General features: G+C 42.3%; 5 protein-coding genes across 18 annotated transcripts; 2 read left to right on the top strand and 3 right to left on the bottom strand.

Moving 5' to 3' along the window:
- Positions 1-35,552: 35,552 nt before the first annotated feature.
- On the top strand, positions 35,553-74,476 carry lrfn1 (leucine rich repeat and fibronectin type III domain containing 1). 2 transcript variants are annotated; one of them, XM_061681693.1, is made up of 3 exons: positions 35,553-35,599; positions 64,908-66,303; positions 72,971-74,476. In XM_061681693.1, exons 2-3 carry the CDS (start codon positions 64,928-64,930, stop codon positions 73,851-73,853), a joined length of 2,259 nt encoding a protein of 752 aa, XP_061537677.1. In that variant the 5' UTR covers positions 35,553-35,599; positions 64,908-64,927; the 3' UTR covers positions 73,854-74,476. The 2 variants fall into 2 exon arrangements, with proteins under 2 accessions (XP_061537677.1, XP_061537678.1); XM_061681694.1 differs by lacking the exon at positions 35,553-35,599 and adding an exon at positions 62,186-62,196 and having other exon boundaries at positions 64,927-66,303.
- A 5,052-nt stretch (positions 74,477-79,528) lies between these two features.
- nkapd1 (NKAP domain containing 1) lies at positions 79,529-93,047 on the bottom strand. Of its 3 annotated transcripts, none has more exons than XM_061681421.1 (6): positions 92,854-93,047; positions 92,668-92,745; positions 86,587-86,675; positions 86,377-86,496; positions 84,357-84,410; positions 79,529-82,653 (listed from the first exon to the last, which is right to left on the bottom strand). In XM_061681421.1, exons 2-6 carry the CDS (start codon positions 92,734-92,736, stop codon positions 82,326-82,328), a joined length of 660 nt encoding a protein of 219 aa, XP_061537405.1. In that variant the 5' UTR covers positions 92,737-92,745; positions 92,854-93,047; the 3' UTR covers positions 79,529-82,325. The 3 variants fall into 3 exon arrangements, with proteins under 3 accessions (XP_061537405.1, XP_061537406.1, XP_061537408.1); XM_061681422.1 differs by having other exon boundaries at positions 92,908-93,047; XM_061681424.1 differs by lacking the exon at positions 84,357-84,410.
- A 4,883-nt stretch (positions 93,048-97,930) lies between these two features.
- Positions 97,931-118,177, top strand: dixdc1a (DIX domain containing 1a). Of its 10 annotated transcripts, XM_061681409.1 has the most exons (18): positions 97,931-98,443; positions 102,649-102,812; positions 102,881-103,067; positions 107,760-107,917; positions 108,228-108,373; positions 110,579-110,668; positions 110,912-110,965; positions 111,043-111,093; positions 112,429-112,533; positions 112,621-112,674; positions 112,767-112,853; positions 113,442-113,501; positions 113,580-113,741; positions 113,807-113,873; positions 113,997-114,105; positions 115,113-115,221; positions 116,041-116,120; positions 116,475-118,176. In XM_061681409.1, the coding sequence occupies exons 3-18, from the start codon at positions 102,949-102,951 to the stop codon at positions 116,575-116,577; spliced, it is 1,554 nt and encodes a 517-aa protein (XP_061537393.1). In that variant the 5' UTR covers positions 97,931-98,443; positions 102,649-102,812; positions 102,881-102,948; the 3' UTR covers positions 116,578-118,176. The 10 variants fall into 10 exon arrangements, with proteins under 10 accessions (XP_061537393.1, XP_061537395.1, XP_061537392.1 ...); XM_061681411.1 differs by having other exon boundaries at positions 102,649-103,067; positions 112,770-112,853; positions 116,475-118,177; XM_061681408.1 differs by having other exon boundaries at positions 102,649-103,067.
- Positions 117,155-125,299, bottom strand: pih1d2 (PIH1 domain containing 2). 2 transcript variants are annotated; one of them, XM_061681420.1, is made up of 6 exons: positions 125,093-125,299; positions 124,772-124,995; positions 121,601-121,721; positions 120,083-120,328; positions 119,697-119,971; positions 117,155-119,594 (listed from the first exon to the last, which is right to left on the bottom strand). In XM_061681420.1, exons 2-6 carry the CDS (start codon positions 124,952-124,954, stop codon positions 119,460-119,462), a joined length of 960 nt encoding a protein of 319 aa, XP_061537404.1. In that variant the 5' UTR covers positions 124,955-124,995; positions 125,093-125,299; the 3' UTR covers positions 117,155-119,459. The 2 variants fall into 2 exon arrangements, with proteins under 2 accessions (XP_061537404.1, XP_061537403.1); XM_061681419.1 differs by having other exon boundaries at positions 124,772-125,299.
- Positions 125,300-126,018: 719 nt separating this feature from the next.
- tmprss5 (transmembrane serine protease 5) lies at positions 126,019-134,618 on the bottom strand. The gene is made up of 13 exons (XM_061682189.1): positions 134,610-134,618; positions 133,782-133,920; positions 133,062-133,142; positions 132,171-132,284; positions 131,623-131,758; positions 130,338-130,451; positions 130,220-130,263; positions 129,968-130,130; positions 129,665-129,849; positions 127,925-128,023; positions 127,695-127,837; positions 127,433-127,585; positions 126,019-126,605 (listed from the first exon to the last, which is right to left on the bottom strand). The coding sequence occupies exons 1-13, from the start codon at positions 134,616-134,618 to the stop codon at positions 126,597-126,599; spliced, it is 1,389 nt and encodes a 462-aa protein (XP_061538173.1). The 3' UTR covers positions 126,019-126,596.
- Positions 134,619-144,179: the final 9,561 nt, after the last annotated feature.

Genomic DNA, 144,179 nt, shown 5'->3' with positions numbered 1-144,179 from the left:
CTTAGCTAACCTTTTTCCTTGTATGATTTCCTGTACTGTGAGGTTCCACCACCAAGTCTCCTTCTCTCCTTTCCTGCCAGAAGATACACCAAGTACTCTCCTGCCTGCCTCTCTGATCACCTTGGCTGCAGCAGTCCAGTCTTCTGGAAGCTCCTCCCGTCCACCGAGAGCCTGTCTCACCTCTTCCCGAAAAGCTGCACAGCACTCGTCCTGTCTCAGCTTCCACCACATGGTTCTCTTCTCTGCCTTTCTCTTCCTAACCTTCCTCCCCACCACCAGAGTCATCTTACACACCACCATCCTATGCTGTCTAGCCACACTCTTTCCATCTACCTACCACTACCTTACAGTTGGTAACCTCCTTCAGATTACATCGTCTGCACAAAATGTAATCCACCTGCGTGCTTCTACCACCGCTCTTGTAGGTCACCCTATGTTCGTGCCTCTTCTGGAAAAAAGTGTTCACTACAGCCATTTGCTTCCTTGTTGCAAAGTCTACCACCATCTGTCCTTTCAAGTTCCTTTCCTGGATGCCGTACTTACCCATCACTTCTTCATCACCCCTACACCAACATGTCCATTACAATCTGCACCAATTACGACTCTCTCTCTCTGTCTGGGATGCTCAGAACTACTTCGTCTAGCTCCTTCCAGAATTTCTCTTTCACCTCTAGGTCACATCCTACCTGTGGGGCATAGCCACTAATCACATTAGAGATAACACCCTCAATTTCAAGTTTCAGCCTCATCACTCAATCTGATACTCTTTTCACCTCCAACACATTCTTAGCCAACTCTTCTTTTAAAATAACCCCGACTCCATTTCTCTTCCAATCTACACCATGGTAAAATAATTTAAACCCTGCCCCTAAACTTCTAGCCTTACTGCCTTTCCACCTGGTCTCCTGGAGACACAATATAGCAACCTTTCTCCTAATCATCATGTAAACCAACTCCCAAGATTTTCCTGTCATAGTCCCAACATTCAACGTCCCCACATTCAGTTCTAGGCTCTGTGCTTTCCTCTTCTCTTTCTGCCGAAGAACCCGCTTTCCACCTCTTCTTCTTCTTTGACTTCGACCCACAGTAGCTGAATTTCCACCGGCGCCCTGCAGGTTGACGGCGGCGGTGGTGGAAGTTGTTAACCCGGGCCACGACCGATCCGATTCTTTGGATGAACGCTCATATTTGTTTGGCAAAGTTTTAAGACGGATGCGCTTCCTGACGCAACCCTCTGCATTTATCCGGGCTTGGGACCGGCCTACAGTTTGCACTGACTTGTGCCCCCCATAGGGCTGCATTAAGCAACAGCATTAACGAGCTGCTGAAATTCTGCCACTTCCATCTGCTAATTTTATTGTGTGAAGTAATCCAATGTACAGAGGGTGTGGTTACACCAGCCCAAAGAAGCCTTTTTTTGGGGTGGTGGGGGGGATGTTAATTACACTTGTTTTGTTATCGGTTCAAAGTTGTGATTGAATTATTTCACACAACAGATTTGACGTGCAACAGACATTTCATCAGAAGTTGGCATCTATAACTCTCAAAAGATTGTGAGCGCAGCAGTTCATCCGTCAATAAATATTTGATGCTCTATTTCATTTATTCACTTACTAGGTGCCAACCCCCACCTTTGAACCCGCAGCAAATCCCAGCACGATTTGACAACATCCTCAGGATAACTCTCACGTCATCATTAAAGAGTAGATACTCTTGTCAGAGTTTGCAGTCCAGCAGGGGGTAGGAGAAGGGAGGAAGGGGTGTGGGGCAGAAAATAGACATCTTTGATTATGATGAAGAGGTGCGCAAACATCTCTGTCGCAGGAAGACTTAGCACCTCGCACAGCGACACAATTGCTAACTAATGCCTGAAAAAAAGCTTCAAATGGGTCGTAATGCGCTCTGATCTTTATTAGACTGCTGTGAAGTGTGGTACATGTTTTCAAAATGACATTATAAAGGTAGATTACACTAATATGCAAATGTATCTATAGATTATACAGAATGTGCATATTATTTTTATGTTACAATGCAAAGTATTCATTGCCTTTACATCAGCACACAATAATTTTAAATTATATGTTATTCAGATGATAAATGTCAAGCGAGCCAGGCGGAAGTCATTGATTGACAAGTTAGTTTTTAATAATTGTGCTTTTAGGACAGAAATATTCAGTAAAAAAAAAAAACTGCCAGCTGAACTGGTCAGTTAAGGTCAGAGTGAGCATAATCATTGTTCGACGGAGCAAAATGGATGTGTTTATCTGGTGATTCCAACACAATAGGTATTCATACTTGCGCCACAAATTAAGCAGTGTGAACTAAATTATGATAAATTATGATTTATTTACAGAGCCCTTTCGGGCTCTGATTTACATGCAAAAAAAAAACAAGAAGCGGTTTCAAACTGACAAATAGTATGTAGCCCATTTTGTAATAGAATGCAGCATGTGGTTCATTGCCCAAGGTTATTCTTGTAAACTCGGTTCCAAGTTGTTTGTGGTCGCGAGGCAACTCAATGTTTAGTACAAGAATGAGAGCAGTGTCAGCTATGTTTCATCAGAAGACCCTGTATAGCCTACTGCATTCTATGCATCTGCTCAGTACAATCGCTCCTTCTTCTTGCAAGAAATAAACTAGTCAGACATCGTTTGGTGTTTTCCAGTTTTGTTTTTTGTTTTTTGTTTTTTTACAGTAATATAAAAATATTAGCCATTGTAAGTGAAATATTTTGACAACTTTTGAGCTATTATTTTTCACAAAGGGAATGTGTAAGAGTTTTCGAGCTACAATGTAAATATTTGTTTAGATTATGTATATTTAGTTTTTTTTTTTGGCAAAAATATCCATTTGCCTCTTTTGAAGCTTCATGACGCGCTCTGTTTACACTCACAACATGGCAGCTAACAGAAGCTAGCTTACGAAAGAGGCAGTGTTTTATCAGTTATTTGGAATTGTTTCGGGTTTGCAGCATCAGACAATGAGCAACAAACAGTCTGCTCCAAATTATTTTTCAAGACTGTTGAAACCAAAGTGTGCCGAATTATTTCCTGTTGTTTCAAGTATGACAAGAAAGGAGCCTGGCAAAAGGCAATCACGGAGTTGATTGCGCTGAACATTGTCAAAGACGGATAAATGGGAGCACATTGCAAAAGCCAGTCATTTAGCCACACACATATCGACTTAAATGGTGGTAGCAGCTGTTCTAATGAACTACGTACAATCTGTTCTATATCTTATCTACATGCATTACACACTTCAATGGGGTTTATTCCCATCAAGTCACAGTCTATTGCTTTTTGTCCAACTACTTCCGGTGTCGTGACTTGTGATGCAATAAGAGCATGGGGAATTTCACCAAATATAACAGAAACATGAAATAAACTTCCCAGGGCTGAATAATATAGGCTAGAAATACCCCTCTGTCCTTAGGTTTTCTGTACCGCTCATCCTCACTAGGGTCACGGGCCTGCTGGAGCCTATACGAGCTATCTTCGGCCAAGAGGCGGGGTACACCCTGAACTGGTCGCCAGCCAATCGTAGGACACATATAAACAAACAACCATTCACACTCACATTCACACCTACGGGCAATTTAGAGTCTTCAATTAACCTGCCATGCATGTTTTTGGGATGTGGGAGGAAATCGGAGTAACTGGAGAAAACCCACGCAGGCACGGGGAGAACATGCAAACTCTACACAGGCAGGGCCGAATTTGAACCCGGGTCCGCAGAACTGTGAGACAGATGTGCTAACCAGTCGCCCACCGTGCCGCCACAAATATAAATATCAAACCAATATAACCCAAGTGAAGTTAAAATGCTGATTTTAAATGTTTTCATTTATCACGGGAAAAAAAAAACTCTTCAGTTACATGGCCCTGTGTGAAAAAGTAATGGCCCCCTAAACCTAATAACTGGTTTGGCCTTCCTCAGCAGCAACAACTGAAATCAAGCATCAACTGGTAATGAGTCTTTCAAATCTCTGTGGAGATATGTTGGCCCACTCTTCCGTGCAGAATTGTTTGGATTCGGCAAAAATAGAGGGTTTTCGAGCATGAACAGCCTTTTGAAGGTCATGCCACTGCTTTTCAATCAAATTAAAGTCTGGACTTTGACCAGGCCACTCCAAAACCTTATTATTATTATTTTTTTAAGCCATTCAGCAGTTGACTTGCTGGTGTGTTTTGTATCATTATTCTGCTATAGAACCCAAGTGCGCTTCAGCTTGTGGTCACAAACTCATGGCTGAACATTCTCCTTCAAGATTTTCTGTTAAAGAGCAGAATTCATGATTCCATCAATCACAGCAAGTTGTCCAGGTCCTGAAAGACCAAAGCAACCCATGACTATAAAACTACCACCACCATGTTTGACTATGGTTATGATGTTCTTTTTCTGAAATGCTGGGCTACAATTACGCCAGATGTTACGACACACACCTTCCAAAAAGCTCAAAAGTTCTTGGCAGTCCATATAATATTCTAATATCTAATCTAAGGCCTGCAGTTCTTTAGAGGGTGTCCTGAGTTCGTTGGATGAGTCATTGCTATTCTCATGGCTATTGTCTAGGCACATCCATCCATTTTCTGAGCCGCTTCTCCTCACTAGGGTCGCGGGCGTGCTGGAGCCTATCCCAGCTGTCATCGGGCAGGAGGCGGGGTACACCCTGAACTGGTTGCCAGCCAATCGCAGGGCACATAGGAACATTCGCACTGACAGTCATGCCTACGGGCAATTTAGAGTCTCCAATTCATGCATGTTTTTGGGATGTGGGAGGAAACCGGAGTGCCCGGAGAAAACCCATGCAGGCACGGGGAGAACATGCAAACTCCACAAAGGCGGGGCCGGGGAGTGAACCCGGTTGCTCAGAACTGTGAGGCTGATGCTCTAACCAGTCGCTCTAGGCACAATTAATTCATTTTTTTAACAAGGTGGATAATTACTTTTTCACAGATGGCCAGGTAACCTTGAATATATATATTTGTTTCCTTAATAAATGAAATCACCATTTAAAACAGCATTTTAAGTTCACTTCAGTTATATTTGTCTGATATTTACATTTATTTGATGATCTTAAACATTCAAGTGGGGAAAGTATGTAAAAATATAAGAATTTGAAACGGGGGCCAATACTTTTTCACGGCGCTGAAATATACCGTCCTGTACGTTTAGGGCATTAACTATACTGTACCTCTATTGCAAATGAGACTGACAATTTTTTTGTAAAAATAATGTAAAATAGCAATTTATTGTGTATCAATTTTTTTTAAAATATTGCATTAATGTATCACTTTGGGTAATTTCCAGCTAAGAGTTCCCATTACAGAATAAAAATGTAGTTAACTAACAAATTGGCCAGTGTTTTAAGAAATTTGGACTTAACTCTTAGTATCACACTGCCACACCAAACCTAATTAGTCATCATTTGGCAAAGTATCAAATATGAGTATAAAATGCATATGTAACCCTGACATAATGAACCTTCAAGAGGTCCTTTAAATACCCTGCAATTGGCTGGTGGCCTCCAGGTCACCTATGACCCTCAAGAGGAGAAGTGGTAAAGAAAATTGATGGATTGTCATTTAGATATCCACCCTCAACCTTTTATGTTAAGATTTGAATGTTGACTATCCATCTGTCCATTTTCTATTGTGCTTGTCCTCATTTGGGTTGCAGGTGAGCTGAGAGCTATCCCAGCTGACTTCGAGTTAGAGGCATTCGCCTGCCCATAACAGAGCACATATAGAAAAACAAATACTCACATTCACATTAACACCTATGGTCAATTCAGTCTACAAGTAACCTATGCATGTTTTTTGAATGTGGGAGGAAGCCTGAGTATCTGTAGAAAAGCCACGCAATTTGGACCACTCGCTTTCAAATTGTTACTTTACATTTGTCCACCGCTATCTTTTCCTATTTAAAGAAGGCAGCAAAATTTCACACCTTCAACTCTTTTCTGCAAGGGTGCCTTGCGATAAGTGTGTCAATTGATGTTGACGTATATGTGCAAAGAAAGTGTGTCTTTCATGCCCAATTTCACAAGACTTTTCTCTGAGAAGCCCTCTCACTGTGTTATAAACTACACTTGTAATTCAGTAATAAACACTATACTTATTTACATTTGTTTTTGTCGTTTGGAACAAATGTGCCATTAGCTTTCTGGCCAATTTAAGGAACAGAGATGATAATTCTAAAATCCATCCACCCATCCATTCTTTATACTGCTTGTCCGATTTTGGTCGCAGATGAACTGGAGCTGATCTCAGACAAACAACCATTGACACTCAGATTCATACCTGTGCCCAGTTTAGAGTCTTCAATTAACCTAACACGCATGTTGTTTAGAATGTAGGAGAAAACTGGAGTACCTGGAGAAAAGCCACGTGAGCACTGGGAGAACATGCAAACTCCACGCAGGAAGGGTGGAGCTAAGATTCGATCGGCAAACCTAAAGACCGAGAAGCAGACAATTTTTAAAAAATGAATATCCTCTGGCAAATTCAACCCCTATTCATTCCACACACCCAAAATGGCTTTAAAAAAGTAACAAAACTGATCGCACAAAATGTTCTGAGGATGTCAAATGTAGATGACAAATAAAGCTGTTGAAGACAACATGGGGTCAATTAATGCACAGATGAGAAATATGGGACATAGGCCTATAGAGGGTTACTGTGGCAACCAGAGCCTCCAACGTCTCCAAGCAACCCAAACTCAGCAGCAGGCAATGTGTGTGAGCTGTTATACGTGCGCTAACGTGCCTGCTCATCATCATAGCGTTAGCACGCTGACGTTACCATTTCTAGCATGCTGGTTTGGAGCGTCTCGATTGATCACTGAGCGTTTTTTGGGGTTTTTTTCAGCTTGTTAGGTGTTGCTCTGCTAACAAGCTTTTTTAACATGCTCAGCATTACAGTATTCACACTTGTCTGTAGGCGTTCTTTAATTGAATACAGATGCAAACGGTGCATCATTGAATCAGTGAGAGCTATTGACAATGTTCCTCTCTGTACAATAGAGAATGCATAATTAATGGTTAGTACGTTTGCCTGATAGTTCGAATGTTTAGGGTTCGAATCCTGGGTCGGCCTACCTGTGAGGCGTTTGCATGTTGTCCCCCGTGCACCCCCTAAAAACTTGTGACACCCCCCCCCACAAAAATAATTAGTTGTATGTGTTTATGGCTAGGTGACCAACTGGTTAGCACATCCGGCTCACAGTTCTGAGGACCCAGGTTCAAATCCGGCCGCCCCATGTGGCGTTTGCATGTTCCAGCATACCCGTGACCCGAGTCAGAATAAGGGGTTGTCGTGACTCTGACCCGGTTCAACAATAAACAATTGATCTGCCAATACTAAAGTTTAAACTATCATTCTATGTGCTTGATCTATGAGTAAGTACAAAGTTGGGAGTATTTTATATTAAGATATGATTTCTACACCATTTTTATGGCTTAACTGTAGACTAAAATTCAAGTGGATGGGCGTGGTCTTCTCCAGTCTTCTCCGGTTCCCACTTAGACACACCCCCTGGGTATTTAACCTTTGGCTACCGCCTCTTCTCTCTCGCTTATGTCTTGCTCTCTTGTATCCTGCTTCTCTGCTGTTCCTGCTAGGTAATCTCTCCAACTACTGGGAGGGGGGGGCTTCGGCCAACCCCCTTCCCCTTTATTTTCCTTTGTCCTCCGGTGCCACCAGGTGCCAGCACGTGCACGTACACCTGCCTCAACCAAGCCGGCGGTGCTTTCAATCGAGGAAGCCGCCCATGTGGCTTCGATCGCTTCTCCTAGCCGCGATCTGTTGGCGGAGCCTCAGTAAGCAACTACCGGCATTCTGTACCGGTCACGCACGCAGTTGAGAGCAAGAACGGGCCCGCCAGAAGTTCAATTGGCAGGAAAGTTACGAGCGCAACCCCCTGGGGACAACAATTTTCCTTTCCCCCCCTGTTTTTGTTTTATTTTTGTGCATCTTCTTCAACCAAACCTGCTTCGTTTTCCTCCTGAGATGACAGACCACCCCAAAGACCCACGGATCTACGGTCGTGAGTAGGACAGAACAATCTGCCAGTATGTACAAAATTATAAAATTGTTACCCTTAGTGTTATTTTCTTTCTGTAGTTAGACCCCTCTGTGTGTTTCCCGATAGATCCCTTGTGAATTTCATTAAATATTCTATAAAATTCCACTCTTTGTTGTGTTTTGTGTGTGTTTTGAGTTTAATAATGAAACCTGTGTCATCTAGGACTTTCCTTCAGATTATGAGACTGATAAGAGGTTATTTGTCACTTTTTCCTAAATTTTACACCTATAAAAAGAGACGTGGTGCCCTTTTGAGACAAAATTAGTTTGATTCTAATGTTAAACGTCTCTCGGACTACACCAGAAGTGAACGCAGGCGTTCACCTTCGACGAAGCGTTCACCTTTTATCGAAACGCCAATATATGCAACACGGTGTAGAAAATGGATGGATGTTTTTGGCCAATGTTTATTGTCCTAGCCTTGCTAAAACCGATCTCCAGCCCCCTTAAACAATTATTGTTCTCCACCAAATAACCCCCGCCCACATAGTCCACACCCCACCCCCCGCCGATTACGCTTTGAGGTAAAATATTTTTTCCCTCCCATTTTTGATATTTTTTTGGGGGGCTAAGCCATCCCAAACATCAAAACCTATTGATGCCCCTGGTGTACGCTGCCTCTCACCCAATGGCAGCTGGGATAGGTTCCAGCTCACCTGCAACCCGAATGAGGACAAGCTCTTTAGAGAATGGAGGGTTGGCTGTTTTGTCGCTATTATAATTTTAGCTAGAAAAATCTAACTGCTTCTGACTGAGCCATTTTCTAACACTTCCTGCTGTTTTGGAAAATTGCCAAGCGAGACTTTGCATCTTCAACAACACGCGTGGTTTATTCAGTGGACCTTCAGCAACGTGTGTCAACATTTTGATAGATGAGCCGGAAATTTAATTTAGGAAATTGGAGCCGAGCGGCAACGAGCACAGATGTGTGACAGACATCATGTTCCCTTTTGTTTGATATAAGCCTCCCCCCATTCACTATGCAGCACAACACAAGATGCTATCAATTATTCAGATGCTCCCCAATGGTCGCACATTTAAAGGTGCTTACTTGCGTCTGAGTCGGCCGTATTCTTCCCCTGATCGGATGTGCTTCCCTTTTAAAATGGCAGCAGAATGCATGTGACCTCTGAGTAGCATTCCCGCTACTAATGCTTAATTTATTCTTCTCGCTGTGAAGCGCCAGCCAAACCCCTAATCGTAAATATGTAGGATATCAAAATAAGTGTGAAGGGGGAGGGTGTGCAGAGGATTAGTGTATATGTAAATAACAAGGTGAAGCGTGGTTCTTTTTGAGGTGAGGGAGGGATGAAAGAATGCAGCAGTCATAGATGATAACAGCATTTGCTGTATTTCCATCCATCCATTTTCTGAGCCGCTTCTCCTCACGAGGGTCACGGGCGTGCTGTAGTCTATCCCAGCTGTCATCGGGCAGGAAGCGGGGTACACCCTGAACTGGTGGCCAGCCAATCGCAGGGCACATAGGAACAAACAACCATTCGTGCTCACAGTCATGCCTACGGGCAATTTAGAGTCTCCAATTCATGCATGTTTTGGGGATGTGGGAGGAAACCGGAGTGCCCGGAGAAAACCCACGCAGGCACGGGGAGAACATGCAAACTCCACACAGGCGGGGCCGGGGATTGAACCCGGGTCCTCAGAACTGTGAGGCTGACGCTCTAACCAGTCGTCCACCGTGCCGCCCATTTGCTGTATTTAAAAAAATTAAAAGCAATAGTTTAAAATTTAACTGAAATTTATAAGTAACCAGTAAAAGTACTTGTAAAGTAAATGCTATTGTATACACATGTGATAATAATAATAATCCATTAGTAATTAAAACAGTCATGAAATTCATTAATTCAACCTGAAATAAAATATTTTTAAATGGGTTCAATAAAATAGTATATTTCAAAGTTAAATTAATTATAGGATTAATTTAATTCAGTCATTCATATTTTAACTATTTATTTAATGGTCTTTATATTTTTAAAATGTTTGTACAAACAACCTTTTCTCATTTCCAGCCAGAAGATCATCACTTTTTCTTTTTTTTTTCTTGCCAGGATTTAAGAATAATGTTGGATCTTAACTGTAACTAACCAACACTGAATACACTATGAACCGATGTAGCACATAGTGCAAACAAACAGCCAAGACATGTAGGAAATATGAAATTAATTGGATTAAGTACTAAAGGTATGTCTTGGAAAGAAGTATGGCACAAACTAATGTATTTGTTGCAAAATATGGTGTGTGTGTTTTTTTTTTCGTCCCATAAATCCTTTATTTGTATTTTGGATGCAACATCATTAGTATTACACCAGTGCAGAAATTGTTTTGTGAGTAATAAAACAAAAAGTAAGCAGACATAAATGTAATGTATAACTAATTTATCCATGTGTATAGTCTATAACCTTGACATTGGTAGCATTTAAGCCCTTTGCTGACAGACCTCACCATGGGGCTTTTGTTTTTTTAAACGTTAGTTTAATTCCCGTCGGAGTGCCATCAGTGGAGATAAAGTGAGGTGAAGTCCACTCCCTTTTAAAAAAGACAATGGCTAAATAAATAGATCAATGAGGCCCCTAATGAAATTCTCACTTTGATAGCAGCCTCGATGCTTTCCCCTGAATCCAAATCGAGGACTTTTGCGCGTGTCTGTGTGTGTGTGTCTGTGAGTGTGTGTATCTATTCAACGATGTTTTATTAATGGTAATGTGTCTGTGAGGATTTTCAGTCGTGTTATATCCATAAAGGTTAAGTCAAGAATAACCTCACGTATGGTGTGCTCTCTAAAAGGCTTCCGAGTGACGCGGGCCACACCCTCGCGCTCATCTTTTAGGTCACGTGTTGTTATGCCAGCTTGTCATGTGACATTTTCCTTTTTTAAGAGTCACTCGCATCCAGTGGAGAGACTACAGGATGTAGTCCATGAGCCCTCTTGAGTGACGGCTATTCCTCTTTGACATACAGGAGATGACCCATTTCATTTGATTTCCTCGGTCCAGCAAGTGTTCATTTGTACGTTGACGAACTTGCACAAGAGAATCCACCCAAATGAGCACTAATTGGGAGCAGGTATGCTCAACAATTTGGCAAAGCTAAATTGTGATGTTTTCATGCCATTGTATGAAGTAAGAGTTTGATATTCAGTTGGAGGAGTCGCCATTGAAACGTTAATTACCGCTATTGCTTATTACTATGACAAAACTTGCTGGGGATATTAAAGTTCAGTCTTAATCAAGTGGTGAATATATTCTCTATGCCATTGTTTTGTAGCAGGGATGGACATTTGACTACATTTCCTTGCTCGATTAACTGTCAAATGTTATGATTTATTCATTGTTTTATTAAGTTTATATTTGCCAAGAGGAGTTCTGACATAATTTTAAGCAATCAATCAATAATTCTGCAGTGATATGGGAGGGATAATGTGGTCCTAAAATATAGCTGGGTTGATGAATCTAAAAAAGTACAAGGAACAGCTTTTAATGATGCATACAAAAACCTCACTAACAACTAAAACTGCAAGAAGTAATGAAAAGGCCCTCGTGAATCTTTTCATGCCGATACCATGAAATGACAACTGATCATTGATGCAATGCTCTGCCCAAATTAGATAGAGCGGACAAAAAAAGCTTCACAATTTAGCATTTCCCATTTGTGTAGGCTAGCTGTCTCCGATTGCGGCTTATTCCCAGCTCGGAGTTTGTCAAAATATGAGCCCTGGAATTTACCCAAAATGGCTGCTTCATCATAGGGTTCTTCTAGCCGTGCTTTGTCTGGTCCCTCACCTAGGACCTGTTTGCCATGGGTGACCCTACCAGGGGCGTGAAGCCCCAGACAACATAGTTCCTAGAGTCATTGGGACAACACAAACCTCTCCACCACGATAAGGTGACGGCTTCCAGGAGAACCCCTAAAAGACCCCTATGATGAAAAATATTAATGGATTGAGGTTTTCCTTGCCTGAACGCGGGTCACCGGGGCCCCCCTCTGGAGCCAGGCCTGGAGGTGGGGCTCAAAGGCGACCGCCTGGTAGCCGGGGCTGCACCCATATTCCCGACCAGGCACAGCCTGAAAGGGTAATGTGGGTCCCCCTTCCCATGGGCTCACTACCTGTAGGAGGGGCCATAGGGGTCGGGTGCAGTGTGAGCTGGACAGTGGCCAAAGGCAGGGACCTTGGCGATCCGATCCCCGGCCACAGAAGCTGGCTCTAGGGACGTGGAATGTCACCTCTCTGGCAGGGAAGGAGCCCGAGCTGGTGTGCGAGGTCGAGAAGTTCGGACTAGATATAGTCGGGCTCGCCTCCACACACGGCTTGGGCTCTGGTACCAGTCCTCTTGAGACAGGCTCGGCGCCTGTACGTTGGGGTTCACCCCAGTGGACGAGAGGGTAGCCTCCCTCTGCGTTCGGGTGGGGGGACGGGTCCTGACTGTTGTTTGTGCCTATGCACCAAACATCAGTTCAGAGTACCCACCCTTTTTGGAGTCCTTAGAGGGGTTGCTGGAGAGCGATGCTGCTGGGGACTCCATCGTTTTGCTGGGGGACTTCAATGCTCACATGGGCAATGACAGTGAGACCTGGAAGGGCGTGATTGAGAGGAACGCGAAACTTTGTGTGTCTATTCAGGGGTGCTGGAGAGGAGGGACGGTCGGGAAGTCAAATCTCAGATTCAGGAGGAGCAGTATGGTTTACGTCCTGGCCGTGGAACAGCTCAACACCCTTGGCAGGGTCCTCGAGGGTGCATGGGAGTTCACCCAACCAGTCTACATGTGTTTGGAGAAGGCGTTCAACCGTGTCCCTAGGGGAGTCCTTTGGGGGGTGCTTCGGGAGTACGGGGTACCGAACCCCCTGATACGGGCTATTCGGTCCATGTACAACCGGTGTCAGAGTTTGGTCTGCATTGCCGGCAGTAAGTCGGACTCCTTTCCGGTGAGGGTTGGACTCCACGAAGGCTGCCCTTTGTCACCGATTCTGTTCATAACTTTTATGGACAGAATTTCTCGGCACAGCCGAGGCGTAGAGGGGGTCCGGTTTGCTGGCTTTAGTATTGTATCTCTGCGTTTTGCATATGATGTGTTCTGTTGTGATCTCCAACTCTCACTGGAGCGGTTCGCAGCCGGGTGTGAAGCGGCAGGGAAGAAAATCAGCACCTCCAAATCTGAGACCATGGTCCTCAGTCAGAAAAGGTGGCCTGCCCTCTCCAGGTCGGGGATGAGATCCTGCCCCAAGTGGAGGAGTTCAAGTATCTTTGGGTCTTGTTCACGAGAAAGGGAAGAATGGAACGGGAGATCGACAGGCGGATCGGTACAGCGTCTGCAATGATGCGGACTTTGTATCTGTCCGTTGTGGTAAAGAAGGAGCTAAGGAGCAATTTACCGGTCGATCTACGTTCCTACCCTCACCTGTGGTCACGAGCTGTGGGTCATGACCGAAAGAACGAGATCCCGGATACAAGCGGCAGAAATGAGTTTCCTCCGCAGCGTGTCTGGACTCTCCCTTAGAGATAGGGTGAGAAGCTCGGTCATCCGGGTGGAGCTCAGAGTAGAGCCGCTGCTACTCCACATTGCGAGGAGCCAGATGAGGTGGACGGGGCATCTGATTAGGATGCCTCCTGATCCTCCTAATGCCTCTCCGGTGAGGTGTTCCGGGCACGTCCCACCGGGAGGAGACCCCGGGGATGACCCAGGACACGCTGGAGAGACTACGTCTCTCGGCTGGCCTGGGAACGCCTCGGGATCCCTCCGGGAGAGCTGGATGAAGTGGCTGGGGAGAGGGAAGTCTGGGCGTCCCTGCTGAAGCTACTGCCCCCGCGACCCGACCTCTGATAAGCAGTAGAAAATCGATGGATGGATAGATGGATGGCTGCTTCAAACCAAAGTGTCTGAATTCCTGTTCAATTTTGGCCATGAGTTCCTGGGACTTTTTCGTTTGTCTTGCTATGAGAGACATGTCTACAGAAATTTGTGTCCATTTGTGAAAGTAGTTGGGGGCTTCCAACTTTCCAATATTTGTAGGGGCAGATTTTTAGGCTCCAGATCATGTCGTTAATCTCATTAGATTGTGCTGTGTTGTCATCTAATAATAACTGTGGTTGTGTGAGACATTTCTCCTCTTACTTACATTGTCATTAAAATTTTACACAACCTTACCCAATTTCAATCTTGCATTCACTCACAAATTTACCTTTGAATTTGATGGCACTGTCCATAGATGAATTAAACGATTGAGTCTATAGAACGGGCTTATCCTTGTCTTCCACACGTGTAATAGTGTGATCATAGTTGCCTTGTGGTGGTTTGGCTTATTAGTTATGCAGCGTTGTTTACATATATTCAGAAGTGAGACAGAGCTACTTACCAAGTGGAACCTGAGCTTCACACACTTCACTCTGATTAAGCTGTGTGCTTTATTCCTGCCGTTCTTCTCTTTCCTTCTGGCAAGTCAATTGGAGCGAGCTGACCTTTCATCAGCTACAAATAGCAAACTGGAGTGTTTAAGCCTCAAGTGGTGCACCCGTTAACTTCAATTAATGAGGTGAGCAGCGTTACTGGCGGGTGATACGGTCGTCGTACACGCTGACATGTTTTCTTTATCTCGCTGACGTCTGTTGATGACATTAAATATTCTGTGAGGGGACTGGACGATTTGAGTGTTGGGGGTGAGTTTGGTCATCTGCACAGTAGCCTATTTGTCAGCACGCCTGCCTCACAGATCTGAGGTTCGGGTTCGAATCCCAGCTTCGGCCTTCCTGTGTCGCATTTGGGTGTTCTCTCTGTGCTTGGGTAGGGTTTCTTTGCGTACTTCAGCTTCCTACCACGTTCTGAAAGCATGCACATTAGGTTCATTGAAGACTAAATTGCCCATTGATTTTAATGTGAGTGTGAATGGAGGTTGTCAATGTGTGTCCTGCAATTGGGTGGGGACCAGTCCAGGGTGTTCTCTGCCATTGGTCCAAAGTCAGCTGGGATGGACTCCAGCGCGATAGATGAATGTGTGGACTTTCATTATACAAGTACTGGTACTGCAATGAGTGTCAATGCTAGCTGTAACAGGGGCACCACAGTAAATTGGCATTAAAGTGAGGGGCTACTTAACAACCCGCAAATTCAGTTCAGTATTTTAAAGGAGACATTTTATTACAAATCCATCACTTTTGAGCCAGAGTCTGGCATTGTGCGATATTTCTGCTGCATACGCCATATACAGTATAGTTGCACCGATCATTTTTTGACAAGTGTAATTTGAAAACCTGTGGATGAAGCGTTGACTTCATGGAAAAAACGCCATTAGATCTGTCCTGTCTTGGCAAGGTGAAATAGATGCATAAACCACCTTTTTTTTTTGGGGGGGGGGGGGCTGTAGACTGTTGGAAAAATATGTTTATCTTCACAAGTCTAGTGTGTGACAAATAAATAGGAGGCAAGGACTTGACTTTCATTTGTTGTAGCTTAAAATTATGTGATGCTATTTTTTTATTGAACATTTGGTGTGGCCCTTCACTCTGTATCAATAGAACCATTCTGCTAGGAAAAAATGAAATTGCTGTCATAACCTTATTGCAGAATTTCTTGCTATCGATTGAAAGACATTTATGAGCAGACAAAGCCGAAAGAGGAGGGATGGAGCTGATGCGCAGCCTCCAGCAGCCTCCTTTTTTTCACCAGTTAAATGCTTTGAAGGCCAGTAGCTGTGACATGCACCGTGTTTTAAGGGCTTCCAAGCATGATGACCCAGTCATCGTGGTCTGCATGGTGTCAAGTGTGCTCACTGAGAGCAACGCGAATTCAGACAGAACAAACACGCACACAAACAGTAAGAGCAAAACAAACAAAAACTACTCAAGCAAACCATGCCGCGGAATAGGCCTGTACTTTTATGGCCAAAATAATAATCACAATTATTTAGATCAATATTGTAATCACGATTATTCCTCGTTAGGGAAAAGTGTTGTTATTGCACTATTTTTCAACAAAAAATAAGTTACAGTTTTCAGTGCAAAATGAATTTATAAATAAGAATGAATGATAGATATTAATAAAATATAAATGCACCCAAACATTTCTACTTTAGCAAGGGCTAACTAAATAAATACGCTATTACAGGCTGCAAGCACTGACTTTTCATTTGAAAATCCTCATCTATTTAGTGAATTGTCAAGGACGCGTACGTCTCCATTGTTCTGCTTGACCGTTGGTCAGTCGTGCACGGTCACAACCTGCAAAGAACTCTACAGTTGTGATTTCCCTCTCTATTTACTCCCAGCATTCTTTCATTGTGTTCAGGCCAGCCGAAAAGTTGAAGTCAAGGCAGCCGCTACAACGATTGTTAATAGTGTCTTACCGTGATACGCCACCTCTACGCTAACGTGCTGAGAGATCCAACTACAAAGTAAAAGCCTCAGAAATTACTACATTGGACATCAATGCCATTTTAGGCTTTTGTTTTGACTTTGGCCCTGCAGTGTTTTGCCGGCGCTCAACGAAGCTTTAAAAGTGATCGCCCCCTGGTGGCTGGCTGACTAGGTTGCGGGCACTGCTGCATATGAAACAGTTTTCATATACAGCAGTGGCTGCATTAAACAGAACAGAATGCTGACGATCAGGCTCATTTAATCGTGTCAGCCAAAATCCCAATCACGATTAAAATTCAATCAATTCTGCAGCACTACCGCAGAACATTTAAATCATGCGTTAAACATTTTGGAAATGCGACTACTGCTGTCAGGTGCATCTCTAAACCTTTTTTTCTTTTTTTTTTTTGAAACTGTAATTTCATGACTTGGCTGCTCGACTGGGCAAAGATCCGCCATTTTTCTGTAGTCATGTGCTGGCCGATAGGTCCGCTGCATGTCATTCCTGGCAAAAGCGTCTTAGATTTGTGTAAGCCAGCGAATGTTAACATTTCCAAGAGTCCCAGCATCCCACAAGAGGCAACTTGTTCCACTCCACACAACTCCATAGCCATTATAGATGGCAAGTGCAGTCGTGCCAGCAGTGTGCGTATGTTTACAGCTGTCAAATGCACCAGGAGGAGTCACTGAGAACCCCAGCAAAATAATACACCACTCCTTTTTTTAGCTGTGCTGTGACCGTATGTATTATTGATTCAGTCAATCAATAATACATGAGGTGATAAATGCACTCGTGTTCATGGAAATATTTTGTGAATATGAGATATGCAGGGTGTTGCTGGAAAAAATCCGTTAATGCATATTTATTGCGAAATGTGCTCATGATACATTAATGTGCATAGTAAATTGTCAGCTTTGTTCAGGAAAGGTGTATGTATGAGTATACCATTAATTTTTATGAGAATTTTTTTTTAAATGTATGAATGATTACTGGAAAATGTGGCTTATTGAGTACACTGGTATATTAGCTGCAACCACTAAACATCCATCCATCCATCCATTTTCTGAGCCGCTTCTCCTCACTCGGGTCGCGGGCGTGCTGGAGCCTATCCCAGCTATCATCGGGCAGGAGGCGGGGTACACCCTGAACTGGTTGCCAGCCAATTGCAGGGCACATACAAACAAACAACCATTTGCACTCACATTCACACCTACGGGCAATTTAGTCTCCAATTCATGCATGTTTTGGGGATGTGGGAAGAAACCGGAGTGCCCGCAGAAAACCCACGCAGGCACGGGCAGAACATGCAAACTCCACACAGGCAGGGCCGGCGATTGAACCCGGGTCCTCAGAACTGTGAGGCTGATGCTCTAACCAGTCATCCACCGTACCGCCAACCACTAAACAGTATTACATATATATTAACATCTACATATATATACATACATATACATACATATTAACTGTGCTTCCCTGGGAAAATGTATAGGGGGATGCCTGTTTAGGGCCCAAAAACTCAGTTTGGATTTGTGTGTGTGTGTGTGTGTGTGTATGTTTGTGTGTGTGTGTGTGCGTGTATGTGTGTGCGTGTGTGTGTGTGTGTGCGTGCGCGCGCGTGCATGTGTGCGTGTGCGTGTGCGCATGTGCGCGTTCACATGCGCCCAACGGGTGGCACTATGGACGACTGGTTAGCACATCTGCCTCACAGTTCTGAGGACCCGGGTTCAAATCCAGCCTCGCCTGTGTGGAGTCTGCTTGTTCTTCCCGTGCCTGTGTGGGTTTTCACCCACATCCCCAAAAGATGCAGGGTAGGTTCATTGAAGACTTTGAAAATTGCCCGTAGGTGAGAATGTGAGGGCGAGTAGTTGTTTTTTTATATGTGCCCTGCGATTGGCTGGCGACCAGTTCATTGGTGTACCCCGCCTCTCAACTGAAGTTAGCTGGGATAGGCTCTCGCACACCCACGACCCTAGTGAGAATAAGCGGTACGAAAAATGAATGAATGAATATCGTCAATGTATGCTGATTTGATATTAAAACATGAAGAGGTAACATTTCAACTTGAACCTCAATGAAAAATTCATGAACTGTAAACTGAATTTTGGTGAGTTCAAGAGAAGAAGAAGAATGGGTGAGAATATGATGGGGTCCTGGAAAATCCGCAAATAAGCAGCATTTTATTTTAAGCCACAGGAGTGAAAGCTGGGCGAAAAAGGCACAGCATATAGTGTGAACTTTCCAGCAATACACTTTGGTCCTGAATGAAAAATGTAATAAAAAAATGTGCCTGTCATAACATGTTTTTTCGCATTCAAGAATTAATACAATTACAGTAATAACAATATTTGCCATTAAATCATATTTAGAGAGCCATGAAAGTATTTTGGCACTCAAATTAAGTTCACGGCTAAGAAATCTGTACGGGTTACTCTTTAACCTGCGTTTTCTTTTTTGTGGTGGTGGTTGTTGCACCAGAATCTGCCTTAGTCTGTCATCCCAACAGCGCTGTCGCTGCACCAGCACCAGGATGGCATTGTTTGCAGACTGCAAATAAAGAAAAATGGCTAACTGGCTTCTGTGATTCATCGTTGGTCCCCAGCTCTTGTTTACACAAAACTTGTCACATTCATTTAGCAAATCAGTGTGCTCGGGGCTGCCTCAAATACTTTTTTTGTTTGTGTTTTTCTCTCTTTATTGGGGTAGAGGGGGTAGTAAAAATGATAAAAGCTGCACGTTTACAAAATGTGTTGACGCAGTGTCTCTCACAGTCATTGATAAGTGCCACTGGCTTGTGCTGCCCCTTTTATTGCCTTTTTTTTAATCCAAGGTTGTCTGCACTTGATTTATTGAAGCAAAACCACTGTGATTGGCTTTCCTTTTCAGCATTGCGTCTTTGTCCATACGCATTGGTGGTTATGTAAGACATCAAAAGGACATTTTGTGTCATTCTTTTTCAAGCCATTTTGGCTGAGTTTGATGAATATAGGTTGATGTTGCATTTAAAAAAAAAAAAAAGATTTTGAATTGCCATCTGTTCCTAAAATCAGCCAAACCTACTTAAAATCTACTAATTAAACAAATTAAAATGCATTTTTTTTCTATCTTAACATAAACTAAAGCCGACCATTATGTTGGGATTTTGTTTTTTTTAATTTCTCCTCTTGCCCATTTAAAGCATGCAGCAAAATCAGGTGCCTTGTCACTAATATGATCATATCTGTGCAAATGATGAAAAATCCCCCAAATCAAATTAATATTTGAAGTGTATATTTCAGGGTGAAGTAGTTCTTCATAAATATCGAATTGTATTTTTATAACAGTTTGAGAGAAAGTTTTCACATTCATTTAGAAAATTATGCTTGTGCTCCATGCGCACTAAAATATTTTTGGGGAAGGATTTAGGGTAGTAAATGATAAAAACCTGTCTTGCTTCCTCCCAAAATGTGTCGCCGCAGTGTCTCATAGTCATTGATATCTACCAGGGGCTTATGGAACACAAGTACACTTTTTTGGTTCTGCCTGCTCAACTTATTGTGCAAATTTCCAACCTTCCGTAATCCTCTTTAATGGCTTATGTACAGCAAAATATGCTAATACAAGTGGTAATGTTTTTCCACATTCTCTGCGAACATTGTTGACATCATGTTGCCACGAGGAACCTGAATTTTCTGTTTTTGTCGAAAAGATCCCGCTGCGTGTAATGCTGCAATAGTGGCGCCATGAAGTCAGGATAATGCAAGTGAGCTAACTTGGAACAAAAATGAACAGTAATGTTCCAAGGTAATCATGTTCCTTCTTCGATGATGCAGACCGTGCTTACCCGCAGGCTGCAGAATTTACACTTAATCCGGCAGCCGGTGAGATGTGAGATAATTTGGTTTTCACGATGCTCATTTGCAATCTTAGGTTAAAGTTCAGTGGGCTGCCAGATAAACACTGCCTTTATTGAGAGCAGCAGCCATACCTTTTTCTATTGTGAGTGAATATCACCTACTGTATAGGGGGGAACATTTTGAAACAGCAAAGTTTATGACAGGGGATATCCTTATATTTTCCAAAAATCACGTATCTCCAGTTTTGAATGATTTTACATTTCTTACAAAATGTTGGGGATATTTGGCTTTCAGGTGAAATTTCAGTGTGTATCAAAAATGCACTGTAAAGCTTTATAGGTGAACTTAGTTTGACCTCTAAACTTTGAATGCACATGTCCAATTGTTCAATATTTCAATACTTTTGTACAACTGGCTGTTCTCTAAGGGGGAGCTCAATGTCAAAATTCACAACAGATGCTTGAGCCAGAATATTCCAGACAACCTCCACTTCTATGCCTGTCTGTGACTCTTCCAGTCGCCCTGTATCTGTTTTGTAACTTTCTGATGACACTGACACTCTAAGCTCAGTGGCCACTTTCCTCTGACAACATCCTGTCGGAAGCCTCACAATGGCGAGTTGCTGCTGAACAATTTTTATTTGTTGTCTTTGTCCCATGATGTCAAAATGTGGACAGACCACACACCACAGGAAATGTATCGGTCAATTCATGGATCATACGCCTGTTGTGAATGTTGCGTTCATCTCCTTGTTAGAGAAACGCAAGTTGTGAAAAAAGTACTGAAACTTTGAACAGTTGGAGATCAGCAAATGTTTAGAGATGGTTAAATCAATTTCCCCTGTGAAGGTTTAGTGCATTTTAGGTTCATTCTGAAATTCCACACAAAAGCTCCAAATCTGTAACTTTTCTGTGAATAGTATCATATTTAGGTAGTTTAAAACCAAATAAAAATGACTATTATGGAGAAATTACATACTGTAAATACCCAACATTGCGCAGTGACCACCTGTCAGCGTCTACTGGGATGCTAACCGTTGTTAAAGATGCCGTCTCCATGTAATGTAAAAAGCAACTTTGAATATGGCGCAGGGACCCCTTACAACATGTGGTAACACTCCGCAAAAGAGATGTTTACATGATTTGACTGTTTTGGTTAGCTACAGAGTTCAAATGGCGTTTTTGTCTTGATGGAAAAATTTGCATGAGCATTTGGGCACATGCACCCAGCAAATAATTGAGGCATGGTATCTATTCGCGGCCACTGTTTAAGGAAATACCATACAGACATACAAATGTGGAACAATAGTGCCTATGACACTGAGGTGAGTTATTACTGCAGGCAAGTAGTAAGTAACTGAGTAACTACTTGTTTTTGGGTTTTTTTTTTATTTGTGTTAGTTGCTTATTTGTCTCAAGTGAATGACGCACTCAGCCAGTAACTGAGGTGCAGCATTCTCGGCTACTATTAAATTGAGATAATAGCAGCTATAACCTGTATTCATTTATTTATTGATTTATTAAGACAAATTGGGGCAAAGTATTACATTTCCCTAATAATTCATATCTCAATGCCGAAGTTAGCCACCCGATTTGGACCTGCATGCATCAATGAGACTGTAAAAATTAACAGTTACTGATGATCATATGTCAAAAAATTGTGCTTATAACCCAAGGTTGTCGACACTTTGTTCATTCATACAAAGTGACAGGAGTTGTCTTTCATTTTTAGTGCATTGAGCGTCGTTGTTGACCTCCAATGCAAAGTCAATGGATGAGGTGTGGTTTAGAGCACGTGTTTTATCGGAAGTTTTCTGGTGATACTCGTTCTCTACATAACGCTATAAAACAAGTTTACATTGGTTGTGTGGCTACAACAGCATTCATATAAACAGTACAGGGGGTCCTCAGCATACGACATAGTTCAATTCCTACGTAACTACGTCGTAGTATAAAAAAAAAATCAGTGCCGCGGTAACTGAGTGTGCCATCTGAGAACTTCTTTTCTTACTACGTGCTACAAACTAATTCCTTGCGTGCTGTTCATCTTTAACCGAGGCCCCTTTCTACATGCAGGACAACGCAGAGAGTCTCATTAGGTTGGCAATATGGGTTATATTTCTATGGGGACAATATGGATAATCAAGACTCTGTAGCAAAATGACAGTATAGACTCATTTAGATTGACACTTTTTGGTCCTCTCTTTTTTTTTTGTTTTGTTCAAAACTAATTGGCCAAAATTACTGTGATCTGTTGCCCTTTATGGTCTGTCCTCCTGTTTCATTAAAGTACAATAAAAGCCTTGGCCCGCTCAAATTTTAAATTAAAAGACATTTATGTTAGGTGATCACTCCCACCAGTTTCAAAATGGCTTTAAAGAATGATTTATGGGATGGTTAGACAGTCTTTTGTCCCCTCATTGTGTACTGTACACAGCTCGTCATTATGCTTTTCTGCCTGATAACTGCATTGATGCAGCGTCAACTTGTCATTTGGTATTTCAATGAATTGCACCATGCAGCCTGGTTACGCTGCCAAATCCTGTGCACAATGTTTTCATAAGAACCATAGATCCACCTGTGGAAGGATTACATAAGTAATTAGAAAAGCTACATTGAAAATCTACTCCTCAGGAATTAGGTGAATGTAGTCTAATGCTCCTGTGTGATTCATTCATTTCCCTGTAACGAAATGAGACAGTGTTTCATCAGTCTGAAAGTCATCAATCTTGTGCCAATTTGCCAAGTTAAAACCATCCCACTCATTTTTGTTTCTTTTTTTTTTCTCTGCGCTTTCAACCATTTCACACGGTTCCCATCACCAGATGGAGTTTGCTTAGTCGCCATGGAGATGGATGGTTCTGTCTGTATTTCTAAGATAGTGTATAACTTTAAGCCAACAAGGAAAGAGAAGTCTGATTAGTGTTGTGGATGTAGTTGGAGCTCTCACTGAGCTCGCATGTTCACGAGTCATTTTTTTCCGTGAGAACTCCGCTAATGAGGACTGTTTGGAAACACTAGTAAGAGGAGGTGTGCATGGAAGGCCAAAAACGAATATACAAGATAACAATTAACCTACATGAAAGCCATAAACTGGGGTGGTGGGGGGAATGGCTTTTATTTTGTTGTCGTAAATGCAAGTTGGGTTATTATTTATATTTGCTTGCTTCAATTTTATATTTAATGAGTTATCTCTTGCCAGTTGCTTTGGATTAAAACCATATGAGGATGTTTGATGTTTACAGAGCTTTGACCTACTCTGATTTTGACAAGACTTTGGCAGTTGGTACAATCAGTCCTTTAGGATTAACACCCGGAATGGTATTCCACACAGCTCTGCATTGGAGGTCTAGAAAATGGTTAGATGGGTTTGCAATTTTTAAACTGTAATGTATCATTATTTTATACCGGTGCCTTCAAAGAATAAAAAACTCATATGCAACTCTGGGCCCTCTGGAAACAGCTGAAAATTATTTTAACCAACATTTTATGTCTAGTAGTCCACTTCTGTCTGAAAAGTATGTCAATATGAACATGTCAATGTCAACACACCTTTACCCTCAGTTTTAGCAGCAATGTTGAGCTGACACTGTGGTTTAATAGCTAATTACACTTTACAACTGTACTCCCCTGGATCTATAAACAATAAAACAGTTATTCTTTGCAATTACTAGCGTAAAAGCGTCTGCGCAACATCCTTGTCTATATAATAAAACAACTAAACTTGAAGGTGGTGAGTTCGATCCCCAGCCAACCCACAACCTGATCAAAGAATCCTTGAGCAAAATACTGAAGCCGCATGTAGACCCGATTTGTAATCCGCAAAAGTTGAATTGAGGCAGCTGAACCTTTTTAACAACCAAGAAGAGTCCAGTCGCCTCAATTCAACTTTTGCAGTCTATTATGACCTGAATGACTCAGAATACAGAACAGAAATCCGATTCATACATTACCTTGCAGAACACTGCAATATCTTCATGACCAATAGATGATAGTTTCCTTCACTTAGCTAACAGTGTTCACAGATCTGATGGCAAAATGGTTTATTACACTTGCAAGATTACTTATGGTGAAAAGATTGAATGAAATACCATTGAAAGTGTACAGATAAAAAATCTCAGAAGAGCCCAAACACACCTTAAATGTCCTATACTACCTGGCTCACCTGCTAGTGACCTGCTTTTTGAGTTCCAGACCAGCCCCTGATGACCTTACCCTTCAGCCATACAGGATTCATGAATATGTATCAGCCCTGGACACACATACAAATCATTAATCTTTTCTATACCTCCAATGCCAAAGGTCATGAAACAGAAAAAAGGTAATCGTTCAATCAGAGTGATTTCTCTGAAATCATTTAGTCTCATTTAAGGTAAAGAGCTTAGTGCTGGCAGGGATGCTATGAACGGTCATTTGAGTTTGATGCTCTTTTAGATAAGCTTTATCCAAAACTCTATCGAGAGCCTCTCTAACCATATAGGCTTACTTTGAGTGACATCTTCAATCGTGGGTACAGTCAATCGTGGGCCCTGAAAGATGTAGAGTAGAACCTTGATTTAACGGACTAATTACAAGAGAGGTTGTCCGTGAAAGCCGTTTCTATGGTAATTTGAAGCACTTTTTCTCGTGGCCAAAAATAAAAAAATTTAAGTAAATATAAAAATGTTTGAAAAGTTCCTTTTAAGTATTGGTGTGATGGTCTAATTATTGCCATGAAGGTGTTGGGATCGCTGGCGCTTGGGAGGGGTGATAATGGCATGCTGATGGAAGAAAGTTGTGCCACGGGAGCGAGTCGGTGTCGCTTTCATGAGCTGTGAGGTTAGCGTGCTTTTGTTTCCTCTTCCGTTATGATTGGATACAATAGAAAAAGACTTGACAAAAAACAACTGTATACTGTACCACAATCAGTATAGAATGTTCGAGAGACGAGCCACAACAAGTAAACACGAGTAAACAACAGCTATAGATATGAATAGGTGGATACGATTTGCCCCTTTTGAGCTGCCCGCCTACGGCAATGCTAAGCTAGTGTCTATGCATTGCTTTTGATGGGAACGTTGCCCCTGCCAACATGGCCGCCACATAGGCACGTCGCCGAGCCGGATCTAGTTTTCAGATATGTGACAACAGCGACACAACCTGGAAATACGGGTAACAGTCGCTGTCTGGTGATTGAGCCAGTAAAGAACAGTGGCCAATTCTAGAACTAACGATTCTGAGTTCCAACCGGACACAATTTTCTGTCCATTAAATCCAAAGTCTGTTGTTTTCTGGTCCGTTAAATCGAGGTTCCACTGAACTGCAATTAGGCTTTGACAGTTTCGACAGACCTGAAAATCCATGGATATCTCATCATGTATTGTTGCATACAACCGAGCATGCAAATCAAGTCATTTATGAAAAGCCTGACAAGGAGTGCAAATTACAGCACGAATGAGGACTGGCCGGATGCTTTTTAATTTCGTGGAAACTGCTCAGTTGGAGTCTGACCTTACTGTAGACACTGCTATCTGCAGCCTCGGACCGCTCTGCTGTTTCCTGAGCAAGCAGTTCTGTTTGTCCACTGCAGATGAAAAAGTCACGTCATGGTGACTTTGAGAATGACCTTTAGTGAGCATGTTACAACCTTACTACTCGTATCTGACTGTATCACGATCGAGCAAGTGAAAGGAGAAGGTGCTTGCTGGAGAGTAAGATCCAAAGTTAAACCATCCATTCTGCAACTTTGCAAATTAAAGCCTGTTAGAGATAAAAGGAAACCGAATAATGTTAGTAGGATGGATTTACCTGCCCCTAGTCCACTGTGGCCTAACATTTTCTTAGTCTATTCGACGGTAAGCTCAAAGAATGCTGTTACAAGTGTCAATATCTGGGAAATGAAGCGCAAAGAAAGGTGACTTCTTCCAATATGCATGCTTTCAGTCAAATCTATAATTGATTGACTCTCCAAGGTTTGTTTTGGTCCCTCGGGGTTTGAAGGACGTCTGACTTGCCTTTTGGAGTCTGCTTCAGTCATAGCCTAGTTTTAGGTAAGGGGTGAAAAAGCATGGATTCATGGATGAAATGACTGATAAAGGGGTGAATGGGCAGCTGGATGAACAGACAGATAGCTTTGAAATTACTTTGCAAGCTAGGAGTCATTTCAAAAATGTATGGCACCACTTATGCGCCAACATTCACTTACTAGTAGTGTTTCCAAACCTTTATTGAGCCAAGGCACCCATTTTACATCCGAAATATCTCACAGCACACCACCAAACAAAAATGTCACAAAAAATATAAATACAGAAATAATGATGATCATGTCTCATTTTACTCACAATTGGATTTACAATGTGAAATCTGGCCTGTTTGATTGAACAAAAAGCGGATATACTCGCAGGAAGCCATGACATTCTGTTGCATGAATGGCGACAGCTTGATACACGGGTTTATTGTAAAGTCTGCCATCTAACGGAGGAGCATTTTATTGTATTGCCTGTCAAAATATGTCACTGGCATAGACAGATAAAGTTATATTTGTAATTAATAATAATAAATTTTGGGGACAGATTACGTGCAAGTGGATCATTTTACCGCTCACCCCTGACTGCGCCACTGCACCCTGGTTGGAAATCACTGCACTAGTACTTTATGTTTAAGAACTACAATCTCCAAGTACAAGACCAGAAAGTAGATAACTATCACATTGGCTCATCTGCCACCTTTGTATGAATCCTTCCAGGGTTATGTCAGAGGTCCAATACGAATGTCATTAGCACCCATCTGCTCATCAAGTCTAAGCAGGGATGCCCAGACTTCGCTATCTGTAGTTCCACAGGTGGGAGATCGAGGCGTTCCCATGCCTGCTGTGTGGCTTGCCCTGAGGCTTCCTCCTGGCTGAACATGCCTGGAACACCTCACCAGAGAGCCGTCTGGGAAGCATCCAAAACAGACAGCATGGCACAACTGGCTCGTCTTGATGTGGCGGACTCTTTGCCGGCTGACCGAGCTTCTCACCCTATCCCTTAAGGGTGGAAACAGGCACCCTGTAGAAGATACTCATTTTACATGCTCCATCTTGTCCTTACAGTCACTATCCACAGCCTGTGACTGTGTGATTGTACTGTAGACCAACAAGTAAATTTCTTCACCACAGCAGGTAGGTATATAGACTGCACTGATCCACTAGATCATACTACTCCTGATGCAGGTCTTCAAACCGCTGCCACTACCACCGCCACACTCCACAAAGATTTTCCAACTGAGAACCACTAGCCTCGGATTTAGAGTAGGCTTTACACGATCAGGATTTTTGGGGCCGATCAGCGAGTTTAAAAAAAAATGATAACCGATCACCGATCCGATCACAAGATGGAACAATGTGTCTATTTAAATGACTTGTTCATTTACTGTATATACTTGTGTACTGTATGTATACTGAGTATCTTCAGAAATATTCTCTAGTCAGGTGATGTATTCTAATAAATCAGGTCAAACCAACATTACAACATGACAGAAAAAATGGGTGCTAACTTAGTGTAGTTAAATTACTTTATTGTAATTAAATTACTTCACACACACCGAAACTTTAGAGCATGATTCAACAGAATGCCGGGATGTTTACGTACAACCGTTAGTGTTAACATTAGCTTGCTAGGCTACATAACGTTTTGTGAGCCGTATCATATTAAAAGTATGTAAACATACCTCAAGCAATCCTTGAATGAACCACCACCACCCGTTTTTCCCCATTTTATTATTTTTTGGCGGCACGGTGGCCGACTGGTTAGAGCGTTAGCCTCACAGTTCTGAGGACCCGGGTTCAATCCCTGGCCCCGCCTGTGTGGAGTTTGCATGTTCTCCCCGTGCCTGCGTGGGTTTTCTCCGGGCACTCCGGTTTCCTCCCACATCCCAAAAACATGCATTGATTGGGGACTCTAAATTGCCCATAGGTGTGAATGTGAGTGCGAATGGTTGTTTGTTTCTATGTGCCCTGCGATTGGCTGGCAACCAGTTCAGAGTGTACCCTGCCTCCTGCCCGATGACAGCTGGGATAGGCTCCAGCATGCCCGCGACCCTAGTGAGGAGAAGCGGCTCAGAAAATGGATGGATGTTATTTTTGGGCCAACACAATACACACAGCGCGATCCATTGTTTTTATCGTGGCCGTGGTAACGAGTGTATCCGTTCGTGTTTTATTTGACAAAGCCCCGTGATTGTAAATGAAGTCAAAAGACACGCGACAAGGCTAAAAATAAACTAGCTTTTGGAGTCAAATATACTGTATACGACAGCGACGCGAAGTAAATGTCTTCTGCGGAGCCAATCAATGACGTAATTGAAAGGATCGGCGAATTATGACATTAAAGCCGATCAACATAAAATGCTAATTATCGGCCAATACCAATCAAGCCAATCAGATCGGTGTAAAGTCTAATTTAGAGACGCCTGTTCTCAGTTTTCATAACCTTGGATTTGTTCTAGTTGAAATGTTAGCAGTGAACCAATACCATGCTCAAATAGTCAAGCTCCAATGGTGGTCAGGCTTTGAAAAGAGTTGATAGTTACAGTCAAACAAAACATTTCAAGATAAGGATGAATTGAACGTAGAACAAACAGTGAGATACGACGACTAGAGAGTATATAGGTTGAATTCAGTGCTTGATACCATTGGCTCGTACGTTCTGTTCCACCTGTGCATCCCTGTGCAGTTTGGCGGTAAGACAAATCAAACCAATGTTCCCACTCAAACAATTCTGTAAAATGCCCTTATAAAAAAAAAAAAAAAAAAGAAATCAATCTAATTGTGTATCTGGAGAGCTGTGACACCCTTAATGTTCAAGTGCCTCAACACATTGAGTTTCTGCCACATGACTAATTGGCTAATTAGGCATTTGCTTTACTGAGTAGTTCAAACAGGTGCTACCGTATGGTGAGCAGCTAATTAGGAAACTGTGTTCTTTCTCATCAAAAATAACCGCAACGTATTTTCTTTCAAGTGAGCGTACATCATACAGAATTAACACTGCTCCCATAGGGAGACACTGCTAGACAGTGTCTCATCCTTTTGTCCAAAGTTGTGTGGCGTGGAGTCTTTTCGTGTCACATCTTGGCCTGTAGGAAAAATAAGAGCAGGTGAAGGAGTGAGTAAGAGGAGCAAAAATTGAGAAAGGAGGTATCATGTTTGATACGTGTTGGAGATTATGTAACCAGTTTTTTTCTGAGCCGACGGTGGACTTATCAAACTTGGCCAGACAATTTCATTATTGGAAATGGAAATTGGAAGAAATCATTTGTTTGTCCATTATGGATTAGTGAAGGACTTCTTGTATTTAACAAAAAGAATGTGCAAGCTCTTTGCGGCTTTCTGTGGCTACTCTGTTGCCCCGGTGGCTTTGGGAGGAGTCTGCAGCACCACACAAAAACATACTGTATAGAGGGAGAGGCACCATGTCAGACTGTGAAACGAGTGTGACATTTATGGTGCCTACACTCTTAGTTCCTCTCTCCCTTCATTTCTTGACATGCTAGCACCGACTCAGGCCGGATAGCAATGACTGAATGTATTTGCATGAAGGCTCTGTGTGAGGCATATCTCTCTTGCATTGTGTGCAGAGGTGTGACATAGCGTTGAGTGAGAAAGTGTAGGTTGGTGACCTTGGCAGATAACTCCTTATCCCGGTTTCCAGCAGGGAATAAGTGAATTACAGACCACACGCTCCTCCATCTTCATCTGGCCTTTTGTAACAGAGTCCTTCTTTTGTTTTACTGGCATCCTTTCCAAAGATGTGTCAAAATACGATGCATTTTTCATCAAGTCTTGTCTTACCCACCCTTTTTTTTTCCACTTTGTTCTCCTTCAGTTACGATGATGAAGTGAAATATTAATGACAGCACATAAGCTTTTTTTTTCTGTTGTGTCTCCCGCTGCTTTCGCTTCCTTCCCGTTGTTTTGTAATCAGATCAACATTCATATCACTGCCAAAGCTCCCAAGTGGAAGAGGGAACAAGCTCAGTCAATGAGATTATGACTGCTTCCCTTGTGCCTTGAGGAATGTTGCCCGCTTCGCCCAGAAATACTGCGTAGGACTAGATCATGAATGCGAAAGCGATCCCACTTGGGGAGGGCTTTTTTCGTCAAACGATCTTGTCAAGTCAAGTTTATTTACAAGCGCAACAGCTGTTGAAACCAAGTACTGTTAAGATTGAAATAAAATATAATACTACTGTGAATGTAATTTAACATTATCCATCCGTCCAATATATCCTGTCTGTCTACAGAAGAGATCTAATATTTCCCCTTTCGGAAAACGTCAAACATTTGTCATTGTTGGCCATTTCTTGTCACCACTACGTGATGCAGTGACAACCACTGAAATATGTATCAGGATACACATGCTAGCAAAATTTAGTGACTTTCTGAGTGTGCCAAAAGGCAATTTATTTGCAGAAGTAATGTTTCCATTGATGGTAGAACAGTGGATTAATACTTAGCACATGTGCCTCACAGTTCTGGGGTTCCTGGTTTGAATCTGGGCTCTGGCTTTCCTGTGTGGGGTTTGAATGTTTCACCGTGCTCATGTGGGTTTACTCTGGGTACGCCGGCTTCCTCATACATTCCAAAAGCATGGTCCTCTGGTTAATTTAAGACTCTAAATTGTCCGTAGGTGTGAATGGTTGTTTTTCTCTATGTCTCTTGTGATTGGCTGACGACAAGTCCAAAGTGTACCCTGCCTCTCCTTAAACGTAAATCCCCCAGCTCACTCACAACCCTTGTGAGGATAAGCGGTTTAGAAAATAGATGGTTGGTTTTCCATGGTGAGTCATCCAACTTGATAACCAAACTCCATCCACACACTGTGATGAAAACTCTGTCTCCTATATGCGGTTGCAATTTGGTAGTGATCGTGTGAATTTCCGAGGAAGGGTTTGTTCATGTAGCACCCTTGAAAATGGCCAAAAATCCCTGAGAAACGGCACATTCAAACCAAAATGGCCAACAACCTGTAAATTTCACAGAACAGGTTCTTGATTGATTTGAGTGTGTTTTATCATGAATAACTGAATTTTGTGCTCTCAATCATGGCGGTGTGTGCTAAACATGGAACATGGGTGCTACTGATTTGATTTGGATTTGACCCCTAAATGACATAGGCTGTGTTTAACATCAATCCCTATCCACTATTTAGTGCACTATATAGTGAGTTTGCCATTTTGAAGTGCTGTTCAAATGTGTAGTGAGCATATGTTATCGCCTATTGTATGTAGTGTCACCTGTGTATCCCACAATGGAGTTTGCCAAGTAGGAAGCAACAATGCTCACTATCCATCCATCCATTTTCTGAGCCGCTTCTCCTCACTAGGGTCGCGGGCGTGCTGGAGCCTATCCCAGCTATCTTCGGGCAGGAGGCGGGGTACACCCTGAACTGGTTGCCAGCCAATCGCAGGGCACATATAAACAAACAACCATTCACACTCACATTCACACCAATGGGCAATTTAGAGTTGGAAAATCTAAATTATCCCATGGTGCATTGCGCTGATACAGAAAAAAACAATTTCCGTTTCGGTTCTGGAGTATTGTTTGATTGTTGGAGTTGTGGTGCAAAAAGTTCTTACGTAGTTCTTACGTAGAGCTAATCTTTGCAACACGATTGGACATACTAACATTGTGATTTTTTGGTGGGGGTTCAATATTTACTACAAAAGGTGAACCTTCTGATGATGGTTGTAATTATGTGACAGCAGTGACATAATTAACGACGCGTCCGTAAACTTTTTCAAGTCACTGATTAGTGCACTCTCTCGTCCACTATATAAACATCCCAACATTGCAATTGGGAGTAGGAAATGCATGAACAATTTGGAACACAGATGTAAATCTTCACCAGGATTCATGTGCTTGTAACATTTGATGAGCTTTTGAGTATTTTAGCCCTCCAAAAGGGGATTTAGTTGTCAGAATAAGAATTGAAGCCCAAATAAGCCTGAATTTAAACAAAAATAAAATAAAAAATAGATGCGATGTGCTAACGACCAACAACAGTGGAGGAACATGAGGGACTTTTCATACATTATCTCAACTGTGTGTTTGACACGTAGACTTGCAATTTAAAAGTAGAAGGCACATGCCATTACTGCGGTGTTGTAATAAATTACACTCACTCCAGACAACACCACTTATTACCTTAAACAAAATTAAAATGCAACTCATTCTTGTAGCATCCAGTAACTACAAGTGTTAATGTGATTCCATTTGCGAGGGCCTGTTAAAAGTCGTATGGCGACATTTTGGACCAGCTGCAGACCAGAGAGGAGAGAGCAGATACTGTATGTGAATAAAGACAACTCACACAATAGTCTTACTGAGGCGAAGGCATGAATCATTCTTTTGAAGCTAGCGATTGACCTTTCGAAGGATTTGAAAGACCACAGCTCTGACAGCTGTGTTGACTTGTTTGGCAAATGGAAAGTCAAAAATCAGCCCGAGGATCAACATCAACATACTGGGACTGGGACCCTTACTGTTCTTTTTATTTATTTATTTAATGTTTGTAATTGACTGGGTTTGTTTTTTTTGTTTTTCTATGCACTGCAGTAATAAACATACACACAGGAGATACAGTGTCATTTTTGCCTCGATTATATTTAGTTTTGTTTCATGTTTTGTCTTGTTTTCATGTATCCCATGTTCATGTCTTGCCTTGCTTGTTAGGTCCCTGGTTCCACCCGGTCTCGTTAGCCCCGTTCTTTGTGTCTGCCAAACACTTCCCTCCAGTCACTTGTGTATTGTCCAAGTGTGTCTCATTGTCTCGTCAGTTACCTTGTATTTAGTTCTCTGGTTTCTTTCAGTGTGTTCATTGGTGTTGTTAATGTTGCTGTCAACTGTGTTATTTTAGTCATGTTTTTGTTTTGTCTTTGTTGCTTTGATTCTTGAATTTGTGGGACTTTGTTAATTTAGTATTTGGATTTTCCATGACCCTTGTTTGCTTTTTTGTTTTTGTAAATAAATACTTTTTGTGACTCCTGCATTCTCACTTTTCCTCCCTGCTTCCCTGCATTTGGGTCCTCCACCCTTTTGCCAAATCCACCACGTAAACCAGTGCCTGTGGCATACAGAGTGTCATCGATGCTACCAACATATGTTTCAAGTTTATGTTGAACTAGTTGGCCCAGCAGTGTAATTTTTTTTAATTGTCTTTATTATACTAAAGGTGTTTTCCCTACAAATATTTACTGTAATTATGACTTTACTGCTATGTTAGTGTCCGTTAGGGGTAACCTACAATGTGTTTTGACTATATATATCTATATATATATAGATATATATAGATATATATCTATATATACACATCTATATATATATATATATATATATATATATAGATATATACATATATATATATATAGCTATCTATATCTATATATATGGTCAAAACACACTGTATATATACAGTGGGTGCGGAAAGTATTCAGACCCCCTTAAACCTTTCACTCTTTTTTATAATGCAGCCATTTGCTAAAATAATTTAAGTATTTCTTTTCCATATTAATGTACACACAGCACCCCATATTGACAGAAAAAAAAACGGAATTGTTGAATTTTTTTTAGATTTTTAAAAAAAGAAAAACTGAAATATCACACAGCCAAAAGTATTCAGGCCCTCTGCTCAGTATTTAGTAGAAGCATCCTTTTGAGCTAATACAGCCATGAGTCTTATTGGAAATGATGCAATAAGTTTTTCACACCTGGATTTGGGGATCATCTGCCATTCCTCCTTGCAGATCCTCTCCAGTTCTGTCAGGTTGGATGGTGAACGTTGGTGGGCAGCCATTTTCAGGTCTTTCCAGAGATGCTCAGTTTCAGTCAGGGCTCTGGCTGGGCCATTCAAGAACAGTCACGGAGTTGTTCTGAACCCACTACTTCGGTATTTTAGCTGTGTGCTTAGGGTCATTGTCTTTTTTGAAGGTGTACCTTGGGCCCAGTCTGAGGTTCTGAGCACTCTGGAGAAGGTTTTCGTCCATGATATCCCTGTACTTGGCCGCATTCATCTTTTCTTTGATTGCAACCAGTCTCCCTGTCCCTGCAGCTGACGAATACACCCACAGCATGATGCTGCCACCACCATGCGTCAGTGTTGGGACTGTATTGGACAGCTGATGAGCAGTGCCTGGTTTTCCCCACACATGCCACTTAGAATTAAGGCCAACAATTTCTATCTTGGTCTCATCAGACCAGAGAATCATATAACCATCTTGGTATCAAATCCATGCGGGCTTTCATGTGTCTTGCACTGAGGAGAGGCTTCTGTCGGGCCACTGCCATAAAGCCCCGACTGGTGGAGGGCTGCAGTGATGGTTGACTTTCTAGAACTTTCTCCCATCTCCCAACTGCATCTCTGGAGCTCAGCCACAGTGATCTTTGGGTTCTTCTATACCTCTCTCACAAATGCTCTTCTCCCCCAATTGCTCAGCTCTAGGAAGGTTTCTGATCGTCCCAAACGTCTTCCATTTAAGGACTATGGAGGCCACTGTGCTCTTAGGACCCTTAAGTGCAGCAGAATTTTTTTTTTAACCTTGGCCAGATCTGTGCCTTGCCACATTCTGTCTCTGAGCTCTTCAGGCAGTTCCTTTGACCTCATGAATCTCATTTGCTCAGACATGCACTGTAAGATGTAAGGTCTTATATAGACAGGTGTGTGGCTTTCCTAATCAAGTCCAATCAGTATAATCAAACACAGCTGGACTCCAATGAAGGTGTAGAACCATCTCAAGGATGATCCGAAGAAATGGACAGCACCCGAGTTAAATATATGAGTGTCACAGCAAAGGGTCTGAATACTTATGCCTGTGTGATATTTCAGTTTTTCTTTTTTAATAAATCAGCAAAAGTTTCAACAATTACGTTTTTTCTGTCAATATGGGGTGCTGTGTGTACATTAATGAGGAAAAAAATAACTTCAATGATTTTAACAAATGGCTGCAATATAACAAAGAGGGAACAATTTAAGGGGGTCTGAAAACTTTCTGTACCCACTGTATATATATATATCCATCTTCTGAAGCACTTATCGTCCCTAGGGCCGTGGGCTCAGGATATCCTCCTGTCATCTGACAATCGGGCATTTGATCGGAATGGGGGGGAAAATGCTCAAACTCAACCCGTTTATTGGTATGTGTGGATCCTACTTAAAGCTAAGCATTTCTCCTGTCCTCTAGGTGGTGTTTTCCTGTTAAACCCAGCTATCCACCACTACCAGTGCCCCCTAGTGGGGAGTGGGCATCCAGCTGATTGGGATACTGATGTGATACCTGCAATGGAAACCGGCGCTTGACTTGTGGTGAGTTCATTGTGGCGACTCACAGCATCTGCCTCCTTGAACCTTTAGCGGAAAGTGTTGCGTTAGCAGTGGCGCATCAGCACATTCTAGCTGCAGCATATGCACATCAGAGATGGCAATTTATTACAGGGAAGACTGTGAAAGTGCAGGTGCAGAGCAGAATTAGGTCAGAATTAATTTTTTGTTTTTACCCTGCTTTGTCATCCATACTGGCGTAGTGGTCTTTTTCATCCAACGTATTTAGATATAGTTAAAACTAGAAGCCAGAACAACTAACTTCCACTCTTCTGGGAATTTTTCTATAAGATGATGGTGTGTTTCTGTGATTTTTTTTTTTTTTAATCCAAATCGCTTAAAGTTGGAAGTTTAGGATTGTTCAAAATGTCATAGTAAGAAACACGCAATACACAAGACCCACAAATAAAGAACAATATGCAAGATTGGAACAAGTGCAAGAATATTAAGTTCAACATTTGTGTTAAAAAAAAATCCTTTCGAAAATAAGGTTTGTTTTTAAGGCAGCTCAGTGGTCCATAGTCGTTAGCACTTAGTGATGGTGTGAAAAGTTTTTCTGTTTTCACTACATTTGGCCTGCAATTGACTTCCGGCCAGTCCAGGGTGTACGCCGCTTCTCTTGCCAAAAGCCAGCTGGGATAGGCCGCAGTTTCCCGCGACTGTCAGGTTCAAACAACCTAGTACATTTAATAAACAATAAACGAGGAAGGAAGACAAGAGATGGTTTATATACTCGTGAGGAGAACGATTAGAGTTGTTCGCGGTTTACAAACTCCTACCGCTCTGAACACACTCTGTCGATCCCTCTCTTTTTATTTTCTTAGGGCGGTTCCTAGTTACACAGTTGATGCTGCTATAAAGTTGGGGGAGCACATAGCAGCAACATGTAAACAGACTCACAGACAACTTCAATTTACATGATACAATCAACATTATACTCAATCAACATTATACTGCTAAATGCATGCTTTGAAATAGGATTAGAGTAAACATGAGATAATTTATATACTTATATTCTGACAGCAACCCTGAACAAGATAAGTAGGATAGAAAATGAATGGATGAGTGAAACCATTGGGATATTTCTCATGAAAGCTAGCTTCCCCCAAGTCTGGGGTAATAGTGAGTCATTCCAACATGAGAGCGCAAAGGCCTAATCTATAGAGTAAATTAACTTTGACTGCAGTTACAGAGGAATAGAGACTTTGAGCCTTACCTTATCCAGCAGTAAGGTCAGGGTTGGATGTTACATTTCTGGAGCACAATTAGCTCTTGGTTGTACCTGTGTTCAGGTGGACATGGTTATAGATCAGGGGGTTTCACACCTGTGATTATGATAAAATAATAAATCTTATGCACCACTGATTAGAAATCTGTAATCTCAATGGATAAATGAATACCATCCATCCATTTTCTGAGCCGCTTATCCTCACTAGGGTCGCGGGCGTGCTGGAGCCTATCCCAGCTGTCATCGGGCAGGAGGCGGGGTACACCCTGAACTGGTTGCCAGCCAATCATAAATGAATACTATACCCCTTATTGCAACTCAGTACTCAAGGGTGGCTGATTTTCAAAGTGAAAGCCTTAATTATTCATTCATTCATTTTCTGTATCCTCAATAAGACCGCAGGCGTGCTGGAGCCTATCCCAGCTATGTTCGGGCGAGAGGCAGGGTACAACCTGAACTGGTCGCCAGCCAATCGCAGGGCACATATAAACAAACAACCATTCACACTCACACCTGCGGGTGATTAAGAGTCTTCAATCAACCTACCACGCATGTTTTTGGGATGTGGGAGGACACCAGAGTACCCGGAGAAACCAACGCAGGCACAGGGAGAACATGCAAACTCCACATAGGTGAGGCTGGATTTGAACCCAGGTCCTCAAAACTGTGAGGCAGATGTGCAAACCAGTCGCTCACCGTGCCGCCAGGCCCGAATTATCCTTTAAAAACTTCATTCAGCCGTTCATAGTTCTTAAAAATTCCACAGATGCAATTGACAGCATTTCTATACTTGCTTTGAAATTAGACTGCACTCGCAATGAAATTGTACTTTCATGAGGGGTAAAGAAGGAGGCATCTATTTGTTGTTAGCATTTATTTTTTTTAAGTGGACAACACAACCAGCCCTATTTGGGCACAATATATGTCATGATAAAGTAACAGTTGTTTGGATTTAAAGATTTATAATTACCATAACATCAATGCTATTTCCTATTAGTCCATCTATGGTTTTTCACATTATGTATTATCATTAAGCTAGATTGCGTTCATTATCATAGGGCTGAATATTTTGGTGTTTTAATACAGAATGTTTAATTCTCTTTTGTGTCAATTTTACAGTAAACTTTAACTGGGAGTGACAAATAAGCAACTTGAAGAAGGCAGTTCACTGTATTTGAAACTGAAAAAAAATTCAATCAAATTACCAAGATCTAGGAATTGTTTTCACTCTAATTTCTACAGGTGCATAATAATTCTGAAAAGCTAAATTGACTCACGAACTTTACAAAAGTGAAAACTATTTGAAATGTATTTTTTTTTAAAAGACAAAATGAGAGACGTTACATCTTATTGAAGTGGCCAAGTCATAAATCGGACTACTTTAAACCTGCAAATAAATGTGAAATATGTGATCCAAGCGGGTTAAGGAAGGTTGCTGGTGGAGTCTCTAAAGTTGAAATGGGCCATAAAGTGCAGCCCTACCTAATGCTTGGGCCTTACATCATATATTTTAGCATGCGGGTGTTCATTAAACACTGGTGCATGAGAGGATGGAGTTAATGATCTGTACTGTGTCTTCAGAGAGCAGTCAGTCATGAATAATTGTGCTTGTGTTTTTGTTTTTTAAACTGTGAATGTCACACAACTTTAATGCATCTATTACTGTTTTCATCGAGGGGATTGCTTTTTGAGTGTAAAAATAGAAATACCCCTGTGGGAGATGGCTGTTCGACCTACCTCTGACCCGCTGTGGTCGTAACCTCCGTGCTCCAAAAGGAAATTGCTCAGTGATAGGAACAAAGTACTTGGATGGCTCCCGCTTGCACTGCGCTGGTTCAAAGGGAATGGCCGGACCCGCCTAATTAGCCTGCTAGTGTTGCTGAGTTGGACGTAATGGCTGTTCCCCTCAGTGTTTTTCCAACAAGTAGCCTCGCTCATCTTGCATAATCAAAAAGAAAAGGAGTCATTTTTTTCCCAATTTTTGCCAACAGATAAGTTGGGGCTATCTGCATTGTGTTCAATTAAACAGGTCCACATTTCACACCGAGTAAGTGGATTTGTGAGTAAATTGTGACTAGATCACCAATATTTCAGTATTTTTCAGTAGGATTGTTACATGTTCTGTAGTGTGAAGTATGATTGCTGTACTCTAAAATGGGTGCCTCGCCTCCGAAAAGGTTGGATAACACTGATGTACGTCATCATCATCATCATCAGTTCTGAGTCAATATTTACAATATTTAGGACAAAGACATAACTCAATGAAAAATGCATCATACACACCAGGGATGCTTATTATTACATCTATTAATGTGTGCAGATTGCTAAAGATATGTTTTGCTGTTAAAGTTGGCTGTAACCAATCAGAAAATCAATAACCTTTGGAGGACAAATTCAAACTCTGATTGGTCCAATAGCTAATGTAGTTTACGTTGTATGGAGCAGCACTGCTGATTCTGAAAGCCATGGGCAGATTAACTTGATATGGCAACACAGAAGCAGCAATGCGAACGGATAAAAAAAAAAAAAAAAAAAAGTAACACACGTACTGTAAGCAGTGCAGCCACCCATAGTTTAAAGTAATATGTAGAAATTGTTGGTTTGTCGATAATACATTGGCTTGGAATAAAGAGATTTGCCTCTTTATCATTGCCATAGTGATACTGGATCACCTGGTTTAGTTGCTGGACCAACCAGGACACCTAGCATCAGTGTTGTTCAGACTTGTGTAGTGCTTGCGCAATTTTTTCAGAATAGTAAAAAAAAAATGGTATTCTTTGTTCATTTTAAGACATGATGTTATAACATTGATAAGACAGCTAACAGAATAGCCTGATTTTCCTTATAAAACATTTTAGATAGATTTGCTGAAGGACCTGGATAAAAATGCAGAGACGTTATTTTCAGTTTTAGTCACTATGGCATGAGTTGAATTGTCCACACGGCCGTCAATCCATTTTTTATATCACTTATCCTAATTAGAGTCGCAGGTGAGCTATCCGACTTGGGGCAAGAGGCGGGGTACATCCAGTGAGCTCAACTCAACTCACTTGACAATAACCAGCACTTTGGCGAATAGTGAAGAATTGTTGAAGAACAAAAAAAAGGCCTCAAGTAGTTTAATGCCACTCCCAGTTGAAGTTTATTGTCAAACTAAACTTGAAACGAGGAGAAGTACACATTGTGTATTTAAACCAAATACATAGCTTATCCTAGCTATTTTAATGCTTATCCAAACATCTGATTAGAAAAACATATATAACCCTTTAAGCAACTGGTATTTGAACACAAACGGTGCGACAACACATTTAAACATTCAGTATAACAATACTCAGTCATATATTCTGTATCCTCTGTGAGGAGCTGAGACGAGCGGAGAGGATCTACGATGTCGATACGTCACAGACATCCATGTACAGAATATCCGTCTTACATTGCCCCCAGGTGGCCAAGGTGGTCAGTATCACAATGGCCATTCAACTCTTTTTAATTAAGTCATTACTGTCTTTTTATAAAGTAAAATATTGTACTTTATTTTATACACACATATATGTGTATGTATGTATGTATGTATATATATATATATATATATATATATATATATATATATATATATATATATATATATATATATATGGGCAGCTTGGATTCAGTTCCCACTGAGTGACGGTGTGAATGTGAGTGCGAATGGTCGTCCATGTCTGTATGTGCCCTGCTACTGACTGGCGACCAGTTCAGGGTGTAGTCTGCCTTTCGCTTGAAGTCAGCTGGGATAGGCTCCAGTGCGCCGCGATCCTGAACAGGATAAGCGGTATTGAGAATGGATGAATTCCTTCATGTTGCTTGAACTATTTCTGAGAGCACAATTATCGTTTAATAGCAATTTGTGTTGTAGTAGCAGTTCCAGGCCCTTTTTTTTAAAAAACATTTTTAGATTCTTTGGGCATTTTTGGCCTTCAGCTCTTTGAAGTGTAATTTAATCCAGGTTGTCAAGTCTGAGTGGTCATGAGGCGCAACAACACAACTCCCTCCTCTAGTTCATGGCTGCGTGCACAACATGATGGCAGCCCGCAACCGAGAAAAAGTGTTAAGTAGATAGTGAAGCCAAGTTTCCGGGACAGATCGAGGGAGAGAAAGGGGTCAAGTTATTAGCTTTCCGCATTCAACATTCTGGCAGGCAGCGCCACTGTTCCTATGAGCCTGCCTTCTTCCCCTTTTGTGTTCTGTGGTCCGCCTCTCTTGTCAAAGTAATCATGCAGCCGGTGTGTCCTGGAATCTCAAGTGTCGAAGGCGAGTGACTGTTCTTTAGGTTAACAGCATTCGTCGCCACGTTAAGACGCCATAGCATCTCTGGAGCCGCATGAGAAATGAACTTTGCCATTCACTTCTTATATTGTCATATTACATTTCATATACTGTATCCATTTGAAATGGCTAAATACACTAGAACCCCTGAAAGTGAATGCCTCAAGTCTGGGGTTAGGGTTTCAAATATAGGTTTCAAGCCAGTGTTAGGGCTTTAAAGTAGGGTTTCAAGCAATAGTTCGATTTTGAAGTTAGAGTTTCAGACTACAATTAGGGTTTCAAGGCATGGTTAGAGTTTCAAATTGGGGTTTCCTATTCTTCCAGTTTCAGAATAGGTTTTCATAGTATGGTTAGTAGCCAACATTGTGGTTTTAAATTTAGGGTCTACAGAGCTGTCAAATGTTAGTGAACGTCCGTATTTTGTTATGGAAGTCACTGAACACTGACTCGTTATGGCCGTACCCCTGATTGTTCTGGATATTAAAAAAACAAAATCCAGCGTCCGACATTATAAGACAGAAAGGAGGAACTATATCCCTTTTATGCCGGAACAGTTTTACTGTGCCAAAGTGGTTCTTTGCATTCTGATGGATTTTTATTGAAAATTGAAAAAAAACAAAGGGGAGAGACAGTTCAAAGATAATGAAATAATATAGGAAGAGAAGACAACAAAAGACAGGACATTAGCTGCAATAAAGATGAGGAAAGTAAATCATTTATGTCGAGTACATTCATGCTATGATTTTTTTTTAAACATAAGTTAATCACCAGTCACTCTTTACTTGATAGTTTTTTTACACTGAGTACTCATATTATTCTAAAATAACAGTACTCTTACTTGAGTACAATATTTGGCAACTCTACCCACCTCTGGTCGTAACTTGCTCATTTCTCAACTGATTTTCAGGAGGGTTACTGTTTTGTCAACGCCAACGCATATGGTATCAATACGCAACATCTGATGAAAAGCAAAAAATCAATAAAATTAAATTATATGTGAAAATCCCTGTCCCCTAATTATACGGCGTTCAACCGTATGCAGCACAATGTGCCGGCATCCTTGGTCTTTTGGTTTTCTCGCCGTCCACATATATGTGGAATGCGCTGACGACTTTGACCTACCTAGTTTAGCGTCACCATCGGTATGGATCTCAAGATGGGCGTGTCGTATCTACCTACTGTGTACATACCTGTGGTGCCTCTGGTCTCACAGGGCTGGTCCGTCACGGAGGCCGCGCCCCCTAGTGGCCTGGCAGACTTGTGTTGTGTGGCGTGAACTTTCAGCATTTCTCCCGCAGTTGTTTTGGAATTTGGTTATGTTTTGTTGCGTTTGCATTATTTTTCTTTTGCAGTTGTTTTCTGTGATTGCAGCATTTTGTTCTTTCTGCATTTTTCTTTATTTTTTGCTTTCTGTGATTGCAGAATTTTGTTCTTGCAGCATTTGTCTTTTGCTATTGTCTGACAGAGTCACTTTAACACATTCATCTTGACACAGGCCAGCTCACACGCTATTGATTCTTTCATACATTATACTCTTTTTTGTGAGTCGGGGGGATTAAGCATGTATAGAGTGAGGCATTGTTACAACTCCCCAGGGCCAATATGTTTATCTTGCAACATCAAACGGTTCCAGCAATGTAGACACAAACACGTGCGAGTTAACTTCGTGCGTGGCCCACGCTTGTTAGTTATCGCTGACTTTAAGAACCCATTTACATTAATATCCAAAAATAGCATAATCAAGGCTTTTTTTTCTTGCCTGTGTATAAACAAGCCTCCCTCCCCCCCAGAGCAGGAAAAAAAAACAGACAGAGCCTCTCGTGTGGGTGTCAAGCCTGGAGTTTAGGCAATCAGTACAGGTGCATTTACTTACTTGATTTTGACTGCAGTGCTTCTCATGAAAACAATATGAGCTTCCGCGAAGACTACAAAATTCTGGATTCTGTCTGTGGTCTGAATGTTTGTCTATTCATCCCGATGCTGTGCGATGGTGTTCTTCCACACCAAAATCAACCGAACATGCTTTTTGCAGACCTTGCTTTGTGCACTGGAATGAAAAATTGGGTTTCCCAAAGTTTGGAAGCAAAGTTTGATCCATCCATTCGGGTTTTAGGGCTAGGGTTTCCATTTAGAATTTTAAGGAAGGGTCAGGGTGTCAAGGAAGGGTTCTGAACCAGGTTTAGGGTTTCCAATCGGGGTTTCAAGCCTGGGTTAGCTTTTCAAATTAGAGTTTCATGCCTCGACTAGTGTTTCAAACATCGGTTAGGGTTTCAAACAAGGGCCAAATAAGATTTAAAAATAGAGTTGGAAACCTGGGTTAGGGTTTAAGCCCAGGTTATAGTTTCAAATGAAAGTTTCAAGCCTCGATTAGGGTATCCAATAAGGTTTAGTCTCTCAAAATAGAGTTTGATGCCTGGATTAGAGTTTCAAACAAGGGACAGTGTTTCAAAATAGATTTTCAATCCTTGGTTATGGTTTCAACATCGGCTTTCAAGCATAGGTTAGATTGAATATTAGGGTTTCAGTTTTGGGTCAGGGTTTCAAATTAAGTTCTCAAGTCTGTTTTATAATCTGAATGATTGAGAACTCCAGTTTTTCTGTAGATGCAGATCTTGCTAATTACCATGAATTGTTGTCTCGGAACCCAAATGGTTTGCCTGATATGCTGAATTCAGATATGATTGCAGATGGAGTACAGTGAGTATTTAAAAGGCTAAATTTAAATTAAATTAAACAAAATTAAATTTATGAATATGTCCTCCAGGGAATAAGATTCTCCGACCTGCACTGAGGAAGCCCTTCGCATGTCTTTCACCACCAATTGCCAGTGTCTTTTAGCTGGTTGTACTGGAGCTGGTCCCGGGCCACCGCTGCTCCATTGTGTAGCTAGAAGAGACCTGGCAGGGTCGGCGCTCCCGTCTGCCCGGGCCCCCTTTTTCTAACCTGAGATGGCACCGGCGACCAATCTGTGACTGTAATTTGCTTTGGCTCGCTGGGGCGCCGAGGAGGAGGCGTGAGGCAGGGTATGCAGTAAAGCACCCCCGGCAGCGCATTGAGCTGCCTCGGATGAAGCATTAACGGACAGAGCCGCTCTTAAAGTGGCGTAATGGCGCCGAGCGGAGCACACGGGCCAGCCGTGGCGGAGTGTTTTAGCGGATGGCGGAAAATAGAAAAATATCTCACCCCCTCCCCTCCTCATCTCAGTCACTATTGATGTTTTATGGCTGTATTTGATCAGCAGGAATACCTGAAATAATCAAGCTTATCTATTATTCATCAAACCTGGTTATGGTGTCCACCAATTGGCCGGTAAGGCATTCATTACCCCGTTTGTAATGAACGGACAGATCGCACACCTGGTGCATCCCGAAATATATAAATAAAATAAAATACAATTGCCGCGCTGCCTTCTCAATTTAGAATTCATCACTTAAAAAGTGAGGCTTTATTTCAATCCAATGGTGGTTAAATTGGTTATTTTACTGCGACAATTTGTGAGGAGGACGTGTGCAGATTGGCCGCTAATTGAAAAGCCATTTGAACGAATAGGATATCAATTGGGGTAGCGCATTGATGAAGTGGTTTACACGGCTGCCTTGCACTTCTGGGGTTTTGGATTTGAATCTCAGCTCAAGCGCTCCTGTGTGGCGTTTGCGTGTTCTCCCCATGCTTGTGTGGGTTTTGTCCAGGTACTCCAAAAACATGCATGTTAGGTTCATTGAAGACCCAGAGAAAACCCACACACCTTTCGAACCCCGAACCCTAGAGTGTGAGGCAGGCATGCTAACCACTTCGACTCCGTGCTGCCTATTGTACCTTCTACCATCTAGTGGAAAATCATTTGATTGCTTTGCCTGTCACTATACATTGCTGACAAAGTTGAACAAAAATATTATTTTTATTGAACAAACATATTATTATTTGTAGTAAATCATTTTCAGACCAATTATGTGAAATGGGATCATTTCCCATAGCACACCTGATGATCTCTCACGGCACACTGGTTGGGAATCACTGTATTAGAGCTTCATAGCCTAAATTCATAGCGGCTACACAGCTAAGGCAGTAAAACAGGCCAAGTTTAGCTGCATATGAGTTTAAAAGCCTGGTAGTAGTGTATAGCGTATTAATATAGTATACCTAATCATCAGGGTGAGCATGGTAACAAGCACGTAGGAAACTGCTGATGTCGCTAAATTGTCGATTGAATTTTTTAAATTAATTTTCAAAAAAACAGAGCCAGCAGAAGGTCTCATTTTTTAAATGAGCAACAAAATGGCAAAATTGTGTGAAACATGCCAATGTTTCGGGACGAATTTGTTCTGTGTAGATGTTTGGACTGCATTTTGGATTTAGTGGCCAATTCATCAAAAGTGCTAATTAACTAGCAACAGACATTGAAAGGAAGTGTCTGATAATGTCGTTTCTGAATGGCTTGTGATCTAATTATTTTGTAGGCCTGCCGGAAGCACAATGATAACGTCATAATGAACTCACTCTGCTTCATACCCAACTGAATGAATTGGCTGTTGTATGTTAAAGAAACAATATGTGAAGATTGGGCCTCAGAACAAATCATGTGGAACAAGCAAATTAGCATTTCTGTCATTAGCATGGTGACATTTGATCACCTACTCTAGTGATCTGTTATAATCCAGTGGACCATCCAGGACACCTCATGTTGTATTAGCCTCTGTGCTAATGCTGTGGGATGAGATTGTTGTCACATACAGTAGATCCTTTTACACTATGTGAGTCCCTGGATGCAGATGTCATGGAAACAATGAGTCCCAGCCCTGGAACAATGAGTCCCTGTAACTTATCATCACGGATACAGAAACAGTAATCCTCCGCTACATCGCAGTTCTTGCTTCATTGTCCCGCTACATTGCAGATTTTTATTACAGTTGTTACTCTTTAATCTGTAATCTACTGTTTGTACCATATTTTTGTGTTATCCATTGCTCTTGCTCTCTCTCAATATATGTGTTTAGGGCTGCCACGTTAGAAAATTTCTTAGAACAATATAATTTCCCAAACACTTTCAAGATAAACAATAGTATTGTTTGTTTTTTATGCTACTGATTTAATGATATTAGAATAATAAAGAATATATGATAAAGGATTGTACACATCTTACAGATTCAGCCCTGGTAATCACAGATGAGCACAAATGTGTAATGTTCTCTCATTTACGAAATAAAAGTAGGGCTGCATTTCACAATAGGAGCAAGTAAATAAAAAGAGAAAGTTATATGTATTCTAATAAAGTGCTGAATTTAAGAAAAACAAGGTTTGAGTTTCCCCTTTTGTGTTTGGCATCTTGACACAAGAGTGACGTCTCAAACAATTTTACAGATTTTAATGAACAAATCTTAAGTGGACCATTTTAGAGAGTTCAAAACCTTTGTTTTCGTTCATAATGGTGTTTCACATATTATATGCACTTTTAATAAGAGCTCCCAGTGGGAACTTCCCACTGAGAAGTAGAAACAAAAATGACTCTGCCTGTTCCGTTTTCAGCGCCATTTGTTCCAAATTTTCACTTCCTTTGTCGGCCATTTTCTGATCTTTCTCCATCGTTAACTCAACTTACACGTGCTCTCTCTCCTTGTCTCTGTCTGGTCTGTGCGCAGTCAGTGATTTCAGTAATCACCGCTCGCGATGGACATTTGATTGGCTGAAAGGATGGCAGGACACACATGTGATTGGTCGGTAGTGTTCATCACTACTGTAAAGCCTAAAATATGTTGCGCTGATTAAAATAGAAGCAACCTGTAGGTCTTGAATCATAACCTCTTTTTTTTTGGGCAATGGTGTGGGTCCGTTTGGGACTGCTTCTGGGTCCGGACGCGGACCACGGGTTAGTGACCTCTGTTTTAAACGATGTTGCAACAATCGAGCGAGCCAGAGTGAGCTGTTTAGCTCCGTAGCACACTAGCTAGTTAGCCCGCAGGCTAGCGAACGTAATAAATAGGTACGTTTCCTAAAATGTCCCAGTTGTTTGCATCTACGGAGCCAAAGTCGTTCCGCCAGCGGCTCGCTGCGTCGTTACCACAACGATGAAAATTTCTCGAGTCCGTAAAAAAAGTCTCACGTCCATTGTATTTATGAAACGATAACCTGCCCTACTGTTCTTCTGATTGGTAAGACAGGGCTCGTACTTTTAGTAGATAATTATTTGCTGAAGCACCTCAGCAACACACACACATAAACGAGGCTCAAAATATTTGTATTTCTCTTTCAGGAGCAGTTTTACTAATCATTTCTTCATTTGAGGACCAACTTTTGCTTTTGGGGATCAATTTGTTGCAGCTTAATCGCACAGGGACCCGAAGCAAGGATTTTATGAAACAATCAAAATATGACAAAATGATGGGGGAGTTGAATGTAGGGCTGCAGCTAACAAATATTTTAGTCCTCGAGTATCCGACTGAAAATTCTATAAAACAATTGTTTATGTGGATGAACTATATTTTTGCTTGGTGAAAGAATAATTTTGAATACAAAAGAGAAAATAAGACCTTTCACTTAACAACGTACGAAGAATTGGTTTCATTTCTTGAATTTACATTGTGCATAAAAGATAAGGTATGATTTATTTTTTTTAAGCATTAACAGCATCTTCTCTTAAACAGCTAGCATTTTAGCATTTTATGACATATTAATACATTACGTTCACGGCTTTGCATTTATGAGCTTCGACCAGCTGACTAGGAATAAGACAAATATTCTTTTGAACAGTTTTGGAAGTTTTCAGTTTGTTTAAACTAAAATCAAGAAACCTCCAGAGAGAAAAATATTTCCTTCATCTTCCTTCACCAAAACCCTCCTCTGTTTGGGTACATGATGATGATCCATTTTACTCGTACAAAAGATACAAAAAAATATATATACAATTTAATTTAAAAAGATACAAAATCGATCCCAATAAATTCAAGAACAGTCAAGAAAGAAGGTAATTGACAACTATTTGTCTGGAAAGGGTTACAAAGCCATTAATAAGCTTTCAGATTCCAGCGAACCATAGGGAGAGACATTATCATTACATTGAGAAAACACGGAAGTGGTGAACCTTCCCATCTGCGGTCCATAATATCATCAAAAGGTTCAGAGAGGCGGCACGGTCGACGACTGGTTAGAGCGTCTGCCACACAGTTCTGAGGACTGGGGTTCAATCCCCGTCCCTGCCTGTGTGGAGTTTGCATGTTCTCCCCGTGCCTGCGTGGGTTTTCTCCGGGCACTCCGGTTTCCTCCCACATCCCAAAAACATGCATTAATTGGAGACTCTAAATTGCCCGTAGGTGTGAATGTGAGTGCGAATGGTTGTTTGTTTGTATGTGCCCTGCGATTGGCTGGCAACCAGTTCAGGGTGTACCCCGCCTCCTGCCCGATGACAGCTGGGATGGGCTCCAGCGCGCCCGCGACCCTAGTGAGGAGAAGCGGCTCAGAAAATGGATGGATGGATGGATTTAATATTGAGTTTCATGCAGGTGTAAAATAAGTGAACCTCAGTTTAAAACATGAACGCAATAAAATACATTTTAAACATCTTATTTTTTTAACGTTCTTCACTCTCACAAACTGTAGAAGTAAGAAAACATTTTCTCAATTTATTTTCATTTATTTTTAACTTACAGTGGTTCAGTCAAGAATGTAGAGCCAATCAACACCTTGAAGGAGTGTACCGCTGGCGCCCTTGTACTGCAGTGTGAAGATATAATGGCAATGCAAGAAACGACACCCTGCACTGAGCGCAGAAAATAAAGAAAATAATATAGAAGGGTGTCAGATGATCATATTCTGCACACAGCCCTATCTGTATCAATTAAGAGGTTCTTTATTGTAAAAATAGATTTATGCTATGTGCATTCCCACTGGCCGTGGATCTCGAGTGTTTAGAGGATAAGGGAGGTTTTACAAAAAAAGAGAACATTGGATATTTGCTTTATGTTTGACACGGGAAATAAAATGATACCCGATTTGAACAGTGTGGTCCCTAATGGGAAAACATCGTGTTTCCAGCGTGGAGTTAATTTGATTCCTGTTTTGCAGCATAATACAAACCTGTGTGTGTGTGTGTGTGTGTGTGTGTGTGTGTGTGTGTGTGTGTGTGTGTGTGTGCGTGTGTCTGCGTGCGTGTATGCTTGTGCTTGTATGTGTGTCTCTAGAGTTGCAATGAATCGGCAAATATAAGTATTAAAGTGACAATATGTAATGGTAGAATTTAAAAACAACAAAATCAAAATCATGTGACATAAGGATGTGATCATTTCTTTCATTACCATGATGATAGCGTTGTCTTGTATCAGAAGGTAATGATTGCACCTTACGACAACAGATTCAAATCATATTGATTCATCAATATGATTTGATCATGATTCATCATGATTATGATTTTCAATGATGACATCTGATCACCTAGTCTACTGTTCTGGCAGACCAGCCAGGACCGCTTTGTGTCGTGTTAGCATTGATGTTGATGTTGTGACGTACCAAAATGATATATTTCAAGATGTAATGTACAACAAACAAGTTTTGTTATCATTTAGCATGTCTTTAGCATGTTGTTGTTTTTTCCACTCATCAAATGCATGTTTACGTCTTATACCATATTAGATAGTAGTTTCATGCTGTGACTGTAGAGGGAGCCCTGTTGCACAACCCCCAAAAAAAAAAACTAATCATTTTTACCTCTTAATTTGTGAAACGTCAATTACATGTGGGGGAGCCCTAGATAAAAATTAAAAATGTCCAATTATGCTTTACTCCTACATTATGGTAATCACATAAAGTTAAGGCCTTATGTATGATTAAAATGAGCAATTATTCCTAACCTTAACGCCAATAAAAGTAAATTGCACATCAGACGCAAGGGCGGAAAACAATTATTGCTTACTGCTACTTTAGTACCTGTCAGCTGTGTTGCATGTTTATGGTGTCACAGTGAAACACTTAACAGGCATGCATCCATCCATCCATTTTCTGAGCCACTTATCCACACAAGGGTCGCGAGAGTGCTGGAGCCTGTCCCAGCTATCTTCGGGCAGGAGGCGGTGGAAACCCTGAACTGGTTGCCAGCCAATCGCAGGGCACACATAATCAAACAACCATTTGCATTCACATTCACACCTACGGGCAATTTAGAGTCTTCAATCAACCTATCATGCATGTTTTTGGGATGTGGGAGGAAACCGGAGTGCCCGGAGAAAACCCACGCAGGCACGGGGAGAACATGCAAACTCCACACAGGCGGGGGCGGGGATGGAACCCCGGTCCTCAGAACTGTGAGGCAGATGCTCTAACCAGTCTGCCGCCACAGGCATGCATATTAATTTCAATAAATAAATTAATTGTCAATAGTACTTGACCATCGCAAGACATTTTGGACAATTGCATGTTTGTGTGTGTGGGACCAGTTTGGGAAAGGCATTTTTCTTTTTTTTTTTTTCAGTGTGTACAAACAACAGACAGATTACATGTAATGGCTACACATCTATATACTTTTGTCCACCTTTTGTTGCCATAATAAGGAGGATCAATGCAGAATATTATTTATTTTATTTTTTTAAGTGAATGCAGATTTCGCTGCATGGCAGTTTCCCTAATGTCCACCATAATTTGCCTCTTGAGGCGGTTCCACAGCCAAAATTAAGTGTTTAGGAAAGTAAGCAGTGACAAAACACACAGACATGACAAACACGTTGGATCACTGTTTGAAAAATCACCTTTCCTTTTGCTGCTTTTGAGAATAACTCAGTCCAGAAATAGAGATGAGAACTGTGCTAAGCCACGTGTCATTCAGCATCCCTCTGTGTCCTTGTTAGCAGCTCCAGGTGTTCTTTCTTTCTTTCGTTTTAACGCTGCCCCCTTTATAGAAGTATGCAATTCTTCAGCAATTTCTCTGAAGCTGTGAGTGAGACTCAGCTGCAATGTACACGTTGCAAGAATGGAATGTCAGGATATGATGGTGTCTATGTAAAGGACACTGCATTAGAATTCCGCGCATACACAGTGGAAGCTCGAGGTCATCCGATTTTGGGGTGATCAAAAACAAATATCTGGGGAAATATGCTTCTTCAATTGCACAAAAAAACAACTCTTACAACCATGTTGTCTATGTACGCTACTGTACATTACGCCTATGTTAACTATATTAAAGTAATCTGTGTGCCTTAACGCTCATGTTTCTTTAATCAAAACAGTCCCTCTCAACGCTAACTGTTGGCATAACAATGAGACACCTGGGCATGTAGCCTTGTGGATCTTAATTCTAATGTCAAAACATCACAAAAGGCAAAAAGAGTGTAATTAATATAGCAATGTAGTCAATACTACAATTCCCATTACATCCTGTACTTTTAATCAAGGTTTTACAATGGCAACAGTTTGACCCTGGAACTAGCTGTTTTCCTATGGGGAAATTGTATTGAAACCAGAACATGGCTATTGCTCCACATTCAAGGTTCCTCTTTATATTTAGTATTTATAGGCACACATGTTTCGATTATGTCAAGTCAGTTTGCATTAGCTAACCTTTGACAATATACAGTACAACGATCTCTTTGTTAATGCTAATTGCACAACCTTGCCCAAAAACAATGCTCTCGAATGGTAAACAAGTCCATGGTACGTGACAGGGCGACGTATCTATGCATGGGATAACCTGCTATTTCATGATATTATAATTTGGCTCGGCCATGAAGGCAATTTGCGTGCAAAGGTGCCCCGGCCCGGCTGGAGCAACACCATGTCTAATCATCTATTTCGCTTTGTACCGTCCTCACGACTCACGGGGGCAAGTGTGAGGAGAAGCGGTATCTGCGCCTTTTGCTATGAGACTCCTTTATATCGGCTTCACATGTCAGAGCAAGCTAATTAGTATGCAAATCAACATTATTTAAGATTGATTACGTAGGAACACTACGCAGAGAAAGATATTCTGAATGACTGAGGAGACAGGTGACTTTCTCGAATCATTTGACTGCGGAAAATGAGATGAGATCATTCTAATTCATTTACTTCACCATTAGCATATTTAAAACTATGGTAGCTCCTTGATTTCTTTTGGGACTATTGCTCTTGTACGCTTGTGGAATATCCATCCATCCATTTTCCAGAGTGTTTGTTCTCCTTGGGTCGTGGGTGAGCTCGAGCCTATCCCAGCTGACTTTGGGTGAGAGGCGGGGTACGCCTTGCACCTGTCGGCAGTCAATCACAGGGCACATATAGACAAACAACCATTTACAACTAACATTAATTCAGCATTTATTTCAAACATGAGATATACAAACAAAAACATAATGGACACTGCGACTGGCTGGCGACCGGTTCAGGGAGTACCCCGCCTCCCGCCCGAAGATAGCTGGGATAGGCTCCAGCAGCCCGCGACCCTAGTGAGGATAAGCGGTAAGGACAATGGCTGGATTGAACATAATGGACAATATGAATTGGGGACTACAGATGAAAACTAGCCTTCTGGCTAATTCTGGCTTTTTTAACCACGTGTACGTCATGTGTTTTATGAAATTGCATTGTCCCCTTTCAAATATACTGATTAATAATAATAATAATTGTATCGTGTATCGAAACCGCTTCTACTTCGAGTCTGAAGAGGAGTAGGAAGAATTCAACCTTTTTTAAATCTGACCCTTATACCTAAGAATAGTAATCCATCCTGAAGTCCATTCCAAAATACTGTACCCACTTAAATGTAACTACATATTTACACACATACAGTAACTCTACATACATACACGTTACAAAAATATGTATGACAAGTTAAAACACAAACATGTAAACAAAAAACACTAGTTGTCTAACACTTGCATCAAGTGTGGGTCACTTGGTCATGCCTGCACCCCACTCTACACTAGGGCTGCACTATACTGGGAAAAACATTTTTAAACGTGGGATATATATTGCAATGTGAAATAATACAGGATCAAGTTAATTTTTTACGTTCAGTTTATCGTTCCAAAAATGAGTTAGTTCAGTTCATAGTTCATCATTCAAAAATGTTAACTAGGTTCGTGGTCCAAAAATGAATTAGTTCAAATATTATTTTTTTCCAATATGTTGCTTATGGGCTATTACGCTCAAAATACTGCCATTTCATTTCCCCATTGTTGCGACCCATTCAGTCCACACGAGAAGCCAGCTGCAGCTTTCACCCTACAATCTCAAAAACATGACGAAAAACCGGTTGCTTGAATGGTGTTCTTTAAAATGAGAAATTAAAACAAAAACAGGACTATTGTCCTTAATGTGCAAACAAAAACATGCAACGTAGTATGACAGGAACGATGGTGAAAGAACATTGATAACTTTGCATTCCTTGCAGCTTTGGCTGACTATATTGACAACATAGTTTATCTACTCTTATATTACAAAACAAAATTAATTCCATATTAAGACAGTGTGATCATAGTTTTAACAAAAGCATTCTGATACAAGCAATAATTTTCCTAGTAATCAATTTTTCCAGAACATGCAAACTTGGCACAGGCAGGGCCGGGATTTGAACCCCGGTCCTCAGAACTGGGAGGCAGACGCTCTAACCAGTCGTTCACCATGCCACCTGGCAGGGATCAATTTTTACAATTGTGTACTGTATTACAAAAGAACACATCACTCATTTACGCAGTGTCCCTGAACGCACCTCACACACTCACGCAGCTGCCGCGTGCCTGCCTAATTTCATTCCGAAGAGCGAAATAGGAAATGTAGCACTCGTACATTCCTTCAATGAGCATGTCTAAATAGGTCCCTCTGCTGGTCACCTTTAATATTACAGTTGATTCACTGTATAGTCCTGAACACCAACATCGCAGCAAACCCTGCGATGTGACTATTGTGCACACGTACATCGCGATGACGATGCGCAAACAAAATATCGTGCATTTGTACTCTACAGTCATGACCAACCAACCCATGCTTAATCCTACTACTACACTTGTATAGGTTGGGAATTCAAATGTCGCTGACGGGTTGAGCATTTTCATTAAGTGATCAAAGGACACATCTTCAACCACAGAAAAGGGCTCCAATTTTTTTGCAATAAATATTCTCACTGCATGTGTTATAATATATGTTTGTGTTTATCTTATTTTAGGCGTGTTTCAAAGCATTCTCAATCGACAGTTGTTGTTTGGCTTTTCGAGCCGCTCAGTTGTCGTGGGTCCAGCATGTGTTATGTCGGCATACGAACACAGGAGAAGCTTGTTCATATTGCTTGGGTTTCCTTCAAAATATGGAACATGTTTCAAGCAACGCTTGCAGATAGAAAAATGTCTGTCAATGGTGAAACCGAAATTAATCCACACCGGAGATTTGGATGAAGCCGGTATGTCTTCAGATTTCTGTATCTTTCTGTATGTACTCCTCCACTCGCGCTAGATCATGCTCGACTCAGTGCAAAGTGAAATGCAAAACGGGAAAACTGCGGTCCATATTGGCATGTTGTCCAGTGCAGAGTGTACCGAACACATCCTTAATACATACATACAATGCATACATACAAATAATATACAGGTATGCACAATATCCACATACTGTATATACCGTACATACCAATTCACACCTATGGAGGAAGCCGGAGTACCGAGCAGCCTGAGTACTATTTTGTCGGTAAACTTTTTAGCGTGTCACTGTTTTCCACTTTCTTGCATTGGAGTAATTAATAATGTCAATTATGGGTTCCTTAATTGTGAGAGTAGGGTATTTAAATGAAAAACAACAGGCTGGCAATTAATTAGGCGCATGTTTATTCAATAACTTCCCTACCTTGTGTCGGGAAGATGACACATTTACCAAAGTACCCAAGGTGTAAGTGGCTCATTGATAGATTTCAATGCAAATGCGGGGCGCATCTTTTTCATATTACCGTAATTAGAATATGCAAATACAGGGGCCTGTTTACGTTATCCTGCCTTTCCTCCTCCCCCGTTTAACGAGACACGGTCATAAATGATTGGGGCTTGCAGAGTTCCCGTGCTTGGGGTTCGCTGGGGAGGACGGAGCGGAGCTGTCAATAATTAGGCCTCCATCCTGACAGGGGGTCACACCAGGTCGGAGCGCAGTTCACCGTCCCCGCCATTTAATTGCTGTTTATGCTGACAATGTCATGTCCCAGCGAGGATCCATAGCAGGATGTTTTTCTGTAGGAAGCTATATTATTTGTCTCTAAATTTCTCAATGTCACATTCACAAGTGTGGCTGATCCTAAACTTGAATGACATTCTGCAATATTGAAACTTTTTCTGATGCACATGACCGGAAAAGTCACTGGTAGTACATCTGGTGGGACATCTGCCTGATTCCGGTGCAGGCAGCCTGGGTTCATTTTCCATTCAGTGACAGTGTGAATGTTTGTTTGTCGCTATATGTGGTCCCTGTGACTGACTGGTGACCACTTCAGGGTATAGGCTTGTCTTTCACCCTAAATCAGCTGGTATGGCCTTCAGCTCCTAGTTCATCATAATGGGAATATGTTCAGTCCTCCCTTTTGGGTGTTTTTTTGAAGCAGCACTACTCCCACTACTAGGCCATTTGAACGGGACTGCATTGTATTACTGCATCTTTCTTGATTTTGTGGATTATTTGTAGTTGTTGTGTTTATTTCCATTGTGCAACATCTAGTGTGTGGCACGGTGGGTGACTGGTTAGCACATCTGCCCCACAGTTCTGAGGACCGGGGTTCAATCCCCAGCCCCGCCTGTGTGGAGTTTGCATGTTCTCCCCGTCCGTTCCTGCGTGGGTTTCCTCCTACATCCCAAAAACATGCATGGTAGGTTAATTGAAGACTCTAAATTGCCCGTGAGTGTGAATGGTTGTTTGTTTATATGTGCCATGCGATTGGCTGGCAACCAGTTCAGGGTGTACCCCGCCTCCTGCCCGATGACAGCTGAGATAGGCTCCAGCACACCCGCGACCCTAGTGAGGAGCAGTTAGTTCTTTCAACTAAATTCTTACAAAAAATAAATTCTTGTTTGGATTTAAAAAGGAAGAGCTTAAGTTGCATTTCAGAAACATAAGAGACTGCACTAAAAATCCAGAGTCCAACCAGTCCAAGACATAGACAAGCCCAAGACCTTCCAAATGCGGTCCTCGAGTGTAACAACACTAACATTGTCCATTATATGATGCTTCATTGGAACCTCTAAAAAACTGACTAATAGGGACAGGGGGGTCGTCCGATATAGCCGCTTGTCCGCTACATTGAAGCAGTTTTTTTTTTTTTGAGGCCATAGGCACCCTTATTACTGTACAGCACAAAATTAATGTTTTGTACTTTTTTCTTAGCCTAAAACACCCAGTGCAGTGTATAAAAAAGCTTGAAAATCTTTGAAAAGTTTCAAAATGTATCCAAACTTACCGCTGATGTGCTTTATGTAGACATTGTTGACGTACTCGTCATAGGCGAGTCACTTCATGAGTCCGGAAATATAAGTGCTTCCTAGTTCTAACTCTGTTGCCATAGATAAACAGCTTGAAAAAAAAGAAAAAAAAACTTACTGTTATACTATTATTATACTGTATGTACTGGAGTAGTCATGTGTATTTTTATTGTCCCATGTGGTGGTTATCATGAATATCTGGCCTGAAGAGCCATCCCATTAATAACATGACACGTACACAAAGACAATACATATAGTCATTGTGCAGGATGGCGTTAACATTAATAACTGTCATGTCAGGCTATTGACATTTTTGATTGTGGATTATTTGTAGTCATTCCGTTTATTTCTATTGTGCAAGGTGGCGATTATCATGGACAACTGGCAAGAGGAGCCATCACATTAATTATATAATGTGCCTGTGCAAGCTGTTGTCTTTTGACTTTAGTGATGTTGACAGTTTTCTGTTTTAGCTGCACGAGAGTGCACAGCTCTCGGTGTGACAGAAACTACTACTATATTAACAAACATATGAGCATATCTTTGTACGTGAAGGCACATTTTGTTGCCGCAGCTATTATATTGGATCTCAGTAGATTATGTAAGTGTACATGCATGAGTACATTGTGTGTTTTCTTACACCTGACGAATGATCACACTGTCTATGGAGGATTTTAAAGCTCTTACTTCCCTTTAATGTTTAGTATTTGTGGCTATATCCTCGACGAAATCCACAGCATAAGTTACACGTGGGTGAAGCCAAGAAAACACCTTCATGGAGAAAGATTGACTGTTGATTCCATGGAGTTGTGAAAATGCATTTCCACCGTTGTCCTGTGTCATGTTTAAAAATGGAGCAGAAGAAATGTGTGACAGAAATAGGCCCAGCTGTTTTACCTTGTCGGCCTTATTGGATTCCCTGATTGATTTCTTCCCGTTAGTGACATTCTCTGAACTGGGGGCTTTTGAAGTGGCGTTCAAATTGACAGCACGTCTGCTATACCTGTGCCTCTCTTCTTTTTCTTCTTCTTCTCTGCCGTTTTTAAATATGAATGTGTTAAGCACAAAAGACACCGATAACAAGACGCCCAGGCGTGTATCTTCTGACATGGAATGCGTGTTTGCTGCCAGCGTCTTTTAAGAGCACAAACACTTCCTAGCGGCATCTCAGCCAAGTGAGGTGTTAAAAACGACACACGCACACACACACACACACACACAGTAGATACAGTTAATTTATCCTCTTTGTTTCCCACTTTCGGAGCACTAACTGCCTCCCTATGTAAATCCTGTTTGCATGTACATGCATGTGTGGGTGGCCATGTTGGAGTGGAATCTGACGTCAAACCCCGGTGCAGAATTGCATGCATGCATAATGAGTGCACTCTGGTGTGTACAGTGCAATACATTTCTCCCAAAGGAAATAATGGAAATGGAGCAAATCGGTTACAGTGAAACTGTCACCATCATAAAACCTTTAACAGTGCGGGGAGGCTATGTTCTAAGTACCATTTTTCAACACACACATACCATAAAACAACTCTTAATGTACAAATGAGAAGCAATAAAATGTTCATTTGGTAAGCAGTTGGTGTATGCTCCCTCGTTTGTAATATTGTCTCTATGGTGTCTCAGTAAATATGTGAACTATAAATTAAAATCATCCACGCATTCCTCAGTTCCAGATGTTTTTCTGCTAAGAGGCCTGAAATCAGGTCATTCGAATTTCTCAAGCTTATCTATGTCACAAGCGAAGATCTCCGCTTTCCCTTTCCTCTCCAGAGCCAGAGCTGTCAACATAACAAGTACATGTGCTCTCACAAGTGGGTCTTCTACAACAGAGGCAACCAATCAGAGGAAAGGGGGCGGTCTCAGCCAAACATGGACAAAGCATATACAAAACTGGGTCAAACAGAAGTAGCAGTCAGAGGGGCCTTTTCTGGACACTCGTATGACAAAACCAGAGTGTTAAAGGAAATTGACACTTTTATGCTAAGTCCATGTTAGAGTCCCTCTATGGAGGTCTAAATAGCCAAAATACAGGACCTTTAAAAGCAACCTTGCACACAATCATTTTTTTTTTTGTCCTTACATGAAATATATAATGTCGAGATATTGACAGCATTGCGAGTACATAAATACAGTGGAAGAAATAATTATTTGATCCCCTGCTGAATTTGTCCCTTTGTTCTCTTACAAAGAACTGTATTGGTTATGGCAGTGTTTTCCAACCAGGGCACATATTTTACAGTAGTACAATATGTGTCCTAAATGTATATTTATACTGTACTGAAATAATGCTATGCTATAGTATGGTAGCCTTTTATAGTCAGTCCTTTTCAAGAGGCCACTGTCACAAAAACAACACAAAAAAACAATAAAACATAAAACATTCATTCACACATGCACGATGAATGAGGTCTGGAGACCCCCTTCACCAGTTGATCATTGATGTTGCGATCACAGCGTGCATGATGTCACTCCCATTCACTACAAACCACGTTCAAAGTAAACAAGCCAATTTAGAGTCCGTTGGCGAGTAACACACATGCACAGACATTCAGAATTCAGTTTCCATTCTCCAGTCCCATCTAACTCCGCCACACTCCTCCATCCTCAACTCCTCTGGGCCACTTTACCGATTCTCCTCGTTCAGCTCAGCTCCCCGCCGTCGTCTGTCCAGTTGTAGGGCACAATCGTAGGCAGTCCACCAGCTGCGACATTTCCGCATCTATTACAAGAGCGTTGACAATCAAGGTGTAAAAACAACAAGCGGCGACAGTTGAACTGCACAAACTGTCGAACATGAGTCCCCTCATCAGAAGTGGTGCTGCTGCAAGCCTGCTGCCGAGAGGGCGCAACCATCAAGAACCAACATTCTCCTTCAATGAATGTCCTGCTGTCGCTGCAAACAGTCCACCACAGGTCCACATGAGGGACAAGTTGGACAACAAACACCAAATAACAAAAAATGACAAAAAACAATGAACAAACAGTAGCGCACTTGAAGACAGACACCTACTTAAAATAATAATAGTAATAAATAACAATGAAGATTCCGCCTCAATTTACTTTCTCATTGTGAAATAGTGGTGTCTTTTGTTGAACACAAAGTTGATAGCCTCGCAGGAAGCAATTAGTTACTCTGTTGTATAAATGGCAACAGGTGTATACACATTTTAATTGTACCTTGTGCCATCTAGTGGAAGAGCATTTAATGGTGACAACAATAGACAAATGGTGTGCATTTTATTGAGTGAATACCTATCAGATCCCCAAGAAAAATATACAGTAAGTTAGTGCTTGGAGAAACCAGCAATGAGATATCAGGGGAGATTTTAGCCCGTTCCTCTTTATAGAAAAATCTTTCAAGTTTCTTGGCTGCCACTTAGAAGCCCAAAGCGTCCGCTTTCTCCACAGGTTTTCTTTAGGGTTGAGGTCTGGAGACTGACTAGCCAACTTAATGGGAGGGTGACTTAAGTCCAAATTGCCTTCTGTTTATTAACAATAATAATTGGCAATACATTAATAAAGGGGCATGCCATTACAGAAAAGTGCATAATTGCGCCAGCCACCAACATAGCCATCCAAGTGATCAACTCTCACTTACTGTATATTAGGTTTGGGGGAATTAAAACTGCTATGATTGAGACAGGTCATCAGTGGCGGTTCGATATCGGCAGCCACCCAGGGCGGCATTCTGTGGGGGACGGTACTCTCCCCCACTCGTTGACAATCAGCCAAGGGGGTGCAATTGACGGCCGTCGCACAGAGCGCCATTCGGTCCGGCACCGCCTGTGCATGTCATGTACAGTAAGTCACTTGCTGGTGTCGCACCTCTAGCTGGGCGCACCTCCTCCTCATAGCTCCTCTCATGGCACAATGTATATATATTTATGTCAGTTATAGCACATCACAAAGACTGATTTGCCCCTTCCCAATGAGTTTAAATCCTTTTTTAAATGAGTAGTAGCCATAATCCTGACATGAGCAGTGTGCTCTAATCATGTCGCGTGTAAACTCGCTTCATTAAAGTGAGGAAGGCTACAACGTGGCCCCACGCCAAGTAATCCAAACTTCTGTGAGCAAACAGCAGCAGAGGCAGATGTCGGCAGAGGCTGTGTCTGTTTATTTGGTGCTAGCTTTGGGGTGCACATCTTCACACTTCCATTAAGTTCACCTTTAAGGCTTTCACGCATATTTTGGAGTGTTTACAGGCCACGTTGGCTAATAAATGCAGTAGAAATGCACTCAGCAGAAGGCGCAGATGTGGCTGAAGGCCAATGTTAGCGTGAGCTTTATTTGTACATCGGTGCCTTGAAGTTTGAACTCCCCAAACGGTGTACCAGGTGGAGTTTTGGAGTTTTCTCTGCTGGCTCTTAATTTTAGGCTCTCAACAGTAAATATTAATCGTTATATTTATTATAATAATAAATCAGACTGCTTATCTTTATGTTGCATCAAAATGACACATTTGCAAACATTTATGCCTATTTTCTAACATGTTACGGACCAAACTAGTAACTGAATGACAGTCAATTTATGTTTGTGCACTGTCAATTTGAATGAATGTCCTGTTTTTGATGGGCGTTGCATCTGTTGCGCAATGTTTGATGTTCTTACTGATTTTATTTTGATAGTTGTTTCTTCTGTCATGTCATCTTTGATGCTTGTACCTATTTGATTTTGGTAGGTTTCTACTTCCCATTGGCGTCCTAAGATAATTAGCTGGTATTGACCAGCTTTTTTTCAACAATACACTAAGCTTTGGCTCTTTTGGTGGTGATGCATTTGAGCCTATCTGTTTCAAGAGTGAAAATGCAGACTGCTACGTTAGCTTCTCACACTAGCTTTTACCTGTAGATGACTTGGGCGACGTTTAACGCTGTCACTGCTTTTGTTTTAGAAGGGTTTGAAATCTTATTTTCCTACCCTTTCCTGTTGAAAAACAACAATATAACAGAAATGGAAGAGTACTACAGGTACGCACTAATTTACTTGCAAATTCTCAAATCTGTTTGACTTTCAACCTTGACGTTAAGATGGCAGCTCAGCGTCATCTTAATTGAATTCAAAGACCTACATTCGACACCCTGAGTTACCGTGGCAACAAAGTCCCCCCACCTCCGCCCACTTCCCTCCCTGCCCTCCATGAAATCGTGAAAGATCAATAGAGTATCCTCGGCAGTGTGGCAGGAAACACTCAGGCACAGATGCTCCTCGGGAGAAAGCGCAAGCTTTGTGTCCTAGTTACCGTGTGAATGCTAATGCAGCCCAGCAAGGTCAGGTCCAACGCTGCGTACAAACAAGTGTGGGCGGCGATATTTTTTTCATACCAACAAAGTCTCACACTGCTTCCTAATTGAGGGGATTTGGAGAAATAATTTCTTGACAACAACAGAGCTTTTCTGCATGAATAAAATTCTCTCTTGGGGATTGGGAATGTTCTCACACCGTGTACCATCTAGTGTGTGTGTGTGTGTGTGTGTGTGTGTGTGTGTGTGTTTTTGTGTAGTCGTGTGTGTGCATACGTGGGTGTGTGTGTGTGTGTGTGTGTGTGTGCGTGCATGCGTGTGTGCATGTTCTTAGATGCACAAGTGCTTTGACCTCTGAAACATTTTGACTGGCAACGGAAAGCAGATGTGGCAGTTGTAACTGTCTTTTATCTTTCAGTTTTAATAACTCGCACCGAAAAAAATTATATTTGTTGATTTTCAAAGCACAGGGTGCTCTTTCCTAACATGATTGTTTCGCTTGAAGAACCCACAGTGGAACAAAAACTACACGCTAAACATTTTCGGATACGGTAATAGAATTAGTCTGTTCCAGAATCAAACTGTATCTGCGCAGGCATTGTTTTATATAACAAATAACAACACACACATAATATACGTTATATATTTATTTAAAGAATATATATATATATATATATATATATATATATACATACACACACACTGTATAAAGGCCTATGTCAGGGACTTGCAATATATATATATATATTTATACACTGTATAAAGGGCTATATCAGGGACTTACAGGTGAATTGGTTATCACATTGTCTGGAGACATTTTCCAGATATCTTCCTGGTGAGAGCACAAGGAATATTTTGGTCTCCCGAGTCCCGGAGTTGCCAAGACTGTCAAGGCTGATCAGTCACGGTGAGGTTTGCGACAGTGAGATAGGCCCTTTAAGCACCAGACATTCGAACACAAACGATAGTGCAACATATGTAAAAAGATAATATAAAGATACTCACGGGCATATATTGTTGAACGACGAAAATTACTGACTGGGCTTAGATGTGACTGTCTACAGTACATGTATAATATATCCATATGTCTGTATCGTACTGCCCCCAGGTGGCCAAGGAGCACACATCAGAAAGAGCAGGACAATGTCCGCTGAATTCAAGCAAAGAAATGCGGGGAAATCCGTAGAATGTTTTACATTACATTTGATTATGTCATTACTGTATGTTCTTATCAAGTATAATGTTATAGAGTGCTATTTTTCATAAGAAAATGACATTACACAAATGTTTTTTTGGGAGGCTGAAATGGCTTAAAGGAATTTCCATCCATTTTAATGGGGAAAGATGCTTTAACATATGCATATTGAGGTGCAAGGGTCATCACGGAACAAATGAAACTTGCATCTCAAGGCACCACTGTGATAAAAACAACAGTCTCTACAGGGTCAAGTTTCTTTTATTAGTGGTGCCTTAAGATCCAAGTTTAATTTAAAATAACATTTGTCTGTGGGAGGGCCAGGAGGGTCGGGTGTGTAGTGAACTGGATGCCGGACAAAATGGATGGATCGATGGATGTGCAGGGTCAAACCTAGGCCATCATTAAACCTTTATTTATTATATAGGCAATGTTATAAACATTTCCTTAACTGTCATACGAAACCTACCTATAACAATTTCTCCCAATACATTTGTCGTAATGTTAGCATAAATTAGCCATGACAGATTATCTATGGCTGTTGGCTTCTTGCTTATGATTGACATGTTAGCGCTAACATTTCAGTTAGATGTAGTATAAAAGGGGCAGCTGGGAGCAGGTTAAGGTCCTCTTCCTTGGCCCACAAATGGAATGTCACTTTTCATTGCTTCGTTTGATTGATGCTAACACACACTCCTCATTCCCAATGAACCTTTAGGCGTTTGCCGCCAAGATGTATGCCAAGGCGAACCGAGAGGGGCTGGCAACAACATCCACGTTTGTCTGCCACTGGGCCCTCTTTGTGTTTTTGTTTGCTCCCGCCGAGGATCACATTTTCCGCCTGTCACCACAGGCGTATTCTCCTCGAGACTAAAAATCAATAGCTCTAAATAGAAATCAGAGCGTCGGCGCTTCCTCAAAGAAGGAGTCATCCGGTAAAATCATCCGTCAGTGGCAGTCCAAAACACCACACGGATTTTTATTGCCAAGATTTGTACAACTTTTGTACAACTGTCCTAACTGTAACCCCTAACCCTAATACTTAGGGTTGACTAGATCTCCACAATTCCCCTAACCCGTTTCAGTAATCCTAACACTTTGATATAAATAAATGCACAACTGTCGTAACAGTAACCCCGAACCAGTAACCACTATTGCTAACCCTTTGTTGCCCTGATTTTCACAACTGCACTTGTCCCAACCCTTACCTTTTGTTGACTATATTTGCACAACTGTCCAAACCCTAATTTATACCCCTAACCCCAACCCCTAACCCTTTGTTGACTAATTTTGCACAACTTTCCTAACCCAAACCATTTTGTTGCCTACATTTGCAAAACTGTCCAAACCCCTACCACTAAACCTTTGCTGCCCAGATTTGCTCAACCATCTTAACCCTGAACCCCTTTACCTAATCATAGCCGCAACTCTTTGTTGCCCAGATTGGCACACCTGTGTAAACCCTAACCCTGTGTTTCCCAGGTATGCACAACTGGCCTAAGTCCCTGGTTATGTCTCATTTTGCGGAATTTGTAGGATGCCTCTGGAGCGTGAAAAGGTCATAGATTGTTTTGACAAGCAACCCATTATTCTGTGGAATATACAGTTTTAAAAAAAAGCCTTGTTATATGATGAAAATGTATTTGTTGACTGAGCGATCTGTGCTTTGTGATCATTCAGGAAATTATATGCTTCAGACACAAAAGTATTCTCTTATTTGCCTTAAAAGTAACCACAGATGTGCTTTATGATTTTGCTGCAGCCTTTCATCATAGCAGGTGTCATTATTTCTGAAAAGCTCATTTCATTTTGCATAGATACCTTGCTGCTATCTTGGTCAGGCTTTAAGGTTTTGTAAGCAGGCTCTCATGTTTATTCATCCCATTTTGATTCCCTCTCTCTCTCTGTACAGGAGCAGGAACGCGATTGAGAATGGACCGGTTGATCCTGTTCATGCTGCTGTGTGGTGCCCTGGTGAAGGGGAACAATTGTCCTGGCCGCTGCATCTGCCAGCACCTGTCGCCCACCCTCACGCTCCTCTGCGCCAAGACAGGCCTCCTCTTCGTGCCGCCCACCATCGATCGCAAGACGGTCGAGCTCCGGCTCACTGACAACTTCATCACCGTCATCCGCAGGAAGGACTTCTTCAACATGACCAGCCTGGTGCACCTCACCTTGTCCCGCAACACAATTAGCCAGATCAACCCCCAGGCCTTCTTAGGCCTGCGCTCGCTGCGAGCGCTGCACATGGATGGAAACCGCCTGAGCGCAATCAGGAGTGACTACTTCAAAGGTCTGAACAACCTGCGGCACCTCATCCTCGGGAACAACCAGATCCACCAGGTAGCAGCCACCTCCTTTGATGAGTTTGTCTCCACCATCGAGGACCTGGATCTGTCCAATAACAACCTGCGCACTCTGCCTTGGGAAGCAATAGCCCGGATGACCAACATTAACACACTCACCCTGGACCACAACCTGATCGACCACATTGGAGCAGGCACCTTCACCCTGCTCACCAAGCTGGTCCGCCTGGACATGACGTCAAACCGATTGCAGAAGCTGCCCCCTGACAGCCTGTTCCAGCATGCTCAGGTACTGTCCGACGCCAAGGGCTCAAGCTCGTCCACCCTGGCCGTCAGTTTTGGCGGGAACCCGCTTCACTGCAACTGCGAGCTGCTATGGCTCCGCCGACTGACCCGCGAGGATGATCTAGAGACTTGCGCCTCCCCAGAACACCTCATGGACAAGTACTTCTGGTCCATACAAGAGGAGGAGTTCATCTGCGAGCCGCCATTAATCACCAAACACCTTGCCACCAAGCCCCACGTGATGGAAGGGCAAGGGGTCACCCTTAAGTGCAAGGCGGTGGGCGATCCTGACCCGGAGATCCACTGGCGTTCGCCGGATGGAAAGCTGGTGCACAACAACACCCGCACCATCCTGTATGAAAATGGCACGCTTGATATTCTCATTACCACGCTGAAGGACAGCGGGGCGTTCAACTGTGTGGCCTCCAATGCAGCGGGCATCGCCACAGCTGCCGTGGAGATCAACATGATTCCACTGCCACTGTTCGTTAACAATACGGGCCACATGCGCGAAGACCCAGGCCTGTCGGACATCACCACCTCATCCAAGACAGGCAATGACACCAAGGGCTACGACAAGCAGGGCAGGAGGGTGGTGGTCACGGAGTTGACCTCGTCTTCAGCCGTAATCCGATGGCTGTCTGAGCGTCACATCCCTGGCATCAGAATGTACCAGATCCAGTACAACAGTACCGCCGATGACACACTAGTGTACAGGTTAGTCGAGGGGCAATAGACGCATATGCAGAGCTGCCAAATGTTACGGAACATCCGTATTTTGTTACGGAAATCGCTGAACGCTGACTCATTACGCTCATAACACCGATTGTTCCGGATATTGGGGGGGGGGGGGAATCCAATGGCGCTGTGTCTGGCCACTGTGATGAAAACTTCATTAATGAATTAGATTAAATCAACAACATACTGTTTAAAATAAAGGGATAAAAAAAGCTGCTTCGGGGCACGCTTTTTGATATATGACCTGGTTTTCCTCACAAATAATTGCTGTTATTATATCTTTACTACTGCATTAGCATTAGTAATAGACCACGGTGCGTGCCAACTTGTAGACAAATTTACAGACTTCGTCAGACGTCTTAAACTGAGTTTACTGATTTATTATGGTCAGAAGTAAGAAGAATCTGGGAGCTAGCCAGTCAGCTACGCAGGTAAAAACTAGCGCGATAAACTAACGTAGCAGTCTACATTCTCCCTCAGTGCTTCTTCTTGAAGAACAGCACAAATAGATGGACTAAATTGCACCACATCAGTCACAGACGATCCAAATCTGCCAATTGTTCACAAAAAAGTTCAGCCTGAGAGTCCTTTCAAGCCAACAGCAATTGAGCAAAAACAGAAAATATAAGCATACGAAAATAAAACCAGTGACTGAGTTAAACAATGCTTAACACAACTGAGATATGCAATCAATTACTTTGTTTACAAAAACCTGGTCAATCAAAACGAAATTAATGGGAATTAATTATGCCATAGAATGGAATAATAGTGTATCGTCAATGTTTATGTCCTAATTCTAATAACTTGTAAAATGTGCCATGGTTTAACTTGTTCAAAACTGTGAAGCCAAATTTCAGCCCTCTGACCTTTGACTTTAACTGTTTTGTCCATTCCCATTTCAACACCGCTTATCCTGGTTAGGGTCACGGGACGCTGGAGCCTATCCCAGCTGACTTCGGGCAAAAGGCGGACTAGACCCTGAACTGGTCGCCAGTCAGTCGCAGGGCACATATAGACACAGACAACCATTCGCACTCACATTCACACCGTCACTGAGTGGGAACTGAACCCACGCTGCCTGCACCAAAGTCAGTCTTTGGTGGAATTCATCAAAGTCCAAAAATGTCCCAAAAAAAAAAAAAATGGCTGCAAAAATGGCTCCAATTATTTCATGTAAACCCCTTAACTCATTTGAAACAGTGCTGTCTGTATCGCAATGTGCTGTGTGCTATTTCTACCCGAGGTGGCAGTAAAGCCTAAGGCATGGAGTTCAATTCCTGGACGACGTTATGTTGGACAAGAACCGGAAAGACGATTTAGTCACGTCAGTGTGATATTTCGTTACCTTTGTTCGAAAGGAAGCACCTTTTTATCTCTTTCTGACTGTATGATTTCAAAAAGCCACAATAAGTAAACACAGAAGCTGGCTGACATGAAGTCTATCGAGGTCTCTTGTTTGGCCTGCAGCACTGCCAAGCGGGAGTAAAGCGTATTTTTCCAGGATCATTACACCACAATAAATAACAACAGTACATTTCACCATACGCACTCAGCCAAACAGCATTAGGCCATCATTAATTTGCTGCAACACAAAACGTGATTACATGCGGTCGGCTAATTAAAGGCTTGGTTGCAGCGGTGAACGAAGCATCATTTACTTATTAGGGGTGAGAAAATAAGCACACTTGTTTACTAGTAAAAGTTATTAAAGATTTAGATTTGTATCCATCCATCCATTTTCTACCGCTTATCTGAGGTCGGGTCGCGGGGGCGGTAGCTTTAGCAGGGACGCCCACAGACTTCCCTCTCCCCAGCCACTTCATCCAGCTCTTCCGGGGGGATCCCGAGGCGTTCCCAGGCCAGCCGAAGGACATAGTCTCTCCAGCGTATCCTGGGACGTCCCCGGGGTCTCCTCCCGGTGGGACGTGCCTGGAACACCTCACCGGGGAGGCGTCCGGGAGGCATCCGAATCAGATGCCCCAGCCACCTCATCTGGCTCCTCTCGATGTGAAGGAGCAGCGGCTCTACTCTGCCTCACGGATGACTGAGCTTCTCACCCTATCTCTAAGGGAGAGCCCGGACACCCTGCGGAGGAAACTCATTTCGGCCGCTTGTATCCTGGATCTTGTTCTTTCAGTCACGACCCACAGCTCGTGACCATAGGTGAGGGTAGGAACGGAGATCGACCGGTAAATCGAGAGCTGCAAAGTCCGCATCACTGCAGACGCTGCACCGATCCACCTGTCAATCTCCCGTTCCATTCTTCCCTCACTCGTGAATGAGACGCCAAGATACTTGAACTCCTCCACTTGGGGCAGGATCTCATCCCCGACCTGGAGAGGGCATGCCACACTTTTCCGACTGAGGACCATGGTCTCAGATTTGGAAGTGCTGATTCTCATCCCAGCCGCTTCAGCCTCTGCGAACTGCTCCAGTGAGAGTTGGAGGTCACGGCTTGATGAAGCCAACAGAACCACAGCAGGACAGCCCCACAACATCCAGAGCCTTTAGGAACTCCGGGCGAATCTCAACCACGCCCTTGCCACAGAGGAGCTTTTTAACCACCTCAGTGACCTCAACCCCAGAGATAGGAGAGCCCACCTCAGAGAACCCAGACGATGCTTCCTCATGGGAAGGCGTGACGGTGGAATTAAATAGGTCTTCGAAGTATTCTCTCCACCGGCTCATAACGTCCCGAGTCGAGGTCAGCAGCGCCCCATCCCCACTATACACAGAGCAAAGTTCTGTCGGAGGTGGGAGTTCCTCCCAATCACGCCCTTCCAGGTCTCACTGTCATTTCCCACGTGAGCATTGAAGTCCCCCACCAGAACGATGGAGTACCCAGCGGAAGCGCTCTCCAGCACCCCCTCCAAGGACTCCAAAAAGGGTGGGTACTCTGAACTGCTGTTTGGTGCATAGGCACAAACAACAGTCAGGACCCGTCCCCCCACCCGAGAAGGAGGGAGGCTACCCTCTCGTCCACCGGGGTGAACCCCAACGTACAGGCGCCCAGCCGGGGAGCAATAAGTATACCCACACCTGCTCGCCGCCTCTCACCGTGGGCAACTCCAGAGTGGAAGAGAGTCCAACCCCTCTCGAGAGGACTGGTACCAGAGCCCAAGCTGTGTGTGGAGGCGAGTCCGACTATATCTAGTCGGAACTTCTCGACCTCACACACCAGCTCGGGCTCCTTCCCTGCCAGAGAGGTGACATTCCACGTCCCTAGAGCCAGCTTCTGTAGCCGTGGATCGGATCGCCAAGGTCCCCGCCTTCGGCCACCACCCAGCTCGCACTGCACCCAACCCCAATGGCCGCTCCCACAGGTGTTGAGCCCATGGGAATGGGGACCCACGTTACCCTTTCGGGCTGTGCCTTTGAGCCCCACCTCCGGGCCTGGCTCCAGAGGGGGGCCCCGGTGACCCGCGTCCAGGCAAGGGAAACCCGAATCCATTTATTGTACTCATCATAGGGGTTTTTGGAGCCGTGCTTTGTCTGGTCCCTCACCTAGGACCTGTTTGCCATGGGTGACCCTGCCAGGGGCATAAAGCCCCAGACAACTTAGCTCCTAGGACCATTGGGACACACAAACCCCTCCACCACGAGAAGGTGACGGCTCAAGGAGGGGGGTTAATTTGTAAAGGATCCTAAATTGATGTCCTTTTGTCATGCTAATGCAATCCTTGTGCATAATACAGGAGTTCGGTGAATATGGGAATTTCCAAAAAATATGAAAATAGCAGTAAATAAAAGGAACAAGTCCAATAAGGTAGTTCACTTAACTCAGATAAATGTACTTTTTTAATGCCCGGAATACATGAATTTACATATATTGACAAACGTGTAGCGGCACGGTGGCCGACTGGTTAGAGCATCAGCCTCACAGTTCTGAGGACCCGGGTTCAATCCCCGGCCCCGGCTGTGTGGAGTTTGCATGTTCTCCCCGTGCCTGTGTGGGTTTTCTCCGGGCACTCCGGTTTCCTCCCACATCCCAAAAACATGCATTAATTGGAGAGTCTAAATTGCCTGTAGGTGTGCATGTGAGTGCGAATGGTTGTTTGTTTCTATGTGCCCTGCGATTGGCTGGCAACCAGTTCAGGGTGTACCCCACCTCCTGCCCGATGACAGCTGGGATAGGCTCCAGCACGCCCACGACCCAAGTGAGGAGAAGCGGCTCAGAAAATGTATGTATGTATGTATATATTATATACATATACACACAACACACACACCATTTTTTTCCAGGTGAATTTGTGCCAAAATTTGATGAGTCGAGGCAGGACTCAGAGTAAATAGGATACTGTGAGGAGAACCTTATCTGCATGCTTTCATTTTGATGACAAACGTGTAAATGTTGGATAGTCATTTACCTCTATGTGCTGTATTATAAAATCCAGATATTTCTAACACCTATTATAATATAACATTGAATTACAATACATTACTTAATGTAATCAATAAGTTATTTTGGAAAAATATTGATGGTAAAAGTAGAGCCACAGCATAGGGGTTATTAAGTCTTTTAAATATACTGTAAGCAGTGCTATGATTCACTGTGTGACGCACAAACAGAATCTAGGGTACTTGCATCTATTCCAGGGTTCATGTATTCTTACAATTAATCATGTATCCGGTGTTGAGCTGTAGTATCAGACATAACGAGTCTGGGTTTGTTTGAGGCACTTCTCCAAATCCGAATAAAGAGGGACTTCTGTATACCACCTTAACACAAAGCCTTTGAACTGTGGTGTAATATTCAAAGTGGACCTTTGGTGTTATTTAGGCATCACTCCTGTCTCCCATCATGCTAAGTGTCTCAAAAAAGCCAAAGACAAAGCAAAACGTGCGCACTTAAATCTTTTAATGATCTTGTTCGTTAATCCATCCATCCATATTCTGTATCGCTTATCCCAATAGGGTCGCGGGCATACTGGAGCCTATCGTAGCTAACTGTGAATATATAGTTAAAGTAATCACTAATGTAAAATGTTAAAAGATAACACATTTATCTCTCTACCTTTTGTTAACAAATGAAAAGCATATGGAAGCAAAGCAGTTAGCAATTAGTGCGAGAAGCTAATGTAGCAGTCTTCATCTTCACTCAGGGATTGTTCCCTTTCAAACAGCACAAACAGATGTGCTCATATGGACAAGACTTGTCTCAGACGGTCCCAATCAAAGTCCTTTGTTCACAAAAAGAACCCCCAGAAGCTAATGCTGTAGTCTCTAGCTTCACTAAGGGCTCAGGCCATGGTGCCAAAGCTATATGGAATTTGAGCCAAATGTAGACGGCTTTACAGAATGATCGCGGGTAGCATATCGTTCGGCAAGGCAAAAATGAGACGATCGTTCCTCGATGACGTCAATTTATGCAGATGGCGACTAAAGATGACGTCACTCCATTGACGTGTGTCACAAATCAACCGTCTCCATGGCTGAGTTATTACTATCAGCACGTATGTCCACTTTACGCTCTATGCTTCTGGTGGGATTCAATTAAAGTAAAAAAGGATCAACACTGTTACTCCTACTCACAATTTTGCAGATGCAGAGACAATCGTGAGTGGTCTTCCCCAGCACACCACCTGTCCCCAACCACTCGCAGTGCATATTTGGAGTGACTTGTAAATATGTATACAGTGTTCATATGTTGCTTGTGTATTATTGTATTATGTTGAATGCAAAAACAGAGTAGAACAGTCAAAAACATTTTTATTTTCTTTATGTAGCCAAAAACATTAGACATAATGACAGCCTAATTACGACCTTAGTAATAGGTGGTTGCTGAGGCACAGTGACCATGAATCAGTGTGTAGTGTACTGACTAAAATGTGTTGAACTGTATTTGTTTGAATTGCTGTTGTGAAAACTAGTTAAACTTGTAACTAGTTTGGTTCTTTGTGTGGATGGATACTGGGGTGTCCTGCGTTCCGAGGGGTCTGTGAACATTTCAGGTTTTTTTTTTTTTTTTTTAATGATTGATTGAATGAGTGGTGCGTCCAATGGGATGGGGGGAAGCTTGACGAGCTAATTTTTATTAGCTCGTCAATGGTGTTTATCCATTCAATGTGTGTTAGCGTTGAGCTACCGATTTTTGTAAAAAAATAAATATATAAATAAACTAAGTCTGTGATGTATTTGAACATTCAATATATGTAATTATCTTCTTATGTCTGTTTAGTTTTACAGTTAACTTCAATGGGAGTGTCAATAAATGACTTTAAGCAAGCAATGATCACTCTTACTCCTTGCTACTATGTTAGCACTTTAGCAAGTGTTGTAATCACATGAGCTCTGCATGCCGTCTGGGCACTGCTGGATAAAAGTGCTGGAGCGAAGCATGGGAGGGACTGATTATATAAGGTAAAACTGGAGATTTTATATAGAGTCCAATCCGATTCTTGTTTTTTTGCTGACATCGGACCGATTTCCGATCTCAAAATTCAGATCGGGACACCCCTAAAGCAAACACTGCAAATCAAAGTCCTTAGTTCGCAAAAACCCGCTTGAAATGCGGATAGTACCACAAGCTATCGTTGTCAACCTGCACAAACACCAGTCACAGACGAGCCCAATCAGTCATTTGTTTACAAAAAGTTTAGTCTGAAAGTCCTGTCAGAATTAACCCGGCATTTCTCCCCTCTTGTAGGATGATCCCGCCCACCAACAAGGATTTCCTGATCAATGACCTGGCGGCCGGGCGCGAGTACGACCTGTGCGTGCTGGCCGTATACGACGACGGTGTCACCTCGCTGACGGCCACGCGGGTGGTGGGGTGCATCCAGTTCCACACGACCGGCGAGGTCAGCGAGTGCCGCTTCATGCACAGCCAATTCCTGGGGGGAACCATGATCATCATCATTGGCGGCATCATTGTGGCGTCCGTCTTGGTGTTCATTGTCATCCTCATGATCCGCTACAAGGCCTACAGCGGACCCGAGGACGGCAAGGCCAAGGCCTGCCCCGGCGTCCGCTCGCAGGCCAACGGTAGCCACCAGCTGCTGCAGCGCTCGGCGTCCTGTCAGCCTTCGGATGAGGGTCAGCGTGATGGGCCTAAGGAGTGCATGGCGCTGGTTCTGAAGGTGGACAACGAGAAGGAGGAGGACACCAGAGCCGTAGTGGCAGTAGAGGCGCCCTCCGTGGTCCTGGAGGTGGAGCTGCCGCCGACGACTAAGCGAAGGACCAGCCTGCCGCCAGACGACACGCAGACAGACAGCAGTCTCATGGGCTCCACCATGTCGCTGTGCCTCATCGGCCCAAATGCTTGCTCCGCCGAGGCGCCGCGCTTCATGGACAAAAAGGGCATGCTGGCCAACGCGGGGCTGCTGATACCCAACGAGCTGGCACGAACTCGGCACAGGTTCTCCTTCGACGGGGGGGACTACTCCATATTTCAGAGCCACAGTTACCCGCGGCGGGCCAGGACGAGGTGGCACCGCTCCACCAACCAGCTGGACGCTGAATCGTCGCCCCTGGGCAACCGCAGGGTGACCTTCAGCAGCACCGAGTGGATGCTGGAAAGCACCGTATAAACGTGACACTCAACAAACAAACGTAAACCACATCAGCCCTTCAGCCGGCCTCGCCATCACACCGCCAGAGAGCTTTGTCAGTTTTTCGACCCATGTTGTTTCTTCTTTAACGCAGCAGTGCCTTAATTCTCAGAAACGAACAACAAAAAAGTACGAATGGAGGATGCTGCTCGCCATCGTCCATAACACCCCCCCACCCACGCATTTCCTTCATTTCTTTGACGATTCGTTTATAACTGTTCGTGTGAGGTTTGTATGTGTTTTTTCTATCAATGTTCAAAAAAAAGAGAAAAAAAGCGCAACTTTCAAGTGAACAGCAACACAAAAGAAACACTTGTGCACAGAAGACACGAAGATACCAGGACATGTATCAACACCACTGTAATAATTTAAGCGGAACAAAGCAAAAAAAGCCGTATTTTACAAGTTTCTTAACAGTGATGGGATTCCTTCTCGCTATCCTCAAGGGACTGGACGGTGTGAAATAGCTCCAGATGTGACTGTATATTATTAACCCTATCTGGCTGGTCTAGATCAAACAGACGACAACAAAAGACCTATATAAGTATATTCAAACATTTGGTGTATGTGTACTAACTATGTAAAGTCAGTAAGTCATAACGTCACATGACTTTTTACAAAGCATTTGGGTGTTGGCTGCAAGTTTTTACATTAAAAACCTGTGTCATCACATCTCTCTATGTCAAATATGGGTGCGTGTGTCAAACGTGGGTCTGTGTGTCAAATGTTGGCTCCATGGATCAAACATAAAGTCAGTGTGTCAAACATGGGCCCTTGGATAAAACATGGGTCCATCTGTCAAACAGAGGTCTAAGTGTCAAACTTGGGTCTGTGTGTCTAACATGGGTCCATATGGCAAATATTTTGTCCATTTATTATACAAGGGTCTATGTGTCAAACATCATTCTGTAGGTCAAACAATTCGTCCATGTATCAAATATGGGTCTATGTGTCAAACATCATTCTGTAGGTCAAACAATTTGTCAAACAGTGGCCCATGTATCAAACAGATCTCTGGGTTTGTGGGTCAAGCATTGGTTTATCGGTCCAACGTAGTTCCATGTGTCAAATGTGGGTCTGGAGTCAAATAATGGGCCATTTGTCAAACATGAGTCCGTGTGTCAAATTTGGGTCTGTGGGTCAAACAAATGGTCCATGTATCAAATGTGGGTCTATGTGTCAAACAGGGATCCATGTGTCAAACAAGGATCTCTGGGTTTGTGGGTCAAGCATTGGTTTATCGGTCCAATGTAGTTCCATGTGTCAAATGTGGGTCAAGAATCAAATAATGGGCGGTTTGCTAAACATGGGTTTGTGGGTCAAACATGGGTCCATATGACAAATATAGGTCCATGTGACAAACATGGATCCCTGTGTCAAATGTGGGTCACGTATGGGACCATGTGTCAAACACGGGTCTGTGGGTCAAAAACGGGTCCTTATTGCAAGTATGGGTCAAACAGGTCTGTGGGTCAAACATTGGTCCATGTGTTAAACATTGGTCCTTGTGCCTCGCTAGTTCATATTTTTCACACATCACATTGGGTATATGACTACTTCATTAAGCAAGAACTATTTATTAGGGTCACACGTGTGTGAAAAGCTGCAGAGTTGACCACAGAGGTGAGGAAGAGGAAGGAGCCAGATGGGACTAACGAGATGCAGTTGATGTTTGCTACCTCTAGGGGGAGACAAGGCTCACTGTGTATCTTACAGTAATTTTTTGCTTGTTGAGTACGAACACCATCAACAAAATACACTTAAAGATAATATTGGTTAATTGACATAATATAATGGTGGCCGACTGGTTAGAGCATCAGCCTCACAGTTCTGAGGACCAGTGTTCAATACCCGGCCCTGCCTGTGTGGAGTTTGCATGTTTTCCCCATGCCTTTGTGGTTTTTCTCCGGGCACTCCGGTTTCCTCCCACATCCCAAAAACATGCATGGTAGTTTAATTGAAGACTCTAAATTCCCCGTAGGTGTGAATGTGAGTGCGAATGGTTGTTTGTTTGTATGTGCCCTGCGATTGGCTGGCAACCAGTTCAGGGTGTACCCCGCCTCCTGCCCGATGATAGCTGTGATAGGCTCCAGCACGCCTGTGACCCTAGTGAGGAGAAGCGGCTCAGAAAATGGATGGATGGATGGACATAATATAACAATATGTTGTGATTGAGTTTTCATCATAATGACAGTTTCTAATATTTTAGCGGCTATATTTAGAGGGTCAAAACGGCTCTCAGTAAAACACTAAAACACAAAAATAAACATACCAAATTTCTACTAATAGTGGTCCAGGGGTGTTTATTTATTGAAATGCAGATGGGCAGAGGTATTATTTTAAGTAATATTAAACAGTTGTAGTAGTATATTACAATATATGTGAAGTGAAACTGAAGCTTAAAACAAAATAAATTGGACTCTTGTGAAGAAAAGCAAAGACACAGCTCACATAACGAAAGATCATCGTTAATAATGCACAGGGAACCAGTTTACAACATATGCTAGGACATCTCCTCACTTGAATTCAACTTAAGCGTCTCATTAGGTGCTGTTTTGGTTTGCAACAGAGTTCAAATGGGCTCAGCAACAGATAATTACACGCATTACCCATCTTTTTCATTGGGCCATGGTGCAATCGAGGCACTATTTGAAGAAATAGAGAACATTAAAATTTTCATTTGACCTATTTTTTTGTTATCCATCCATCCATTTTCTTTGCCGCTTCTCCTCACTAGGGTCGCGGGCGTGCTGGAGCCTATCCCAGCTGTCATCGGGCAGGAGGCGGGGTACACCCTGAACTGGTTGCCAATCGTAGGGCACATACAAACAAACAACCATTTGCACTCACAGTCATGCCTACGGGCAATTTAGAGTCTCCAATTAATGCATGTTTTTGGGATGTGGGAGGAAACCGGAGTGCCCGGAGAAAACCCACGCAGGCACGGGGAGAACATGCAAACTCCACACAAGCGGGGACGGGGATTGAACCCCGCACCTCAGAACTGTGAGGCTGACGCTCTAACCAGTCGCCCACCGTGCCGCCCATTCAAGGGGAAATTCAACAAATTAAATTTAAAAGGATATGATAAATTATAAAGAGAACACAGGCCTTTGTAGGATCAGCGGAAAATTGTGCACCTGTATATCTTGTTTGATTTGAGTCACATTTCACAGAGAAATAAATGGAAATGTAGGATATTGCAATGTTAAGAATTAAACTACAGTAAGCCTTTAAGCATCCCACAATGTGAAAATCCGGGTTCTAATCTGAACCCAAATTTAATGGGTTCTACCATGGCTCATATGCCACCCTTGCAAAAAGTGTCTTTTGCATAATCCTTCCAAACAACAATCAAAAAATAAATCCTCCAAAGTGAGCATTATTATCATTGTAAAGCCTCAATACTTCATACAGCTCTTGTATTGGATCCCATTATCCTTTTAGTGTGCTGGTGTACCTAATGAAGTGTCCGGTAAGCATATCGTTAGGTAAGGATTTGTGCATTTGTGTGTAAACGTGGCGTTGACTCTTCGTCATGCCAAAGAGATATTTCTGTCCGTCACTATCTGCGGCTATTATTCATTCAAAGCAGCAAAAAAATTTTGCTTAGCCAGGAGGAGGCTGTGGCTTTGCAGGGCAAGCCGAGCCTTCTCAATAAGCGGCGGCTTTGTGTCTTGTCAGCGTTTTTTCTTGCTTCTGAGGCTGCACAGAATGTGCCTTGACCCATTGAGGTTGCTGATGAGCTCGTTAAATCATTAATGCGCCGTAATGTGATGGAGGGGTCCAATCAGAAGCAGCTATAAGATGCATTGAAACACATTTGGTCACGTCAGGTTTTGACGTCTTCCGTGAAGTTCTGTTTTAATCAGTGGGTGCAAGCTACTTATTATTATGCCCTACGCGGTTAAAAGTCCCTGTCCGACATGGCCCTAGTCAGTTATGTCTTCTCAGAGAGAAACTTTTTGCTTCTCAGAGCGACATTTATGTTTCAGTTTTGCGGCCGCATGTCTTGGACACTCGGGTGAAGAGAGGGGCTGACCTGTCAACTGATCACAACCTGGTGGTGTGTCGGCTCTGATGATGGGGGATGATGCCGGTCCGACCAGGCAGGCCCAAACGTATTGTGAGGGTCTGCTGGGAACATCTGGCAGAATCCCCTGTCAGAAGGCGTTTCAACTCACACCTCTGACAGAACTTTGCTCATGTTCCGGGGGAGTCGGGGGACATCGAGTCCGAGTGGACCATGTTCCGCGCCTCCATTGCTGAGACGGCCGACCGGAGCTGTGGCCGTAAGGTGGTCGGTGCCTGTTGTGGCGGCAATCCCCGCACCCATTGGTGGCCACAAACGGTGAGGGATGCCGTCAAACTGAAGAAGGAGTTCTATCAGGCCTTTTGGCCTGCGTGACTCCTGAGGCAGCTATTTGGTGGTCGCTGAAGCAAAAACTCAGAAATGGGAGGAGTTCGGTGAGGCCATGGAGAAAGACTTCCGGACGGCTTCAAGGAAATTCTGGTCCACCATAAGGCGTCTCAGGAGGGGGAAGCAGTGCACCATCAACACTATGTATAGTGGGGCTGGGGCGTTGCTGACCTCAACTCTGGACGTTGTGAGCCGGTGGTGAGAATACTTCGAAGACCTGCTCAATTCCACCGACATGCCTTCCCATGAGGGAGCAGAGTCTGGGTTCTCTGAGGCGGGCTCTCCTATCTCCGGGGTTGAGGTCACCGAGGTGGTTAAAAAGCTCCTTAGTGGCAAGGCCGCGGGGTTGGATGAGATTCCCCCAGAGTTCCTAAAGGCTCTGGATGTTGTGGGGCTGTCCTGGTTGACACAGTCTGGGCGTCCCTGCTAAAGCTACTGCCCCCGTGGTAAGTGGTAGAAAATGGATGGATGCATGGAACATAATGAGGAAAATAGTCAAAATAACATGTTAAAGTCTTTTGTCACTTTCTTAATAATGATTTCAACTCATACAAGATTCGTCCAGGGTATGAAAAATGCTGTGCTTAAGAGTAGGTTTTATTTCATCGCCTAGTAGTGAATAAAGCGTAAACTTAATGCCATAAAAGGTGGGTATCAAGAATATTAGTGTTTGGCTTTGGTGGAGGTCCTTTTCATCCTTCGTTGGACTACATTGCGGCTGCCTCGATTCATCTCGTAAAACCGTCAATCCATTTTTGATACCTATCTGCAAAGGAGACTTAAACACACTTCGTTCCGCTTCTGTTGTTAAATGCCTCCTTTTAACCTTGCCCCTGCCTGTCAATTTGCATTTTGTTCCACCTTTTTTCCTCAGCACTGCCCACTCTCATCTGTTTGGAGAGAACATTTTAACCTTTCGGCCCACTCACGCTTCTTCTCTTATAATTTTAAAACTTATTTTTTCCCCTCCAGCAGCCTAGCAAGTGATTGACTAAAAAGCAGCCAGACGCCTCGCGCCCACGTCTCCTGACCACAGTGTTACATTCTGCGAGGTGCAGCACGGGGGAGGGAAGGAGTGACCAGTGGCACCGTGAGTGAGAATATGCTTTCAATGGCGCCGTTCTTTAGAGTGCAGAGTGTTCAATTTGTAGGTTCACGGCTGTTAATGGTGTCATTTAGCCCCTTTCTGAGACATTAAGCAGAAGTGCTCCATCGTGGGAGCAGTCAGGCCAGGCAGGGGACAAAGTGCTGCAGTGCATCTACAACTGTGTGAGTGTTATTTAACAAGCACACGTCCTGCAGGTCACTACATTTGTTCCTCTTGATGGGGAACAGCCTATTCTTGAAGTGAATGGCCATTGAAAAGGAAGGTATAAAGACAGGCGGTGATATGCAAGGACGGTCAATTCATTTTAATTTGCACTTTTAGTTTTTGTATTTATAGGCCTACTCGGGGGTTGTATAGACTCGTCGACTTTACTACTCCACAACAACGACTTGTCGCTGATCACGTGTTTCTGCCTTAAGGAGAAGGCAGAGTGCTTCAAGCAATAGGTGAGCGCTGAAATCAGTCAGTCACCTTAATTGTTTTTTAAATTGTCTGCTATTTATTAATGTGCAACTTTGTTAAGTTGGGCAGAACCGGGGAAGTGGAAAAAAGCCAGGCTCGAGCAGGATTTTGAACAACTTTTCAGGAGCACCGAGAAGTGGGAGAGCGGAAAGTTATTCCACCGTACACGAAGAGGTCCGTGATTATTTGCATACACCGCAAATTCACACCAAGCAGAATCCACTGCTGCGGTGGGCCCAGAACAAGGACGGCGGTTTCCCTATTTGGCCAAGTTGTGCAAACATTACCTGGTTGTGCCAGCGGCAAGCACACCAAGAGGGGATTTTCTCTCTAACTGGAAATATCCCATCATGCAACAGGAGACGAGTCCAGCCCACATCCATGCTCTTTTGTTTTACCGTACATGTTCTGTTTAAATTCAGTGTATGAGCTGTCCATTGTCAGTGATCATTGATTATTGTGAAGCATTCCTTCCTCCTGCAATTATGTTTAATTACAGTACTGAAAAAATATCAATGACATCATAAACAAGTCGATATCAACCCGGCTGTCATCACATTGTTGTTGACTTAAAAAAAATATTAAACTGTGAAAGTTTTTTAGTCTGATTTTTTAAATTAATTTCTTAATAAACATTCAGAAGAGTATGACAGGGCATAAAAGGGTTATTTAATCTTATGCCAGTGGAAATTTCTACATACAGTATTTAAATATGAATTTACAATTTACATTTGCACTGCTTTTCATCATTTTTAAAAATTATTTGTAATTTCATATACCCCCATTTTATTTTTAAACAAACTGAATAGGAATGTATATGATTGAATATGATTTCTCTTTAATAGTACCATTTATTTTCTAAATATTATTTATTTCTTTCTCACTTGTCCTTGCTCTCCTCTCGTTATTAAAATCTTAATATATTTCCAAAATAAAATTTGACTTCATTATTTTATCTTACTATATTTAATTCTTGCAATTCTAATATATACAGTAAATCTTATGCATTTATTTGTTAAATTTGCTGGTTTCTTAAAGTCACACTTCCTCACATCATTTTTTCCCCAAATGTACAGTGTGTATATTATATATTTCTAAACAAGTGCCCGTATCTAAATCTCACAGGACCACAGCTTGTCACTCATTTTATGCCAAGAATAATTAGTAAATATTTAAATGAGTAGAAGTATGAATTGTCCTTCACAGTGCCTCACATCATATTCATTACATTCATTCATAAACATTGAGATTTCAAAATTCCATACTTTTTCCAGACTTCTTGGAAAAAAATTCTTATAATTTGTGACATTTGAGTAAATAAATGTGTATCATTCTGGTTGCAAGCTCTCAGGCTGGCAACGATGTACTCTCTGTCTGACTTCGCTGACTGGACAGTGACATAAAACTGTCACAGGGTATCAGTCAAAACATCAACAGTGAAGTGTTCAGTCTGTATTTGTCAGGTTTTGTGCCAGGAAGTGTCTCGGCGTTTTAATCGCCTATTTCGTTGGGGTTTACCCTTCTCGTCTGGGAGTTGATTTAAATCTTACAAAGTTAGCTCTTTGTGCCACTTGTCTCTTCATTTTCCCCTCAATTCCTCAGCAGCAAACACTTAAAGCTGTTTTAATCAACACATAAAGTAAGTTATTAAACTCCTCATTGTTGTATTAAACGTGCTAATTTCTGTCCTTGGAGTACTTCACGTTTACTTATCATAAAATCTGACTGCATCAGTTTGCTCATATCAGCTAACGGCTAATTAATTTGGAATAATGTAATCCTTTTTTTTTTTTTGACCGGAACTACAGTACTACAGACATTCGGATGCAAGTTATTGAGCCAATCAGAATTAAGTATGCACCAGGACCATGGTATAATACTGTGTGTTCTTACATAAACATTGTAGGTGCACTTCCATGCGCCTTAAAATAATAAAAAAAATAAAAACATCACTATTTTTTTTAGGTTTATCATTTTTTGCTTTAGAAAATAAGAGCTGTTGTAACAGTCTTGAAAACATGATTTTTTTTCTCTATTCAATAGTTTCCATTTTCAATACCTCTCCAGACCTTTAAATGTATGAAATCAAATTCCATACTTTTCCATACTTGCATAGGAACCCTGTCGTTAATTTTATTATTTTTTCTTTCAAAATCTTTTAAGTGAGGTAAGATGGCAAAATTTGCTACATGAATAATGGGAAAAAAGAAAAACATCAGCATTTTACACAGCAGGATGTTAATATAAATATGAATACTCAGTTGTGTTGGAGCAGGTAGATGATGTATATGTACTGCATTTTGTGTGAAATTAAACAAAGAACGTCACCATCCCTACCATTCAAAAATTCTAATATTTCTAAAAAAATAAAAAATAAAGTGTTTTTTTCCCCCCCTAATGATCAAATTTAGTATCCCAATGCTAAAATGTTAAAAGAGAATAAAAACAAATTCCATGTCTCTCACTCTTCTGAACTTTGATCGGTGCTCTCCTCGCCCGCTGCTTTAGTCCAGTCTCTCCTACGCTTCTTTGTGGAGTCCGAGTGTTTGTGCGAGTCATCGTTTTTTCTTTTGCGTCTCAGTCCATCCTCGTCTTTCCTCTCTTTTTTCTTACTTTTATGGCGACTTTTGGTCCTGTTGCTGTCATTGCTGCTGTCTGCCTTTTTCCTTTGTCCCTCTTCTTCCTCTGTCTGTTTTTTCTTCTTTTTCTTTTTCTTCTTCTTTTTAGAGCGTTTTGATTCGGACGCTTTACTTTGGCTGCCCTTCTTCTTTGTGGTGCTGCTTTTGTCACTGGAAATAGAGCAGACACAAAACAGTCGGCAGCCATTTTGTGAGAAAAGGAAGTAAGTATTGTACAACACTCGACTGTGTGATAAATGTTGCCCACTCGAGATGTATTGCAGCCTGGTCATCCTGGAAGGGGGATTCCTTCTCAAGGCCCCCCCAAATGGGGTTTTGAGTTTTTCCTTGCTTGATTGGGGGATTTAGATCAGAGGATGTCGTCAATCATTGCCAATGGTGGGCCTGTGAAGCCCTTTGAGACTCTTCTGTGATTAAGGGCTATAAAGATAAACTTGACTTGACTACGCCTAATAATAACATCAGATCCAAAAATGAGAAATTCCACACTTAAAAAATAATAAATAAGGCTCATAGTCAGAAAAGTGATAGTTTCAAATGGACACCACTGGGAACCATGAGAATTCTCTCAGCCAATCAGCTAAGAAATGTAATGATAATGAAGAGGAAAAAAAATTATTATACTAATTTAACATTATAAATATAATAATGGTTTGGGGAGTGGGGGGGGGAAGACATCAGAAACAAATATGTTGTTATATTTATTATAAAAAAATGCTGTAATATACTACAATTACTGTGTTTTTAAATTGAAACAATCATTAAAAAAACATTCCGTAAAGTACTAGATTTTGTAAAATGATAGTTTTGAGAAACGGAATAATTACAAAAATAAAAAGCTGTGAAGTGTACAACAATTACTTTGTATGATAATATTGTTTTTTGAAATAACATTTCTATTTTTTCCATAATGTACTACAATTAAGTGTTTAAAAAAGCGCTGAAACATACTAAAAAATGCTGTAACATATTAAAATGTCTGTATAATGAAAATGGTTTTAAAAGGTTGGAAAACTGACAAGAATAAAAATGGTTTAATACTACAAATATATGACGACATTGGTTAAAAAGTCATAATCCACAAAGATTTCTTTGTATAATATTTTTTTTTTAAATGGGGGGATAAAAATTATGGGAAACAATCCAGTAATGTACTAAAATTATTTGTAATATGAGATGGGTTTTATAAATGAGAAAAAAATGCAAAAATTAAAACAATATTTAATATACTACAATTTGTTGAATGATAATGGTTAAAATGACTAATTGAAAAACAAATGTTGTTATTTAATACAGTAATTTGGACAGTGACAACTATTTTTTTTTAAAAATACTTTAAAAAAACTGTTTTGCAGTACAATTTTCTGGGGTCAAAAATGTCAACTCGAGTATGTGAATGGGTGCACTATCATGGTTTATGATTACTGTTGTATTGGTCAATCAGAAAACAAATGTAATGACAATCACGAAAAAAAAAACCATGAAAGCTACTGGGTGGCTCATAGTCATATATTTTGGTAATCTAAAATATCAAAAACCTCTCAGTATGATGCAGTGCAGCTCTACAGCCATGCAATCAACGCTAACAAACATCTGCTTGAATTCATTTCAATTGGCTATCATAAGATAATAACGAAGAGCCTGATGAGTGTTATTAACGCGTCAAAAAGGTCTCTGTTCGTGTTAGTAGCAATCTGAGCTTTATTAATTTTGTTAAAAGAACCCCCACTAGTGCAATCTGTCCAGTCTTAAAGGGCAAGAGGGGGAACTTGAAAAAAATGAGTCAGTGGCGCTCCCCCTTCCAATGTAGCGTGAATTACACCTTGTCCATTCAGTGCAATAGAGTAATTTACCTGTCACTCTCAAACTCCTCGGGGTACAGTTCCTTGAAGCCACTGTGGCCCCATCTGTACACAAAACACTTGTTTCAGGTCATGATAGCACTGGAATGCACTAACCCAGTGATTCTCAAACTAAAGACCAAGTACCACCGAAAAAAAATGAATAAAAAAAATACCACCTCAAATACCACCATCATGACCAACATTAAAATACAATACAAAGTCGGTAAACGTTGGTTAAAAAAAACGAGGCAGGGGTTTTATTCCTAAAAAGTATATTTAAGACAACATTAACCACCGTTTGGACATTAACACTGTGTCTAAATACGAGTGATTAATGATTACTGTACATTAAAATGCACTGCACATAAACAGTAAATAAAAATTGTACCACAATAAATGTTTAAAAACAAATAAAACTTAAATGTGAAATGTATTGCTCTTAAAAGTTAAATACCACTGAACTTTCCTTCTTTTACATACAGTTTGCATACCACACTCCATTGCACGAGCCTCTTTCAAAGTCAAAATGTATTCATGTTTGCCTTTGATGCAGAAATCCCTTCTTCACGTGTCTTCCCGGTGTGACGTATCAAATATTTATGCCTAACCACAAGTCTGGTGTGAAACTTTCACACTGCCTGTAAAAGCTGGCGAGCTTTTCGTTGTTGTCGCTGTTCTGTATTAGCAAAAGTAGTTTTCTGGCATCAGAGGTAGTAAACTTCAAACTCATGTCCATTACGGAATTCCAGAACGCACACGTGCCTGCCAACCTTTGCTATGACTCTGATACTATCGCCGACGTTTAAAAAATTATCAGGTGGATTCCGTGCCCCACATTCTGCAGCCCCTTTTCATACTTCTGTGTAAGAGGAACAGATTTGGAATGGTGGGCCGAAGTCAGCACATTCATTTTCCAGCTTTCAAGATCGATCTTTTGCTTCAGAGCCATGACAGAAGACCCGGACTTTAGCCCCCTTTGCCTTTTACACAGAACCCCTTGAAACAGCGTCGTATACAATATACTTTCTAAATGCTTTGATTTGGGTGGGAGAAGTGAATGTCGAGGTAATACTTTGATACTTCCTCATTAGGTGGAAAACTGCCAGGTCGACTTTGTCCACCCATTTCTATCCACTTTTATATTGCTTGCAAAAGCTGACATTTTCAGGGATTTTTCCTATGTCGCTGTTCCGTATAAACAGGACTGAGGCACCCATGTCAGGCATTACAGCCTTACCTTACACATGCCTTTGTTACAGCTCTTATGCCAACTCAGAAGATGGAAAATTGCCGGATCAACTTTGTCAACGCCAAATCCCCAGCCACTCCAAAACTGCCTGTAAAAGCTGGCACCTTCCACACCATTTTCTTGCATCGCTGTTCTGTATAAACAGCATCGACGCGGAAGTGGGAACAAAGTTGACCCGGCAATTTTCCATTTTTTTAGATTTATCATTACAGACCCAAGCATTCATAATGGGTCTTTGGTGTTAAAAGTCACAACCTGTCCTGGCTTTGCAGAATTCACTGGAACATGGGTGTCGTCCTGCTTCTGTTAATAATGCCTCAGAAGCTGAAAAATGTCCACGTCGACTTCACTGTTCCCCTTCCTTAGCCCTTTTTACAGTTTGTGAAAGCTCCCGCTTTTTCCCATATTCGTGTTCCGTATCTGGTAGCAACCTGGAATGAAAGACCAAAGTCAACCCAGCAATTTTCTGTCTTTCAAGGTAGTACCAGAGCCTTTACAAAGGACCCAACCTTTTGTCGCCTTTGCGAGTCTTGGGTGTTAAACCTCCCCCCCCCCCCAGTTCCACTGGCTTTGCGGAACAACCTCAGAAGACATGAAATGTCAAATCAACTTCACACCCCCACACACACACACACACACACCCCAAGAAATGTTCTACATTGTGGATTAGTGTGAGAGATACCTGTTGGTAAGGGTGCGAGGACAAGGGTGTGAAAGTGCATGTGGTTCCGGTTAATTAGTTGGGTCGTGTGAAAAAGGCGGTGGGGTCTGGTTAGTTACCTGTCTGGATCGTTGTCCTCAAAGTCATAGAGTTTCCGCGTCCAGTATCGAGCCTCTCTGTCGTCATGCTCCGACGAGACTCTGGACTGATAGGAAAATCGATCGCAGTGCATTTGACCCCTGGAATAATACCACCAAAAAAACAAATGGCAGAACATACATAAAGTAATGTTTTTGGTGTCCAGGCTGTTTACAGTAAAGCTCTCATACCTGATTGACTTCGTGGCGCTCACATGACTATTGTTGGACATTTGGACCTCCCAGCCTCGCATCTTCCACATTTCGGACTCCTCCTGGATCTGCAGCATGACAACAGCAACGTTTTGATTTGTCTTTGGCTTTTTTTGGTGTGGTTTCTGATGGAGACCACAGAGGCAACGTGATAGAGCGGTACACACTATAGGGTGACATTTTTTCGTGATTCACAAGGGTCTCGCGGTATGGGAGTAAAGTTCACTATTAATCATGTGATTGAGCAGGAGCGGGAGCGAAAGTCACCGGGAGCAGACGGGAACGGGAACTATGACAACAAAGTCACTAGGAGTGGAAACCATGATGGTGGTTCCCACTCCCGTCCACCGCCAGTGACTTTGAAGATATTAATATCTCAAAATCAACGACATCGACGTCATAGATTTTATACACACGCAACGGCATGTACAACTCATTTACACTTGCCCTTAAATCCAACGCTAAGGCCAGCCAATCAAAAACCTCATTTCATGTTGGCCGTGGCATGAACCCTGAAGCCAGCCAACGACAAACATCCGAGGGCGGGAGCAACAACTTATTTCATTCTTTATACACACAGCGGATAATTTATACTATAAAGCGAGCGGAACTCTCGACGGATTTAGAGGCAAAAATTAAGTCATTCTCCATTATTTGGAGGTATTTCGGACATAAAAAATAGAGTTTCTAAACCAGAGCGAGGTGTTGTGCAGTGCAAGTTGTGCTCACATACCAAAATTGCGACAAGGCCGACCTACCTTTTTGCAATTTTGAGGGGCATGTGTGTTTCCTTTTAACCAACTGTTTCAAAAGTTGAACTTAGCTATATACTAGGGCTGCACCATATTAGAAAAAAATGAAATTGCGATTTATTTTAAACCTACGATATATATTGCTATGTGAAATAATACAGGAACGCTGTTGGGAAAGTTCATTTTCTCTGCGAACTACAACCCTAATTCCAATGAACTGGGGACGTTGTGTTAAATGTAAATAAAAACAGAATACAATGATTTGCAAATCATGTTCAACCTATATTTAATTGAATACACTACAAAGACAAAATATTTAATATTCATACTGAAAAACTTTCTTGTTTTTAGCAAATAATCATGAAGTTAAAATTTTATGGCTGCAACGCGTTCCAAAAAAGCTGGGACAGGGTCATGTTTACCACTGTGTTACATCACATTTTCTTTTAACAACATTCAATAAGCGTTTGGGAACTGAGGACACTAATTGTTGAAGCTTTGTAGGTGGAATTCTTTCCCATTCTTGCTTGATGTACAGCCTCAGCTGTTCAACAGTCCGGGGTCTCCGTTGTCGTATTTTACGCTTCATAATGCGCCACAAATTTTCAATGGGAGACGGGTCTGGACTGCAGGCAGGCCAGTCTAGTACCCACACTCTTTTACTACGAAGCCAAGCTCTTGTAACACGTGCAGAATGTAGTTTGGCATTGTCTTGCTGAAATAACCAGAGGCGTCCATGAAAAAGATGTTGCTTGGATGGCAGCATATGTTTCTCCAAAACTTGTATGTACCTTTCAGCATTAATGGTGCCTTCACAGATGTGTAAGTTACCTATGCCATTGGCACTAACATAGCCCCATACAATCACAGATGCTGGCTTTTGAACTTTGCGTCCATAAAAGTCCAGATGGTTCTTTTCCTCTTTGGCCCGGAGGACACGACGTCCCCAATTTCCCAAAACAATTTGAAATGTGGACTCGTTGGACCACAGAACACTTTCCCACTTGGCATTGGTCCATCTTAGATGAGCTCGGGCCCAGAGAAGCTGGCGGCATTTCTGGCTGTTGTTGATAAATGGCTTTTGCTTTGCATAGTAGAGTTTCAAGTTGCACTTACGGCTGTAGCGCCGAACTGTATTTACTGACATTGGTTGTCTGAAGTGTTCCTGAGCCCACGTGGTGATATCCTTTACACATTGATGTCGTTTTTTGACGCAGTGCCGCCTGAGGGATCGATGGTCACGGGCATTCAATGTTGGTTTTCGGCCTTGCCGCTTACATGCTGTGATTTCTCCAGATTCTCTGAACCTTTTGATGATATTGTGGACTGTAGATGATGAAATCCCTAAATTCCTCGCAATTGTACATTGAGGAACATTGTCCTTAAACTGTTCGACTATTTTCTCACACACATGTTCACGAAGAGGTGAACCTCGCCCCATCTTTGCTTGTGCATGACTGAGCAATTCCGGGAAGCTCCTTTTATACACAATCATGGCACTCACTTGTTCCCAATTAGCCTGTTCACCTGTAGGATGTTCGAGACAGGTGTTTGATGAGCATTCCTCAACTTTCTCAGTCTTTTTTGCCACCTGTCCCAGCTTTTTTGTAATATGTTGCAGCCATAAAATACTAAGTTAATGATTATTTGCTAAAAACAATAAAGTTGATCAGTTTGAACATTAAATATCTGCTCTTTGTAGTCTATTCAATTAAATATAGGTTGAACATGATTTGCAAATCATTGTATTGTGTTTTTATTTATTTATTTATTATTTCATTCCCGGAATGATGGCAAGCTCCGAGTTATTGCCCTCAGTCGAATGGTGACTGTAGAGACGCTTCTCCCGGCTGTTCTTTGCTCATTAATCCATGGCTCGAGTTGATCTTCCAACTTGGGCCACTTTGCCTTGTTTCCGCGTTTTGTTTTTCTTTTTTTTCCCGCGGAAACTCAGCTTTGTCTTCTTGACTTGGCAAAGCTCGTTTTCCTGCTTCCTCCACTTGCGAACCATGGATTCGTTGATCTTGAATTCTCTCGCGGCTGCTCGATTCCCATATTCCTCCGCGTAACTAATAGCTTGCAGTTTAAACTGTGCTTCGTAAGCGTGTCTCTTCGTAGGTGCCATTTTCGGGGTTCCTTAGCCACACCAATGCACATACCGGAACTATTTACCGACTGGGGGCGTGTCTTTAGCCTCCTCCGTCACGCGCACCCTTCTCCCTTTACGTCCGCACGCTGTCTTCAGTCACGTCCACCTTCCTCTATATAAGCAACGTGTCGGTAGGAAATGCTCCCAGTCAGTCAAGCGGAGCACTCATTAAAGTCACACAACAACATTTACAGATTTTGGAACTCGGTGCACACATAAGGCACTATCAGGCACCCCATCCATTTTGGAGAAAATTTAAGACTTTTAAGTGCACCTTATGGTCGTGAAAATACGGTAGTTATTTACACAAAAAAAATGCATATTGTCACAGTGTTATTGTACAGTGTAAAGCATTCTGATACAAATAATAATTTTCCTCGTAATCAATTTTTACAATTATGAAGTTTATTAGAAGAACATATTCACTCCGATTTATGCAGTTTCCCTAGACGCACCTCACGCAGCTGGCATATGCCTGCCTAGTTTCATTCTGAAGAGCGAAATAGGAAATCTAGCATGTATACAATCTTTAAATCTTTTGAGCATGTGCAAAAAGGTCCTTCTGCTGGTCACTTTTAATATTACAGTTGATTCACTGTAGATTACATACAGTACAGTGTACTGTATGTAATCTGAGTACACCAACTGAGTACACCAACATCGCAGCAGACCTCACTATGTGACTAGTCTGCACACACGTACATTGCAATGATGATGCTCAAAATATCGTGCAGCCCTACTACAGTATATATATTAACATTATCAGATGTTATTGAGTAATCCAGCTAGAATTTATATGATTCTGGTATAAAGATGTTGAGAAAGGTAGCTGTCAGATAACGACCCACATGCTTTGTTGTTCCTGCATAGCAACATATAGGTTTTCTGGAATCATGTTCTCGAACACTTAAACGTTACATTTTTATTTCTGTGTGAACTAAAGTTCTGGACAGTGTTCATGTTCAAATGTGCTGATGAGTCAATAAGCTTGTTATAAAAGTTATGTTTTGTTTCATGATTATTCCAGTAATTCAAAGTGCCGTAATTTCTCATGTATAATGCGCATTTCCCGCCCCCGCCCCCCCAAATTTTTAAAAAGACAATAGTGCACATTATACATAGGTATCGGGGAAAATGGAAAAAAAAACTTTCACATTATATAAATGTATGCCGCCATCTAGTGGTTATGAAAAAGATGTACACTTTCATTCCAAAATGCCACCGCCACCTCGTGGTTATAAAAAAAAAAAAACAACAGTAAAGCCTACACTTTCATTCCAATATGTCAGCATATATGTACAGTTGTGCTCATAAGTTTACATACCCTGGCAGAATTTGTGGAATATTGTTTTTTTTAAATATGACTCACTGAACGTCCATCCATCATTAATTTCTTTATGGTTATGTTTTGTTTAATGATAATGTTTTTCTGAAATGCTTGACTGTTTAATTTGAATCCCATTAAAATAAAATTAAATGTGTTTCGCTGGTCCTTCATGTTTTCTTTAAAGAATTGTACCCATCTTACAAATTCTGCCTGGGTAATCAAACATATGAGCACAACTGTGTGTTTTCTAATTTCCAAAATAAAAGTAGGGCTGTCAATTTCAAAATAAGTGCAAGTAAATTTAAAAAAATTATTATGTGCTCAAATAAAGTGCTCAACTTCAGAATAATTATTTTTAAAAATAATTATTTAAAAAATACAGATACTGCATGTTTTGATCATATGGGTAGAAGCAAAACCATGCATTGTAAAAATGCATTATACATAGGTAGAAGGGTTTTCCAGAATTTTGGTCAACTTTGGGGGTGCGTATTATACATGGGTGTGCATTATACACGAGAAATTACGGTATTTACTACGGTGACTAAGGTAGCCATAGTGTGACCCACGGGCTAGGTCGAGTACTTTGGGTGGGCTGAGCCCATGACCTAATTTTGGAAAGTATCCTTCTGAAATTTCATCAAACTTTTTAGACCTTGAAAAAGGACCATTTGGTGGATGAAATCAAACAAAACATCTGTAGAACCAAACAACTATTTGCGTACTTTTACATCTTGAGATGGTGCACTTAGCGCTGTGCTTCTGATAAGGTGCCACGCTGTTGGCAGTGGTGGAAGCGGATAAACTGGCAACAGCTAGCTGCTCAGCATAAGGTACAGTAAGCGCCCAATTGAAGAGCAAGAGTCGTTTGTAATGTATGTTTTTTTTTAAATGAGAGCATCTATGTATCACTGAGTCATAACATAAGTAAATGGCTAATGGAAAAGTACTAATTGATATTGTACAGGTTCCAAAGACCTCAGACTTCCAGTGCATTTATTTATTTATTTTTTAAATCAAATTGTCTAAAATCCATTATTTTTAAAGGTAATAATGTAAGATGATGTTAAAATGATATCAAACTGTTTTCGGATCATAGTTTGGGGTCCATGTAGGGGTTAAAATATAAATACAGTCAATTATAAACATTGGCGGCATCTGTTACTTGGGGATTTTCACTATTCACCCTCACGAGTCGCGAGCACTCACTGTACACCGCAAAGTCAGCTGCATACATGCTTGTTACATAAACCAAGGTTAACTTATTTGTACACTTGTATTTAGGAATACTTACAAAAGGCCACTCGGTGACAATATTGCCGCACAAACACCTTCCTGTTTCCCCTTCATTAATTCGTCATGCTTCTGTTTCTTCAAAGGGGGGGGGGAGTTTTACTTTTTAAATTTTTTGTATTTGACACCCATTTTAGAAAATGCCATGAGGTGACAGAATCGCTGTACATTTATGGTCTTCAATGAACCTGACATGCATGTTTTTGGAATGTGGGAGGAAGCTGTAGTAGGCCTACCCAGAAAAAAAGCCACGCAAGCACCGGGAGAACATACAAAATCCACTGGAAGGCTGGAGCCAAGCTTCGAACCCAGAACCTCAGAACTTTCTGACGGGCATGCTAACCACTTGTCCTTCATGCTGCCCATTTTAAATTATCCCTATTTATTTATTTTTTTATTACAAGAAAACCATATAATTGGTTGGATCGATAGATCCTTGGGGTGTTAGTTTCCAAGAAGACATCATAGAAAGTGACACCACTAGTTTTTGGATTAAGTCGTGATAGTTTTAGGAACACTTAAGTGCATTTGTCTCTTACCTTGTTGTGAGCATCAGTGTGGCGGATTACATTCCGCAGCAAAGTCTTCCCCAGAGTTTGCTTCGACATGATGACGACCTGACATGACACAAAAGATAAGGTTTAATCACACAAACAGATTATAAACACAGATAAGTAAAAACGAACTGTCGTAAAATGTCAATTTTTAGTGTACTTTGCGGTTACCCTTGCTAAGACTGTTGACTAAACACACCGGAAACAACAAATTATGTTCCTCACGCTTGATTTCCGACACTATTATTCCAAAAAAGCACCAAAAATGTGTCTCTTCTTCTAAGCGTAAATTGTTTTTTGACAAAGAATAAAAGAAGGTTTTCGTTAAATTTACACCACTTGCGGATTTTGCTGCTACTTCCGTGTTCGTCGTGACGTATTTCCATGAGAGTAAAAGCTTCTCATCTATTGGCAATACAATCTGTCAATCGCAGTCTGAGCCAATGAGCGCAAAGGAACGGAACCGCCTGTTTAATGCATTCCTTGAAATTAAAGCGAACGTATCTTAATCTCAGCTCAACCTTGATTGGTCAGGACACATGTGAGGGCGTTCCATATGGTGTTTCAACCAGGATTATATATTTATTTGTAGATTAGTGCCTGCGTGGGTTTCCTCCCACATCCCAAAAACATGCATGGTAGGTTAATTGAAGACTCTAAATTGCCCGTAAGTGTGAATGTAAGTGCGAATGGTTGTTTGTTTATATGTGTGCCCAGCGATTGGCTGGCGACCAGTTCAGGGTGTACCCCGCCCGATGATAGCTGGGACCCTCCAGCACTCCCGTGACCCTTGTGAGGATAGGCGGCTCAGAATATGGATGGATGGATAGTTTTTATTAATCACAAAACGACTTTTTTGTACATGTTCATCCATGTCTCTTTCAATGTCACCCACTCCATAAAGCCCTTCTTTTTAATTAAAGGACATAAAAAAGTTAAGCACAATAAAATAATCCAAACATCAGTTCTGTACGAAACAATTAATTTTTTTCCAGATTCCCTCACTCACATCTCACCTTTTTACACTATCTGTTAATTCTTTTGTCTGAATTTGGCCATCCGCCTAATATAATAATCATAGAAAGTCGCATCAGAAGGTAGAAGAAAAAGCAGACCCCTACCATAATTGTCTGCTTCCATCGGCTCAACATCTGTTCCCCTATTCCCTATTCCCCTGTTTCCGTTTTAAATGATGCCCTCAATTTCCGTCCAAGCTCAGCGAGTATATTTTAATTTTAGAGAACCATAAAAATACGTCAAAGTATAAACTAACATTATATGGTGCAGTCTAAATGTCTGGTCTGTTGCCATCATAAAACCTTTATTATGTTGAAAAACAAGTTAACCACTGTGTATTAAAACTACAATGAAGTAAAACTATCATTAGAATCTGCTTTGTAAAAAAATAACTATGTATGTAATTTATATTGAACTCCTTGTATTGTTCATATTGCCAGCCAGACATGTTCTCGTGTCACAAAAAGTTCAATTTCTGGTTCTATGGTAATCATCACACTGCCATCAATGCTAGCCATCTGTAATTGAATCCACACAGAAAAGCAAAGTAAAATCAAAACACACATATGGAGTTCATTTAAACCTGTGGTGTCTAAACTACTATGGAATCAGATTTGTGCCAAAAAGAATCACACAAAACATTTTAAATCACAAACAAAAACAAAGACTATCAAACAAAACCTCTGGAATTGCAAGCTAAAAATAAGACATTGAGCGATATAATCTAACTCAAGCAAAGAAGTTAATGTTATTACTTTCAATGAAAATATTTTTTGCTTGCGATGTGATTTTTTTATTTTTTTTGCTAGTAACGTGTTAGAAGCACACAGCCACAGTTTAGCAACAATTTAGCAGCTAATAACCGTTCGCTATATTGCTAACGTTAGCTACCATACTGACTCTTCCGTACTGTCTACTATATAGCCATTGGCCACATTTCTTTATCGTTTTATGACGACCTGAGAATTACATTACTGAATAAAATTAAACACTTGTAACCATTACGGCTTAAAGATGGATTTGGCATAAAAGGGAAGCACAAATCCTAAATAACTAATTATTTACTAATACAATATCTACTTTTAAAATTAGCCAGTCTTTCTTACTTGGTGTTGACAAAAAGAAAACAAGTAAAGATAAAGACGGTTTTCCTTTCTATAATCCTGGGCTTTATTTCAATATTACGTTTGTATTCATATCAAATGTTTTCCCGCTGAAATCATTTAGTTTTGAAGGGAATCGAGCATTGACATATATGTATGGATAATGTATACTGTATATGTGTGTGTATGTGTACAGTAATTATTTTGTAAATGATTACTGTTAGAAACAAGAGTAGTATGCCGTGGTAAAATGACAAACAGATAAGAAGGTATTATAATGGATAATTCCCAAGCCTACACTGTAGTCTCCTTTAACTTCTGTCTTGGGCTAGCTTCCAGTGCAGTCTTCCCCAGTCGACTTCTTCTGGTGTGAGAAGCATTGACAACATATATGATAGATACTTACACTTCCTGAAGGTGATCGAAAATTGAATCTTGCATTCTTGTCGCTGGCTCTGCTCAGTGTGACACGAAAAAAACAAAACAAAACAAAAAAAACATCCGGGGGCATTAGCAGCAGTGTTGCCACAGTTACCTTGAAAAAGTAACTTAGTTACTTTGCTGATTACTTGAGCTTAAAAGTATCTTAGTTACTTTGCTGATTACTTGATTGCAAAAGTAACTAAGTGAAAAAAAAAGTAACTTTTTAGTTACTTTCGGCAGCTGCCAAGTCGCAGGAATATCAATTATCCACAGTACCAAAAAAAAGCATTAGCTTAACCGTACCCATTACTTGGTAATGTACGCCACACAGGTTACAGAATGATGAAAAGATAATTCAGTTTCAGAAAGAAAAATAATTTCCTCCACTTTCTGCTCCTTGTCAAGGTCTGATTTGTGAACATATCACATTATAGATCCTCAAGCAGGGGTGGACTGGCCATCAGGCATACCGGGAAATCAGGCATTGTCTCGCTGGGCCGTTGACCCATTGTGGGCCGGTCTGGCATTGCCCACTACATTTAAAAAAAATAATTAATTACTATGATTTTGACATGGCTTATCACACGGCCTATGTGGGGTGGTGCAAGTTTATTTTTTTCTCTTCTCTAAATTCCTTCCAATTGGGCCTGTCAGCCACTCATCATTGGCTACATAGTGCTATCAGTTTGTTATCAGCGGCCATCGACACATATTATTGGTCTATTGTTTGTTATTGTCAATCCATTATGGGCTGACAGGCTCAGAGAGCCCTAACAGTGCTGTCAATCACTACATAAACCAGGTTGGGGCGGGACCTCATTGGCGGTACAAGCAAACCATTTGCTAACTTTACTAACTAGCCAGGGTAAAATGGACAGGAAGAAAAAAAAAACACCTGGTGGGGCAGAGAAACAACGGACCAAAAACCTATAGTCTCTTGAGGTTGAGGCTGTTACAGATTCAAAATTGAAAGATGTATTTGGTGCTGTGCAGGCCCTGAAAGACCAGACATCCCAGGAATTTTGCTAAACTGAAACAGTTTTGTCAAGAGGAATGGTCCAAAATTAATCCTGATCGTTATGTACATCAGATCTGCAACTACAGGAAACGTTTGGTTGAGGTCATTGCTGCCAAAGGAGGGTCAACCAGTTATTAAATCCAATGGTTCAGTCTTTTTCCTCCTTGTCCTGTGAATGTTATTTTCCATAAAAATATGGCAACATTTTTGTTTATTTGTGTGATTTAGATGTTCGTACTGCATTTCATCACCAATTTATGCAGAAATGTAAGAAATTCCAAAGGGTTCACATTCTTTTTCCTCCCACTATATCATGTAAATCTGACATCCATTCATGCTTGTAGCATTTCTAGCTCTCACACTCTTTTTTTCCTGTAGCGTTGTACAGGTGACGCAGGGTGACTTCAGCCAAATATTTGTGGCTTGAAATTACATGCCTCGGTTTAAAAGTTTCCAACATAAATAAATCACTGTTTTTGAAATGTATAAATGAGCACAATGTCTTTAGCAACGTTTAACATGATGCCTTCCCCCTGACTATTTTGTTGTTGTATGGAAAACACGGTGAAAATGACTCTGGTCAGGTTGTATATTTCTTAGCAGTAATTAAACTCGCTCGTCGCTTTTTTGAAAAAGAGTCACTAAAGCGGACAGAAGTCACTAAATATGGCGACCAAATCGCTAGTTTGGCAACAAGGACTTGTGTTTTTTTGAACTACCTCCTCTATGTTTGCAGCCCTGATGTTTGAATTTGGTTACACTTATTTCCAATAAACAGGTCATGAATATTTAGGTTGAAATGTAAAAATAACAACAACAACAAATAAGTAATTTGGCATTCGGGCATGGTCTTGGATAAAATTTTCCTTTGTAAAGGATCTGTGTGGACCCAAAAAGTTTGAGGACCCCTGCTTTGGATCATCTGTGTCATGGTCTGCGTTTTGGTTTTGCTTGTTTAGATTTGTTCCATGTTTTCCTGTGTTCCATGTTTGTCGTGTCCTCATTAGGTTGTTGTGTCCACCTGTTCTTGTCAACCTTCTACCTTGTCGCCCAATCAGCTCTCTCCAGCCACTCATGTCTTGTCCAGGTGTTCCTCGTTGTCTCGTCAATCTGTTTGTATTTCGTTTCTTTCAGTTCTTGTCGGTTAATTGTTATTGTCCCCATCTGTTCCACGTCTTCCTCACCAGGCATCGTTTGTTTCTAGTTTTAGATATTGAAGTGTTTCTTTATTTTGGTTTGGTTGTTATCTGTTGTGGGACTTTGTTTAGTTTGGCTTTATCCATGTTCCTTGTTTGCCCTTTTTGGAGATTAAATATTTTTTGAGACTCCTGCTGTGACTCCCTGCTTCCCTGCACTTGGGTCCTCCACGTTTTTGCCTTGCCTTCCTCGCCTTCGACAACCCCATCGTGACACCAGCCATATAATTGCAGACACCAGCCATATAATTGCAGACTTCTATAAAAGAATGGCAGATTTGCTTCCCCCCCCCCCCCAGTAACATTATACTTAGGCTGCATAAATATACCCTTAACCCATCCAGCCGTAGGATTCAGCACACATGGTATACACCAAATTCTTTTCAAAAGCTCTGTGCAGTATGAAAAATTCCCTCCAACTCTTCGTCCTGAAAGTGGAGAAGCAAGCAGCAAGGAGAGGAGGAACGAAAACGAGAAGGGGGAGGGGGAAACACACCCAGTCGAAAAAGAGCCGTGTCTGACATCGTCCCTGCATTGAAAGAAAAGAAGGAATAACAAAGCCATAGAAAGAGGAGGACTAGAGATAATACATGCAAATGAGGAGCTGCATCAGTAGTTGGAGACAGAAATTCATTGTGTGCGTGTGTGTGAGGGCAGGCATAGCACAGTGACTGGTGCTGCTGAGCACCAATCGCTCTGTCTTCTGTCTGTAAACCCCCTGTAGCTTGGCACCATCCAGCCAGGCGCGGACGGAAGGAGGCTTTCCAGGGCTTTTTTATTTGGGATTTGTATGAATATGAGAGGATTTGGAAAACGCCGCCACCACTGCCACCGCTGTTCTTTTTCATAGCCTGTGTGAAATGTGGAGATCCATCCAGTTTGCCTCGTTCCCCTCCCTGCATGGCTGTCATGGTCCTGACAGAGAATAAGGGCATCACCCGGACATGAGGTTCCGGTTGACCGCATCACGCACACTCCAGAATGGGGGCCAAACAGATGAAATGGTAAGCATGATTCTCTTTTTATTACCATTAAACAGGCTGCTATATTGTTATCATCAAGAGCATGAACCTGAGAGGAAGTGGCCGCACATCCTATTTGTCTTCACGTTATGACGACATCCATGTCACGGAACAAGGCGACAGTGACAGCTTAAGCAGGCTGGTTATTGTCTGTCTGTTTACAGCACGCTATAGCTGTGGGTGTGTCTGTGTGAGGCCGGATGCTATTGCCTAGCAACTGCATCCGGCTCTAGCAACTGCATCCGGCTCTCCTTTGCCTCCATTACTGCCTTTGCTTCCATTTCGAGAGCACGTTGTTCATAAAAACTTTACTAATACTGAGGGAAATTCCAGTATTATGTAAAAATTAACTTTTTAATTGCATTAAAAAATATATTTAGATCGCTAGAGTCCCTGGCCATCCTTCAAGTGTGAAATAAAACGAGGTAAATATTTTGCTTATTTATTAAAATGTCTTTTATCGAGCTGTTCTGCACTTACACTACACAACTACATAACAATTGGGCTAATTTACATAACAGCCCCTATGCTGCGTTTCTACACCCATGACATGACCAGCGAGGCTGGATAAAGATCCTAAGCCACTTCCAAGTGACGGCCACTCTGCTTGAAACACTATCATACAAAGGCACTATCATGCAGAAACCCCGCATCTCCAACAGGGGATTCATTTGACTTGATTGCGCAAGACAATTTTTTTCAAACTTTCTTTGCAGTTTCCGTAGTTCAAACAAAAAGTGCAACCTCTCATTTGCTTTTTATCGACACACAGAGGAAAATCAATTCAATTGGCAAACTGGATTTTTGTGGGGGAAAAAAATATTTTGGATAGACGGATGGATTTTTTACTTTATTTATACACATTCACAATTTAATCGGCACTCTTTAACATAGAATAAAAACAACACATACTACCGTAGTACTGCTCCTCCACCCCTAATGCCCAGCAGCCACTGGGTGGGTTATTACAGTATACTGTAAGCATGTAAACACGCCCCCAAATAAATTAGACGTAATTATGCCTTGTAATGAAAGAATGGAATTCATTTACCACAGCAGGATAGCTCATGAACTAGTGTACGTTTCCCTTTTAGGGACACCATCCATTCATCTGTTTTTTTTATAGCGCTTTAGTTGCAGCCTATCATAGAATACTTTGGGCGAGAGGCAGGGTACATCCTCTTCTGGTCGCCAGCCAAACGGTGACAAATAACAATTTATACAGCGATGGAAGTATGTCACATATGTGCAAGTCATAAGCAAGTCTCGCGTTCCAAGTTACTGGGTAAAAAATAGTCAGGTAAGTCACTAAATTACAAGCAAGTCGAGTCAAGTCATTACTTGGTTAAAGCAAGTTGGAACTCAAGTCATACTGTACAAACCTCAGTCAGAATATGTACTGTATTGGCGTGATAAAATGTTTTTTTCACTGGTCATAATATAAAAAAGTACATTTATACCTAAAAATTCAATGAACAACTTGGAGTATAAAATAAATTTACATATATTATTTAGAAGAATAGAATAGAATTTTCTTCCCTAAGGTATCCATGTGTGTTTACAGCTACCAATGTAATAACACTGTTAATGTCATGATAAATATTGAAATACAGTATATGGGCCTAAACATATGTAAACAGATGTAAAAACTGAATTGTTTTTGTGCCATTATTTCTCATATGCTTGTGTGTGTGTGTGTGTGTGTGTGTGTGTGTGTTTGTGTTTGTGTTTGTGAATGCCTGAATATGAGGCCTTAGCTTTGTGCACTTTGTATGTTGTCGCATTATGAAGTTCAGTCCATTTACTTGTATTAGTTTAAGGGCAGCCATGGCACATCAAATATTTCGGAGGCGCAGTAATGAGTCAACCCACTCAAGATGGAATTTATGGACATGTCTATATTTAGACATTCACAATCGTAGTTATTTAATGGTATAGTTTCCACATTCCAGTCTCTGTGTGATCCACCACTTTATTGTCTTCTCAATTAAATACATGACTGACTTAAAGACGTCGTAGGTGTTGTGTCTCTCATAAGTTTTAACCTAGCAAGTCACAAATCCTAAAATTGGCGACTATACTCGTGTCAAGTCATGTCACTCAAGTCCCCTACAACTGAATTTAGTTTTCAATGACTTTAACATGCACTTTTTTGGGATGTGGGAGAAAGAATAAGAAAAGTACACATGGGAGAACCTGAATTGGGATTCTAACCTGAGACCGTTCAACTGTGAGACAAATGTGGTAACCACTGTCACCTTTCTGACCATCTTGAAATGCCATTCACTCTCAACTAGTTTGCTCGGTAAAGTAAAACTAGAAAATTATCTCATTAAAAATAATCGAGTCATTGATTTACCCCATACCGTAAGAAATTCAGTCAAATGCCCAACCCTATTCCATACCAAAATAAAAAATTTGTGCAGTCAGACTATTCATCACGTCACACGTGCTGATGCTGATCTGATGCTAATCTCATTTAAATCCATCCATCCATTTCCAACACCGCTTATCCTGGTTAGGGTCGGAGGACGCTGGAGCCTATCCCAGCCAACTTCGGGCGAAAGGCGGACTACACCCTGAACTGGTCACCAGTCAGTCGCAGGGCACATATAGACACAGACAACCATTCGCACTCACATTCACACCGTCACTGAGTGGGAACTGAACCCACGCTGCCCGCACCAAAGTCAGGCGAGTGTACCGCTACACTCATTTAAATCCTAATCCGAATTTTAAAGTCCAAAATTCTCCTCAATCACGTTTCTCCTCCCCTGTTATGAAATAGGCCGCCAGGTTAAAAAGGTTTATCGAGCGTCAGCAGCCACCAGGAGGAGGAGACAGTTTAGGTGGTGATTGAAGGTATCTTGATAGTGTCATCATGTCATCAGCTCAGAAAGAGATTAGGAGGAGGCTGCTTGCTCTGATTCCCTCTGGAGAAACACTCAGGCATAATCACTGCAGCTTCTGATAAGACACTCACTTGATGTCTTTTTTGTTGTTGTTGGGAGGTGTGACCTACAGCCTTTCTCTGAGAAGTTGGAAGAAAATGTCTACCCGTTAGCAGGGGTGGGATAAAAAAAAAAAAAAAACGTAACATCGCACCGTAATCTCTCAGTTGGTACAGTGTCAATACACCAACATCAGATCGATACTCGTCGCTCATTCGTCTGTTGTTCGAAGTTTATTACACAGTTAACCTAAAGATTATTTCATGCCGACATAATATGAATTACTGAAGAAGCAGTACCATAAATGTATTCCTGTACAACAACTTTGCAAATTGACTCTGTACTACCTACGTATTAAATATACAAATACAGTATTTATTGGACAGAAAGTAAAACAGACTGCTGGATTTGGTGCAACACTGCCACGATGCCAAGCCAGCACTGGCTGGGTTATTATGTGCATAACCATGTCTTCAATCAAATTAAAGTGGGAATTAAATTACCAAGGTCAAGGTGCTTTTATTGTCAATTCTTCAACGTGCATAACAGAGATTGAAATTACGGTACTCAAGGGCCCGCAGTGCTACAAAGACAGTACAAATAATATCAATAAAAAAAACCTAAATAAAAGTATGGTATATACAGTATAAAAAGTATTAATTGAATGTGCAATATCAACGATCAGGTGACGTGTGCAACATAGTCAAGGTCAGAGAAGTAGTCAGCTAGTCCTGGCCCGCAGACTCCACAGTCCCCTCGCTAATGGCAGCGGACTGAAGAGGCTGTGTGACAGATGGGTGGCATCCCCCCGCCACCCCACCCCCACCACCCGCTATGCGGAGGGCTTTGCGGGTGAGGCGGGTGCAGTAAATGTCCTGCAGGGAGGTTCCGATGATCTTCTCACTCTGCCCTCACTATGCGATGGAGAGTCTTGCGACACGATGCGGTGCAGGCTCCGTACCACACAGTGATGCAGTTGGTCAGGATGCTCTCTATAGTCCCTCTGTAGAACGAGCACATAATGAGGGTAGGGGCCCTGGCTCTTCTCAGCTTGCGCAGGAAGTAGAGATGCTCGTGAGCTTTCTTGGCCAGCGATGAGGTGTTGCTGGTCCAGGAGAGGTGATGTGGACTACCAGGAACTCCACCGCAGCACTGTTGATGTTCAGGGGAGCATGCTGGGAGTGCGCTCTCCTGAAGTCCACAACAATCTCCTTGTTTTTTTTTTTCCATATTTAGGGAGAGACTGTTGTCCTACCTGGCCAGGCGGCTCACCTCACTCCTGTAGTCTGTCTTGTCCCCGTTGCTGATGAGACCCACCACAGCTGTATGTCGGTGTGCTGTCATGGGTCAGCAGCGTGAAGAGGAGGGGACTCAACACACAACCTTGAGAGGCAAAACTGGTAGGGATCCAAGAAGGGGGGGGGGGAAGGAGGACTTGAGGTGTGCATGACCCGAAGCACGTTATCAGGATGGGAGTGAGCGCTACCGGACGGTAGTCATCGAGGCAGGAGGGAGACGACTTCCCTCGGGACCGGGATGATGGTGGTGGCTTTGAAGCACGTGGGGACAGCAAGCACCCTGACTCAAGGAGGTGTTAAAGATGTCCGTGAAGACATCTGTGAGTTCAGCTGCACAGTCCCTCAGAACATGACCAGGTATGTTATCTGGGCCCGGTGCTTTTCGTGTGTTGATCCTGTCGAGAGATCTTTTCACGCTGTCCCGGGTCACTCGGTCACCAGGAGTGGGTGGAGTCTTGTTTGCAGGGGTGCTGTTGTGTGCCACAAAGCGAGCAAATAAGTCATTTAGCTCATTGAGCAGGGAGGTGGAGTTGTCGCGTGTCTTTGGTGAGGGTTTATGGTCCATAATGGTCTGAATACCACCCCACAGACTCCTGGTGTCACTGCTGTCACTCAAGTGGTGTGCGATCTCCCTCTTGGCTTCCCTGATGCCACGGGACAAATTGGCCCTATCTGCCCTCAGGCACACATGTAATGAATAAATATAATTTACCAGACTGACATATCTCAAAAACTGATTGTGAATTTCTTTTCAGAAAATTAGTTTTTTATTTTCAATTAAAATCATTTTCTGTAAAAATATATCATTTATTGTAATAATTTTGTTGCTGGTCTGATGTAAGACCGTCGGCTCAGCATTAGTTTTTTAGCAAATGCTAATTGTGCTAAATCGCTGATTATTTTTTCTAATTACTTAATGGATACTCTCATTCTGGTTAGCGATAAACTATTTTAGCATGCTAATGAGTCTGGCTGTTGTTTCACAATCAATTATGTCCAGAATATCTCAAAACGGTAATTTTTAATATATTTTAGGACTACTGTCTTTTAGGCTTTTGCTGTGTTGAAAGTACCCATGAATCTCTTAAACTGGTTACCAAAAGGTCTTAGCTTCTTTTTTTAAGATTTCATCAAAATGTCCCTTTTGTAGTCCCTTGATTGCGTCCATCCCATTTATTCCCCTATATGCAGCATCATTATTTATAAAGAAATACATACTTGATTTGGTTTTGATCTGATGTATTTGCGATGCTTGTTGTAAACCAACTGACTAGAAAGCAGCACGAGAGAGCACTTAATGTTTGGGAAGCTAATAAAAATGCACAATATAAAGCACGATGCCCACTACAGAGTAGAAATAATGCGATTAGCTAAGCCACCCCCCAAAAAAGAAACGAAAATCTCTTCAACTTCAATCTAAATCATGCAACATGTTTTACAGTGCTAATGGAATGCCTCCGGATGTTCTGTGGTTTTATCCTCCACTACACTTAAGCCCCCGGTTTTGTTCCTGCTCTGCTTTGCCTGGGGAGTAAGAGAGTTCAGATCTTTTTTCCTCCTTTCCTTCCCAAAGAGTTGTTTTCCCCATACACACAGGGGGAGGGGGTAAAAAGAATCTCCCTGCCAGACATAATACGACAGTTCATAGTTTACAGTAGTTTCATTTTATTTCTGTCAAAAAAAAGCAAAGGGAAGATGACAGCTTGCCTTGCTCGCCCATCCTCCGCCTGCTTAAGATGCTCTCCAACACATAGTGGACGACCACTATCCAGTGCAAACCTCATGGAGCGCTGTGACTCAAGAGCTAGCAAAGTATGTCAGGAATTTCCTGCATCATCTCTGTGTGCCTTTCTCAGTGATCATGTTGCAGCCAGTGTCAGTGATATTGGCAAGTCTGCAAGTCCATAATCCGTTCCATGATGTTGGTTGACTTCTAATCTCTCCTGTAGAAAGTAAAGTGAATTAATTTATTTTGGGGTCAAACTGTCCATAAAACCTTTATTAACTGTATAGACTGTGAAACGGTGGATGACTGGTTAGCACATCTGCCTCACAGTTCTGAGGACCCGCGTTCAAATGTTCTCCCTGTGCCTGTGTGGGTTTCCTCCGGGTACTCCGGTTTCCTCCCACATCCCAAAAACATGCATGGTCGATTGATTGAAGACTCTAAATTGCCCGTAGGTGTGAATGGTTGTTTGTTTATATGTGCCCTGCGATTGGCGGGCGACCAGTTCAGGGCGCACCCCGCCTCTCACCCAAAGTTAGCTGGGATAGGCTCCAGCACGCCCGCGGCCCTAGTGAGCATGAGCACTATGGAAAATGGATATATAAAATGAGGCTTACAAATTATGAAAAATCATGCCATTGAAATACGAAATACGCTGAAACCACGCCCTGCTCAACTGTCAACTCTCAATCAAATACCTTTGCTACGACCTGGAAAAATCTATGCTACTTTATGTATCATCTTTCTTATGCTTACACACACTGTTGAAACCAGACATTTGCATACATTATATAAAGACACACATTAGTTTTCTCAATGTCTGACATGAAATCAGAATTTTTTTTCCCCCCTATTTTAGGTCAGCTAGGATTACCAAAACGATTTCTATTTGCTAAACGTCAGAATAATGAGAGAAGAATAATTTTTTTTTTGGACAATTTATATTGACTTTTTCAAAATCAGAAGTTTATAGACATTTTATTTGTATTTGGTCCCATTGCCTTTAAACTGAATTGAAGGGGGGGGGGGGGGGGGGGGGGAACATGTATTTTGTGTAGGTAAACATGTTGTATGTTTGTATGTACAGTTGTATGTTTCAACTGTAACTACACGTTTGACCAGCGAAAATATATCCGCATAAAGCCTCTGGTGGCAACAAAATATATCCCATTGGGCCGTTGCGGGGCTTTTCCATGCTGCGACAACGAAACACTCCAAAGCGGCCGTGCCAACCCGAAGCCTTGGTTGGATATTTTTGAAAAAAATGTTTTTCCCACTTCATCACTTTACTGCCTGACTCTGGGTGCCATGCTCACACTCATGGCTGACAACGAGGCACTCTAAAGCGACCACGCCATCGAACGAGCCGAAGGGAAGAAAGATTGTCGGAGCATAGGCTCGCTTGCAAGTCACAATTGTGCTGGATAATCACTGATGCAAAAGAAGGGACTCAAGTTCTTTTATAGTAGGAGAGGGGCAACTTATTCCATGGCCGGAGGACCCTGTTTTAGCCATGCTCAAATGTGGAAAACTGATATGGTGAAAAACCTAAGACTATACTCTGTCTTGACAATTGAATAGTGTGGTTTTCAGCAATTATCTTCAAACGTAAAATACATTTAGAAACAAATTTCAGAATTTACCGGGTCTTTACGTTACATTTTAAAATTTCCGACTCTCATGCAACCATACAACCTCCGTGTAAAACGACTACATAAAACAAAAAGTAAAATGACTCACCCTTTGAAGGTGCCTGACAGAAAGTGTAAAGGAAAGGGAAGTGGAAGGTGACAGTGTGATGTTATGGATAACGTCACACTTTTCACTTGTATCCTTCTGCGGTGACCTTGCAAAACATTAAAAGAAAATAAAGAAAAAGCAAAACACAGCTGTGGGGTCTCATGAGCCAACCACTGTATAATAATAGAGTAAAGAAAATAAAGTTAAAATACAGTAAAATGACTCTGAAGATATCCGACCGCAAATGTTTGTGGGCCACAATTAATTTTTAAAATTAACATATGGGCCAAGTCGTCCATAGATGAAGAGCAAGCAAACAAAGTTTTTAACAAGCAAACAAACAATAGTTTAAATGTCTATTGTTTATTTATTATTATTATTATTTATTATCTATTGTAATGTCTGTTGTCGTACTAGAGCGGCTCCAACTACCGGAGACAAATTCCTTGTGTGTTTTTTGGACATACTTGGCAAATAAAGATGATTCTGATTCTGATTTACAATATGTAAAATAGTTTATTTTAATCTTAAAACTATTCATTCTAATGCGGTGGTTCTCAACTTTTTACAGTACCACTGTAAAGAAATACTTGACTCTCCAAGTACCACCAAAATAACCAACATTAATATTCAGTAACAATAATAACAATAATATTAGTCATAATAATGATGATAATAATAAGGATAATAATATACTAGCGATATACTCATTAGTATTCATCAAAAACAATGCAAATTTGATCCTGTATTTTTGTAATCCACTGTAACATTATGAAATTTGAATATTAACACTGCACTTACACAAAAAAAAACTTACACAAAACGGTAGCTAAATAAGTGTTTGAAAACAAACATTTTTAATGGAGTAAATTCAAATGGATTTTTTTTTCAAAGTAAAATATATCCATCCATCCATTTTCTGAGCCGCTTCTCCTCACTAGGGTCGCGGGCGTGCTGGAGCCTATCCCAGCTATCATCAGCCAGGAGGCGGGTACACCCTGAACTGGTTGCCAGCCAATCGCAGGGCACATACAAACAAACAACCATTTGCACTCACATTAACACCTACGGGCAATTTAGAGTTGTCAATTAACCTACCACGCATGTTTTTGAGACGTGGGAGGAAACCGGAGTGCCCGGAGAAAAGCCACACAGGCACGGTGAAAACATGCAAACTCCACACATTGAACCCCGGTCCTCAGAACACACTTTCAGAATCAATGTTTAAATGTTTGTTATTATTTATAATTCATTTTATTAGAATCAAACAATGAAATTAATTTTAAAAAACGTTTGTACATAAAATACAGTATGTACAATGAAAAATAAAAATTGTAATTAATTCATTTTGACATTACGGCATATTTTTCTGAAAAACTTGGCTGTTGGATGTTCCACTGTATCTAAAAATTTCAATATTTGCATCATTTACCCAGATGGGCTTGATTCATAATTTTCGTGCCCCTCCGGGAGCAGTTACAAACTCAGATCAACATTTTATGCACATGGCTCTATTTATCGCCGCACAGCTGGCAGGAGGCGCAAACAGTCACAGGGATGCCTGTGCTCACCATCTGTTTCAGCCTCAGCTCAGCTAGCCCTGTGCGCTCCCCCAAAGAGGAGTATGCTGTCACCCGCTCCAGCGATACGCTTGGAGACGAAACCATTCGCGATCAGCCCAAGGAGCAGCGGGGAGGACCATGCAACACCGAATCAGAGCTGACAGACAAGAACCTGGCAGGTTGGTGGCCACCACATCTCGAAATGTAAGACAGTGTCTTATTTTCTTTTCGTAGTATTTCTCTTGGCTGCACTGTTTCCTGTATGTGTATGTTCAATTCTCTGTCCAATCAGATTACAGCCTCTATGTGCTGCCATGTCAATCTAATAATCTGCCTAGTGCCTTCAGAATCAGCAGTGCTTGGCAGGGTAATTTCAACAACATACACCCATGTATTAGCAATGGAATCGTCAGTCAGATTTCAAATTTGTCCTGACATGTATTTGTATTACGCTTCACACCACTGGCAACACACTCGCTCTCATTTCAGAGGAGATGTCTCTCTGTGGGCTGTGCCCCTCCCTTGGTCATGATGTGCCAGAGGAAGACAAGTCCTGGGAGGAGCAGCTGGACGTCCACCAGGAGCAGCTGGAGAAGGAAATGCACGAGGCCAGAAGGATGGTGTTCCGCCTTCAGGTACATCAGCAAATTTTTGGAGCCATTTCAGTTTTTATGAAGTCCTCTGGGGGCCATACTAAATTTATGGCAAAACAAATATTTTTTTAATGGACATTTCTGGATGTTCACAAGGATAATATACATGCCAGCGTACAGCAATTGATCAAATCGGACACGTTAACCTGAAATATAGCCCATACATCATCTATATAAATACACATTCTGGTATATAAATCTGCAGGTGCATGTCAATAAACTAGAATAGCATGCAAATGTTTCATTACTCTCGAAACTAATATATCATATGGATTCCTTAAACACAGTGAAAAACTTTTTAGAAGGCCGATTGTTCCCTAAATGTTTTTTTTTGTTTGGTTTTTAAACTGTCCTGTTCAGATGCATGGCCTGGCAGAATAGAGAGTTTGAAATACTCCCTCTGCTTATTTTCTATTAATTTATTTGTATTATTATTATTATTATGATGTTTATTGAAAATGCAGCTGGACAGAAAAGAGTTTTAGGGGACAGACAGAGGGATAGAGTGGACAAGAGGACGAGGCGTGAGAACCACAGCAGAACAATAGTGAGCCAGTCCAAGAGAAAAAGATGAGCGAGGACAGAAAAGGGCAGGACAGTGTCCGAAAATGAGCAAAGCAGTGCTACTGACGAATGGTGCAGTGGGATTATTTTTTAGTTTCTAAACACCTGTAAGAACCTGTGAGTTGATATGTTAGTATAACCGGTGTTGTTGTTAGTGATCCCAGCACAAGCAATTAAAGCCTATAGTGCGTCTATCGATCTTATTAGTGAATGAACACCATATCACATGCATGTTAGTCAACTGGCGTATGGAGTTGCTCAGCTGGCATATTGAGGATGGGTGGGGCTGGCTGGTTCGCCCCCCCCAACTCCCCTTGTGGGGACCCAACTAGGGGGACGCCACTGACCCCCCAGGACCCAGGGAGGTCTCGAGCACAACCAAAGCACCCCGACCAGTCCCAAAGGGAGGGGCACGGGCACCCGACCCCCCCCCCCCCCACACACACACACACCACCTAAATGTTACAAACATTTTAGATTGTTTCTTATGTAATATTCTAATTTCAAATAAAATGTATTGAGATGGTGAATTTGGGGTTTTCATTGTAATTAAAAATAATGAAATATTTCATTGTGTGTAGTGAATCTATGTAATCACTTTATGAATTCAACTACTGAAATGTTGTGTTCAGGCCATATGCATATAAGGTCAGTGAAGACTCTCAATCCGGTGTGTGTGCAACCAACGTCCGCATTTGGCAAAACCGGTTAAAGCAAAGGAGCAAGTGAAGGAGACCAGTCCAACCAATCATAGGAAATGAACGTCTGCAATGTCTTTTTTTAACAGAAGGCATCAACACAGAGCCACCAAATATGACAGATTCAATATTTTGGCTTTCTTTCGTGTTTCCACATATCATATTTGTATAAATAAATGATATACAACTGTTTAGGCGGCACGGTGGGCGACTGGTTAGAGCGTCAGCCTTACAGTTCTGAGGACCAGGTTCAATCCCCGGCCCTGCCTGTGTGGAGTTTGCATGTTCTCCCCGTGCTTGCATGGGTTTTCTCCGGGCACTCCGGTTTCCTTCCACATCCCAAAAACATGCATTAATTGGAGACTCTAAATTGCCGTAGGTGTGACTGTGAGTGCGAATGGTTGTTTGTTTGTATGTGCCCTGCGATTGGCAACCAGTTCAGGGTGTACCCCGCCTCCTGCCCGATGATAGCTGGGATAGGCTCCAGCACGCCCGCGACCCTAGTGAGGAGAAGCGGCTCAGAAAATGGATGGATGGATGGATACAACTGTTTAACTTTTGTCCGAAGACATCCACCATAAAGAAAACAACATTTTTGCAACTTCAGCTTCAAACAATAATGTAATCGAACTGTCGTCATGCTGGCTAGCGGAGCATACATAGGAAGTCCGCTGTAATGTTTTCCGGGTTTGGTCACATGACGTTCCGCATGTAGCCCATTGCCCACCGGTGTGAATGTGAGTGTGAATGCTTGTTTGTCTGTATGTGCCCTGTGATTGGATGGCGACCTGTCCAGGTTGTACCCCGCCTCTCGCCCCAAATCATCTGCCATAGGCTCTAACTCTCTATGACCTGCCTGAACTGGTTAAGCAAAATAGATTGATAATTGATTTTAATGACATTTAGTGTGTATGTTTGTCCGCAGGCTTTGCTCCTCAACGGCTCACTCCCAGAGGACGACCACGGTGGATCTGTGAGCTTCGGAGACAACCGGGCTAATGGCGAGCAGCAGCTGGTATTTTGCCCCCTCCGCCTTGTCTCTGCTAACCCGTGAAAACACAGCAGCAGCCACGACGACGACACGCTCGCCGCTCGTGTGAACTCTCAGCCCTTCTGTTGTGTTGATGTTTCATTGCCGTCACTCTCGTCTGGGGAGCGCAAATTAATCTCACTGATCTTGCTCGCCCCCCTGTCAGCATCTATCTATTGTAGCTCTGAAGTTGTCTAATTAGCATGCTCTTACTCTTTCCCTCTGAAGGTTCTCACACGCAGCCGCCTGGACCAAAGCATGGAGGAGGCCCTTGATCTCAAGGTACATGAAGTGAATGTAATGAACCTTTTGGCTGCCCATTTTTTAAAAACATCTCTCTTCATTTGTCCAACTCTTAGAGGGAACTTCTGAGACACAAACAGGATGTGCGCCACATTCAGGCCATCAAGGTAAATGAAACTTAAGTGTTGGAAAAGCGATTAAACGGTAGTGACCAATCTTTACCAGATTCTACAATGAGCATTTTGCCAGAACGCCACCATTTTGAAACCTTTATGGCGACTGTGAGCCAACATTAACAGCTAGTCATGAGCACACGTCGCATCTTGTATTATGTCTTTCCGTTCGCATAAAACCCCACAATGTAAACATCTTTCCATTCACAGAAATAAGTTTTTCCATTTTCATACACTCATGAACATCTGTCTGTCCATTCAAATGCACAATGTTAAAATCTGGCTGTTATAAACATGTCTGGACATTTACAGATATTCATAATGCAGACATGTCTGTCTATTCAAATACACACCTAATGTTGGCGACATCTGTCTGTCCATATAGACATGAAAGGCCGTCTTCCATCAGATCTTTTTCATTATTTTTGATTTTATTATTTTGTTTATTAGGTCTGCAGCATGATTTAGGTTGAAAATGCACAGAAAGTCATTTTTCAATCTATTCTAGTTGCTCTTTTACACCTGGCAGTTGAGATGGCTGGATTTCTCATTAATATGTGACATGTAAATAAGCTTTTTAAATACGGAAAATAGATTCGCTCTGATTGGCTGTTGGGGAATGATGAGATCTCAGCGGTCGGGCCAAGAATTCAGTGACCTCGCGTTCATTTCATTCAATGTGCGAGGGTCTTACTATCATCGTGGAGCAGAGTTCGCCAAGTGTTGGGATCATCCGCCCACTACTCAGAAGTCACAACCCCACAGAGCAGGTGACGTGCCACGTTGGTGAAGTAAAAGAGAGAATATTTTTAGAAGCTGGTCCCATTCAATCACGATAACGTAACCGGCTCGCGGCGTTCATCTGTTGTGCACTATTACATACAAAACATATTACACACAAACATATACGGACATACAATGTAAATGGCTTTCTCATGTTATCCATTCACTTATACACGTGTAAACATCTGTCTGTCTGTTCAAAACGCATAACTCAAACATCCATCTGTCCACATATAATGTTCACATTCAGATACATAATGTCAACATTTCTATAATGCTGACATCTGTATGTCCATTCACTTGCATGCATAACAACTTGACCAACAACTTGGACACCAGTCTGTTAATTAACTTCCAAAATGTTGACATGCCTGTTCATTTACATGCACACATGATGTCAACAGCTTTCTGTTCCTATATATGCACTCATTTTTGTTAATAACATTTTATCATTATGGAAAGACGTGATCATAGTCCAAGTATGATGTATTTGAATTGTGCGTCTGTATGCTGGTCTCCCTGTGGTGTGACCCTCTCGCTCATTAGGATGCCCTGCAGCAGCGGCTGTCCGTGCAGGAGGACGCCGTGCTGCAGCTAAAGCAGGAGCTACTGAGGAGCAACATGGCCAAAGATCAGTTGGAAGGAGAAAATGTAAAACCAGTGATGAGTTTTAGAATTATTTGACCCGTTGGGCCCACGATCCGAGTCCGACGATGATGTATTTCATGTACTTTGCAGGCAGTGCTCAAAGACAACCTGAGCGAACGCAACAAATTGCTGGGCGAATATGAGGTATTTTGTTCTGAAATTGACCTGCTAATGCAACCTCAAGGGGCATTTTGTATATGGAAATGCATGTCTTTTTCTTTCTGTTGTTGCCATAGCAGCAACTCGGGAGGAAGGACAGAATGCTGCAGCAGCTAAAGCAAGACGAGGCTCAGCACAAAGCGCATGACGTTGGCCACCACCGGGTAAATCATTTAAAAATAACATAATGGAGCTACTTAAATAAGCTTATGTGGGCAGCACAGTGGAATAGAGGTTAACAGGTCTTCCTCACAACGCTGGGTTCGACTCTCAGCTCAGGCCATGTTCTCCCTGTGCTTTCTTGTTCCCACATAGCAAAAATATACATTAGGTTAATTGAAGACTCTATTGTCCGTAGTTGTGAATATGAGTGTAAATGATTTTGTGCCCTGTGCTTAGCTGGCTAAAAAGTCTAGGGTGTACACTGACTCTTGCCCAAAGTCAGCTGGGATAGGCTCAAACTCACCAATGAGGACAAGCAATATAGAAAATGGATGGGTGGAAATTTAAATGACTAATTATAGCCTGTGCATAATATTAGGTACCCTTACACACTCCAGTGAGATTCAATACAAGAGCTGGATAAAACGTGGACTTTTTTTTTTTTTTTTTTTCCAGATAAATAGACATTTATCTCATTTGTTGTGATAATAAATAATCATCCAATGTAACATTAAGATTTTTGGAACCATATTGTACTACTACTATTAGTATAGTATCATTGTATTGTAATATGGTCTTCCGTGTTACAGTCATTCAGGAGTGAAGGTGGTTACAGCAGCTCTCCTCTGGCATTCCAACACAGTGCACCTGTAAGTACATGTGTTCTTTCCCCCAATACATTCCTAGCATATTGGCAGAAACAGCTGAGTCATAATTTGATGTCACAGAGCGAGGAGCTGCAGCTGGTGAGGGAAGCCCTGCGTAGTCTGAGGGACAACTTTTCCGGCCACGATCCCCAGCATCACACCCTGGACACCCTGGAGCAAGGCGTGTCCAGCCTCATGGACCGCCTGCACTTGTCGGACACCCAGCGACAGCAGAACAGAGGGGTACGTTTGTCACGAGGAATGACATGCAAGCCTTAATGGTGAATAACGGGGGGGCTGTCTTTCAGGAGGAATTTAAATCGCCTGGCCGCAGAGCCAACTCATCAGACCGAGACTCGTGGCCACAGACCTCAAGTAAGTGCACTAGAACTTATCATCCATCTTAGTCGCATTCTTTCTGCACTGCTGTATAGGACGCTATTGGCTGTGAGATGTTTTGAAAGCCTTTTTTGTTGTTCTTTTTTGTATTATTTGCAGAAATGGCACACTCTCACAGCAGTCCAGGGTTGGATGCCGCCGTCTCCACAAAAGTGCTCTACTTCACCGATCGCTCCCTCACCCCCTTCCTCATCAACATACCCAAAAGGTCAATATATCTTAGGTTATTTATCATATAGTAAGAATATAGGCCAGTTTTCTTCACAAATGGTTATAACAGTATTCAAAATACCACCCTGAGCCAGAAGTGTTTTTCATCATATTTTTTATCGTCACAAAACTGTAGCCTTACAGTAGAGAGGTCAAAGAGGTCAGTAGAGAGGTCAAAGGTTCAAATCTCATCACAGGCCCTCCTTTGTGGAATTTATACCTACTCCGCATCCTTTAGTGTTTTGTTTCCGGGTACTGTGGCTTCCTACCACATTCCCAAAACGGGCTTAAGTTAAATGAAGACTGAAAATTGTTCATAGGTGAGTGTGAATTGTTGTTTGTCTATATATGCCCTGTAATTGATTGGTGACCAGTCCATACTGTAAATGGACGGATGGATGGAAACAAAATTCAGCACAAGACATAGCGACTACACTATAATTGTGCTTTTATCCACATCCAAATTGGAGTACTTGAGGAAAATGAGCAGCTTTGTCAAAAAATAATAAAGCCCACTTTTTGCTTATTTTTTGTTGTACCTCATAGGAAAAAGTGTTTCAAAAAAACAGCAGCAAAAAATGAGTTGATCCTTTGATGGTCGCTCAAGTGACTCCAATGATGTATTCAGACATCTCACATTTGACATTTGTAGGAGTCTTTTGAGGCATTTTCCCCCCAAAATATTTTGGTCAGTTTCCAGACTGAATGACTTTAGGGGTGTACACGTTTGCAGGTGTCCACTGTGTTATAAAGCCTGACAAATAATAGTATCACACCTTGCGATTGACTGGCAACCAGTCCAGGGTAAATCTCACCTCTCATTCAAAGTCAGCTAGTATAGGCTTCAGCTATAGAAAAAGGATGGATGGACATCACAAGGAATGTTAATAAATAATTTATATTACATGGCAGTTGTCTAAAGCCATGCAGTCTAGTCAAACTTTTTCCATGCTGGATCCACGAACTGATATCGATGTTTAGTATCTGGTGTTTGTGTTCTCACAGGCTAGGTGAGGTGACGCTGCGAGACTTCAAGGCCGCTGTGGACCGACAAGGCAGCTTCAGATACCACTTCAAAGCTCTTGACCCGGAGTTTGGCACCGTAAAAGAGGAGGTGGGAGGGAAATTATACTGCTGCATATAAACAAACGGCAGCAATAGAGCATGATGTGCTAATATTAGCACCGCCTTTTTCATTCCGGTTGAAGTTCATAACACTGAGCCGCCATCTGTGGTTTCTTGAATTATACAGTGCATCTGGGAAGCATTCACGGTGCTTCACTTGTTCCAGATTTGTTTTTTTGGTTACAGCCTTATTCCAAAATTGATTAAATCCCCCCCCCCCCCCCCCCTCAAAATTCTACAGCTAAGACCCAATTGTGATGATGTCCACATTTTTTAAAGATTTGTGCTTTTTTTCACAAAATATTTTAAGTACATACCTATTAACAGCCTTCACCATGAAGCTCAAAATTGCGCTCAAGTTTATCCTTTTCCCACCTATCATCCTAAAGATGTTTCAACAGCTTAAATGTCCACTTGTGGTAAATTCAGTTGATTGGACATGATTTGGGAAAGGCTCTATATCGAAAGGTCCCGGAGTTGAAGGCAAATGAATTGTCTGGAGACCTCTTGAGTGAGGATTGTCTCGGAGCACAGATCAGAAACATTTATGCTGAGGCTGAAAGGGGCCCAAAACTGCCCAAACTTAGGTGTGCCAAGCTTGTGGAATCATATTCATGAAGACTTGAGGGTTTAATTGCTGCCAAAGATGCATTAACAAAATAACTGAGCAATGGCTATGAACTTTTTTTTAAAAATACATTTGCAAACATATCAAAAAAATACTTTTCATATGGTCATAATAGTAGTGTTGTGTGCTGAATTTTGAGTGGGAAAAAAAAATTATTCCACTTCAGAATTTTTTTTGCAGGTATTTCAGGATGGAGCAGTGGTGCCCGGCTGGGAAGGGAAGATTGTAGCATGGGTGGAGGAAGACCATGGGGAGAGGAGGTAGAAGCCAAAAAAAAAAACCTCCTGTTCACTGGAGCAGAACTTGATTGAAAACACTTGGGACCAATGGACTGAAATAAAGTGTGGGAATGTTTCATGTCGAGGAATACTCGTTAGACACTGTTTACACCTCATAAACGTGGAAATGAAATCAATTAATTTGGTAGTAATGATCCATAATAAATAAAATGTAAATAACTATAGTATTGATAATGGAGGGATGGATGAATGTTCACTGCCATTTTCTACAAGTTCCAGATTGCCAAATAGTTGATGTTTTCCACTGTTCACTTTCAAGCAGTGTTTTAATAAACATTAATTATCGTATGGATCATTTTGCTGTCAATTATTCAGGAGATGGACAGTAATGGTTGGCCCCAGCACCAGCAACAGCAGCAGCTCAGAGGAATTACACCTCCGCTCCATTAACGAACAAAGCCTACTAATTGCATCATAGAGAGGCACATATGCGGCAGCAAGTCAGCCACCACAACAAGGCCACAAGACCATTTTAGGTGTGGAAAATGGTCAGGCCCTCAATATTTCAGGTTTGTTGTGTATTCGATTTTGTTTACTGTATTTCCATTGTATCCCACAGGGAGAACTCAGGAGATACATTTTATGTGTGTAGAACACAAGTCAGTTTGTTTGGTATAACATACACATTTCGTGTGATTTTAACCATAGTGCTCATTATAGATCAAAAAGGGCTGAAGTTCTTGTGTGTGTCTTTGCCAAAATACATGAGAATACAGTGTAAACCTGATTTACTGAGCTCCCAAAGAGCAGGCGCTAAATTGTATGCTCACTCACTATCACAGATTGCATGCACTCTTGGCAACAGGTGTAAAAGTGGTGGAGGCTGCCATATTTAAAAGAGGGGTTTGCTTTTTTGGTAACACTGATGCAAATTTTGAGCACCGCAAGCACAAAATGAAGTTGCAAGCAATGGCATTGGAAGTGTTAGTGGATAAGGCAACCAAACATATGACTCCATGATAGAAAGGAAATCTATTTTTATTGAATGTCTCTATAAACTGGTTAAAAAAACACACACACAAAAACAATACAAATACATGTTTTTGGGGGGTCTTGCAACATACAAGTTTTATTCCTGTGCGTGTGTGAATGTGGTGACCTTTCTCTGCCCTCTCTGAAGCTCAAAACCAAAATAAAACAGAGCACTTTTTGTATTATTATTTGAAGCTTAAACCTATCCCATCCAGAAAGGGCATGATAGACCATACAAATAAGAAGTCTATTGGTCTAATAATTTTGGAACATATTTTGTTTAACTTAGCTCGACTGTGGAGCAATTGGATGCATCTGCGTAACACTGCATTTAAAACTTGGGACAGCCCCGCTGAAAAACCGCTCAAATTTTATAAATCACATTGTGTGCACTAAATGTATGTCTTTGCATACACACTTTCCAGAAAAAGGAACGGCGTGGTAATTTTGCCCCTTTGGCACCTGGGGCCTTATGTACAAAACGTGCTTACGCACAAAAACGTGGCGTCCGTTCTTTTTCACGGCAAAGGTCAAATGCATCAAGAGTGACATGACCGTGGAAATGTGCGGTGCCTCACGCCAACTGCATGGCTGGCGTGCGCACGTTTCTGCAGCTTTTGGTGCTTTGGCGACACGTAGAGGTGATGATGGGAAACTGTTCTCATAAATCTGCACACCAGACACACGCGAATAATTAGCACTGATAAACAATTCATGCCCGGCAACATTTGATTTCAACAATGCCATTGAGGCAAGGACTCAGAATTCATTTGTTAACCGGTGTATTTAATGAACCACTGATATTTGTGAGGACACCAACTAATTGATTAAGGCGATCATTTATGCCGCCTACTGCCCTCACAATCGCGTCGTGACTCCAGCACATGCACTGAAAAAATGTCCTTTGAATTTACTTCATTTGAATATGTACATCGGTTGCACATGATTAAAATGTGTTTAAATTGACATAATTGAGTCCTCTTCTCATAAAAAAAAACATGATTTTTTTTTCAGCGTGCGTGTCCTCTCCTGTGTATTAAAATAATAAATTGAGTAATCGAAAAGGAAAAGTTTTTGATATCGTCTTTGATATGCTTCTATTTGAATTCAAAAGATTTATTGCACATGCCACACGTAGGACATTTACGCATGAACCTTTATCTCACTGGGCTGAGTGTAGGTTACTGTATGAACACATTTGTTACGAGTTCAAGAAAATACATGGTATTAACCTTGTGGGGTGATCATTGTCAGCCACGTGTGCTCCCATCACCCATGGGGGAGCAGCGTCACCCGTGATCGCAGCGATTCTCTCCTCGAACGGGGTGAGGCCCTCCGCGCCGGTTCTTCCGCCTTTTTTTTGGCCACACTTTGGCGGAGGGCAGCTGTCCTACGCTTCACGTCCATCTTAATGTCTGACCACTTCTTTTTTTAGTTCAGCGTGTGCGCGCTATTCTGTCTCCGCAGCATTGACAGCCGCACACGCGCTGTCTGTCCCATTCGCTCCTCTTTCGTGTTTTGTTAACGCCGTAGGACAGCGTGCCAGAGAGGATTTTCTTGCGCGCCTCCACTTCACTGAACAACTTCACATTCAGAAAAATATATATTTCTTCATTACCTTGCTCATTTTCCTTTTTTTCTGATCATGCATGCATCTCAGATGCAGGGTTCATTTAAATATGATTTGCATATTCAAATATGGGCGTGGACAGGGAGGAGTCGGCCACTCCAACATGTGCGCTCATTTCCACGTTGATTGGAATGTACGAAGGAAATGTGCTTGGATTCATGAGTACGCAGAGTTTCATACGTCTGAATATTTTTGTGCGTACGACGTTTTCTGGATTCGAGCGTACGGCATGTTTTAGGAGGAAATCCACGCAAGTCTTTGTACATGAGGCCCCTGGTGAGTAAATCAGCTTCCTCATCTGTTTGCATGAGCAATCAGGTTTGCAACCATTATCGTAACCTTTAGTAAATCCGGCTCTATCTGTAAAGGGGCATGAGAAGGTCACCAAACACAAATACTTCCCATTGCCGTTGTGTCAGCAACTCCACAATCAAGTTGCGCCGCTTATCATAAGCTCGCACTAATATGTGCATCCAATAAAACTTAATACAACACTAGCTTCCTTTTGATTTTGACATGAACGCAGAGGTGTCACACCTGTCTCTCTCAGTCCGTCCGTGTCTCCTTTACCAACTCTTAAACTACCGAATGCCTGGCAGGATACTACTATTACTTCATTGTCCATCTGAGAAGTTACCTTTGTACATTTTCAGTATTTTATTTGGACTTTCAAGGTAATCTTTCCCAGGCCGGACGTGTCATAAAATATCCACCGTTACCCTGAGCCTTCGACTCCGCTTATTAAAGATGGCAACTGCACTGTTTTCATTGACAGACTTGGGCAAGTCCAGAAGCATGTAGTAGATGTCCTCCACCTCTAACAAGACGTCATCCTGTACAGAAAAACACTTATTAATATCATCCTTAATATGCTGCGCCTAACCAGGAAGTAGTCCCTCGTATATGTCACGGCCAGCATATTATTCAGGCCTAACCTTGGACATCTTGAGTTGCCACTCCGACATGGAGCTTATCTTCGGCAACTCCACAGTCAGCTCCAGCTTGCAGGGAAATCCCTCGGCGTGGGCCTTCAACTCTAGTCGGTATTCTGGCTTTTCAGGCTGCTCAAACGTGGTGGAGGATATTACCTCGATCAAGCCCTTCTTGCGCACGGCTGGTCGATGGACAATATCAGCTGGCGGGCCCATGTCGTCTTTGGCCAGCCGCAGAGAGTTGATCTGTTGCAGGAAGGAGTCTGGGCTCTGCCTGTCTGTGAATAAAAGCATTTTGATTGTTATTGACTGTGGTGGGAAGTGAAAGATGATCTTAAAAACAAAAAAGGCCCACAGCAGCTTGTCACGGCGCCGACTTATTACCCTACCTGCATCTGACAGTTTGTCTGCAGTCAGTCGCTGCTGCTGCTGGAAGCCGAGGCGGCGACGCAAGTCCTCCGGGCCATTTTTGGGGCAAAAGCTAACTACATTATACTGCTGAGACAACTTGAGCCCGTGCTGCTGCTGGGCGAAGCTCCGAGCCAGCATGTAGACTTGGTCCATCTCTGCCTTGTCTTTCTTACAGTCCTGCAGAACCTCGGGGTTAAACGCTATGTCCAGCACCGTGTAAGCACCTGGGAAATGATACACAATAGGATCTGGCTATTGTGTTACCTTCATTTTTTTCCTGGCAAAAGGGTTCAACACCCACACTTTCCCCACCCCAACGTGAAAGAGCTTTTTAGTTTTATATTTTTTTGTACAGCTTGCTTTGCCACTGAACTTACTGTACATGATTTACATATACCCAGATACATGCTACAGGGTTGACTTAGGAGTGCCCCAACTTGTTCTGAGCTGCTGCTTATTATTATTATTTTTTGTTTTTTTTGCTGTGTCCTGAGTCTAGCCTCCACTAATCTAAACACACAGCAAAAAAAATAATATCAATAATAAGCAGCAGCTCAGAACAAGTTGGGGCACTCCTAAGTCAACCCTGTAGTTACTAGCCAAAATTTTAGGTAAGGGCAAACTTCAGATACCCCATTGCTAGAATGCAACAGTGGACTTCACAATTTGAGATATATGAATAAATAAAGTTACCAGCTCAGTTTTTTTTCTTTCTCTCCCCACCCCCCCCCCCCAAATTTTTTCAAATTTGTTTTATTTTTATTTTCTTTTTTTGGGGGGGTGAACCCTAAACATTCTTATTGGCGGTTCATAGCCGCTTATTCAAGAATGTTTGGCGTAAAAAAAAAAAAAAAAAAAAATTGAATGGATTTATAATGGGCATCAATAAACCGTGGATTTTTGCTATTCGTAGTCCGCCATGGTCCCTATCCTCCACTGTCCACTGTACTTGCGTGACGATCTGCTCGGTAAAATTTATGTAATTGATATGCAATTTCATTTTGCTTATATATTGTACTGAGCAGTCAGACTCTAGTAAGTTCTGTTTCTATGGTTTACATCAGACCTTTCCAATTTAGCATTATTTGTACTTATTTGTTGTGGCATTACAAAAAAGTATTTTTTGAAAGTTATAGAAAAAGTAAATCATACTATTATTTCTAGGTTTACATTTAAATAGGTCACAACGCTATGATAATTTACAAACATAATCAAATCTGTATAGAAATATTATACAGTACATATAGTATGTAGTGTATACTGTATTCAGTTATAATAAAATAATAGATTTATATATTATATATATCTAACTATCCACATTTTATTATATCTTACATAAAGCAATCAAAGATTCAAAATAATCAATTAACTAAAATTGCCTTACCTTGCGAAAATGTCATCATATACATTATTTTAATGCTACTTTATGGTCGTGTGCAGGTAATATAGAGGTCAATTCTTCAGCAGCGCAGCACAGCTTTGTCTTTAGCGCTGACCTTCATCTGTGTGTGCTTCCAGGCTTCCAGCATACACAGGTAATGGCTTGCTGGGATCTTGGGATGCTGGTACACGCTTCCAGCTGCATATGTTAATGTAAAGTGAGCCTCCCGGTGGTTCCTGGTGGGGGCAGAGACAACAACTGTACAGAAAACAATTCCAAAACTCTAAACAGAAACTGAAAGTGAGTGAGCCTCATTAGTCGAGCAAAAAGTTTTATCATAAACAACAGAAGGTTAAATATTATTTAGTGGCTGTCTCATAGAATACATTTATTTTCTCTTGTGTTATCATATGTTGGGAAATTGTGCATCTATCTCCCTGACCACCTACTGGTACGTAATTTTGTTTTTTGTGAGATTATCCATCCATCCATCCATTATCTGAGCCGCTTATCCTCACTAGGGTCCCGGGTGCGCTTGAGCCTATCCCAGCTATCATCGGGCAGGAGGCGGGGTACACCCTGAACTGGTTGCCAACCAATCGCAGGGCACATACAAACAAACAACCATCCGCACTCACATTCACACCTACGGGCTTCAATTAACCAATATTGTTTATCTTTATTCAGGACAACTTTGTCATACATGCGTGGGTTTTCTCTAGGTATTCCGTCCTCCTCCCACAATCCAAAAATCTGCATGTTAGTGTCATTAAAGACTAAATTGTCATTTGTTGGCCATTTTGTCATATTGTCTGACTATGCAGTGATTAAGTGTAATCCCTTATCTAGCTGACTATGCAGTGATTAAGTGTAATCCCCTATCTAGGTGCATAAAATATCTTTAATATAGGCAGAGTTATACACATCACAACATGGATGGACATAAAGACTTTGTTTTATTTTTGTAAAATACATTCATCTTAAAACAATAAAGTTATGTATTCATTCGTTCAATGCTTAGTATGGACTATCCACCAGCTGACGTAGATGCAGTAAATTGTAATTATGTGACAACAATGATGTAATTTATGGTGCACAAGAGTAGTGTTTCAAAACTATTTTTTATTTGACTGAGTATATAGTCCACGATATAAAAATCCCCTGATATTGATAAGGGAGGAGAGAAAGTGTGAATGACTCAGCTACACCTGAGCTTTGGGCCTGCACAGTCTGTCCAAAGTTGGCGGCAACTTACCAACATGTTGCTGCTTCGTCCTCACAGGTCGGCGACTGTGTCTTACTTACTTTTGCCAACTCCCAGAAGGGCAAGACTTTAGGCCTCCCAGTACGACCATGACAAAAACTGCATCATGAGACTTACTCCAGAGTTTTTCCTTTTTTTCTCTGATTTACTTTTTTTTTTTTTTTTTTTAAATCTAGTGGAACCTGTGGGTAGGGAGGGTGAATCGAGTGGATGTAATAAATAGTTGTACAGAGAAGATTGCGAGAATTCCTTCCTCGCAGCAGAGTAGCCACTTCTAAAGGGACAGACTGAGAACCAAACCTCTATCCATGGGTTTATTTCTCACAGGTATGAATAAAATATTAGTTTGCGTTGTCTTTTGAGTAATTTAGCAAAAATAAAAATCATTGCTAGTGTGCTAGCTAACATCAGCGCGACATAATGCTATTGATTTGAAAAATCTGTGTCATGAATTCGAACAAGAGAAAACTAAATTTAGGGATGGGTGAGAACCGATACCCGGTGTCGTTATCGGCCATTTCAAGTTATTGGGTACTCTCGAATGCTGCTGATACCAGCCACTGCTACTAAAGACAAAACAATCTGACATCAAGTCCTCTTCACCAGAAGTTGGCACTACACAGTGGCGGTTTGACACATCGGCGAATCATCATGTACATCAGAAAGAAGGTCTTTGTAGGTATGTTACTAAATCCAGAAAACCTGCTATTTTCTTTTCTTTTCGCTGTGCTGGAAATCGGGTGGGTGAATTGAGCGGAGGTCCACCAAAATCACGTTTTGTCCTTGTTCACGTGAATTAATATTTGTTCTTTTCAGATTACGTTGTTGGGAAATCTCTTTACCAGCTAATTTTTACATTTTTCAATTCGGTTGAGATTTTTTTGTGGTTCTGACAAAAATGAAAAGGTTCCTCAATTTAGGCGTGGAAAACTACACATTCGTAGGATTCGGTGACGATAGAAAATTATACGGTGGTGGTTCACTATAATTATTCTTGATTTCTGTGAACTTTGAAGTAATGCGGACGATTTGCTTGCTCTCAGTTTAATCGTCAAAATGAGATGACATTTTTTATCTCAACTAATAAGAAACATCTGGGCATTTTTCTAGCAAAGAGTCAAGGTTTAGGTTACACATTTCCTAATGATTCGCATTGATTTCTGGGCAGAATATTGCAGCAAATTTTCAACATAAAAAGTGGCATAAAATCCTTAATCCTAAAAATCTTATTTGAGTTTTACAAACTAGGGCTCATTTTATTCGTGTAACACTCCTCTATCCAATGATATCGCCTATTTTGATATAAAGGTATTTTGAACATTTGAGTAACATGGCTAGTCTTTGTTCACAATTATGTCATTGTTAATTGAAATTGTATGTATCAAAAGTACTGGTGGCATGGGTACTCAAGAGTGAATAGTGTAATGGTACTTGTATAAGTCCCCCAAAAAAGTGTTATCACACATCCCTAACTAAATTAATGATATTGCATGACTGAATTTCCACCTTTATTTTTGAATCAACTTATCTGTTGAAATGTGTATTACCATCAACATTGTCTCCCTTGAAAGGAAACAGGACACAGGAACGCGTGACGTCATCGTGAACATGATCTTCGCGCCTGCGCAGTCAGTGCGGGCTAGTGATGGGCACGGCAGTTCTTTTGAGTGTACTGAATCATTCAATCCAGTTCATTAAAAGATTCGTTCACCGAATCGTTCAGTTCTTTTTCACAAAATCATTCAAGTGCTTTCTCATTCAGTTAATGATCCATCCCTGAGGTTCACCTTCACCGAAGGACTAATGTTGTTGTCCTGTATTGTAAACTAGGAAAGGCGGGGCGATTATTTAAAAAAACAAAAAAAACTCTCTCGTGTCTAACGACTCAACGGCGGCGGGTGGCTGCCAAGCTAAAAGGACGAATCAGTAAATGAACTGATTCGGTTTAGTTCGTTCACTAAAAAGATTCGTTCTTCTGAACGAAACAACACTCGTGCGGGCCAAAAGTTGACGGCAACTTACCAATATGTCGATGCGTATACACGAGTCGATCTGAGGCGGCGCGTTGTACTCCATTCCGGATTTCACCTGTTTCTCCAAGAAGCTGCGGTAAGCTTCTGGGTCGCTTTGGCAAAGGTCGTCCAACATGGACCACAACTGGTTGACCTGCTGGAGAACATCTCCCGGGCCGCCGGTGGACGACATTTTGAATCCAAACGGCGATAGTTTGTCTAAACGTACGTATCCTAGCACAAATATCAAACACTATTAACTCCATAATGACGTCAGTCGTGTGTTATCACAGGCTTTCAAAACGAAATTAATCATTTTAAAGCCACTTACGTCAGCTCCAGTAGTTTCAAGCTAATGCAGTTTTTTTGTCTCCTTTATTCGCTCGCGAAAACCAATTTAAACTGGCAGACAAGAAACAAACGATCCCCGTCGCTAATCCACACTTGAACAGTCCAACAAATTAGTTAAATAATAAAATCACATTAACGACCCATAACTAATTAGTACTGAACAAGTTGAAGAGCTTTATGCTTTCCGGTTGTGTTGTCTGTTGCTATAGAAACTAGCTGTGTAGAAGCGTTACACAGGCGACGCCCAGTGGCAAAGAGAGGAGCTGCAGCTCATTTCCCCCCTCTTCAAAACCTGTCTTGTCTGCATGACCATGCAGAATGGTGGATCTCTATACCATCCATCCATCCATCCATTTTCTGAGCCGCTTCTCCTCACTAGGGTCGCGGGCGTACTGGAGCCTATCCCAGCTGTCATCGGGCAGGAGGCGGGGTACACCCTGAACTGGTTGCCAGCCAATCGCAGGGCACATAGAAACAAACAACCATACGCACTCACAGTCATGCCTACGGGCAATTTAGAGTCTCCAATTAATGCATGTTTTTGGGATGTGGGAGGAAACCGGAGTGCCCGGAGAAAACCCACGCAGGCACAGGGAGAACATGCAAACTCCACACTGGCGGGGCCGGGAATTGAACCCGGGTCCTCAGAACTGTGAGGCTGACGCTCTAACCAGTCGTCCACCGTGCTGCGGATCTCTATATCTTTTATTTTATTTTTTAAATTATTTTTTTTTTTGCTGTGCAACAGGGGAGTTTGAAGCTCGTTAACCACTTGACAGATGAGGACATCAGAAGACATAATTTTTTATTTTGTCCAATAAAAATAAATACACCAATACATTTTGATGTAAAGGTTTGGACAGAAATATGTATAAACTTTTAAAATTAGCATCTTTTTACAGGTAGGTACTGTGCATAATCGCAAATAATTTGTGTCGGAAACAAAGAAAGTGAATTCTTAAACAGTATTGGACAGGTACCGAAGGAAGGAAGGCAGAAAAGTTGTTTTAAGCAAAATAAAAAAGGATGCAAAATTAAAAAGTGGGTCTCGGAGAGGAAAGGAAGGGAGGACTAAGGGAGAATGAAGACTGGTAGGTACAAGGGAAAGATGGAAATAAAAAACAAAAACAGGTCTGAGGCAGGTTTAAATGACAGAAGGATGCAGGAATAAAAACAGGTGTGAGGGAAGGAAGAAAGACAGGAAATTAGGTTTCAGTGACATAAGGATGTAGTAATCAAAAATAAATTTGAGGCAAGGAAGGAGCTCAATATGGGAAAGATGCCAAGAAAAAAATGACACGGTAAAAAGAACAACTAATATAAAATGTGTTTTAAAAAAGAGAAGAAGAATATATACCCTTTTTTACCCACCCTGTATATATCTGATTGTAGCTTTAAATTAAATAAGCAATAAATTAAAAAAGCAATGTTTATCGTCAAAATGTCCACTGTTATTTCTGGTGCTCTTGCATCGTGGTCCCACCTTAGTAAGTCTGCAAAGATAAAGAACTGTAATCAGTAAGCAAAATGGAGGCATTTAAAATGTCTTTTTTGTCATGGTTATTGCTGAAGCTTGTACATAAGGTGAACTCATTTTATCTATTTACATTTTGTCTTACAAATAGACCAATAACTTGGGCTGGGCCATATGGCCTTAAAATAAAAACTCTTTTCACCAAAATTCGATTGCCAATTTTAATAAGTGTTTTTACCCCATTCCCTTATAGATAACTCAAATGACAATGACATAATTAATAACAACTTAGTTTTTTTCTCGTCTGGGATTTGCTTTATTTCTCCTGCTACCAAACAAGTTATAAAACTACATGTTGATAAATCACTGCTTTTGCAATGTATTAATGGGCACCAAATGTCAAGTCAGTGTGATTGACTGTGCGATTGCATTCCACCAAGCTCCTTTCTTTTCATACAGAAAACAATGTCAAAATGTTTCTGCTCATATTGTCTGTTTCTTAGCTGGAATTAAACCCGTTTGTTGTTTTTAAAAAGTAGTCACTGAAGGGATCGCAAGAGTCGCTATGTAATAGTGACTAAATTGGTAACACTGCTTTTGTCAACTAGCTCCTCTCTATTCGCAGCTATATTGTTAATATAAGCAGTCCACAGGAGCAAGGACTATGAACAATGGAAGGCAAAAAAAATTTGACTAAAAAAGAAATTGTCGTAACAAATTAATTAGAATTAATGGATAAAATAGATTAATTGACCGGCCCAACCATAAAATACAGATTTTGTTTGTAATGTAAACAGACATGTAATGTGAATGCCGTTAATAATATTTGACTGTGAATGGCTATACCTCCATTATCTTGTAGATCCACTCGAGGAATTTGGCCACCTTAGTGTAGACTCCGGGGTGGTTGGGCTCGGCACAGCCATTCCCCCAGCTGACAACCCCCATAAGCCTCCACACGTTGTCATCCTGGCACACCAAAGGCCCACCACTATCCCCCTGTGACAGACAGTGTTGAATGCCCGTCATCCATGACCGACTGATCCAGTCTTCACAGTCTTGCAAACATCAAAACAAGGTACAGCCGGAAATGTGCACCTGACCCGACCTGACACGCGTCCACTTTTCCCTCCGTGTATCCGGCACACAGCATCCGCGGTGTGATCTCGCCGTTGTACATGCAGGAGCTGTTGCACTTGTTGGTGCCTAAGATAGGAATGGCGGCCTCTTTCAGGGTGTCAGATGAGTGAACTGAGAGAGACCCACACATACACCACCACTGCTCTGTATGCACTCCCTCTGCAGCAGATGTTTGTTTTAGAGTGGCGCCTTATTTACCACCATCCGGTTGTGTGTATCCCCAGCCAGAGATCCAGCACTGCGTACCTCCAGGAGGGTCATAGTCATACTGAGGCAGACACACCGGGCGAACTGTATCTAATTTTAGATGGAAAAAAAGATAATAGGAAAGGGTAACTTTATACTCCATATTTGCATTCATCATTGTAACAGAGGATAGTGCCTAAAGTTGCTTAGGCAGTGTCCACACATTACTGATAATTGGACCAAGTTTTAGCATTTGTCAGCAAAGGCAGATTCTCTCATTTCTCTAAAAGTGTAATTATTATTTAATTAATGGACTTACTTACATGAGGGAAGACTTGCTAAGCACTGAGGAGTACCCCCGGACCTTTTTCTGCATCTCTGTTCTTCCCTCTTGCCATCAACCTCCTAAACAGTTGACCTACAATTTCACTGTAACATGCTGCCAATTTTTCACAGCTCTGTTGGGACACTTCTGCATTATTTGTGCACTCGCTGTTTTATCATGCTGGACTATTTGCATACAGTTGTTGATTACTATTGGCCACTTATGTGTTTGAGAACTCTGCACCATTTGCACAATCGTAACTGGACCAGATATTGCGCTATTAGTCACTTTAAATTGGTCTAAATCACTGGAGGACTGCATCATTTGCGCAATGCCATTATAGCTGCATCGCCACACAAGTGGTACACTTCATTGCTCAAAGAGCAACAGTAGCTCCAACTACCAGAGACAAATTCCTTGTGTGTGTGTGTGTGTGTGTGTGTTGGTGAAGAGCTTCCCCACACAGCGAATGTGCACTCACCGTTTTTATCACCAGACTAGAGTGTGAGTGAGGAGATACCCAAGCAATTCGCATATTCATGAGTTATTTGTCCCAATAAGCGAGTGGCCCCACACCCAGCAAAAAAGTCCCAGGGGTGTGTGCCTGCATGCAAGTGAACTGACACGGTTTCGCATGCACATTGACTGACAGAAGTGTCCTGTAATTGCTGTGCTTGCACCGCGGTGGCTGAGAACCTCACCCAATCAATTGAAAGGTGGGATCGGGCCCAGGAGTCCACCGAGAGCAGCCCGGTGGACGAGACGCGTCCCACAACGAGGGCGGTCCACCGGCCCCACAACAACAGGCCACCCGGAGGAGGCCGCAGGGACCCGATGCCACCCCCATCATTGGCCCTACCTCCTGTCTCAGCAATGGGCATGAGTGTGTGTGTGTGATGCATTAAAATCCTGGGGGGGAAACCAGGACGTAGGGGCAAGGCGCCCGGACCGGGAAACAGCACTGACGTACTGAAACCCGGTCCAACACCCACACCCTCCCGACCCCATACCAGTCCGCCAGGAACCCCTGGATATGTATGTGTTCCCAGAAGTGACTAGTGAGAAAAATATTTACAGTGAGTGTGTGCTAGGTGAGTGATTAAGAGGCATGGCTCCTGCAGGTCGGGCACATCAGGCGGGACACCCACAGATAAAGAGGGCCGCCCCACCCGGCCCCGCAGCACCGACCCCGGGACTCCCCCCCTACATTCCAGCCAGCACCCTTGAATGAAACCTAAAAACTAATTAATTTCAGCAAGTCAAGAAATCAGGTGTGTACTACGTCCTGTAATTCTGGATCCTTGTGGTAATTTAACAGAAGCATGTCGCAGAAAATCCACGAGGAACTGCTTTAAATTGTTAAAAAAAAAAAAAGAGCGATACCTGTACGTCTCCTTAAAATAAAAAATGCTGGTTTCCGTACGGACCTGAAAAATTGAGCGGGTCCCGCAATTTCATCATGGCGATGTCGCTGTCGTGGCTCACATGGTTGTAGTTCTTGTTATAGACTATCTTCTCCACGGCGTGCCCCGTGTGCTCCATCATTTTCGCCAAGTTGCGTGTCACCACGCCTGTGTAGACCGCCCAGCTGGACACCTGCGGCAGCCTGTAGCTGACATTTTGAAAACACAAAAGAGGAGTCAAACCGTGGGTGCTGTGTGTGGCGCAGCTGTTTCACAGTTGTTGTAACCTCTGAATTATCAGTGCCGCAAAGGTCAGCCCGTTCTTACTTGTGCACACAGTGAGCAGCTGTGACGATCCATTGACTGGTGATGATGGAGCCTCCGCAGGTGTGGCGTTTGCTGTAGTAGAGGCTGACTTGCCAGGGCCACCTTCCCAGTGTGGCCTCCACTCCTCCGATTATCCTGGGCAGCTTTGCTCGTGTGCCACACTCTGTGTAGAAAGAGGAAGAAATGGAATACGAAGGAAGTTTAGAAAACAATTCAACATGAATCTTATCAGTCATACTGTGATGGCCTCACCAAAACATTGCAAGGCGATAACCTTGTCAGTGATGCAGCTCCGCCTAAATGAAAACAAACTGGTAATGTTTGAAATACAACCAACAACCCTTTGGGCTAAGATGTCCGGTGACGTTACCTGAACTGCCACATGTTTTCCAGAGTTCCCCGTTCTTCTGAGGTAATCTGTAGAAAGCCTTCCGTGTAGTTGGGCCCAATATCTGTCAGATTCACGCCTTTGTGCTTGGTCAGTCTGCAATTACAACATATTATGCAAATACATAATAAGATGATTCAGTTACAGCAGACTATTGGAGTGAATGTGAGTGTGAATGCTATTCTGTCTATACAGTATGTGCCCTGAGATTGGCTGGGTGCTCCTGGGTGTACCACATCTCTCACGCCAAAGTCAGCCAAGATGGGCTCCAGTTCACCTGCCAGCGGATGGTTAGATGATTAAGACTCAGAAACGAGGTTGGAATTGTGTAGTTTCTTATAGAATTTAATGGGACTTTGTACAAATAGTATTTTTGGGTTATCAACTATGGCAGGAATTTTTGTGGCATGTTGGCCAACACTTTCTGGAAAAGTATGTCTCTAAAGTTGCACAAAACTTTAGACTATGACGTTTGCACTGCCTTTGGCTTTTAAAAAATGTTATGCATGAGACAACATTAATCACATCTGCCCTTTGCTTGTTTTACACTTGTATGACAGTTAATATTACTTTTTAAAATGTTTGTCATGGTGACAGTTTGACCCTGAAATGAATTACAGTAACCCCCCCCCCTCTATTTTGTGGTTTTATTATTATTGTGTATTATTTTTTAAAACTAGTTAAGGCAATTGATAATACAGGTAGTCTCTCCGTGATGCAAACACCATATTTTTTGTCCTGTATGTGTTACTAATTTTGATATATTCACCATTTCTTTATCCATTTCACTTGCACTCTCTCGCTCAATATATTGTGTGCTTAAATGTGTGTGTATTGTTTTAGAAGTGTGTTTGAAGACCCTAAAACAATTTCAAAGAAAAAAAAAAGGAAATTCAAAACAATTTAAAACATTCCCCCCACCCCCCATATTTCTATAGGTATTTTCTTTATCATGGATTTTCACTTATTGCGGGGGGTTGGAGGTTTAGCAGTGTTTTGGATTGTGCCTAACCTCAGAAGTTCCATGGCAGGACAAAACCTTCAAGGTTTGTGGATGCAGGCGTAGTGAAACTCAGTGCTGCTCGACAAATGATCCAGTTCAAATGTGGTATAGTGCTTCACCTTTTTGTATGATCTTTCACTCACTGCATTGAATTGTAAGATTGTAATGAAGTCTTCAGGCATTTTCAGGTTTGAATGGTAAATTAGTGAGTCTGTGCATGACTGAGTGCAGTAGTGAGAGCACAGTGTCTGGAGCCAGAGGAACCTCAGATAACCCAGCTGCCTGCAGACCAGTGTTCCCAGCGACGAGTTCCACCGCTCATAGCACACTGGCAGCCAGGTGGGCACCTTTCCCAGCTGGATCTCCAGCAGAGAGTTCTCAGGGCTGATCCTGTAAAACACTGAACCTGATTGATTGAAAATCCCTCCCGAGGCAGGCGACACGCCAACATTTAATTAACAGTCTGCCAGTGAGAACTGATTGTGGAAAACAAAATAACTCCCCTGCCTCGGGGGGGGGGGGGGGAATATATATATATATATATATATATCTATGCTAATGTAGTCAAATAAGCACAAATAATTACACTGTCTTTTCATGCCAGTCAGTGGGCAAGTCTCCAGAGTAAAAACAGCAACAAAAAAATCTGCTTTTGAATGGTAATTTTCTGCTCAAATTCCCTTCAGAGCTGAACTGTGACCTCAACTACGAAGAATAACAATAAGCAACTTCACTATCCCCTTCTTCTTTCATTAACAATTGAGTAGAATCTTCCCTCCAATTAGCAGCGAAGAAAGGGAACTGACACAGACCTTTCCTGGGGTCGGCAATAGAAACCTCGTCTGTCACGTTGCAGAAAGCCGTCTCCTTTGTGTCCCCCAGCCCCACTGCACTGTGAGGGGATGATGGCCTCAGGAGAAATTTGACTGAGTGGTAAAACATGATGTAGTTAATTAATAAGACTGTCTAAGTGTTATCATTGAGTTTTATTTAAAGACACGCTCCCCACTAAAAGCACTCATTTCGCATGCAAGGTTTTAGATTTGTTATGGTAATTAAAATATTGATAGAGCATCACTGAACATCAACTTTTACATCGCCTGCAAGATTGCATAAACTGATCATCTGCAATTTCTAACGCATATGCCTTTTCCACAGAATCCAGTTAAGCGGGATATTGCTGTTTCTGTGCTGTCACACAGCAATACTGCATCCCGCAATCAGATAATAAGATACATGGCAACATAAGCAGCAGCGTTTGTTGTGACGTATGAAGTGCTCGTTTTGGCATTATGTATACACACAAGTGGCATCCCTCCTCTGTAAGAGCTCTGATACGACAGAAAAGTAGCTGGATCGATTTCGATTCACCCTCATTTGGGGCCGTTTATACAGAACAGCAACAATAAAAAAACTGTGGGAAAATGCTGGCTGTCAATATTGCAATTAAAACGGATTGTCACATTTATTTAGCAATATTATCACTTTGTCAGCAATAACTACCACTGATTGGCCCATTGTGTACTATTATGCTGCGATCAATAATCACGCATCATAAGAGACATATTATGTGTGTCTATCAATTGAAGGTTGGTTTTGTATCATCCTCACAAAGCTGGGCCAGGTGGGCTGCACTGGGCAGAGCTAAATTTGGACATGACTAAAATAACTCGGGGCTTATTTATCATACACACAACACTCACCTAGCAACCAGACGCCGACAGCCAAGCCTCCCAAGAGTCCAAGTGCACACACGGCTGCCACCAGCCTCACCAGCCTGTGAGCTAGAGCGACAAATTGATACATTTTGGCTGCGTTCGATACGCATGCTCACTAGACACAAATTACACGTGCTCTCTCCGCTTGCATGCCAACACCATCTGGCATTTCATAAACCTTTGTGCTGCTTCACTCTTGGTAACCAAGTTCCCCTACTTAACATTATAAGCAATTTAGAAAAAAAACTAAATCTAACAAAGTAATTAAGCAGTGCTAATTTTTGCATTTCACTCCTATTAGTAAACTTTTTATTTTTTGTTGAGCTACATCTGTCCAGTCTCATGAGATGCAATAAAAGCTTTACGAACTTTTAAATGTCAATAATGCCCAGTTTTGAATGATATTCAAAGAGTTCTTAATTTAGCAATGTTTGAAGTGCTACACAGCACCTTAGAACTTAGCTTTTCTACACCACTAAAACCACAATAAAGAACAGCTCTCTGACAGCCCAGTCAAAGCAAAGGCAGAATTTTGGGTACAAGGATCGCGTAAACAACTCCGACAGAATTGAGTTCCTCAATCTTTCCTTCATGAAAATGTTGAACTACAGTACAGTGTCATTACAGTTTGAAAGAGCGGGTTTGATTAAGTCCAAGCTGCTCAAGATTATTAGATGGCGATTAGGCGTTATAACTGGCACTTACCATGCGTTGTGTTCTGAAACCCTTTCAAGCTGCTCTGCACTCCCTCGCTTTGTTCGACTACTGCTGCCTTATCGGAAGGAAAGGGATGGCTGACGGCTGCCGGGTTCTCAATGACTGATAATGCGTCTCCATCAGGACTCTATTAGGATAACATTAGGTACATCACAGACCATCTGCGCCTCAGCTTACTATCAGTGGTATCTGTTCATAATGATCTGAGTAGAATTCAGGTCGTGGTGTTTTCAACAAAGGGCTGCTACTCCATTGTGAGCAGCATGTTTATAGGGTGGCAATACATGTTATAATAAAGCTACCTACATCGAAGGCACTTGCATTTCATCTAAATGACTGTGACCACTGTCTGCTCTCTTGTGAAATAGCACTTTAGTGACCCTAAACATGTTCTCGGTCACAGGAATGTACAGTTCAGCTTTAGGGAATTATGCATGCAATTCCATCGTCAAACATGCGAGATGTGACAACGTGATGTGATAAGAGTATAAATCCACACATGCACATCAGAGCAAAAGTGCCAATGAGTGTCTTTTCTTACCATTTTGTTTGCGAGCTCATCTGAAGGCCCGTGGCTGAGCTACAGGAGACTGTCAGGCGGGTGCCCGGTGCTGGACCATTAAACAGAATGCAACTGTGGATTTTCCCTTCACAAAGAGACAATGAGGTCAGCAGAGGTGCTGTGAATGAGGCTGTTGTTTGTCCATCGGAGGGGAGGTTCACAAGGCCTTTACGACAAAACCTAGTCTTTGTCAGGTGCGGCACAGGTTGGCCACCTGCAAAGATGACACTGGCCTGCTGGATAACATGTTTTACCTCTGCCATTATTCACCCCAGACTTGGAATAATCTGACAGTGTGTAGGTACGGTAAAGGTCATTATTGAAGATTGTTGAAAAGTCTCTTTCCACGTCTGCGTTCCATCATTTGGAAGCAGAAGCCATTGTCTCTCAGCACTCGAGAACAAAATGAAGTGTCCTCCCATCAACCTGCTGACAGATGAGACTTTCTCTTTGCTTTCGTTTTCCCTTTTCAAAAAGCGTCCAAATTAGGTCTGTTTCGTAAAATCAGAGTGTTTCAAAAGAGGATCGTTGAGGATAATTAGCATATGAGATGCAGAACACTTTGGCACTTGGGAAAGATGCGGGAGATCAAAGCTTGTCTTCTTTTTTCTGAAGAGACACTGCAGGTTCAGTGGAAAGAAATTAACGAGTGATTCATTTGAGTGTTATTAGTTGGCTGTGTCTGTGGTTAGCCAGGACCTTTAGGTGAGCAGTGTCATTGCCAGAAGGAACATTCCATCAATATTTACACGGTGGCTGGGGTGTTAATTGCATGTAGACAAACAGAATGAGCCAATATAGGAACAGATCATGACTGTGAGGCTCCCGTCTCGATCGGTGGGTTGATTGCGAGAAAAGAATCAGAGGTAGGCTGAGTAAACAATGCTAGTCGTGGCAGTGATTAGAGGAGTATAGCCATTATAACCAAGGGATGATTCACAGCAACGTGAGTCAAGTTTTGTCAAATCAGATGGTCCTCTCCTAAATACAGAAAGAGTGTTGGACGCGCAGACTGAATCACTAAGATGATTTCACAACGAGAGGCTGATAGGTGAAGGCTGTGCCTCCCATTCAGCCTTTAAAGATTGTGAGAATCACAAGTAGGCCTAAATTCTGAGAACAAAGTGTTCTCGTGGGCTGATAAGGCCTGGTAAGGTCTTTCACATACTATGGCACTTCAACATTGTAGAGCGTTGCCTTGGGGAAAGATTTAAAATTCTCCTAGATTTTACAGAAAAGGGGACTGAAACCTGCATATAAATGTTTGTGTGATCATGTCTTCTATGAATTAATCATGACCATTTCACTCTCCATCGGCCGAGTCGCAAAATATGAAAATCTGTGCTGTGCTTACAATTCACCCACCTCAACCATCAGTGCTGATACCGAACGGGGGATTAGCCAATCAACTGAATTCTTCTTATAGTCCCTCCAGTCCTGTGAGTTTTAAGTGCCTAACTTTGTCTTCAGGTTTTGTAGTTTGGATTAAATGCGTATTATTAATGCTACCTACTGTACTCTTCCTGGTTTGGACATCAAACTATACAACTGCAGATTGCCTTCTATTATGAAATATGTTCCACAGGCATACTGTGTAGGACCACAGAGCATTTTTTGAAGTGGGCATAACACTATCGGGGCTAGGAAGTGACCAGAGATTTGGCCTTGTGATCTTCCCATCATGGAATTCAGTTTCACAAGTAAATTCTTCCGATGGTGACAAGAAGGATGGCAACCAGCATATACCATATAGGGTCTCACTGTGGGCTGCATCCATCCATTTATTTATTTGTGTACCCCACTCCCAAGCTTCTATAGAGAGGTGGCTGGCTGTGTCCCAGTTTGGAGCCACATCTATCTCCGCTCAGACAGAAGTATTTCCCCTGCTCAGCATGCAAAGATCTGCTGCGCAGTCATTTCAAACCATTACAGTAAGTGCCTTTTTCGGCATCCAAACATTTGAACATCAGTCGTAGTCTCTGGATCCCTGTTCGCAAACCCCCCACGCCGGGTTCTGACACAACAGGAAATAGGAAAGCTGCTTTAAAGTCTGCTTAGATGACATACGCTTGTTCCAAGTCCACCGAGAATCCGCGGAGTGTTCAGTATGTTGTATTTCATGATGCCGTTGACCATGACCCGTTAGTATAGGTAACGGTTTGATTTTGGCCTGATCACAGATACGTGAAAAAAATGTGCATGAGCCCTTGCTGGTTGTGGAGTTTTTGTTTTTTGCTTTTTTCATTGGTGGTATCAGATAGATTTGAATAAACTACCACGCTGGGGATGGCACATGATCAGAAGAAGCCATTATATTTTCCAGGTTTTGAAATGCGTCAATTTCTATTAATACTGTATGGATTTATTTTTTTAGTTTCATGAGCATACCAGATATGAGATGCAGAGGTACTTCTAAAAAGAGCATGAAGATCATTTGGTGGATCAAAGTAATGAAAGGCAAATGGCCTTCAAGCTGCAGATCTCCAGAGTCCTTTTAGATTTCCGATATATTAAGCGACCAGGGTTTTCCTTGATGAATGTCTTCCGGTAGGTAGATACTTTATTGATTCTGAAGGAAATTCTTGAACGCTCATCTCTCCAGTGGCATTTCAGCAACAATTTCAAGCTTATCAATTACTGCATTAGTCTTAGCACTTAGATTTGCAGTATGTATGACAGAAGTGGGAATTTGACTACATTTCCTTGATCGACTATGGGGAAAACAATTAATCGATAGTCATTTAGACTATAGAGTGATATTTTTAACTGGATGTGAGAAGCTCTCCGGATGTGCTGAACTCCTGTTTTAATGTGTAAATGTCGTATTGGGCAGAATAAAGGTTCATGTATGAGTTGTAACTTAGTGGAGCTCAACTTCCCATAGCCGACATCATGCTGTGCTTCTTTAGACAGCAAACAAATAGAGGTGGAATCAACAGCGCCGAACACTGTGCTTCATTTTCAAGAGAATTAATCAGCAAGCAATTCCTACAAATCAGCAGCACTCTTAACAATTATTGGATTGTTCTTCCCATCCTCGTCATCAAAACCTGAAGAACAAGTTTTTACTTCAATTGCCAATTGATTACTTTGACATATGAACAAGCAATAACAGCAGCCTTTACAGAAACACCACCTGTCAGTCTAGACCAATTGATAGCAAAAGTCACACCTTATAAAACCTCAAATCTCGAATTTAGGTGTTAACATTTTCAGTGCGCCATCCTGTCTTCTGAATAACATTTATTACCGGTACATGGCGATGCAGCCTTGGCTTGCATCAATCAGTTATTGATGTAATTTGTTGATGGTTTGCAGATGAAAGGCTACCGGCACCCCCTTTGAGTATGATAGTCAAAATGTTCAGATCGATAACTGCCGGATGTGTTTAAGAGGGTGTCAAAAGATGCCCTGGAGATGTGTGTAGATGTATAGCTGTCGTGAAACAGGCGTATTTTGATCCGGACTGTGAATGTTTTCTATTATGTGAGTGTACATTTAATGGATATATTGCTAAAATTGATAGCTTTGACAAAGTGCAGCTAAGGTTGTTCTTTCTGTAATCATGATGCTGTGTACCTGCATGCAGATACAGCAGAGGCAATAGGGAGGGGGGGGGCTGGGCAGTATTTTCCCTACTCCTGTGGTTACACTGCCACCCTGTGGTACATTTAAATACATTCTCTTTAGTATGAGTGACCTTGCAATTAAGATGAACTGACTGAAATAGTGAATGTTTTGTGATAATTATTTTGAGGCCATACATGGCTGTCTGATGAGAGAACATCACACTGTATGTTTTATCAGCTCTTATCTCAGTGGGGACATTTGTGTCCTGCGCATATTAGGATGACAGGACAGCATAGTAGTGACAAGTCAAAGCACGAGCCTTGCCCTCGTCACAACGCTGCTAAACAATAAGATGCTGTGTCTGTATTGAATGTGGCAGGTTGCATAAACTGCTGTCATGTACGAGTTTGTATGGGTCTAATGATGGCTGAAGCCGGTAGGAGTGGGCCTTCTCCCACACCAGATGGTGGGTATAATGTGCGTGCGTGTTGTTATTTTTATTTTTTTTTGCCCACCACACTCACTCTAATTAATCAGAGATTATGTTGGCGCTGACTCCCGCTCAGTCTGCCCCTGCACCCGGCGTGTGTCATTGCACCAGTGACAGAGGTGAAAGAAGCTGCAGAGGTGATGGTCTTCTCAATCTCAACCAAAGATTTTTCCACAGTTTGTACTGTGGTTGTCAGTACTTGTACCTACCTGTATGTCAATACACAAAGCCTGCAACAACTGATACTGTAGAGGAGGGGTGCTTAACGTACGGACTGCTAAAGCCCATCGTGCAATTCCAAAAAAACAACAACATTTAAACCACTAATATTCATAACAGGATACCCCAAAACTCACTATGAACTTCCTTTTTCTATATTTTGTTTCATGTACCATTCGGACAGACATGAGGCTATCAACATTTGACAGTTTAGACTGCACTTTTTATAAGCATGGCATTCCTTTGCCCGTGACATTGGCGCAGCTTTGCAAAATTTCTGCACAGCAAGACGTTTTTGTATTCCCGACTGCAGTTCAGCGCTAGTTTGAGAAGCATTATGGCCATCACTCTGCTTCAAGTACAAGTGGTATGATTTCACCTATCCATGGGCAAGTTTCTCAAAAAGGATCTATTCTTGACAAACGACGCAGAAGAAGACCTGCTACTTCCGCCACTGATTAAAAACACTGAAGACGTTCAGGCTGCACTTCTTGCCAGGCGGCAATTATGCAATCCTGCTCCAATTTCAATTGCCAAGCCATGGGCAAGGGTATGATATGCTAACAAAAACTTCAAAACCTAAGCTGTCAAATGCTGATAGGCCATCAGCATTCAAATAATGTCTTCTGTTCAGTCTGTTCAAATAATACATGAAACAACATACTGTAGAAAAAAGAAATTTTGTCATGACTTTTGAGACACACTGTATTTACTAGTAATAAACATGAGTGTTGCTTTGTACAGTGGAACCTCGAGTTACGAACGCCTCTGTATACGAACAATTCGGGTTACGTACAAAATTGTAGAAAACCTACCTCTAGTTCAGTGGTTCTTAACCTTGTTGGAGGTACGGAACCCCACAAGTCTCATCTGGAGTTCACAGAACCATTCCTGATTTGACAAATAAAATATGGTTTATTTCAAATTCAAAATGGGTATATATATTGTCTGTGTAGATTCTCAGTCATCCAGGTCATGCACAAAATGAACCACGCATCAGTTGCACACAAAATCATTGTGTTAAAAGAACAAAACCAACAAAACATGACTCTCAAAAAAAAAAACCTAATAAAAAAATCAAATCAATGAAAATTTACTGTAAGTGAATGTGGATTTTGCTGTTGCCATTCCCCTTGTTTACTGCCACTCATATCAGAGGAAGGGACTTTGTTGTGAAAATTCACAACAAAATCTGTTCCTTTTCTTTATTTCTACAATCCTCGAAAAGGGTTCATAGGTAAGAGTAGATTTTTTTGGGCTCTTTTTTTATTATTGGATGCGCTGTCTGACGCCACAGCAATGCTATCAACACAAGTGTATCGTTGAAATTTTGTTAAATAAAAAGAGTTTAAAAAAGAACAAGGCATTTCAAGTGAAGGCGCAGCGCCATAATGGTAAATGCCCAACTTGACGCAGCGTTGCGTTTTGAACGGCATGAACGCGGCATTCAAAATGCAGCGTAAAAAGGCTTTTACAGACACATGCGCGCACACGGTTTGTGTCTTGTGCTTCTATGCGCTGCGTGACAATCATTGACTCTGTGCATAACGCTTGGATGTCAGCTGAAAACTAGCTGTCTGCTCCGCGACGAAAGCCAGAAAACTGTTCTAGGCGAATGTTGCGTCTCCATCCATCCATCCATCCATTTTCTACCGCTTATCCGGGTCGGGTCGCGGGGGCAGTAGCTTTAGCAGGGACGCCCAGACTTCCCTCTCCCCAGCCACTTCATCCAGCTCTTCCGGAGGGATCCCGAGGCGTTCCCAGGCCAGCCGAAGGACGTAGTCTCTCCAGCGTGTCCTGGGTCGTCCCCGGGGTCTCCTCCCGGTGGGACGTGCCCGGAACACCTCACCAGGGAGGCGTCCGGGAGGCATCCGAATCAGATGCCCCAGCCACCTCATCTGGCTCCTCTCAATGCGGAGGAACAGCGGATCTACTCTGAGATCCTCCCGGATGACCGAGCTTCTCACCCTATCTCTAAGGGAGAGCCCGGACACCCTGCGGAGGAAACTCATTTCGGCCGCTTGTATCCGGGATCTCGTTCTTTCGGTCACGACCCACAGGTCATGACCATAGGTGAGGGTAGGAACGAAGATCGACCGGTAAATTGAGAGCTTCGCCTTTCGGCTTAGCTCCTTCTTTACCACAACGGACCGATACAAAGTCCGCATCACTGCAGACGCTGCACCGATCCGTCTGTCGATCTCCTGTTCCATTCTTCCCTCACTCGTGAACAAGACCCCACGATACTGGGGTATCGTGGGGTCTCTGGGGTATCGTGGGGTCTCCTCCACTTGGGGCAAGATCTCATCCCCGACCTGGAGCGGGCATGCCACCCTTTTCCGACTGAGGACCATGGTCTCAGATTTGGAGGTGCTGATTCTCATCCCAGCCACTTCACACCCGGCTGCGAACTGCTCCAGTGAGAGTTGGAGGTCACGGTTTGATGAAGCCAACAGAACCACATCATCACCAAAAGCAGAGATGCAATACTGAGGCCACCAAACCGGACCCCCTCTACGCCTTGGCTGCGCCTAGAAATTCTGTCCATAAAAGTTATGAACAGAATCGGCGACAAAGGGCAGCCTTGGCGGAGTCCAACCCTCACCGGGAACGAGTCCGACTTACTGCCGGATATGCGGACCCAACTCTGACTCCGGTCGTACAGGGACCGAACAGCCCGTATCAGGGGGTTCGGTACCCCATACTCCTGAAGCACCCTCCACAGGACTCCCCGAGGGACACGGTCGAACGCCTTCTCCAAGTCCACAAAACACATGTAGACTGGTTGGGCGAACTCCCATGCACCCTCGAGGACCCTGCCGAGGGTGTAGAGCTGGTCCACTGTTCCACGGCCAGGACGAAAACCACACTGCTCCTCCTGAATCTGAGATTCGACTTCCCGACGGACCCTCCTCTCCAGCACCCCTGAATAGACCTTACCAGGGAGGCTGAGCAGTGTGATCCCCCTGTAGTTAGAACACACCCTCCGGTCCCCCTTCTTAAAAAGGGGGACCACCACCCCAGTCTGCCAATCCAGAGGCACTGTCCCCGATGTCCACGCGATGTTGAAGAGGCGTGTCAACCAGGACAGCCCCACAACATCCAGAGCCTTTAGGAACTCCGGGCGAATCTCATCCACCCCCGGGGCCCTGCCACCGAGGAGCTTTTTAACTACCTCGGTGACCTCAAACCCAGAGAAAAGAGAGCCCGCCTCAGAGAACCCACACTCTGCTTCCTCATGGGAAGGCGTGTCGGTGGAATTGAGGAGGTCTTCGAAGTATTCTCCCCACCGACTCACAACGTCCCGAGTCGAGGTCAGCAGCGCCCCATCCCCACTATACACAGTGTTGGTGGTGCACTGCTTTCCTCTCCTGAGACGTCGGATGGTGGACCAGAATTTCCTCGAAGCCGTCCGGAAGTCTTTCTCCATTGCCTCACCGAACTCCTCCCATACCTGAGTTTTTGCTTCAGCGACCACCAGAGCTGCATTCCGCTTGGCCAGCCGGTACCCATCAGCTGCCTCAGGAGTCCCACAGGCCAAAAATGCCCAATAGGACTCCTTCTTCAGCTTGACGGCATCCCTCACCGTTGGTGTCCACCAACGGGTTCGGGGATTGCCGCCACGACAGGCACCGACCACCTTACGGCCACAGCTCCGGTCGGCCGCCTCAGCAATGGAGGCATGGAACATGGTCCACTCGGACTCGATGTCCCCAGCCTCCCCCGGAACATGAGCAAAGTTCTGTCGGAGGTGGGAGTTGAAACTCCTTCTGACAGGGGATTCTGCCAGACGTTCCCAGCAGACCCTCACAATACGTTTGAGCCTGCCACGTCGGACCGGCATCTTCCCCCACCATCGGAGCCAACTCACCACCAGGTGGTGATCAGTTGACAGCTCCGCCCCTCTCTTCACCCGAGTGTCCAAGACATGTGGCCGCAAGTCCGATGACACGACCACAAAGTCGATCATCGAACTGCGACCTAGGGTGTCCTGGTGCCAAGTGCACGTGTGGACACCCTTATGCTTGAACATGGTGTTCGTTATGGACAATCCATGACGAGCACAGAAGTCCAATAACAGAACACTGCTCGGGTTCTGATTGGGGGGGCCGTTCCTCCCAATCACGTCCTTCCAGGTCTCACTGTCATTGCCCACGTGAGCATTGAAGTCCCCCAACAGAACAATGGAATCCCCAGCGGGAGCGCTCTCCAGCACCCCCTCCAAGGACTCCAAAAAGGGTGGGTACTCTGAACTGCTGTTTGGTGCATAGGCACAAACAACAGTCAGGACCCGTCCCCCCACCCGAAGGCGGAGGGAGGCTACCCTCTCGTCCACCGGGGTGAACCCCAACGTACAGGCACCGAGCCGGGGGGCAATAAGTATACCCACACTTGCTCGGCGCCTCTCACCGTGGGCAACTCCAGAGTGGAAGAGAGTCCAACCCCTCTCGAGAGGACTGGTACCAGAGCCCAAGCTGTGTGTGGAGGCGAGTCCGACTATATCTAGTCGGAACCTCTCGACCTCACACACCAGCTCGGGCTCCTTCCCTGCCAGAGAGGTGACATTCCACGTCCCTAGAGCCAGCTTCTGTAGCCGGGGATCGGATCGCCAAGGTCCCCGCCTTCGGCCACCGCCCAGCTCACACTGCACCCGACCCCTATGGCCCCTCCCACAGGTGGTGAGCCCATGGGAAGGGGGACCCACGTTACCCTTTCGGGCTGTGCCCGGCCGGGCCCCATGGGTGCAGGCCCGGGCACCAGGTGCTCGCCTTCGTGCCCCACCACCAGGCCTGGCTCCAGTGGGGGGCCCCGGTGACCCGCGTCCGTGCAAGGGAAAACGAAGTCCATTGTTTGTCGTCATCATTAGGGGTCTTTGAGCCGTGCTTTGTCTGGTCCCTCACCTAGGACCTGTTTGTCATGGGTGACCCTGCCAGGGGCATAAAGCCCCAGACAACTTAGCTCCTAGGATCACTGGGACACACAAACCCCTCCACCACGACAAGGTGACTGCTCAAGGAGGGGTGTTGCGTCTCCACATCCTCGATAATCCAATCACAAATCTAATTGCATTTCTGATTGACGAAAACAAAAAAAGTCAATCATTTTATTTTTCTCAAAAAATACTATTTACAGTATGTATGTTATTTATTGAATTGTAGCATCTTTTTAGTTTAGGGTTAGAAACAAATCAAACAACGAACGGTTAATGTTGGCGTAATCATGTCTATATAGCGCTACATGGAGGTGTTAGCTCGGCGGAAGTTCCGCCAATATTGTATGCACATTTAACCAATCCAAATGCGAACAGCAGCCGCCATTTTATGAATGAAGACCGAAGAAGTGCGCTATCGTCGCCCCGGAACCTTTTTGAAAAAAATAAAGGGCTAAACAGTCAGAATGGCACCCAACTTAAAAGGGAAACGGCTAAAAGTAGTGTTCGGAAGCTGTTTCCATAGATGAGCAGAAATACAGTATTTGTGCATTGTTGTAACCGTCATTGACTGTTTGTCATGCAACTACTTGCCAACTAAGGTAGGCAATGTAT

The sequence above is a fragment of the Phycodurus eques genome, chromosome 7 (assembly GCF_024500275.1).
Source record: "Phycodurus eques isolate BA_2022a chromosome 7, UOR_Pequ_1.1, whole genome shotgun sequence".
Taxonomy (NCBI): Eukaryota; Metazoa; Chordata; class Actinopteri; order Syngnathiformes; family Syngnathidae; genus Phycodurus; species Phycodurus eques.
The sequence above is the reverse complement of the archived record's forward strand: the minus strand, read 5'-3'. Positions and strand labels throughout refer to the sequence as shown.

Coding starts and splice junctions, on each gene's coding strand:
- tmprss5 (XM_061682189.1), bottom strand. Junction 130,264..130,337: donor GAAAACATGTGGCAGTTCAG/GTAACGTCACCG, acceptor GTTTTCATTTAG/GCGGAGCTGCATCACTGACA. Junction 128,024..129,664: donor GGACCCGCTCAATTTTTCAG/GTCCGTACGGAA, acceptor ATCTAAAATTAG/ATACAGTTCGCCCGGTGTGT.
- dixdc1a (XM_061681409.1), top strand. CDS start 102,949: ATGATGGTGGTGGCTTTGAAGCACGTGGGGACAGCAAGCACCCTGACT. Junction 107,918..108,227: donor GACAGACAAGAACCTGGCAG/GTTGGTGGCCAC, acceptor CTCTCATTTCAG/AGGAGATGTCTCTCTGTGGG. Junction 110,669..110,911: donor CTAATGGCGAGCAGCAGCTG/GTATTTTGCCCC, acceptor TTCCCTCTGAAG/GTTCTCACACGCAGCCGCCT.
- pih1d2 (XM_061681419.1), bottom strand. CDS start 124,954: ATGTCGTCCACCGGCGGCCCGGGAGATGTTCTCCAGCAGGTCAACCAG. Junction 119,972..120,082: donor AGACAAACTGTCAGATGCAG/GTAGGGTAATAA, acceptor TTTTATTCACAG/ACAGGCAGAGCCCAGACTCC. Junction 119,595..119,696: donor GGCAACTCAAGATGTCCAAG/GTTAGGCCTGAA, acceptor TTTTCTGTACAG/GATGACGTCTTGTTAGAGGT.
- lrfn1 (XM_061681694.1), top strand. Junction 66,304..72,970: donor GATGACACACTAGTGTACAG/GTTAGTCGAGGG, acceptor CCCCTCTTGTAG/GATGATCCCGCCCACCAACA.
- nkapd1 (XM_061681421.1), bottom strand. CDS start 92,736: ATGTCGAAGCAAACTCTGGGGAAGACTTTGCTGCGGAATGTAATCCGC. Junction 86,676..92,667: donor ACACTGATGCTCACAACAAG/GTAAGAGACAAA, acceptor GTCATGCTGCAG/ATCCAGGAGGAGTCCGAAAT. Junction 84,411..86,376: donor GAGGACAACGATCCAGACAG/GTAACTAACCAG, acceptor TTTTGTGTACAG/ATGGGGCCACAGTGGCTTCA.